The 130,380-nt window shown below is 45.0% G+C and overlaps 3 protein-coding genes across 8 annotated transcripts; all 3 read right to left on the reverse strand.

Moving 5' to 3' along the window:
- Positions 1–1,084: 1,084 nt before the first annotated feature.
- LOC130596400 (acyl-coenzyme A thioesterase 1-like) lies at positions 1,085–5,686 on the reverse strand. Its single transcript, XM_057403950.1, has 3 exons — positions 5,093–5,686; positions 3,630–3,832; positions 1,085–2,266 (listed from the first exon to the last, which is right to left on the reverse strand). Exons 1-3 carry the CDS (start codon positions 5,544–5,546, stop codon positions 1,664–1,666), a joined length of 1,260 nt encoding a protein of 419 aa, XP_057259933.1. The 5' UTR covers positions 5,547–5,686; the 3' UTR covers positions 1,085–1,663.
- On the reverse strand, positions 5,687–15,409 carry JMJD7 (jumonji domain containing 7). 3 transcript variants are annotated; one of them, XR_008971518.1, is made up of 9 exons: positions 15,333–15,409; positions 14,507–14,660; positions 13,212–13,465; positions 12,383–12,439; positions 11,886–11,981; positions 9,990–10,066; positions 8,906–9,065; positions 6,798–7,375; positions 5,720–5,824 (listed from the first exon to the last, which is right to left on the reverse strand). XR_008971518.1 is itself a non-coding variant. In XM_057403949.1 (8 exons), the coding sequence occupies exons 1-8, from the start codon at positions 15,397–15,399 to the stop codon at positions 5,811–5,813; spliced, it is 879 nt and encodes a 292-aa protein (XP_057259932.1). In that variant the 5' UTR covers positions 15,400–15,409; the 3' UTR covers positions 5,687–5,810. The 3 variants fall into 3 exon arrangements, 2 of the variants coding, with proteins under 2 accessions (XP_057259932.1, XP_057259931.1); XM_057403949.1 differs by lacking the exon at positions 6,798–7,375 and having other exon boundaries at positions 5,687–5,824; XM_057403948.1 differs by lacking the exon at positions 5,720–5,824 and having other exon boundaries at positions 6,781–7,375.
- Positions 15,410–16,788: 1,379 nt separating this feature from the next.
- On the reverse strand, positions 16,789–115,759 carry MAPKBP1 (mitogen-activated protein kinase binding protein 1). Of its 4 annotated transcripts, none has more exons than XM_057403952.1 (32): positions 115,630–115,759; positions 114,477–114,802; positions 85,915–86,006; positions 62,900–62,962; positions 62,277–62,334; positions 59,296–59,466; positions 56,428–56,565; positions 55,445–55,627; positions 54,818–54,835; positions 54,126–54,286; positions 52,047–52,236; positions 50,903–51,049; positions 49,779–49,963; positions 49,576–49,667; positions 49,080–49,205; positions 47,629–47,699; positions 47,068–47,189; positions 46,126–46,201; positions 44,353–44,464; positions 43,729–43,792; positions 40,258–40,383; positions 33,753–33,901; positions 33,044–33,093; positions 32,299–32,535; positions 31,183–31,352; positions 29,422–29,567; positions 28,756–28,926; positions 27,815–27,893; positions 25,960–26,270; positions 24,145–25,197; positions 21,360–21,445; positions 16,789–20,413 (listed from the first exon to the last, which is right to left on the reverse strand). In XM_057403952.1, the coding sequence occupies exons 2-32, from the start codon at positions 114,591–114,593 to the stop codon at positions 20,120–20,122; spliced, it is 5,058 nt and encodes a 1,685-aa protein (XP_057259935.1). In that variant the 5' UTR covers positions 114,594–114,802; positions 115,630–115,759; the 3' UTR covers positions 16,789–20,119. The 4 variants fall into 4 exon arrangements, with proteins under 4 accessions (XP_057259935.1, XP_057259938.1, XP_057259934.1 ...); XM_057403955.1 differs by having other exon boundaries at positions 24,295–25,197; positions 114,477–114,807; positions 115,630–115,757; XM_057403951.1 differs by having other exon boundaries at positions 114,477–114,807; positions 115,630–115,757.
- Between the last annotated feature and the right edge of the window lie 14,621 nt (positions 115,760–130,380).

Raw genomic sequence — 130,380 nt, forward strand, 5'->3', positions numbered from 1 at the left:
AGTGATATCAGCTGCGCTTGATATAGGCTCTTTTTTGCAGCTAAAGGTCAAGTATCTTTAGTTAAATAATAGCTTTCACATAGCTCTTGAATAATGTCATCTGTATTGTAGGCCTGGAGAAACCATATAAAGCACCTTGACTCTGTAGGCTGCAATGAGAAGAATTTTTGCCACTATCCTGGAAAAAATGTGATCTTGGCCTCATTTGTCTCATTATCTCTTCAGCAATGAAACATCAAGTAGTCAAAGCCTTCAGCTGAAGAACACGCTTAAGAACAGGCACAAGCACTTCATGGAAGTTAGGCCATTTCCCATTATTTTATATTAGTCTCCCACCATTTTCCAGTTTTTATTTCCTGAAAGCAAGTTTCAAACTTGAGTTTAATTTAAAAAGACCATCTGATTTAAAAAGAATTCCCAGTGCAACCGAGTCAGCTGGCATATTTTCATGTCATATTTGATTCTATGGTTTTCCTGTTTGTATATAGCATGGAGCTGCTCTGCTCAACCAGCTTTTTCAGCCTCTCTTGCCAGATGCCATCCACGTGATAAGAAAGGGCTTTTAACTGGGTAGCAAAGCTTTCATTCCAGAGTGACAAAACAAAGAGGTCCATGTGCTATTGTCATCGATGGATTCACCCTTTAACCTCTAGTTTCAACACTGTTTTCCTTGTACCTGATTGATAAGTGTAACAACATCACAGCTGGTATGAAACCATCACTGACCATATTGTTGATTTACTGATGGAAGTATTTTTCCTTTTACTGGGAATTTCCTATAATGTATTTCTCCAGAAGCCCACTCCACCAGGCTCCTGGGGACTCAGCAGCAACAGTGGCTTTATTCTTTCTCTCCAAAATGGTGACTTTCAACATTCAAAAGCAGGTACTCAGCACATCTGTTTCATCCCCATCTTCAGCACTGTGCAGACCCCTACTGCAAATTCCACCCCTCCTCTTACCAACAGGATGTAAGGACTTCCATATATAAACTCTTCCGCAAGGCAAACGGACAGTTTGTCAGCACACCAGGATTGCTGCCTATGTATTTATAGGCATAAAGACAAAGGCTTCATTCAGATAGTTTCAAATAAACTGTGCATACACACATACACATTGTATTTATTGAGTAATGATATAACCCTGATACATAACCCTGATATGTAACTTATCTGCATCAGCAGGATGTAACAACCAGTGCAACCTGAGTTAGATTCACTTCTGGGTTTTGAGGTAGCAGAAAAAAATAATTATCACTGCACTTCAGAATAAGTCAGGAGAGTGCCTCTTTGCTTAGTTGAGATCAGAACTGCCACAACCCTTTTACTAAGAAATGTGAGGAAATGATATACCACAAGGAAAGGTAAGTGTAATGTGTTGTCTAAGAAAAGATGGTTACAGAGTACAAATGCAACCCACATGATGAGAAGCTGGGCTTTCTCAGGTGATGACAGCACACAGGCAGATCAGATGGTGCCAATCTGCAGTGCAGCTGAGGCCAGAAGACAACTAAAATTCTACTAAAGAAGTGGAAAATTATTTGGGAATGAAAATAGAAGCTATGTAACAGTGGGGGTTAGAGGAAGGCAGGCCAGGAAACTTCAAACAAGTTTCCAAGAGTCAGTGAAATACCAACCCTGCTCAGCATCTTTGACAGCTGCCACTACAGTTTGCTCTTAGGGATGTCTGAGTCCATCAAGTGCTGCCAGAAAAAGGCCTGTATCCTGCGCCATGCATCTTCTTGGGCTCTGGCATGCTCCCTCCACTGCCCTCCCCAGTGCACATACATCCCAAGCACTTTGTGGATTGAAGCCTGGCACAGAGGTAAGTATGGTGGCTCCAAGAGGTGCCCTGCTCCAGGATAGGAGCAAAACTCCACTTCCCGTCCACACTGCTGAAGGCGCTGAACAACATCCTGGCAATAGAGGTCACTTTTCCAGTTCATGTCATCCCGGCCACACAGGAAGAGGAACTTGGCCGAGGACCTCTCCATGGGAATGCGGCAATCCCAAGTTGCTGGGTCCCTGTGATCATCTAGGACATCTGAAAAATCTATTAGGCCAGAATCATCACTGGTCTTCACCCTCCCCAGATTATATGGGTGGGTAGGAATAGTGAAGCCATCCCCCTTCAGGGGAATGAAAGAATTAAAACCGCTTCCAGATATGCTGACAACTGCCTTGATGCCAGGTAGAAATGTGGCCATGGAAAGGGCTAGATCGGCTCCTTTAGACAAGCCCAAAATGCCAATTCCCGTATCTTTCACCTGAAACATAGTTATGAAAACAACCATTATCAACTACTCCTCATTTCCTGGGCTGACAGGTCTCCAGTTCTGCTTCCTCACCCCTTACCACCCATACTTTAGCCCTCCCCTCTCTCTATCATGTTATATCACTCCCATATCTATCCCTTTGTTAAGGCTCCACAAGAGTGACTTTGAATTCAAAACTCTTCAACATTTCTCCTCCTGTTGACCTCTGTAGACAAAGCCTCTTTGCTTCCTCCATGTTTCTGGCTGCACACTTGTATTTTCTACTGCTCCTGCCTCCGACCCCTGTTGATCTTCTCTCCTCGGGTCCCCTTTGCAAAAACACTTTCTCATGGGTTTACTTGCATTATTTTCTTCCATGCCATTGTTTTTTTATACTCTCCTAGAGCTGACCTGTTATCTTCTGTTTTGTCTTGGAACCAAAAGGTTCATCACACCTGAGGCTGAGTAAGCCATATAACTATTTAAATCAACTTATTTCTAGTGAAAGCTCTTCACACTAGATTCAGTTTATGTGTGTCTTGTAAGATAACTCTGGGAGTTTCAGAGTTCTATGAGGAACAAGACAAACAAGCAAGGCTGAATTCTGCTCTCACACTGGCTACATTCCTGGTGTCCATATGCTAGAAAATAAATAACGTTGTGGAATGAATACCGCATTAAGTAGCATTCCATTCAGTTTAAATGCTACTTGACTTCTCTTGGTCTCTGTTGGCTTAAGTGGGATGCTATAAAAGCATCTTTCTCATCCCACATGCTTGTCTTAACACAGCCCCAGCTTTTTAAGACATGGCACGTTCCCCAGTGCTACAACTGTAAGGGATTCTGTTGTTAAAGTGATTTAATATTGTCTTGCGAAACTTACTCAGAATCAATAGCCTGTAACATCTCAGAAATAGTAAAAAAAACAAACAAACAAACAATGGATTTTTTTCCCTCTAAAATCTTAACAGATGTAAAAGGAGGGAAAAAAAATAAGATTCCCTGCTTAAGCATGAAGTTTTATGTAAACTGAAAGTCTTTTATGACCTTTATGAAGTTTTATATAAATTTAAAGACCATAAAACATTAAAAATCTTCAGAATTTTTAAGTAAACCTTAAGTTTTATCCTTCTACTGCCTTGATTTAACTTTACACTAAGACTGGTTTGCACAATGATCTGATGGTTACAACACACTGCAAAACCAGCTATTCAACTACTTAAGGTTTTCATCTCTCAGATCATGCTGTCATTCAGACAACGCTGTCTCCTTATAGCATCTTAGATATTTAAGTGCATTTAGTGGCATAGAGCATTCCAATTAGAAAACCAGAAAATAGTTTTCTACAGGAAGATTACCATCATTAGTCTCTTACCTGCTGCTGCTTCCGCAAAAAGTTCATAGCTTCCTCAAAATAGCTCATTTCAAGAACCTCTGGCACAGCAGGAAGATCTTCAAAGGCCATGTAAGCAAGAGCCAGAGTCACGAAACCTCTGCTAGCCAGGAGACTTGCTCTGTATTCAACAAGACCTCCTCCTGATCCATACAAATCGATAAGTCCAGGGAATGGACCAGGTCCTGCAATGAAAGGCATGTATATATATAATCAAAAAGTTTCTACAGTCATTCCTTCAGTAGTGCCCCCTCAGCACATATCAGGACAGTAGATACCAGAAGGAAAGCATCCTCTGAAACTTTCCACAGGATGTCATTCTCAGGCACACTCGCAAATACTGTAAGGACACCAATTCAGGTATTTCTTCTCTCTCTTAGGAATTCACTATAGGAAGTTCACATTGGGCATCCTTCTTCCACCATGAATATCAGTGGACATTGGCCTAGATGTTCTCAGGCCATTGGAGACTGATGAACAAACAGCTTATTCAGAAGCTGTGCTGGCAGGTTTTCCTGGGGGGGAACACTTGAGTTATGAAATGCACCACAAATGCCAGCACTGGCTTATGCCAACTCGGGCTTTAGTGTCATGTGGGTAACTACCCCTGAGCTTCCCAGTTCTCCTCCTGCAGCCATAGGAATTTCTTTTCCTGCTGCTGCTCTGCCCATTCTTATACCTAGACTTCCCCTACAAGATTCGGTGTCACAGCAGCTGCCAGGGGAATTTTTATTTGTTACAGAGCAAGATATTCTCGTTTAAGTACTGCTCAAGGAGCATCAAGAGTTCAAGGCTCAGAGTAGCTTTATACAGGATCCAGTTTCAGCACTGTCTCTGTACAGAGCTGTGAAATATGGCACCTGTTTAATTAAAGACCTTGCTTTTCCCCATGTGTCTCCTATCTTCCTAAGTATCCCATGTGGTCAAGCTGCTCAACAAGGTAGACGTCTGCCTTTTCCTTAGCCAAAGAGAGAGACAGAGAGGTAAGACCAAAGCCTGCAGGAAGATCCATTGCAGCTGCTGGAGCAGCCTAGGCTGGCTGCATCTCAAGTCCAGTGCTCCCACCATGCCTCCTGATTCCTCACTCCACAGCCAGGGCTGTCACGCTTCACAGCTCTGCTGAAGACCAGGGGCCTCTTTGCCCTGTCAGCTAAACAGAAGAGCTAAGAAATAAACACTCTTCCCCAGAGCTCTCACAGCAGAAGAGGTCCTGACCCCTCAGCCAGGAGACACCTCGTGTTACCAGTGCTGCCATCCCTGCATCCTTGCCTGCCTGGGCAACAACCGCTTTTCCCTCTGTGTGAGGATCCAAGCAGCTGGACGAGGTGCAGGTTGAGGGGAACCTTGAGCTGAGGCTTTGCTCTGGGTTGCTGAGCACATCCAGGAGCCACGGAGCACAGCATGTGGTGTCACACCTGGAAAACCAGAACGGCATTAAAACTCACCAGCAGGGAGGAAGAGGGTTGCTTTCAGACGGCCTTCTCTGACTGGAATCCTCTTCACACCCTCTCCTAAAAACCATCGTTCATTGATGCATTTTCCCAGCAAGCAGCTCATGTCCCCGTGGCCCTCATACACTTCCAAGTCCACACAGTAAGGGGTCAGCACATTCCTCTTTGCCAGCCGTTTATGGGGCACTTTAGACTGCAGAGACCACAGCAGCCCCATCGGCTCCACTCCTGAATAGCTCCCCCCCAGCGATGGGGAGCGGCTGAGGTCCAGCTCTCCGTTGCTCCCTGCTCTGTAGCGAGCGTGAGCTTGGAACAGCTCCCCGCTCTCATCCAGCAGGCTGGCTCGGAGGGTGACCTCCTGCTGCGGCAGCAGACCTGCCACACGGATCTGCACGGGGTCATCGAACAGACACTTGCGGGAAGGCAGAACCATCACCCTCACCGCCATCCCAGCGCTGCTGGGGAAGAGGAGCTGCGCTTGGCTGGGGAGAGACACTGGCTGCGCGGAATAGGATCGTCGCGAGTCAAGTCGCCTGTCGCTCCTCAGGCTTAAAATCCCTGCCAAAGTCCAGGAGGCACCACCGTGACGTGAGAGCTTCCTCCAGCCGGCAAGCACGGGCTGCCGGGAGACGTAGTTCAGAGCACGCCTTCCTCCAGGCGCTGCCGTCGGGAGCGACACACCACCACCTTCCACTTGAACAGGCACAGGCTGTCATTTGTTCCTTACTTTTGATTAGAGAGACACTAAATTAAATTAAACGCTAAATTAAAAAACCCAAAGTGATAAAATGAGATATTCAAATCGCTCTTCCTCCCACGGTGGGAAAGTCCGGATTCCACTGCAGAACTGGCTCGGGCACCTTTGCCCAGTGTGCCCAAATAAAATGGAAAGCCTGAAGCAATGCAATATCTTAATGCAGCTGTGAAACAAAGCCTGCACTTAATGCCTCTGGAGTTTTCAGCAATTTTTGGACAAGCACCACAAGACAAAAGGATGCTTTAAGCTTTATGTTACTTTAAAAACAAAGGAAACAGACAAAGTAAAACAATTATATATTTTCACAATAATCAATTTGTCTAAAGGTTATCTGCACTGTCTTAATACATGGAAAACAAATTTCTCCCTACATCACCAATGTACGGAAGAACTGTTTGAAGATCTGATGATAAATACCATCTTTTGGGTTTCATAAATGACAACACTACATTTTTTTAGTGTTTGTGTATTTAACAGCCTCCTAGTCCTATCCTGCAGGTCTCAGACACATGACTAGTCTCATCCCATTATGTGGAAACACAAATGAGACTTAAGGCTGCAGAAATGGGCTCCTGATTCACACAACTCACCTCACCAAGCATTAGGCAGCAATGAATGGCAAAAGATTAAACAATGAGCCTACAAGCTGCAGAACCATTATGCCAGGAGACCACAGGTGATGTACACATTGACTGTAAACCTGGCAAACAACTCTTAAAATCACGACTCAGGATGCTACTTGACTTCTCTTGATGTAAGAGAATGTGGCTACATTTAAATGTAACAGTGGAAAGAAACTAAAACCAGCAATAAAAACGTGTAGCTGAAGAAAGAAAATAGCCAGCATTCACTTGCACACGTCCTCCTGGGTGTCCTCCAGCCACCACATCATTAGAAAAGAGAAAATAAGAAATTACCACAGAAATAAGATTTTAAGATGACCTTTTATTCTAGGAGTTGTAATTTCTCACCATCAAAACATCACAGCCACCACTTAGTGAACTACAACTGGACAGGACTTCCGTCTTAAGTAGAATGCACGGGTTGGAGTGATGCAGCCTGATGGTGATAGAGCTGATTCTTCTTTGTCCACTTGTGTTGTTATGAAAATAATCCGTAGAGCTGAACAGTCATGGCTTCAGTGTTGGGATTCCCAAACCCTGGCTTGCCTCCCTTCAAATTTTATTTCTCTCACCACCACTGAGGCAACATGCAAAGACCTCAAAATGCTATTGTCAAACCTTAAAGCCAAAAAAATCTGGCCAGTTGATCTGGTCTCTGAAATCAAGCAAAATAGCCATCTGCTTGACAGACATTGTGGAAGGCAATTTAATGTTCAGTTCTTTTCCCTTTAATCACATTTGTACTCCAGTCACAGATGCTGATGATTGTATCACAGCAGAGATCACAAGCGCAAGTTTCCCACCTCTGCTATAGCCCTTTCACAGTTTTCGTGAGACAGTCTAGTAGCTGATAGTAGCTGTACTTTAGGTCATATTCCATGTCATACCAGTAATTCACTGAGGAGACAAGAAAAAGGAGAAATGTTTCTAAGGCTCGAATGTAATGCTTTACAAATGTGTTCACAGGCTGGTTTACACAGTTCAGTTAGCACAGGCTTTTCATGACTGATTGAACATTGAAATGAGCCAATCTTTGACTACAGCCAAAAATAACATAAGCAAATATTAGGGGTCTTTAATACTGGCAATGCAACTCTGTCTTAACCCCAACTAGCTCAACTTCAGACTTTACTGGGGATTCCTTTGAGCAGAAGCTGGCAGAATGTTCAGAAACAGAAAATGTATGCTTCTATTTAGATCAAAAATACCAAATACACTGAAAAGTTTAATATCTGGATGGGAACCTCTCTTCCCCTGAGTGTGTAAAAGATGGGAAATTCACCACTAATTCACAATGGTCATCAACTGGACAGTGCTTTAATTCTGTTTCTCATTCTAGTTTGGATGTATGTCTCCCAGAAAAAACTAATTCAAGCAGTATAATATGTACCAGTGCCTTTTGGAGGAGAATATACTCTAGCTTCAGACATTCCCTGGATCAGACCCAGAGAATACTGGCTTTTCAAGTGTATACAAACTGTAGTGCAGTTAACACACTAAAGGCCAAATAATGTCAACTCTTTGGCATTTCTGCTAGACAGACAAAAAAAAAGAGTGGCTGAAACAACTCTGCTTTTCTCTGAAAGTCTTTAAGGACTGATGCAGCACTACTGGAAAAAAGAGAATCAGAAATACTGCTTTAGTGATAGCTTGTCTTTTTATCACAGTATCACAAATACAGTGTTCAAAATATTCTTCCTGGGCAGACAGGATTATTCCAGACAAAGGACAGCAAAAAACTCTTCCTCAAACCTTGCAAAACTTACAGCACCAAATGAGCAGTGCTTCAAGTTCTGGGAATCTCTTCGGGAAGAAATAAAAAAAGGTAGTGAGGGATGATAATAAATCCTACGAAGAGATTATAAGACTTTTGATAAGTGCAGGGAGTAGTAACACAAGCACAGGCTTATTAGCAAGGTAAGAGACTTGGTTAAAGCAGATTTCAGCTCACATGACATCCTCTATGTTGTTTCTACATCCATGCCTAAAACTCATACACTTTCTGGTTTCATTTTCTTCCCCCAGGTCCTGTTTTGCTGGTGTGATAATGGCACAAACAACATGCAATTTCTTTGTGAAAGGTATGTAGATGAGCAATTTGCAGTTGGCAGGCTAGGCAGACAAACTGCTTATCTCCATGTCATAAATAGAAACTGGATCATGATCACTGAATTAGCTACCCTTCTCCAGACTTGGCAACTAGAAAGGCTTTTTACTTCTGCTATATCCCTCACCAACAATATTATGAATTATAAGCAGGACTGCAAGGAGGTAGCCCCAGGGCATCTGCCAAGACAGTTGTTTCCTCCTGAGGAGAGGCAGATGACCTTAAAGAGACCTTTGGGCCCAGTTACTCTTTGCTGTGGGATATCTAGGTGCATACCCACCACAGTTCAGAAAGGTATCTGGACATACTGTGTATTTTACCTGCTATACAGCCATGTGATTGCCGAACATGATGGAACCAGAGAGAAGGCAGGTATAACATCTCACCAGCTCTCACTGTACACTGCAAAGGTTTTGCCTGAGCATATTCTGGATATTGTTTCAGATTTGGGTTCAAGGGGTCCAGGGGGATCCAAGGCACCTAAAAGCAAAAGAGTAGGTACACGGTACTGACCCTGGCGAAAATTTCCAGCAAGCTTCCAGAAAAGCAACTGATAACCAAACTTAGTAGGTTACAAAACCTGTATTTTCCCTAGTAAAATACATACAGCTAGGACACATACAACTGGGAGCAGGTTAAGGATATAAAAATTTGCATCCTTTGGCACCTCCTTCAGTGAAGCATTTCTAACTGAGAAAAAGGTGCTAAATGCCATGAAATTTCAGTCTTTGCATACTTTCAAAACACCCCCAGCCCCTTATATCACTTGGTGCTCCTGCATTTAGTACTTGAGTACTTCATGTGGAACTCTCCTTTTAGACATTCCTTTCTTCTAAAGAGGTAAATAGGGAGAGATTAGATACAAAAGGCTACCAAATTTCTGTAAAATGCCTGCAGAGTTTCTGCAAAGTTACCAAGTTCTGTAAAATATATATAGATCAATATATATTTGATCTGTATGTTTTAATCAAATAAATATTGCTCCTAGCAAGAAAAAACAATTTATTAATTTAGACAGATGCTGTAGATGGTGATGCTGCTGTAGAGCAAAATCTAGCCCTGAGTAGAAGGCAAATAGAGCATGAATGCAGAGGAGTCTACTGCAGTCTTAATGACATAAATTCCTTTATTGTTGATTCATTTAAAAGTCCTTTATTGGATCTATTTAAGTTTGGTGCAGTGAAGACAGTTTTTGATATCAATGGTTTCAGGTGTGCAGTAAATTTTTTTTCTGGAAGCTGGGTATCCTTTGCAAATAGTAAAATACCAGTGAAATATCTAGGCATTCTCCTTGCAGCAATCAAAGATTTCTAAATATCAATTAAAACCCTCCATTTGAGGTCTCAGCAGTGCCCCAAACTGTCTTTACTTGTGTAATGACTGTGTTCTTTATATACTTTTTACCTTATCTGCACTCTTCTCATCTACAATTTCAAATGAGCCATCTTCTGATACGTGGTAGGTTGCTGGCTGATAGAGCTCTGGAACCACAGAAAGAAATAAATGACACAACTCAAGAGCAGTACTCAGAGAAACTAATGGCGGGCTATAGCACACTTTTGCCAAGTAAAAGAAAATTAAGACAAAACCATTTTCAACTTGCTGTCCTCACTGTCCTTTCCTTTGTCCATTCAAATTTAATCCATTTTTTATTAAGTCAGTCTGAATTCCTAATTGCATTCCCATTTGGAATTCCAGCCTTCTCTCTTCACAGGAATTACTCTCCTCAAAACCATTTTACTCCTGGTCCTATTGTGTTACAGTAACTGCCTTGTTTCTCTTTCAGAAGTCATAAATACATCCCTGACTTACACATTGTACTGCATTCTGGTGTTTATTCTTAGGTCAGTCTAGCAAGATAGCACTCACAAGAATTAGTGCCTTGTGGCCAGCCTTTCACTTCTAATCTGACAGGGCTCATTAGCTCTTCTGGTACTGCAGGCTGCTTTTATATCATTGCTCCAGCATATGTGCCTTTCTAAGCCTTCCACTGAGAGTTTCTCTCTAAAAACATGAAATTGCCTTTTTACTATTACTGAGAGTTTCTCTCCAAACAGATGGAGTTTTTTTATTATACACTATAAATGTAAGCATTATCTCTGTTCTATGCTTTAATGATAACTTGTTTCTCAAAATATGACTCATACGACATACATGTATTTCATACATTCATGTACATATGACAACACCACCTCTCCTATGAAGAAAGGCTGAGACAGATGGGGTTGTTCAGCCTGGAAAAGACTCTGGGGAAACCTTATTGTGGCCTTTCAATATATAAAGGGGGCTCATAAGGAAAAGACTTTTTACCAAGGCCTGTAGTGGCAGGACAAGAGACAATGGTTTCAAACTGAGAGAGGCCAGGGTTAGATTGCATAAAGGAGGACATTTTTTACAATGAGGGTCATGAGGCGCTGGCACAGGTTGCCCAGAGAAGTTGTGGATGCCCCATCCCTGGCAGTGTTCAAGGTCAGGCTGGATGGAGCCTCAAGTAACCTGGTCTAGAGAACGGGAGGGGAGATGGAACTGGATGATCTTCAAGGTCCTTTCCAACCCAAATCACTCTATGATTCTATGATTTCAAGGTTGCAAACAAAATAAAACCAGCATAAAAAAAATACTGCAGCAGCACATGTATCTAGGCAAAATTACGTTAGTGTCATATAGCACTCTGCATTCACTTAATCTGATGGTTTGAAAATCCAGGAATGGGAAGATAAAGTCTTATTTTATGAGGCATAAAGTTAAGCTGTCCATCTTCTAGATGATACTGCAACATAACAAATTATTCTACTACTGTGCACATAGGAAAGAAACATAAACAGAAAACAGGCACTGTGAAGTACTGCTGCCATAAAAATCTCTTTTTTCGTTTCTCTAGTTTTCAGAGATTCAGTTGTAACTTAAATATTTCATTAAATTACAACTTATCTTTCAGCTTCCTGCTTTTTTTCCTAGAGAAGAGAATGAGCAGGCAGGACCCAAAGCTGTTGAACATCAAAGACGGTATGCTATAATACTGACAAGGTACTTAATAATTTAAACATTCTAAAGCTGAAGAGACTGCCATGGGTATCAACGAACCTATTACTTCACAGGACTGGAAAACCTGACCTCAGAATAATGCTTACGTGACAAACTACCTGCAGCACGAAATAAAAGAGATTTATTTTCACACTAGAAAGCATAACACTGCATAAACATCACAATGTTATCCATGCTTCTTTTTTTTTGTATCTTTCAACATCTTAGTCTCCTCGTTTCCAACCTCCAGACGTAACTGCACAGTAAATTATGTACCATATGGGATGAAGGGACGGTCACTTGGTGGATGCAGTAGAAAATATTTCTCTCCAGATATCACACAGTACAAGTTCTCATAATGATCTTTATGTACTAGGATTGAGAGAAAAACAAAAAGAGAGATGTGGAGAAAGAGAGAAAAATCAGAATTACTTCCTTCTCTACACCAGAAATTATAGCAAACAAAGTGCCAGCTTCTCCTCTTACTATCAGGCTGCTCCCTCCTCTTGCTACCAGTGGGAGTGGAAATTAACATAATGTTGTAGCAAATGTATTCAACAAAGCAAATCCTCAGTGCCTTGCATGACACAATGCCAGGTAGAGGCACCCAGAGACAGAGCAGCAGAGGCTGCAGAAGTGCAGAAGAAAGGAAGAGTGTTGAACTGCCTTGTAAGAAAAAACACACAGTCCTACTGAGCCACCAACCCAAAATGAGCCCATTTAAACCCACACTGAAAGCACTCAGAAGACTTAGAATGCCAGACAATACATACAAGAGGTCACAGCAGCCGATTCCCCGAGCCAGAAATTCACAGCATCAGGCTTCTTCCCTGTATGGTTAGGGAATAGAGAAATGCTGTCAGCAAAAAAAAGAAAGAATTTGAAATGTCATGTTTAAAAGTGTTTTTTAAATAACTTTCTGCCAAATACTGTCCTTTAACTTCCTTCATAATTATGCCTGGTTTCATTGCAAAGAGCATTCTGTGAGCAACTGCAGCTTCCTTCTACACTGGAAGCCACTGTAGCGCCAATCACACTTCATGACATCGTACTATCCATCCCAAAACTGATGGTTGCAACCCTTTGCTTCTGCATTCTGAATCCGTAAGACTCGGCTCACAGAGAAATTGCACACAGTTGCAAAAAGAAGATGAGATCATGGTAAATTGTTTTCCCTGACATTTTAAAGCCATGCTGCAAAATAGAAACCAACTGAAGCAGAACAGGGCTTCACTAGAGACAAACATCTGTAATTTTGCACAGGGGGTAGGGCTGTGTGTTGTTTCAATCCTTTGTTATGCTACTTTCAGTAGCAATAGCATGAATCTGAGTAGAAACATGACTCTACATCAGAGAAAAGCCTCTCTATGAAAAGAAGTGCTATTTGGCAATATCACAACATGGTTTCAGTTCCAATACACAACTCAGATACTGATTCTAGAGTAATCCAAACCCAATATGTGGATCACTCTGTCTTCTACTTTCTAAGGGGATGAAACCAAACTGAGCTGTGGCATCCAGAAGAACAAGCATTCACCATGCACATAATTGTTTTAAAGCTCCACCCAAAGTATTTACAGAATACAGGAGAAATAAGGTTACCAAGTGCCTCACTCATCCATGGTATGTCAGGCTGCACATCACAGACCAGTTCAGGGAACTCCTCGGTGAGGTTTGAACACTGCTTCTGCACATAGAATACGTTGGGAGAGGTCACTTTCTTCTCCACAATGTCCAAAAAGTCTGCAAAAGGCATTTGGCGCTCCTCTGGCATGACAAAGCGGTCCTGAAACACGGCATCTGCATAACCATTTGGTGTTACTGCCACACTCACTACCTTGGGACCTACTACCTCCCTGCAAAACAAATCAAAGGTTTGCAGCCAGACCTACACTTGGCCCATCTATTGGACACCGGTTACTTTACAAACAACACATTACATGGGCAGCAAAAACAAGAAGCCTTTTTTACTGTCTGGCAAGGACTCTGGGGTTCTGCTCCAACTGCTCCCTGCAGTCAAGGGAGTATTGGAGTCAAGGGAGCTCCCTGGAGTGAAGAGTACTTCAGCCTCTCTTATTCCTCTCCTAACAAGCAAGTTCACAAAGGAGCTCCTTCTTCCTCATCTTCAGCAACCCTATCTAGTTGAAGATGCTCCTGCTCATTGCAGGGGTGTTGGACTAGATGAGCTTCGAAGGTCCCTTCCATCCTAAACTGTTTTATGATGATTCCATGATTTCTCCATGCAGGCAGAGGGCCCTCTGCAGCCACTTCTTTTAACAAATCATGGCAGAGCTTGATAGTCTTGGGACCACTCAACCCAGCCAAATCCAGGTGGCCACATCAAAAGCAATCGAGGAAGAAGATGTGGACATAGACTGATAGATACACACATCATGAGGCTAACAGCCCTTAGTTCTGTAAGAGATTTAGCTTTAAATTCACAGATTCAGGTTTAACCATAAATCCCCTTTAAAGAACTTTTCTTTCAAAAATTCAGTTATTGTTAAAAGTCTCATTGTTCTGTTTTGGTTTCTGATTTTTAAACAATTAGTACTCAGTCAAAACCGAGTCAGTCTCTTCTTCTATTCTACCACTAACACCCCACTCCAACTGGGGGGCTACAGGCTGGATGGGTTTCAATAGCTGTATTGCTTGTTTCAATAGTGTATTGCTGCACAGTGAGAAACCCATGCTTCTGCCTGCATGGGAGCTGGTCAGGAAACGGTGTCTGCAGGAAGAAATTTACACAAGTTGGGCAAGGCTGAATACATTCATACATAGAAGCAGCACAGAGGAATCTGAGCTAATCTTATATGTAAAAGTGAAGATCAACCAAGGGCCTCCTACTGAGGTCAACCGAAGCTGGCCACGAGTGCTACTCCAAGGCTCATTCATACCTGAGGTACGCTGAGGTCCATTTCTGCAGGGCCGGCCAGTGGCTGATGGCATTCTGAATTATACAAGGCTTATTCGGACTCACCCATTCCCGATAAAACTCCAGCGGGGACGGAGGCCCATCAAGATAGGGTATGGACTCTGTCCACCCCAGCTCTGCGCAGGCAAACGACAAAGAGCTTTAGAGATCCTTAGAGAAGCATCCTTAGAGAAGCACCTCCTGCAAGCACACTAACAGGCTTCAAACCCCACACCACAGGCGCTCCGCTCAAAGCAAGCCATGTCCTCTCAGCCCCAGAAACTGCTGTTAAAACCCAAAAGTCTTTAGGGAGGGTTTCAGGCCAGGCAGGTACACCAGGCTACCGCTCTGCTACTCTTCTGCCGTCAGGCACAGCTCATCCACAGGCAGCCATGCTGTGGGCTGACCGGAGAGCGGGCATGATATATAAGTATGTCCTTCACAGGACATGTTACAGGAGATGCACGTCTGACACAGACAATACCACAGGAGGGTATTTGGAAGCTGCGACAGTGTGCTGTTTTGCTGTTTCATACACAGGAAATTAACCCGAAAGGCCTCTTTTCTCGAGTTTAGCTTCCTTTCGCGGCAGCCTTTCTGCTGCTTCTTCACCTCAGGAACATTCGGCCGAGAGCAGAGCAGGGCCGCGGCTGCTCCAGTTCAGCCCATGCCGTCTCCGAGGCACCCGAGGACCGCCAAGGAGGCGGCAGGGCCCAGCCCGGGCCCCACCGCTGCCTCTCGGCCGTTCCCCACCGCCTCCATCCCGCACCCCGGGCCCCCTCCCGCTCCCCGCCCGGCCCAGCGCTCACCGCGGGCCTCCCGCGGGAAGGCGGCCAGGCAGCCCCTGACGGCCCGCAGCGCCGCGGCCTCCGCCATGCCGCTGGGCCCCGGGGCGGAGCGACAGGGAGGAGGAGGAGGAGCTGCCACCGCCTCCTCCTTCCTTCTCCTTCTTTCCCTCGGTTCCTCCCTCCCCCGAAGCACCCCCAGGGCGCTGTAGGTCGCGCAGCAAAACCGCATCTCGGTAACAAAGGGTCACATTTTATTGAAACGTTTTAAGACAGGGAGTACAAATGAATACAGAGTTAAAAACAGCCCCCGGGGGAGCCTCACAGTGCAAAAAAACCCAACAAACGATTTGTAGTATTATTTCTTCCAGCTAAAAAAAAAAAAAAAGGACATTTAAAGGATTATTTTACCTAAAGCCAAAAGTATAAAAACACACATTTATAAATAAAGGAGGGATTTTGTCTTTGTCTAAGGGGTGAAGGAATGGGGTAGTGTTGGAGCACACGGTGCTTGCCTGGTGCCTCAGCCGTACACCAGGCATGCCGAGGGGACATGGCTTATTCCTAACGCTCCTGCCCCTGTAGGTTATCCCTACGGACGTTATCCCTATGGACACAGCTGCCCCCGTGCTATTCACACACGCGATCCGAAATACGGGACGTGCTGGTCCCTATCCAGAGAAGGGAGAACCTGCTCAATAAGGGGCTGCGAGAACAACCTGTCTTTCCAATGAGGTTTGTGTCATGTAGTATCCTGGATGCTACACATCCGATGGGGTGGGGTGGGGGGAGACACCACATACATGCATGAATTTGCCAATGGTGTTTAAATACCTGTATTTTTTCCTTATATATAATTATATACATACTCTTTCTTCTTTAAAAAAATTAGGTCTGTATGTTTCTACTCTCGGGAATAAACGCCCCAATTCCTCTGAGTCACAACGGAGTCTGCAAAACGGGGGACTGGGGAAGGTGCTGCTCTAAAGCCCCAGCCATGAGCCTGGGAGGTCGCATGGAATGGAGAGGACAACCTGAGAGAGGAGGTGGGAGAAACACAAGACTCCCAGACACACAGCTCCTGGGTGCTACAAGGGATGGGGAGGAGGAAGGTGGTACCTGCCTGCAGCCCCAAGTAAAACAGAGTGTGCCGCCTTCTCAGCTTGCAGCCCTTCCTACTGCACCAGTTTGAGAGAGCCCAAGAGTGAAAACCCAGGGGTCCCACAGGCAAAGCAATACTATTTACAAGATGAGAAACAAAAACCCCAAACCAACAACTACTGTCATTTTGACCAGGAATGTTGGGTTGGAGGGGACAAATGGATGTAAAGAGGACAGGCAGGTCCAAATTATTTCTTCAGGCTTTATGTTAAACAAGTAACTCATCTCAATAACATATCTGGTTGTGCCTAAGCTAACACCAACACAAATCAGTAAGAGGGATCACAACCTAGTAAGAGGGACAGACTCAAGCTTATTAACCTCCTCCCACAAGCCTCTTCACTTCCCAGGCAGTTTCATCACTCGGTCTTTCTCTACCTGGCCCAATGGACAGCCTGTGGTGAAACATATTCACAAGGTGCAACAAAATGTAACACATTTACGCTCTCTTTGTTCTGTAAACTAGAATTTTCAGGAGTACTTCCTACTGCCAGCAATAGGAAGCTATCAGGGAAGATTAAGTTGGATTTGTCTCAAAATATAAAGAGCAACACTTATCTCCTCACCACATATTATTAGCACCAGCATCTCCTTTACTGGACTTCTACTACTAAATTCATAACATCCAAGCCGAACAGCTCATGACTTTGCCATTCAAGAAAAACTAGTTGCTTAGAGGACAGCAAATGAAGAAACAAGAGGCCCAACAGGACACATTTAAAAACAAACCCCTTCCAATTCATTCTCCAATTACAGATCACCACCTCACTCCTAAATCTACTTTCCTGAAGCTTTTCTGTACTATCTCTTTCACAGGTATTGGCTAAATGGTGTTCCTCAGGCCAAGACCATCTCTATTTCTACTCTATTTTCCTGAGTATCCTACATCTACTATTCTAATCTATTTTAAACTACACAACCTCCTCCAGCTGATCTACTTGCCCAACACTTCTCTTGCCATCATTCTGATCACATTTTACCTCTGGTTTCTCATATGCAGCTATGACCCCAAGCAAAATTGATTCCAGGAAGCAAACCCCACTCTGATCAGCTTAAGAACTAGATTTGCTTCACAAAACTCATTTCCAAGGAGCTTTATTTCGTATCTCTATGCCATCGTCACTGGTTGTTGCTCTTTGTCTTAACGGGAATTCCATTCTTGCCACTAGCTTTTCCATATCATCTCTGACCCTTTTTGTCACTACCTCAATGGTTAATAGAATAGAATAAAATTGCACAGGGAGTAATATAAAAGACCCTCAAACCGTCATCACCAGTACCAAAAGATACCTGGGTTGAAGGGACTGCTATTTTACCTGAGTGTCTTGTGGCCCCAGTATTTCCTGTATACTAGGACATATGTTCACAGTCTGAAAGTGAAGGAACTAACCACCTCAAAAGCAAGCTTAACCCATACTAACTCCATCACAGACCCAACATGACTGCCACCGTACATTCCACTCATGGCATCTTCAGCACGCCTTCTCACTCAAGGAAACTGCCAGAAATCTCTCCCCTGCTTTTCAACTTGCTCTCCTTGGCAAAGCCTGTCTGTGCAAGAGAAGCTGCCTACAGGACTGAGCACATGAACTGATTCAGCACACAGCGATGCTGAGACAGAACTAGAAAGCAACACTTTCAAAGGTTCAGTACAAGCCCATGGAAGAAAAGCTTAGCAAGGACACCTGAAACATGATTACGCAGTTTAACTTACAGACAGAAGGAGCTGGAAAGCTCTCAAAACTGCAGAGTATCCAGCCCTGGAGTTTTTCTGAATCCTACACTGGCCTGGCCAGCCCCGTATTAAAACGGGCAGCACTGCAGATCTCCGGTCACAGAAAGACAGAGAAGTCAACAGACCACGTTTCCAAATGCCACGGGGTTTCAAAGAGATGACAGCCAGGACAGTAAAATGAGAGAAAACTGCTTCAAGCCTGTAATCTGTGGAACCAAGCGATGCCGCCTGGCTGCCTTCCACAGTGACTTCCACAGATGCTAGGAGTCTCTCTCCTGTGAAAGCTTGCTGCTTGCATCAGTTTTATCAACTGGGATCAGTTTTATTAACTTGGATTACTGCCTTAAGCTAAATACAAGTCAGACTGGAGATGGAGGAAGAAATAAATAATTTGGGGTATCTGACCCTGTTGTGGAAAGGAGTGGGGCTAAGGGGGAAGGTGCTGAAGAATTTCATTGGTTTCAAATTGTTTTTTCTTAGTTTATCATTGCCTAAAAAAGCTCACATCACTGGACAGTTTTACACCAGAACAAACACAAGTTAGCATGGGCTTCGAGAAGCTCCACAGGCTGAGAAGAGTATTGCACATACAAACGCAAGAAGGGAAGATTTTCTACTTCTCAGACCAAGAATTCATGAAAATCAAAGAGGCTGGGGAATGGGGAAATGGTGGTAATCACATCCTAAAATATCTTGTTTGAAGTTCTCACAAAACTATTCTCTGTGGGTAGTTGAAATAGCTTTAACAAAAGATCTTGGGATGGAAATAGTCTGTTTTCCTAGAAAAGCAAGAAAAACACCATTTTCCTGTCACAGTAGAATGAACAAATGCCATGGATGAGCCGCTGCACTGAAGATACCTCAAATCCAGAGTTAACACTGTAAGAGATGGAAACCAGCTTTTCCATGTCACTTCTCAATAAATAAATCATCAGCTCAAATTTCCCAGTTACAACAAAGTCAATATCCAATTCCTATTCATGAAAAGTGGCTGAAACAAATGTCCATAATTGTATCCAAATCCTGGTTTTAAAATGGCTGCAGAAAACCCAGTCATGAAGCATCAACATAATGCTAAATTCCAGATTAAAAATATCACTACTGAATTCATCAATGAATCTCCAAAGCATGGTCCAAGGGTTGCAGAACCTTCCCCCAGAGGTGAATGCAGATAAAATACAGTGTGGGGACTGCCTTGAAACAAGAGAAAAGCAGACAGGGTCGTTATGACAACAGGAGGATTACTCTAGATAACAAAATTGAGGCAGGAAAAGAAAGAACAGCAAGACAAGATTTAAGCAGAAAACAGTTCATTAATTGCACAGACACTCCAGCCTGTCTCCCTGTTGGGGGTTTATAATACAGAGATTGTTTCTCGCTGGGATATGGGAAAGGGATTGACAGTTTTTGTTAAAGGACAAAGATAACGGCCACAAATGTGACACAGAGCAACAGTCAGAAAAATAAATTAATAAATAAACTCATTAAAAGGCTGCTTCTTGATTCTCATGAAGCCTTGGAGAAGGGATTGGCTTAAACTGGACTCCTTTGTGTTTAGTCAGCAGTTCAGAATTTCTTGGATAGCTTGTGTGGCCCTTTTTCCTTAGGTGCCACCCAATCCTGACCTCCTGGCTATGAAGAAATCTCAAGGCAATTTCTCCAAACTCCTCTTTCAAGATTTTGTCTAGAGACAGGAAGCTGAAGACCATTGGGAGAAAAAAAGTATCAAAATCGTGGCCAGCACATTGCTAAGAATTAGAGCAAGTCAGTTGTAGGGGCTTGAGGAAATCAATTTCTAAAGGTCTCTCCACCAGCCCTAGAGCAGTGTGATGATAGCATCAGTCTGAAGCTCTCTCTGTGGTCCTCTTCTTGGGATTATCTCTGTGTATTCACAAACACCTGAAAGCCACCCCTCTTAGAGTTTTTTGTCCATGCGTCGTTCCACAGCTTGTAGCAACAGCTCTGAGTACTGTTCCAGCAGAGCTAGTGTCTGCTGATCCCCCAAACTCTTGGGACTTGGTAGATTGGCACCACATCCCTCATTTGATGGAGCAGTGGTATCTTGTGGCTTTGTCAGTACCTCCTTAACCTTTGGAAGCTTTTCCTCTTCCTTCAGAGAGTCCAGTTCTTTCTTCATTGAGGAGAATGTTTCTGTCAGGAGGCCTGCTATTTTATCTTTGTCAGTAGAAGACTCTGTATCATTTAACACCTGGAAACAGAGAAGAAAAGGAAAGGATATATTGGGATTTAAGTTGAGCACTGAGTAAGCAGTTTCAGTCCTTCAGAGAACTGAAGCCATGAAGATTCGCAGACCACTCAAGTGTTGTTTTCTTCAACATTCAAGATTGCCAATTTAGGCATAAAGCAGGACATGCATCCAATTCTGCTAGTCACACAAAATCCAGAGGCATCACAACAGGATAGATGGGAAGCACATTTTCAGGTAGTGTTTCCCTTATACTGGGCCTAAGGAGGTGCTACGTTTCCCAGCTGCAGCACAAGGCCAGTCTCCTTTTCTTCCTGTCTGCCAGACACAGCTGGTCACAGGAACCCGAGCAAGGTCAGAGGAGAGCTAACGCAAGCACTAAGGCAAGAGCTGCAGAGGACCACATGTCAGAAGTCTGATGTGAAAGTTTCACGCACATTCCAAGAGGCCTGACAGACTGATGCTAAGCAAAGAAAGGAAGAGTTATGATATTGCTCTGCATGTAACTCTAGTCTGGCAGTGAATGGGACAGGTGAGTGGTTGCATGTTCCATCTCACAGCTGGATTCCCATGGGACCTCTCACTTGCTAATCCTTTTCCCAGGCATCAGAGACAGAACAGATGGGGACAATAAAACTTAAAGCTCCTAAAACATTTCATCTCTCTGAAGCACTGTATAAATATTAACTAATTCCCTAATTGAAAAAGAGCATACCGTTATCTTCAGTTAACAGATAGGCTAAACAGACTGAAAAGAGTACCATAGCAAGCCACTGGAAAACCCAACAGCTGGAAATCAGGACTTCCTGCCTCCCCAGGTCAAGCTTACGGTGCAGTCAAGTGGACAACCAGGCAGCAGTAACAAGAACCCCTCAAGCCAGGAAGCACACAGCTCGTGGGCTGTAAAAGCCAAATCACTGTAACAGAACCCCTGTCGGAGGTCACTCACCATGCGGTAAAGATGAATGGCTTTGCGCATGCTGTCCTGGAGCTCGGATACCATGTGCTCACACTGCTCTACACTGATGCATGATCCTGAAGGGAAGGAAAAATAAAAACCCAAAGTAAGGCACAGTCACACTCCAATATCTGCCATCTCACAGTTGGGTACATAATCTTTCTTTTGTTTAATATATATACTTGAAAGACAATGTGCACACAATTCTCATTCAATTTATAGGGCTGGTTTAAGCCAATCATTAAACAGACGTTCAGGAAGTTCTACATAAACTTTCCTTCATACCTAGAGATGCTGCTTGTTTCAAACATTGCTATTTTTCCAGTCTTTAGCCTCTCCAAAGTGAGCAATGGTTTTTCTCAGATCACACATTTCTGCTACAGTTAAGGACAGCACAGATTACCCACGCCATTCTCAATTACAATTAAAGTCAAGTTTGAATAAAGTCTTCCAGTAGCAAAAGGGTCTGATTTGAGGAGTCTCTAATTTAGCCTCCACCCAATCAGAAATCTATACACTTTCCCTCATGTATTCTCCATACGGGTACAACAAAGTGTACCACACAGTATACAATTAAGTGCTGAAGATGAAGGATTATACCGAATTATCACAGTGTTCTCTAGTGAGGACTGAGGTCCAGAGGCATGTGGACAGACAAATTCAGTCACAACAGAATCACATTTCTGAGCAACCCAGAATACGCACTGCTGACACACTGTAATTCAAAGATGAAAAATAAAAGCAAGCAACTGAAGGCCACCATCTTCTGCCTACTCCCTCCAGACATTATAACAAAGCATAATTTTAAGGCTTGCAATGTTTTAATAAAATAAACACTTTCATGAGTTAAACCACAAACAAAGACACAGACACACAATCTACAGTTAACTTCAGTTTGCAAAGGCCTGGACAAAGGCCATTCGACTTCTTTTAGTTAACTAAAACCAAAACTTGGTCACATTAGCACTATTACTTCTGCAATTCTAAGAACACTGGCTTTGAATAGGCTGGAGGGGACCTCAGCTAATTTTATGAATACATCTAGATGTATAAACAAATGTTACCTAGAGGAACATCTATCTATACATAAACACATACAGAAGAACAAAGGGGCATGAATAAATCCTTCCATCTGCAGTTTTTGTTCCCAAATCACCCAGCCTTGTAGAGTTTGAGCACAGTGGGCTTCAGCCAGATTCAGCAGTCCAAGATTCTCACATTTTTTTCACCCTTTCTTCTTTCTGTCTGCCCTCCTCCCCTCTTTTTGTTTTAAACCCAGCTGTTTCTTCTCATGATCATTTCTGGATTTCGCCTCTGATCATGCTTTTTATGCTGGTCTCCAGCTCTGTGAGCTGCCAGGTCACAAACATAACATAAACGCTTGAGTAACAGGCATTTTCTGCCTCTTCGGTGTGCACAACAGAGCTCTTCAGAAACCAGCAGAGAATGTTAAACAGAGCAACAGTATTAAGCACATCTATAGCATTGTAAGTTTAGATGTCAAAATGCTTTAACACTTAAGTCTCTTCTCTGCAGCTGTTACACAGGCAGGAAAACGGAAGGACAGAAAAATTTAGTGGAAACCCGAACTCACAGAGCAAGTCAGAAGCAGAACAGGTCTCTATCAACCCTACAGTTCTAAAGTGCTGTACTACGATATGCAGAAGCCACAGTGGAAGTTTCAGATGCTCTCGCTGTTCTACAGAGCAGCTATGCTATAAGAACAGCAGGTCCTCAGACAAAACATCACATTTCCTGTTCTACAGGAGAGTGTTTCAATCTTAGGCATCTGATCCCTCTAGAAATGCAAAATGAAAAATAACAGGGCATGAAACCCATAACTATGCTTAACCATTGCAATGAATGATGGAGCAGCCTGGCACCAGATAGTAATCAATCAGGAGATTAGAGAAGTATCCCTTCACAGATATGAGTAAGAACAACATAGCAAAAGGGATTTAAACTGTGCTGTGTATAGCCCCTGGAAGTACAAGGTATCAGTGCAGTACTTAACATCCAGCTTCCTGCTGCACGACTCGGCTCAGTGTTTCAGGAAGGAGTATTTCCAAAAGACAAAACTCTGGCAGTTTCTCTGCCACTGGACTGGAGGGCAGGATTTTTGCTTCAGCTTGAAGTTACCTAGTTTTCATTTGATTGAAGTATTCTAAACCAGGGCCTGTAACAGACCTGAGAGCTGTTCTCAGCAGGCAAAACAGTTTCCCTGAAACTGAAATTAAACTCTGCTCTGTATGCTCAAAGCCAAAGTCTAGGCCTGCATATGTGTTGCATGCCCAGTCTGCAGACATGCCTCAAAGCACAGAGACCTTCTCACTCTCATGGGTCACTACAGCAAGGAACTCACCTTGGTCAAGCCTTACCTTATGCAAGACAATTGTATGCAAACCTTTCTGAAGCTCGCACACTTGCACATTAACAAAGTAAAGCCTGAGCTGCCTGGCATAACCACTGTCACTATTATCTGTGCTTGCTACATTCAGCTAGCTCATGTTGGCCTGCACCTTCATCTGCTGGTCAGAAATGCTCAAAGAGGGGCACAGGGGATGTGATCTACACATTCATGGGGATTCCCAGCACATAAGCTTTTAGCATTGACCTGAAAGAGGTTAGAGCCCCTACAGGTTAATTGTACATCTGCAAACATGAGTGAGCTGAGGTCTACAAAACATTCAGCTAAACAGGACTTTCAGACATAAGACCCAGAGAAAATGGAAATCAAAGACTCAGAAAAAGATGTCAGGTTGAAGAAGTGTCTCACCATTGAGGGTATGGCTTATGGAACGAGACAGGTGCAGACAGGACGAGACAGGCCAGAAGCTGGACGTAAAGAAATGTGATGGGATCGTGAGGCGGTTCACAAAGACAGGAGACAGAAGGGGGAAGATAAGAGATGGGTATCCATGCACACCTGAGACCTGTGCCAAGGCAGTTATAGCTGTAGGAGACCTCGGCCTGAGGGGGTCTAGTGGGCACAGTCCAGGCTGGGTGTCCAGCACACAGGCGATGCCGGTGATCCGCTCCCTGCTCCTGGGCAGTGCGCCCTCAGGAGATTTTGGTTGCTGGCTCTCTGACAGTTTTGGACTAGTGACCCCTGGCTCATCCTGGCAACCCATCCTTGAGACTGGGCTCTCCACTGGGCTCTCCTTAGTAGGTCCTGTTGAAACCTCTCTACCAGGAACCAGAGACCCAGCAGTTAGATTCTCTTTCTTGGAGGCTCGGACCTCAGGAAAAGAGGGTTTCTTTTTACAGGCCCCAGCAGGTGACTGTGGAGACTGTGGCTCCAGCACGGTTTTTGTTTTAGTAGTGGGTGAGAAGGAGGCCAGGGTGGGTCTATCAGGCAATGGCTTGGGAATGTCAAGAATCAGATGTGCTCGGTTTGATGATGCCAACTTGCTGTGGAAGGACTTGGGAGATGAGCAGTTTACAACTGGCTGAAGTGCTGGCTTCACTGGAACATTTTCTTTCACTGGTGCCTTCATCTTCTCAGCATCTGCTGTGGAACTAAGCTGTGTCTTCTCTGCCACTGGAGGGCTAGTCCTCCCATCTGCCAGCACTTCAGAGGAGTAACCAAGGTACAGATTTTCCCCTACGGATATGCTCCTTGACATCTTAGCCCGGAAGCTGGTTGTGGGGTTCATGTAGGACTTGGGTTTTGCAGCCCTGACATCTTTGGCCAGCAGAGCACCAGATCCATCCATCTTCAACATACTGGCTGATAACACCCTGCAATTGTTAGGTCTGGGATCCTTCTCAACCTCCACAAGAGTCTGAGGACGCTGCTTGGCAGAGGATATCACTCCAGGACCCTTATCTGTAAAAATTAAACAGACAAACATACCAAAAAAGAGACAAGAGCCTGCAGTGAATTCCAAAATCGGAAAGTAACAGAGCTGCTCCAGCCTCAGCTCAGCCCCTGGGAGAGATGTACAGAACCACTACTTCAGGTTAATATCATCAAGCCTCAACAGCTTTCTTTTTTGTCCATCCATCATCCTGCTTACCTGATAAGAGAGACTTGCTCTTAAGTGTACGGCCAGAAGACCTCAAACCACTGTGACCATTAACTGAGAGGCCAAAGGAAGCAGGCAAAAGCTTACTTATGATGTTGTGGTGATAAGCTTTATTTTTTACTTAAAATGAACTGAGTGCTTATTGATGGTTCATAAGTTGTTTCAAAAGTGGAGCTCTTTCATACAGAGGGCATGGATACAGTAAGCTTCCTATTACTATCTCCTCCTTCCCTCTTTCTTTCCTCCCCACCCTGAGGAACTTCAGTCTTGGCCTGAAGCAACCACCCACAGCAAGAGAGAATTTCTTTACACATAGTTCATTTCACCCTTGTCATTGCTCCTCTCGCAGCTGCCAGACAAACATCACAGACTGATAATTAGGAGACCAGCATCTGCATTACAAATTAAAAATATCTTCCCATGACAGGCTAAGAGTTAGAAGACTCTAGAAGCCTGTAGCTCAGAATGCAGAAAGACATAAGCTTCAACTGAATCTATAGTCAAGCTCAAATCTCCCCATTTCATTCTCAGGTTTAGATCACCATCCCAACCTGTGTCCTTACCCTCATGAACGAGGTCATGAACTGACTGTGCCTTTCTCATCACTGCATTCACAGGGCCTTCTGGGAAGGATGCAATAACCCGTCCAGGAGCCATACCAACTCTGCTGGCCTCCAGAGCTGACCTCCGTTTTTTCTGGACATGAGGAGCCTGATTTGAATTTACACCCTCCAGCAGCTGGTTGTTCTCCAAAGCATCACCAGGCTGGCTGCTGCCATTTTTCAAGAGATCTGGTGTAAAATGACTGGTCTGGGTTGGCAGCTCGATGGGCTTTGAATCCAGTATCAGATTTGACGAAGAGAGTGACAATCGTCTAGAGAACACGATAAAGAAACCCCAGTTAAAACAAGTAAATGTAACTGCCCTGGACAAACAGGCACACACATTAAGCCAGTTTCGCTGGGATAAAGAGCCCTTCCCTATCTGTTTGTTTTGAGGGTTTTTTAAATCAAAAATGTCTTAGTCTGTTACACTTTATTCTACCCAGCCCGAAGCACTGGTCTTCAGGCATTTGACCTTAGGCTGCACAATCATATACTATTGGGTTACTGTTTCCAGGGAGAACACTGTGAAAGGTGAAGGCAAAAGAGAAGGAAAAATTTCAGGCAGAAGGAAGACTGGGCAAAGTCAGGTCTTTTCTCCCAGCTCACCTTACTAACAATTAAACCTTTTCAATCCTAAGATAACCTAAGAGGAAATAATTATGCTTTCCTAACATTATGAAAGCATAATTACCAGGAAAGCTGGTTGGTATCTACAACAGGAAAGCCTAATTTCCTCTTCCTCTCCACTTCATACAAGCACAGTGGGCATACTTCAGAAAGGAAGCAACGGTCAATCTGGCATGTTTGAACAGCTGAAGTGATTAAAAGCCCAGAGGTTTTTTTATAACATAAAACTACCTCTCTTATTACATCTCTAGAGCACCAGTGACTTCCTTCGCTCACCACTGCAATTCTCCAGAAGCTTACACATTAGCTATCCACTGGCTTTCTTCCCAAACATACTTAAGGTCCCAATACAAGACAGACTAAGAAGCACTCCTGACAGCAGCAGCAGCAGCTGAATACAGCAATGAGAAAAAAATTCCCTGACATGGTGAATCCAGACACAGCTGGTAAGCCATAGAAGATGTACTTAAATCTGCTCAGTCCTATACAATGAAATTACTTTGAAATGACATTTCAGGTGGTCATTTATGGGGAATAAAGGAGAATTTGTTTAAAACATTTATGAACCCAAATCAATCAAAGTATTTATCCCATTTCTTGCCTGCTTTTTTTGTTTGTTTTGTTAGGCTTCCTTTTAAACAAGGGAAACAGCTTGGAGAGGCCGTTTGGGGTGTTTTAGGGTTGAGGTTTTATTGGAAGAATAATAACCCCATGGGGCTATTATGAGACACCAGAGCACTCTGTGAAGACTGAAACAAAGCTGAGTAAGAAAGGACTGCAAGACAAAGGCAAAGTTGACAAGCCTACTTTCATTGTCCAAGCTGAATGAAATGCAAAAGAATAAAAAGAGTATAAACAGTGAAGAGTAAATTAGATTAGGAGCAATTCCTCCAACTTAATCAATTCAGGCATTAATAATGAAACAATTAAGTGCATTGTTGAAAGAGGAAAAAGGACAAAACAGCGTTGCTGTAGGAAGAAACATAACAGCTGAAGTGACACAGGATGGCCTGTCCAAATCACAAGGGTCTGCAGCCAGCCTGCCAGGTGCTATGCTAACACTTTTCTTGGCATAGGCACACCAAGAGCGAAGTTTGCTCAACTACTTTGATGCAGGGCCTAGTGTAAGACCTACTCACATTAGTAAAAACAGACAGACAAACACTCAAAACAAGCAGAGCCGTACCTGAGAGCCGGGGACTGGGAAAGAAAGCGAGAAGATATGCTGAGGTTTTCACTTCCTTCCAGATTCCTACATGAGCCACCTAAAATTTTGATTAAAGGGGAGAGAAAAGGGAGCAGTTTAGTTACAGAACAAACATTCTGACACATGCCTTTTCTTATTGCAGAGACTAGCAAACGTTCCCCCATATCCAAGGGGATTTTCTGAGCTAAAACCACAGAGAATGAAATCATTTCACGTTGCCTTTGCCTTTTCTCTTCTACTTAGATTACTCTGCTTTAACTGCTACTCTCCCTAAGGGTACACCCCCTCCTTTTTCGCTTTCCTTTGTGTCCTATCCTGCCTGCAAGACTGTAAAGAGCTGGCATCAAGCAGAAAACAAACCAATCAAAAGAAGAAAATAAATTAAAAATGAAACAGAAACCAGACAACTCACATAGATATTGCTGTCTGCAACCATTATCAACTCTAAAAAGAAACGCTTTGTGCTGGAGTTGGTCGATAAAGACTAACCAGCTTCTTTGCCACTCTGATGTCTCCTCTTATTCCCTCCCTCCACCCAGCATTTCAGCCTTTTCTTTTGTGACATTTGTTATGCCTTAACAGACCACTAGAGGCCACTACATGTCACCTATGGGGGGGGTGAACACACAGTGTAATACCTTCATACACAACTAGTCCGGAGCTAAGAGAATGTTTCTTCAGGATTCCATGGACAACCCTTAACCCAAACTGACACAGACCCCAATCCCATCCACACAGACTTACACACAGAGCGATGAAGTTAACATGTCACTTTTCTTTAGGCCTCTCTATATTGGCTCCCCGTTTTTGCCCTCCCGTACACACAGCCACAAAAGCCTAGCAGAACTTATAGCCTCATTTGATTTATACAGGTAACAAATCTGGAATGCCGTCCCAAATTCCCCCCCATCGAGCAGTACCTTTTCCATCAGTGCTGCCCAGGCTCCCAAAATGCTCCTTGAGGAATTTTTCCTGATCATGTATCTGGGGGATTTCTCCCTCCGGCACACTAGTAGCCACATCCTCCTCTCCTTCCTCTCCTTCCAGGTCTGAGATGCCATCCACACTGAGTGGCTCAGTGCTTTCAGAATCTGGGAAAAGGCAAAACACCTCAGTGCTGTAACAGCATAATCACAGTAACATTAGGCAGGGTAAAAACAGAACCAAAACCTAACATTCAGCAAAGATGCTAAATCAAACCTAGAATGTTAAAGCAAAAGTCGGTCAGCATTAATTCTCTAATCTACCATACCCCATAAGCAGCATAGCCTGTAGGATAATCAATACTAAACCTGGCTCCTTATCTAGGCAATGTAAAAGAAAACCAAAGGTGCACATGGGAAGTGCACTTTAACCAACTCCTGCTTCAACAGTGGCTTCATTAAAGTGCCTGTTGAAATGCACCTCAATCTTTACAGCAATACTAGCAAGATTAATAGGAGTGTGATCTCAGTTCAGCTTATTAAGAGGATTAAGTATTACAGATCAGGATAGAAACTGATAAACATGGCACAGAACCACCCCAGCAAGGTCCTGCAGTGCTCAACATCATGTATAATCACATTCGTAATGTCTCTGCATCTTACCTTCATTTGGATGGTCTGGGCTGGACAGACGACTGCTGCTGTAATCTACAGAGCAGGCACTGTCAGGACTGTGTTTGTCTGGGCATCCATTACTGTGATAACCTCTATTTAGCTTCCCGTGGGGCAGTGCTTTTACCTGGAACTCACTACAAAAGAGACAGGAAAGATACAGCACTAGAAGACATATTTGTTTTACACGTAAAGAAGCACATTCTAACTTTAATAAGGCCTTACCTGTGCTGGTAACACCCTTGATTACAGAAGTAAGGCTTTTAAAGACAAAAAATAGTTGATTTCTCTCATCATTACACAGTATGGGTTTTGCATTTCATTAAGCTTGGACAGTGAAGTCTGACTTTCTGGGTGTTGTCAGTTTCCCATGACTACCAGGCACCAGCACAGCAATGCCCTGGCGTTATTTTCAGCATAGGTGAGGAACAAATAGTAGAGGTCTCCACAATGAAGAAGGGACTAAACCCAGGCCTATACCTGCATGAAACAAACTCCAGTTTGCCATAAACATGAGCCCTAATACACTATTTTTTCCATATTTATGACCTGCTTCTTTGGGCAACTTCTGTGTTGCAAAATAGAGAAGATTGTGAGTTCAAGCAAGACTAATTTACTGAAGAATGTCTTACAAAAATACAGTGGTGTGGGACAGGGTTCCTGGTTTCTTTTGTGATTTCATGAGTCTTACTTTGTCAAACGACAACAGCACCATTCTTTTGCCTGATAAACTGAAGACTTCAGTTTTCCACTTCATGAAATCCTTTGGTTTCAGATGTACTTCAATGCAAAAGTAGGATGCAGAAGTCACCCAATGGAACTGAACGGCAACTACTCCTCCCAGTTTGCAAACTCTGTATACATTGAGGTACGTCCAGTCTGTATCTAACATCATCACAGGGCCTCCCTTTCTTACATGACAGAGCAGCACATGGGTCTGCTCTATCCAAATGTTATCATAATAGAATTAAAGATGTAAATAAAGAGAAACTGGGAGAAGGCTAGCAGCTTCAGCTGCAAAACCTTGGCATGCACTCTTGCATAAAAGCCTGTCTAAAGCTGTCAGCTCACTCTTTGTAACAGAGCAGAAGAAGAAAGAGGAATTAAACAGCTATTTGCATCAGGTTAAGAGGGGAAAGGAAGATTAAAATTCAGGGAAGGAAAAAAAATGGAGCACGGGAAGAAACAGGATATTAAATGAGGTAAAACTAAACGAAAAGAAACAGCAGCAGAAGAAAAACAGTCTCCGCTGTCTCCAGTGTCCTTTTCAATTCCATCTATCTCATGCAAGCCATTCTATTTCCCACAATAGGGTCATCACATTATACATTTCTTAAATTCTTGCCCAATTAGGTTTGAAATTCTCCTGAGTACATGTCCTGTCAGTTCTCCTGCGCGGACATTTCACTGCCATGTACACATCACTGGTGGTTTTTTTCCCAGCTTCCAAGTTTTCCCTTGCTTATTTCAACCCAGATAAGGGAGAGAGTAAAAAGGCTGCTCCAAGTTGTTTATTCAACAAAAAAACTTGGAGGAAGCTACTAATGTGCAGTTTCCTCAAGAGGAAAGATTATGTTAATGGTGCCTTCTTAGTTTCAGATTCTTTTAGTATCCAGCCGGCATAAAGCTCTCAACTAAACATGCCTGACATCAATCACGTAGTAAGTCAACTCATCCAAGTTACCACACAAGCTACAAGCAAACTAAAACAGAAGCATCTAAGCCATGCACAGCAGAGAGCTTATTTTTAACCTGCTAGGGTCTGTGGGATGGATTTCATCTTGGTCAGGGTAGATTACACATTCCTCACTCTCAGAAGGTTCCAGTTCCTGAGAGAAAATCCCCTCCTCACAAGACACAAGCCGAATCATTTGGGGTCGCACACAAGACTGGTTATCTTGGGGAGGTACCGAGCTGCCAACCTGGTTTTAAAAGAGAGAAAACTGGATATTAACAGTGCTTTTCCTTAAGGCAGCAAGTGCTGCGCAGAGCTAGAAAGCAGGCATTACAACACCGAATATGATCAGAAATCTGATAACAGCAAACATAGCACTCCTATGACTTTCCTGTTCCTTATTTACTGAACTTGACAGACTCCTGCTGTAGCTTCCTATTTTGTTTCCTGTTTGCAATCCCCTAAAATTCCCTGGTAAAGTACTGAACTCCCTATCCCTCTCTGACCACACATCAGAAGTACACGCCACGTGGCAGCAGGTTCTTCCATTACCTTTTATAGGCTGATCAGACATAACCCAGAGAAGTCTGTGGGCCACGGCTGAAAACCACTGATTTACTGCATGCAACAAGCCCAACCCTCTTCTCAGTCATGCAGTTATAAAGGAAGGAAAAATTCTAATGAAGTTAGGCACCAGGAGAGATTGCTACTGGAAAACAGCATTAGCTTTCTGAGGTATGAGTACACATTACCTGCTGTGATCCACTGATACAAAGATTAAAGAGAATTTAATAATCTAGCACAACCCATCATAAGGGCGTCATATGAGCCACATTTCAGTGGCTACTGGTCAAGAAACTGCACCCCAGCAGAGCGAGCTAACAGGTAATCAGGGACACATCTGTCATTCTGAGCTCAGTTTCTTTTTTCCATAAATAATTAAAGAGCTAGAGGGAAAACATGAGGGCTTCCCTGTTATTGGAAAGAAACCTTGATCCTAAGATGGCAGAGCCACACACTGAAGGAGTACTAATTACAACAGAATTATCTAAACAAGCTTCTCTGAAGGCATTTAGAGCCACCTTTAATGATATGAAAAATGTCATCAAGTAGTAATATATGCAGGTAACAATAAATAGAGGCAGGACATATGCACTCAGAGTAGATTCACCTCAGAGTGGTAATGCCCTTACTTTGTTGATGTGCACAGGAAGATCCGCCTGCTCTTCTTTGTCATCCCCATTGCTGTTCTGAGACAGTGAGTCTCGACTTGGAGAACGGGAAACAGAGAAAGACTCCAACTGACGCAAGTCAAGCATGGATTTCACAGTCATCTCTATGTTGCTGGTTGGTTGGGACCAGCGCCCACGCTGCCGAGGTATGTTGCTCATCGGTGCCTCTGAGCGCTGGATAGCTGCTATCTCTTTGGCCTGAAGGAAATTCAAAGACAGGCTTAGGGATGGAGCTTTCTACTTATGGAAAGACAGTAGAGGAAACACAGGACCCACAAAAAGACACAGTTATGTCCATCTCCATAAAAGTTGTCTGTGAGACAGCTTAAACTCCCTCCCTTAATCATAAAGTGTTAAGATGATACTTCTGTTGCTGCTTCTTGTATAAATGAACATTCAAATGCATCACTCAGATCCAAGTATATGATCAGCTTCAGTATCACATAAGATTCAGGCCAGAATGAGGGGGCAAAAGCATAACAACTGATGGAAAGATACTGATGTAAAGATCCCAAGTGATCCCTGTCTCTTAAACTAGGCTCTACTTTGCCACTCTCTAGTCACTCTTCACAGAGAGGCTTCTCACTGGTTTCCCACCACAGCTGCACCTTTCCCACCACGGTAAATGAAGTTTTTAATCCCCATGGGAACTTCTTTTCCTGTTTCACTATGACAAGAAACACAGTTTGAAGGTTGAACAACTCACCCTCCTCATTTCCCAGTGGGAAAGGCTTCTTGAAAGGGTAAGGTCTGGATCTGGAAAGGTAAAAAGATATATATCTAGTTGATATCCTTGACCAGCAGCCCAGCTTTTTAAAGACCTCCTATGTCATTTTTCCTCAAAGGCAGCATTCCTACACTTTTTGAACCAGCACACATTGCTAACACATGCTTTCCTAGACTACTACATAATATTAATGGAGGTGTACTGTTTTATATAAGATTTTTGCTTACTCAGCAGACCCACTGCAGAATGCTTGCCACAGGGTCCACTAAAGCCTTAGGAAAAAACCTGTTTCAAAACACTAGTATCAGTGGTAAAAATACCTCCAGTCAGCAATGGTAATCACCATGGTGAGTTTTATCAGACATCTCCAGAACCCTCCATGAGGTACCTTTTGATTTCTGTCGATTTCTAACAGCTTGTATACCCAAGCCCAGGACACTAACTCAGATTTTGTTTGGCCAGGTGGAACTAGCAAGAAACTTGATAATTTAACACTGATCTCTAATCAGAGAACTCTGAAACGTATCCCTCTTCAGACACAGGGATGGGCAATTGGTATCGATCCATCTGTTTCTGTCTTGGTCTTTCTGTCCATATCTTGTTATCCCTAAGCCAGCGTGTTTCACCTCCCGCTTCACATTCATGCCATTTTCCTCCATCTCTGCACATGCCCCTCTCCCGTTTATACCTGAGTCTCTGTCAGTGTTGCAGCTGGACTGAATATGGAATGACTGCAGCCCACGCAGCTCATCTTCATCATTCCCTTCATCTTCACCATCCTTGTCGCTGTCTGATGAGAGTGCAGGCGCAGAGGACAGGGCAGAGATGGACTCACGCCTGGGAAGCAGGAATTGGAAGAAGTATTATGGTCTATCTCAAGAATTGCCCACCATTTCAGTCCTTACACCAGGTACTTCTTCACCTTACCTTCATAAACACTCAACAGGCTGCCTCAACTCTCCCAAAGAGTCCTTGCTCTAGCAAACCCCATCTCTCAGAAACAGGGCAAGTTAAACCCTGCACAAAGATGTGTAGATCCTGCCACAACAAATCACCTCATATGTGTGGAAGGATGGCAGAAATCAGAACAGAAGAAAACAAGTCTGAGAAAGTCAAGCGGAATGAAGCTCAGCCTTCTGCATCAGACCCTGCCAACTGATAAGGTCAAGATAGTAAAAGATATGTGAAAAGCAAAAGTTTTTACCACCCTTAAGCATTTCCACTCTGGAACTGTTTTACACACCAAAAATGTCATAGAGATACTCCCTGTTTGACAGCAATTGGGTATATGGCAAATTACCATATAAAAGACAGGTTCATATCAAGGATTGCACCAGGCACAACCTGAAGGCACAGCCCACACATAGTAAGAGCTCCGTGCTGCCTTTTTTAGCCTTCAAACGCAAAGAATAATGTAAAACATGTTTTGGGAAGATCTTTAATCAAAGTAGATCAGACAAGTGTTCCCACACAGACCTCAGAGGCACTCCCAGCATAGAATTCCCTAATACCAATCAAGGATACTCACCAAACTCTACCTTCCCTCTTTCTTCTCTTCCCCTTCAGTCAACAGAACCAAATGAACTACCCCACTTTGGACAATACTTGAACAAATGAAGAATTCCCTAACAAATTTGAGTAGCACCCGCTCCACGGCTTTGAGCTAAAGTGCCAAACTCATCATTAGTGACATTTATAGGATACCACCGGTGGGTGTTGAGTGCCAAGCATTATTCATGGCATAAAAATAGTTCATCCACCAAATACAGAGCAGCCTGCTGAGGGACTGACTTCTGCAGCTGACAGATAGCAGGCAGCATTGAAACATGGTAAGAAGGAGTTAAGGCATTTTAATCTTTTCTCTTCCCATACAGTGCAGAACATTCATTTCCATTTTATCAGGAGTGGCTCAGCACTCACTACCCAACCCTTTCATAGGAGCTTTGAGGTGTTCTGCCAGGAGAGTTAAACTGACTGCAGTCTGCAGTGAAACAATTTCATGTTGGCTCTCCTCATCTCCTTCAGACATTCAGTTTGTCAGATTCCTCATCTCTCCTACTGTCTCCTTATGTGTCCATCTTATCACTCTCAGGTTCTTGAGTCTAAGCAGGGGAATCCCAAGACAGTTCAAGTACCACAGTACATTTGAAGTTATGCCCTGTTTTACCCTATAAGGTATACTAATTACATTTATATATGGTAGGAAATACTAACTTTGTATCAGTAACTTTGATAGCATCCTTCTGCTTGTATTCATCACTATGAGGGTGGTGAGGCACTGGCACAGGTTGCCCAGAGAAGCTGTGGCTGCCCCATCCCTGGCAGTGTTCAAGGTCAGACTGGACAGGGCTTGAAGTAACCTGCTCTAGTGGAAGGTGCTCCTGCCTGTGGCAGGGGTTGGAACTGGATAAGCTTTAAGGTCCCTTCCAACCCAAACCAATCTGTGATTCTATGATATGATTCTATGGTTGTTTGAGGAGTTTATTGAGGAAGAAGGGCGGGGTTATTAGACACTTTAATAGACATCTAACTGGTTGAATACCTCACTATGATGAGGTGATATGACAAGGCAAGGTTAGGTGTTTACTAAACTCCTGCAAGTACTGTCATTGGTGTAAATGGAGAAGGGAGGATTGCTATCAATGTAGTTTATGTTACAAATAGAAAGATGGCCTCTGTCAATCTTGTGACTGACAAAATTAGTAAGCAGGGTGGGGAGGTTAATGTTCTAATATCCTCAAAGGAGCTGAGTGAGAGAATGTAAAACATATTTTGGGCATTTTTTCATACCTCACAGCAAGTGCCAAACAAATTATGAAGTCACATGTGTTTGACACAAACGTAAGGTTTTTCTGCATTACCCCTGCAAAAATGTATGCTCCCCTTCCACACCTTCCTTTTTACAACTCAAATATGCTTTTCAAACTCAGTCCTCTGACTTGAACAGGGATACGTGAATGACGTTTTCAAAACAACCTTGGGCCCATTGACTTGCAGCTGAGATATACTCCTGAAAATGAAACCTAGGTTAGCAAGGTCTTGAGCATTCTAACTGTTGTGCTTGCCCAAGTCAATCCCTCAAGTCAGACTTCATTACTTTCTCCTTTCTTTCCCTGCCTTCTTCTACGTACTTTGGCTTTTCTTCTAAGCCCTTCTGTTGCACACGTCTCCATAACACTCTTGTTCCCTGGTTCCTGTTCACACTTAGATGGAAGTCAGAGTAATGCAGGACAAGGTTTCAAGCATGAAAGCTGCTTCCAAGTAAGCACCACACGAGAGCAGTTTGAAAGTGAAGGATAAGAGCTCTGTGTTTTGCTGAATTCTGGCTGAGAGTGGGCTCAGCCAACCCTAACAAAGCATCATTTTATCAGAGTGAATGTTTCAGAGTAGCTGTTCCAGAACAGCATGTACATACATGTCCAATTCTCAAGATACATGTGACTGATTCAGAGCAAGGATTTTAACTGTTCTTGCTCATCTTCTTCCCTTGCTGAGGAACTATCTCATTTTAGTACTAGGCCTAGATCTTGATCTGTATGGATGAGCACAGCCAGTTGCTCAGCTTCTAGTTCCTGAAGGCTGTGCCAGAATGGTGTCAATGACAAGGAAGGACCTTCAGTTACAAAGTCTTCAGGACATGTATACAGACTTAAAGGTGCCACAATGCCTTTACAGAGTTCTGTATAAAGACATCTGATATTAGGTACTCCATATTCTTCTGAATACATGTCCTGAATGTCCTGAATTCAACCCTTCTTTCTTTTCTTAAAACAAAACAAGCAAGAATGACAGCTACCCATTTAAAGAGGTATGTGGTCAGCATTCCACATTCCCACTCTGATCTTGTGCTACTTAAACCCTCAGGTTTAGGGGCATGTTTATGAAATTGTAGATGCTATGTGGTAGGGATCACTAGCAGATTGCTCCCCCTCTCCCCCACGAATGCCTAAGGGTTTAAAAAGAAAGTCACCCTGCTCTTCCCCACAGAAAGATCACAGTGCTGCTGACTTCAGAGTTTCCATGGTGTTTCCATTGCACAGTTCAGCACAGACTCAGGCAATACTTCTAATCCAGCACCAAAGCCTGCCCCATTCTGAGCCCTGGAAACCACACAGCTTTCCTGGACTGGACCAAAGCCTCACTGAGAATTTGATAAGGAGCTCTTCCTTCCAAATATATCTGACAGCACACAGTGCTTCTTTAGCATACACATAAATTTGAGACAATTTAATCTGGACAACATTTCCATCTCCTGCTATTTATATTAGAGCTTCAATAAAAGTCAAAGTGACTTTTAAAATTAAAATTAAATGCTCAGCTCAAACATGACTCTAAGCCCTGCAAACATTCCACAGGACAATCCATTTAAAACTTCCCTTCCAAAAATTTGAGACAAGCTTTTCTAAACAATAAATACATATTTGGATCAAAGTCAAAATCCTACTAAAAGGCCTTTACATGGTTCCTTCTCTGAAAATACAAATGCCTCAAACCCAAAACATACTAGCAATATCAGCTGAGTACAAGTTCTATTATCCTGAACAATCAAAGCTCCTCATGTTCACCAGATGAGAGAAAAGAACACATCTGATTATCACAACCAGAGGGTCTCAGGGGTACTTTGGAAAAGTGTGGGTCACACAGGTCAGATTACTTCCAAACTAATCCAATGTCCCATAAAGGCGAGTCAGAGAAATCCTTCAAAGGAGAAACTTTAGTCTCTCTAGGAGTTTTTGGAGAGAGGGAAGAAAGACAGCTGGGACTCTTTAATTTGGAGAGAAGGCTGGATGGCAAGAGGTTATGATAAAGGTCTACAAAACCACGGGGACTACAGATAGCTGGATGCAGAACAACAGTTCACCAAAGCTCACAATACTCATAAGTAATGAGCTTTCAACCAAACCAGGAGACTGGTTTAACAGAGACAAAAAAGTCATCCTTTCCACAAAGAGCAGTGAACTCCAGGAACCTGTCACCAAAAGGAACTGCAGAGGCAGATGCACCTCCTAACATCCCTGATACAACAACTGAGCATGAGTCAAATGGACCACCGCAAAGCTCACAGTGTCTCACCAAACACCATCTTCCACTGCCAGCATCACAGGCAGAACACTGGGCTTCTTGAAGCACTGGCTTGACCCAGAAAGGCACCTTCTCTGTGTGTTTACACCCCAGCTGTTATTCACCTGTGCCAATCCCTGCCCTTCCAGTCACAGCTGGACAGAGACAGCACTGTCCTGAACTGGAAATCTTCATCTCCCCACTGGCTCCTCAGCTCAGTTTTGTTTCAACAGTATTACTTTGGTTATACATCCTATTGTACACCCACACTATGGATCCAGCAGAATGCATTACTTCCCCACCAAGTTTTAGCAATACTGTTCTAGAGAAAACCTTGTAGAACAAATAATATCTCACCAGGCAGGGAGCTGTCTTATACTACTGTTGAGTCCTTTTGACACAACACAAGATACAACCCAACTCTCTACTGCAACCTAACACAGACTTTGGAAACACAACCAGAACTAGTACAGGAGATCTTGAAAAAACAGTCTTACTCAAGTTCATTAGTTTCCCTTCTCCCACCTCAATAATGCTGGTCCAATAGGCTCTTCCTCCATCTTCAGTCCCAATCCAAAATGCTCTGGAGTTATGTCTTTGCTGATCTCCACTGACCACAGCGGTCACTCAAAACCGAAAACGAGCTTTCAGAGCTGACCAAACAAGTAGATTCCAGCCTTGCAAAGAGGTTACCAAACCAGTTTAATGAAGTTCTGGGCTTGGCGTGGCACTAACACCGCCCTTCAGCAAGCGTCTGTGACGGAAACAAGCATCACCTAATGTGGAAAGAGGACTGGGATAATCTGTCACAGGCTGAGCCTCGGTAGGTTAAGGCTGCAGCTGCTGGAATAATGGAGAGTCTGCTATAAAAAGCACATTGCTTGACAGCTCCAGAATTCTGGCTAGGAAAAAAAGGTTTCCTGAGTTCTCCCTGCATCATTACCACAAGCACTTATTAGACAAGACTTGTTTGAAGAATGAGCAGATCAAGGCTTTCCCAAAAGAAACTATGCAGACAGACTTGTTCCAACATTACTTGCTCGCAAAGGGAGTGGAAAGGTCCTTGTGATACTCAACAATCAGTGTGGTAAATCCTCCAGTGCTGTGGCACTTTCTTATCCAGAACTCAATTTGTAGTCATTTGTAGGAGGAAAAAAAAACTGTGGGATATAGCATCAAAAATATCTGTGTTTATCCTTTTTTCCCCCCACACTTTGATCCCTTATCAGCTTGGTCAGGACTCTCTCCTGCATTGCTTACAGTCAAATAAGTCTCAGCTACTTACTAAGTACAGAGAAACCGAATACATTACGCTAATAATCCATAATCCCATCACTTCTGTTCTGGTTAAAACAGGGTCTGTGTTTAAGCATCACTTTTTAAAGAAAGGTCACCAGATAAATATAGATCTATTCAGTTTGTAGGTTGTGGTAGTTTGCTTTTAGGTATGTCCCTGTCCATGGAAGGAGGTTGAAACTAGATGATCTTAAGGTCCTTTCTAACCCTAACTATTCTATGATTCTGTGATTACCAAGCAAAACTAATATGAACTTTCCCCATGGAAATTACTTTTATCTTTACTATTTTTATTATAATTATTTTTAGGTGACCTTTTTCAAAGCCTCCAGAAAACAGTTAACAAAGAAACAACACAACTGAAAGGACTTTTCCAGAATCATGATCGACATGGCAAACTCATACAGCTCACAGGTACACAGTCAGTACTGTAGAAAACAACCTTTAAATTGCATTCAGGCTAGATCCAGAGAAGTTTATTCATGAAGGAGCAAGGCTTCCCTGGTGGGATGCTGTGTAGCAGCCACAGGATTGCTAGGTAAACTGCTTATTAAAGTTTCTGACCACATCATTAAACTAAATTAAGACACAAGGGGCATTGCATACACATTTCAATCAGTGAAGCAATACCAACTCTGTCTGGAAAATCATGGTCAGCCTTCTATCTCCAAAGAACTGGGCCACGAAACCCATGGCAAATCCAACAGAAAATAAGAGAACTTTTGGAAGACACTATCAGTGAAGACAGCAGAAATCTTACAGCTGAATCCTGGAGCCACACTTCGCACATTCAACCCTACAAAGCCAACCACCTCCTCTTGGTCTGCTCTGCTCACCTCATGAGTCCAGCAGTCTTGTGCGGAGGAGACTTTTCTGCCTGCTTCCCTCTTTGCTTCATGTCAGACAGTCGCTGCCGCATGTTGATGGTCATCTCTGAGCTCAGACGCCAGATGAAAATACAGCTGAAAGAGGGAAAGGTGAGGCTGAGGTCAAGTCTCAGTTTGGTTCATTGCTATTATCAATTTCCACTGCAGAGGCCAACAAGAGCCCTTCTGTCTGTGGTGGGAAGAGATACACACAAACTCAATCCCATCACAAGCCTCATGACAAAAGAGTAAAACCTGCCTGGCAAAGACTCCCCGTGGGCGAGAGAAACTGCACAAACTCATCTCTGATCCTGCACCTTTATTTGACTATCTGACCAGCTGCTGAAGGAAATGCCATAACAAGTCCCTCCATGGTCAGGAGGATAAGTAGAGTCTACAGATGTCCATAACAGTGGCTGAGCTGCAGCCTCTAATTGCAACTACACCTACAGGCAAACCCTCCCTAATGCCCACCAGTCCCATGGGGTCTCTGTGGTGTAATCACAGTTAAGCTGATGTGGCAGTACTTTCTGCAGCCACAGTGCTCCTAAAATTTTACATGGACTTCCTCCAGCAAACTTCTAAGGAATTTGCTTGAATTTTGTCAGTGGATTCAAAAGTGTCTGGGAGCAGGAAACAAACAGTGTGAGCTCATTGGTCTCATTTTCTTCAAAAATCTGGCTAAAGAAAAATAAATTCCTCATCACATTAGAGAATAAATACTGTATCTCACCTTCAGCTGCTGCAAAGTGAAATGACAAATATGTCCTTTGAAATTTAACCTCAGTGCTAACTAATTCTTTTCATCTCACCCATCTTTCCTGTCTAGCTGGGTATACTTACACTGATGTAGAAACAGAGATGGTGCTTTTGCTGTCACTTACACCATGGTTTGGTTGGAAGGGACCCTAAAGCTCACCCAGTTCCAACCCCCTGCCACGGGCAGGGACACCTTCCACTACATCAGGTTGCTCCAAGCCACCTCCAACCTGGCCTTGAACACTGCCAGGGATGGGGCAGCCACAGCTTCTCTAGGCAACCTGTGCCAGTGCCTCAGCACCCTCACAGGGAAGAGCTTCTGCCTAATGTCTAATCTCAATCTCCCCTCTGGCAGTTCAAAGCCATTCCCCCATGTCCTGTCACTACATGCCATTGTAAAAAGTACCTCTCCAGCTTCCTTGTAGGCCCCCTTTAAGCACTGGAAGGCTGCTATGAGGTCTCGGCTGAGCAACCCCAACTCAGCATGTCTCCATAGCAGAGGTTCTCCAACTCCCCAGTCATCTTCATGGCCTCCTCTATACTTGCTCAAACATCTCCATGTCTCTCTTGTGTTGGGGACCCCAGAGCTGGATGCAGGACTGCAGATGGGGACTCACAAGAGCAGAGTAGAGGGGGAGAATCACCTGCACCATACTCTGGAATCCAAAGAGGATTTACTCCAGTTCTTCAAGGCCCATCAATGTCACCTTACTTGTGGATACTCAATTCCTGAAGGAGTTTTCAATGCGGGGCTTTCCCTTCTTCCCTGCTAGGCTGTAAAAATTCATTTGCTCTGCCAGTGCAGACCATGAACAGTGACCATGAACTCTGGTTTCCCTGACTTGAAGCAAATGCCAAAAATGCCAGGATCCTGAATACCTGCATCTTCTACAATTTTTCCCTCTCATGAGAAGCCATTTTGAAAGGTTTTTACTTCCACACCACAGAAGTAGGAAGCAGAAAGCCCACTCTCACTCTGCAGTCTGTGCACATTTTAATGAAATAGTAAAAATTCCTTTCTTGCCCCCTCTGTGACAAAGCTCAGAAGCATCACCCCAGCTACTGAAGTCAGACACAGAAACACTTCCCATCAACAGTGGTCACGCTGTCATCCTCCTGCCCCAACTTCGGAGCCAGGAGGAAGTGGTGAAGCGCTGCATCTGAGAGTTATGGCAACCTGGGCCAGCCAGCTGCTTCCCTTCAAAGCAGCAACTCTCTCAAACATAACATCAACCCTAATCTGCGATGGGAAAATACAGAAAAGCAAGAAACAAAATTCAGAAAGCAAATCTGGCTTATTCCTTTATCCCACACCCACAGCCATCAAACCCAGAGATAAGCAGCAAACAGCATGAACTTGTAAATACATCAGCATTCAACACAAAGCTCTACAGAAGAATGCTCCCACCTACTCCTTTTGCTGCTATTTCATTTTTCCCTCGCAGTACTTTTCTCACATGGATCTCCCAGTCCTTGCACCCTTCCTCATCTCTTTCTACTCTTAGTTTGATTCTTTGCACATGCTGCTACGTGTGAACAGGCTATTCTCCCTGTTCTCCTCTGAAAAACACATTTTCTCATCAACTTAAAGCGAAATTCTTCATGAATCCTTTCCTTAATTCCACCTCCTCCACAGCCTTAGTGAAGAAAATGACACTTTTGCTCATGGAAATGGACAACAAGGGAATATTGCACTAAATCACAAACACCAAGGGACCTCAAACCTTCCATGTTTCTGGAATTTATTAGAAATCCACAAGAAAATGGCTCCTCCTCTGCAACTTTTCCCCTGATCTATTCACACACATGAAAGGTAAAGAAAGAGGAAAATTAAATTATTTACTTTTTCCTGAAAGGCAGAAATAACCGACTGATGTGATTTAAGGTGATCTATTGCATGAGCTGTAACAACTTGCCCTCTACAATGCTTTTTCCAGTTCCATTGTGTTTTACTATTAGAAAAGAAAGAGAGAATCTGGGTTGCTCTGACCTTGAAATCGCACTCCAGGAACCAACTCCCTCAAAGGAAAAAACACAATTCAGTTCAGCTGATTCCAGTAGCAGGTCTACTCACCTCTACGATCATATTAGGTATATCATCATGTTATGATGAGCTGATTTAGCTCACCAGATCAGCAGAAAACTCAGCTTGGGGGGGGGGGGGGGGCTGATGTAGTGACCTGAACCAGCTTAATGAGGGCTCACTTTGGGTTTTGGGGAAGAGGACCATATGGACATGAGCAAAGAGTGGGGACAAACCTCTCCCTTTTGCTGCTACACAGGCTCATTCACCTGGTGAACCCTCACCAACAGGACCACTGCAAGAAAGTTTTGGCACCACTGATTAGAATGTCATAAGCTGCTTTACATCACAGGCCTGAAGGCTGGTAAGGAAACAGGCCACAACCCTGTCTCCTTGCAGGGAACAGTACCTACACTCAGAAAACCACAAGGGAAGTACATCACATGGGCGTCTTATTCCATGAAAGGATAATATAAGCTCTGTGAGCTTTGCCAATGGCATGCATTTAGGATTCAGAAAGATCTGAGGTTAATTTGGAATTCATAAAACATCACTCATTTAAAATAAATAAATATATATTCTAATTGCCTTCAGGACACACATTAAATCTGGTGTGAGATGGCATGAGCTGATAGCACAAACAAGCAAACCCCTCTTACCTGTCACCAGAAACAGAGATCAGATGTTTGCAGTCATTACTGAATTTCATCCCAGTTACAATCTCTGTGTGAAATAAAGCACCAGAAAACAAAAAAACAAACCTGAATTATTGCAATGGACAGAAGAGATCACCAGCCAAACAGCCCATCTGCACTTAGCTACTCAGATTCTGATTAAAGCCAACAAACTCCACAGATCAATATGCCCCAATTAGCATAACCAGCTAATAAAGAATCTAGGCTTGAAATGGAAAGGGTATCCCACAGTAAAATATTACAGAATAATAGAATAGCCCCTGCATGGTAGGACCCAAGGGTCAATCATAATGAAACTTAATATACACTGAAGAAACAGACTCCCTTATAGGCTATTAGAAGAACTGTGTAAACAAATACATGGCCTGAGGGGCATGCGTGGGCTTGCATTTTGCAATGCAAAATGCAGTCTGGAAAGGTTGAAACTGCAATGAAATAAGCAATCATAACTTCATCCAACTATGACCTACTCCAAAATACCCACTGGGTAAACACTGGTGGGGAGGAACCTTCAGAAAGCTTTGATTAGTATCAGACGTTACTATATAGTCATCAGGAGAAAAATGTGTTTCAGGAAGTGTACCTTACCTGAATGTCCATACATGGTTGCAACACACTCGCCAGAATAGAAATCAAAGATGGAGAGGTTCTTGTCAGAACAACTAGTTGCAATGTAAAGACCAGAAGGATCTGTTTGCACCTGTTTTAGGAGAAGTACAAAGATCTGGTGAGAAAGTGCCTTCAAACTGCATGCATATGGTCCAGAATACCCAAGACAGTCATGATAGCTAACAGAATAAAAGGCAAGTAGCTTGCACAGGATTCCAACTGAATATGAGCCTATCCAGCATCCCAGGACAAATCTCCAACCTGGCTGAACTGTTAAAACCAATCTCCAATATAATCAGAGACTAAAGGCATTTACATTAAAAGCCTTCATGACTGTGAAGGCACCACCATCAATGGACAGGCTTCTAACTCTCTCTCCTACCTCCTTTGAATCACTAGGGTCTTGCTTTCTTCTAAACAAAACCCACGCATGCCAAGACACACACACCCCAAAATAATCAGAGCTGACAGAGTTGAGTGAAATATTAAAAGACTCCAATTTGGAGTAGAGAAACCAAAAAAAGAACTCGGCACTGAAGAGAAATTATCTTTGATAATGATGCTGTCAAATCTCCAGCATCTGCAGCTCCTGTTTTGGCGTTGGTTTTGCTTTGGGGTTGATTTTCTTGAGGGGCTTTTGTTATTCATTTTCTGCTTAGTTGTTTTTTCCTCATATACACCCATTTGTGACTTTATCTTGAATAAATATAAAACCCACTCCAAATGCCTCTCTAGGTCTAAAGCAGCACTACACAGCAAAAACAGCTGCTGTCAGCACATGTCCTCCTTTGTAGAACTTTAGTGAACTGAGAGTGAAAGTGCCTGGGTGTTGAGGGAGACGTGGTATTTAATTGATAACTTTTTGTTGGCTAAGTTTATTTTGATGCTGTATCTTCTGCTTCCGATGTCACTGTTCGGGTTCTACTTGTTAAATTGCAACATGGTCTCAGGACAACAAGCCCAAAAAGTTTAAATTCCAGAGACATCACAATCCCTTAGTTACACAACTGTCCTAAGAAAAATGAACAAAGCAACATTTAAAAGTAATTGAGATTCCTCACTTGAGCTACACATGAAAAGAAACCAAAACAAAACATAAAGGATAAACAAAAAATCCAGATCCCAGCAACATTTCATGGTTTGTTGGTCGAGACACATAATCAAATACCTGAGCAAGTACCAGCCATAAAGTGTAGCACCAATTTTTCATTGCCATGGCTTATAAAAAAAAACAAACTATAGGAATTAAAGACAAAGAGAACTTATTTTTCTCTGTAAAACAGAACAGGTGACACTGAACAAAGCTATTCACCTTCCTCTCTCTACCTTTTTAGCAACATGCAGCTCCACCTTAAAAATCCTAACAGAAACAGCCAGGAAAGCCAGAATGGACTCTCTGGAGCAGAAAGTAAAGGATTAAAGTAAATGGACTAAAGCATCACCTGACATATTGGTGCAATTCTACTTGCTTTTACATCATGGGCCTGTGCCTCAGTTCAGAAACAAGACAGAGGAGTTATGTATCAACTTCGGCATGCATTGGCTCTTTTCCTGTTTAGCCTAATAAAACCCAAATACATTACCAGCCCTTAAGGATGGAGGTAGGAGGAAGAAGGATTAGGGACAAAGCATGGAGTGAGCAACAACCACCACCAAAACAAGTTACTGTGTCCAGATTTGTATTTAATTTTCCAAGCCCTGAGCTGCATCCAGCAGGGAAAAAAGGAAAAGCGAAGAAAGAAAACCACTTACTTTGATGAGGGTGCCATCTTCACCTTGGGATCCCTTGTAAAGCTTCTTCTGCTTCCCACTGCTTATATTGAAAACCCTGAGGGAGATGACATAAACCAACATGGTTCATTTTGCCCAACTGCTCTGAGGCTCTTGTTACCAGGATACTTTTCTCCTTCTGTTCCTCATTCCATATGAGATACAGGGAATACGGCCAAGCCACAGGAAGTGGAGAAATGATCTCTATGACCTATAACCACCAATCATTTAAATGGTTCAAGAAACAACCTCAAAAGTAATGTAGAGGCCCCAGACTGGAGGATATGATATCAAGCAGATTGTCTGAATTAAAGTTGAGGCTCAACTCTCAAACAGATAATAAAAACCGAGTATAGCATCATGGTACTGAAGGAGAGATTAAATGGGAGGGAGAAAACCTTGTCTTGCCTTTCAATGGCTAATGGTGATGTAGCAGGAATAGCTACTAATAAGCTCCAGTTAGTCCTTCCTGCTATAAAAATGCCTGCGGCTCCTTCATATTAAAGGTAAAGGTTAAGAGAGCAAGACCCTTTATTTACATGTATGGATTCTACTTGTCTAAAGACAGTCACACCTAGCTCCGTTTTAGGTTCCTACTGCCTCAGCTGTCCCACAGGACCTCACAGCTTCTCACTAGACACAACTTTAAAAGCAAAAATGACCAAATCACAGAAATTCTTGCCCCACAGCTCAATGATGTGCCAAGGAAGGCACGCTTGCTCTCCCAGTAGAAAGACATTGCTCTGCAAAGCAACCCAGTGAGAAGCCAAGGGTCCCATAGGTATCTGCATATAACCACAGGTTTTTATCTCTTTTTTTTGACTGAAAATGCTGTGCCAAATAGGAACAATGATGGAGATGGGGTCCTCTTGGCCAGCTCATTTATGACTGCAAAAATATTTTCAAGACAAGTAGTAAACTAACCTGATGTTACGATCCTGGCATCCAATAGCTGCATATTTCCAGCTGGGGTCCACATCCATGTCATACAGAGTGGTCTTCCTAACAATGTGATGTGTTCGGGTAAACTGAACCCCTTCTCCTGTCTAAGCATGTGGGTAAAGACTGTGTCAAAATCAAGCAGTTAACCCATTATCAAAAACTCCTAAATACAGATGAGTCTTCTCACACAGCCAGCACAAATCAACCATTCCCATTAAGCAGGTCTGCTGGGAGCAGCTGGGATGCAGGCACAATGAACTCCTTCCTCTAGCCCTTACTCTTTCACCGCTTCTCACAATAGCCCTGGCAGTGAAATAAAAGCAGATATCCTAACAACTCTCTGCTCTGCATCTTGCTGAGAAAGGTCAGGCTGGAACCAGCTGCATGCTTCACAGAACTAGTTCTCTGAATGTGATCTCTTGAATTGAGTCAGTGGGAGATGCTAAGGCTGAATATCAACAAGCTTATACAGAAACACCGATATCACTCTTTAAAGTAGCTCCTTTGTGGAGAGACTATTAAAAAAAGCTGTAATAAGGTTACCTTCTGTGCAGTGCGGAAATAGATGCTCTTGTCTGCCCCACAGCTTATCATTCGCACCTTCCCATCATTGGCTGCAACAAAGAGGCAGGAGCCAATCAAAAGACAAACACAGATACAAGGTGGAGAACATGTTTTAATTTATACCATTTATTCCAGTCCTGATTAGCTAAGACTGACTCCTACTTAAGCAGCACGATGCTGCAGCAAAACAGAAGCCCCTTCTCGAACATTTATTAATGCTCAGTGTGCTTGAGGCCTTAATACAGAGGCTTTACACAACTTATTAGGATGTAATTATTTTCTCCTTCAACAGTAATGCTCATGTGGTTATTGTGTGCCTGCCACAGCACCCTGTTGCAGTATGACAAGTTCACACTCAGTATGAGCTGAAGTCGGACAACGAAGACTGAAAAGTGCCCAAAGTCATCTGCATGTTTCCTGCTGCCCTGTCTTACTGCGGTCAGGCTTCCCTTAGCAGTCTTTTGTAACCAATCTGCTCCTTTCAGTAAAGCAACACCTGATAAATCTCTGTGTAATGAAAATCCCTGTGTAATGAAAATGGCAGCAGCATTGCAGCTACACCTGTGTGTGGCCACGTACCCTAATGGTACAAATCCTGACCCTCACCCATGGACTCAGCTTCCTGATTTCAACTTGAACCTGCCTTCCTGCCATGGGTTTGGCAGGCACTGAACTGTGGCTGAGCCAGCTCACTGCATCCAGATTGATCCTGATCCTGAACTGCTGACCTGTCTTACCACTATGGATTTGTCTGGAGATCAGGACTATTGGCTGGATCTAGTTACTGTCACTGGACTTGAACTGTTCCACCTTATTCACGTACTGTGGGACTTTTCCATTGCCAGTAAAGCCACTACCTTTGACTGCCTTCCTGTGACCCTTGGCTACTGGCAGAGCAGCCAACCCTTGCTGTTCCCTGACAATACATCACACTCATGTCTGACCATCAGTAGTACCTGAGTGCTGGGGATGCAATGTGCTCCATTACCATGAACGCGAAGTCTTATACCGATTTGTTACGACAAATTTACTTGTGAATAGTTAATTCTAGAAGATTTTTGTGGGTTTGGGGAATTTTGGGGAGGATATGCCACAGTTCTCCTCATTAAGAACAGCATGTAGCCATCTGACAACAGTTAAAGGGAGTAAATCATTACAGAAAACAGCTTTCCAAAGAAATGCTGAGGACTTCAATCACAAGAGGCTTTGTGAATGAGGAGGAAAGAGAAGATCAAAAAGCAAAAGGGATAAGATGGCAAGTATAGTCAAATATCACCTTCCGTTAGGATACTGCAGCTAAAGATGATGGCAAAAACGCAGCTTCAGCCCTGGCCTAACCCAGTGTTTAAGCAGTTAAAATTACTTTACAGCCACAATGGGAAAACAACAGTGCACAAATCCAGCTTTGGAAGGAAGCCACAATTCTCTACCTGCAAACTTGACAGCAGTGATGGAAGAAGAATGTTCATCCAGGGTCTGCTGCAGGCTGTAGTCCTTTCCAGCATCCAAGACATGAATCAATCTATCCCGACTGGCTGAGGCTAAGAGCTTTAAGCCTGTCAGAATTAAAAAGAGTGCAAGGCCATTACTAAAAAGTCATGTGCTTTTCCAGTCACTATTTTAAAACAGCTTCTCAAATCATCTTAGGAACATCATACTGCGCATAACTGCATGGATGGACACAAAAGAATGCCCCTGCATTTCACACTGTGATAACAATTTTCAACCTCAGCCTACCATATTCCAAGGAAAAGTATGAGAAAGAAGCCTCTTTCAAAGTCTGGCTCTACTGGCCCAGTGCTACAAGCCTGCTCTGAAATTCAGGAGTAGCTCAGCACTGAAGGTTCTGATATACCATGGCTGGACTTACTGACTTGTTCAACGCTACATTCATATGCAAAAGGGAAGAAGCTCAATTGCATTTACCTGTGTCAGGTTTGGAGTACTCCAGACACAGAATCTCAGAGTCATGGGCTTCCACCTTCAGCATTTCCCTCAGAGACTGCAACTCATATATCCTAAGACACAACACAGCTGAGTTCAGTATGCTTTATAAAATTAGCAAGATCTGGTTTTCATTCTCATGCCTGCCCAGCCCACAGTCTGCACAAGAAGCTCCTTGGGATTACCTGAGAGTGCCTATCCTGTCCCCCGAGGCCAGATGCTCCCCACTGGGACTCACACAGACAGTGCGTATCCCCACCTTCGTATCCATCACTTGTGCATCAGCTTTGTCTGCACTTCCTGCTGAGTTGTAATCAGTGTCCAGAAGTACCTGAGTGTTGTCATCTACATAGATGATTTTCATCAAGTCCTGGGGATACAATACACCCAGAAATATGAACTAGTTACAAAACATTAAAGTGAAGCATCTGCCTTAGAAACTGGGCTCCTAGCCAACATATACACTTCATCAGCAGTAATGCTGTAATCAGTGGGATCTTTTACCTAGGTGCAAGCACTCAGCCCCTTCATATTGTAGGATGAAAGTTTCACAGCTGTGTCTCACAATCACCCTTTCCAAATGATATCCCTTCAAGCTAGAGACTAACAGCATGTCCCGCACAAACAGACAAGCTCTGGGATTAGTGATTACAATGCAGGAGGGGACACAGCTGGGATCTGAAAGACTTCTAGGGATCATCCAAATTAAATCATGCCTTTTGAGAACTGACAGAAAACGGAGTAGTTTTTCCACCATAAGCAGATTGCTGAGAACAGGCAAGTCAGGGCTGCTGTTCTCTCAGATCTTCCAGCTCTACTGAGAATGGAAGCAAATGTCCATAAGTAATCACTGTTCTGTACAAGTACCCTCCCTCTTATATACATGAAGTGAGTGTAAACTGCTTCTCATTCAGTTCTCCCAAATCTCTGCCTCATTTAATGCACCTTTTCCAAACAAATCTTAAAGTAGTTACATACTACAGAGATGAAGAAAAAGTGAATCAGCTCTCCTGCAGCATATGGGATGAGCCATTTTGGAAGAGGCTAAGCTAAGTGAATCCTTGGGCGGTTTATGGAAAAAGCAATAGTCCCCTGGACCATTTCAGACAAGCCATCTTTCCAGCTGATACTTCCTACTCCCCATTCATGATTCTTGAGGTTCATACATTTTACCAGACTTCGCTCTGTTTACAGAGAAGTTTGTATTGACTCAGAGATCCAAAGAAGTTTGGGCCTTAACTTGGGAATACCTGTGCATGAGGAAGAGCAACCCCAAGGGCAAGAAGATGATCAAAACCTAAGATCTTACATTGCTGAGGATGTTGCGGTGCAGAGCTGTGCCATGAATGTTGGAGCTCTCAGTGTTCCACAGACGAATGGTGTTGTCAGAGGAGCAGGTGATGAAGGAACCAGGGGGAAGGCATGACTGATTGCTGTCCTTCACCTCCGGATACATCTACAGACAGGTAAAATCAACTCCTGAGTGAGACTGCCTGATAGACATGAGTAGCAAGTTTCAAAACAAAATGAAAGTGCTGTCCTCTTCTTTGTAAAGGTGAGAGCCAGTCACTTCTCCTACTGAACACCTGCTTGCAGACCAGAGCTTCATATTCACTTCAAACAAATGCTCACTGAGCTTTCCTGAATGCAGAACGTCTCTGCAAGAGGCATGCAACAAGCCAGCATCCTTTGTTTCCAAGAGTTCAAAGAACGCCTCAAAGACCATGCAACAATAACTGTGCAGCAGCCTTGCACTGTTGTTTGCAACTTTCAACTACTACTGCCCATTTATAATCCAAAAGGAAAGGGTGAAATGCACTTAATAAATAATAACAAAAGAGTCTTCAGCCTCTTCCATTTTCTTTCCACTTCCCCCTTTCCTGACCACTGTTGGAAATATTTCAACATATTACCAATTACATTGTTTCCTATACCTCCTTTACTTCCCTCTGATAGAAAGCCAACCAGACAGACTGGAAGATGATAGCCACTTGAGAGGCTAATCACGGATGTCCTGGTAAATAGGTTAAGAAAGATCAGAGTTGAGATCTTACCGCTTGTTTCATTCCTTTGACTATGGAGCAGGACTTACCACAGACTTCGACTAATTCCTTTTGAGGTCAGCAGTAAACTCTTGTGTGTTTTGTGAAAGGAGCCCCTGCATTCACCTTTGTGCAGTTCTGCTCTTTCTCCCACCTCTCACCTTCTAATGGTGAGATTTTTTTTCTCAGTAACACACTGCACCTAACGCAGTTGGCCAGACACTGCAGTGCAGCCAAAAGAGCTGTTCCTAGCTCCAACTCAAACTCTGTAGCAACCACACTAACCACAGGAGGAAATCTGAGCCAATTCTTTCTCTCTGCAGTAAGCGTCTGCATTCAAATTCAGCAGCTCTGCAGATGACTTCTGCAGCTGCAACTGCAATCCAACACTTGTATGTACAGACAACATACCTCAATGTTCCACACGCAGGAAGAGTGATACAAAGCAGAGTACACCTTGCCCACTTTTTTCGGGTCTTTGACATCCCACACATACAGGCTGTGGTCGTTGTATACACAGGAAAGCCACTGGTTGGTGGGGTCAAAAGTCAAGGCAATCGTGTCTGGATACTTCGCATCAGCCATACCAGAGAAAAGACGACTGCACAAAGAGAGAACAACAGCCTGGTTAGCCTGCACTCCCGTGGAGGGGCAAGGAGTCAGGGCATGAGAGCTCAGATTGTCCACAGGGCACTGGCAAGGTGAACAGTATGCTGGGGCATATATAGGTAGAGAGTAGCTGTCAGGGAAGACCTGTCTCTTGAACAACCAGAGTCCCAAAAGAAGCCTGAAAGCTCCATGGTAAAACTCATTCTACTTGCCAACCAACTTGGAGTCCCGCCACAGAAAGGCCATTGACTTTCCCTGAAGAAGGACAAAACAGAACACTTAATCATCACTGGAAATGATCATCATCATCGTTTACCCCTGCCTAAACAGGTGGTAAAAACCGAGACAAATAATCTCAGAACAAAGGAGAAGATCATCTTTTGGTGGGTACTGTATTTTGCTTACTGATTGCAGAAACTGCTCGTGTGGGACCAAGCAGAAGAGTGCATACTACACTCAAAAAGAGAGAAGCACACCAGCACAAGGGACAAAGGAATGATTCATTTCAGCAGCAGCTTCTCTGACATGGTTCTCTTCCACCCCTAACCCACACATAGCTTGGGATGGGACGGGGACCAAAGTTCAAGAAGCACACCAAACAACTGAAGCCCTGCTTCTGCAAGTGCAAAGCTCTGAGGGCTAGAAGAACACAGCGCAGATCCTATGGAAAAAACAAGTCCTTGATACAGTCGTGGGCAGTTAGTTACAGGCAACTGGCATCCTACAGACAGGCTCTGGCATGCATAGGAATATAAGGAGTCCTGTGTTTCCAAGCTTTTTTGGAAGTAATTAAAAATAAATAAATAAATTATTAAGATGTAATCACTGCTACAAATGCATGTTTAAGACTCACATGAATATTTCTGCTAGACTGATGCATGAGAACAGCAGAGAGTATTTTTAAAGGGTCCATGTATACGATTGCTTGACTTTAGCTCTATCAGAAAGTGGTAACATTTTAGATTGAAGTTCCTTTTCCAGCTCCCTTACTGGAATATCATTATATTCCACTAATCTTCTGGAGGAGGACTATACAGTGCACTGTCAGAACCTTTACTTCAAGTTCCAAAGAAAAGTTTAAAGAAAATCTGTTATAGGACTGGGAGTATATATCTGTAGATGTGGGAACTTCAGATGTCCAGTGAAACAATGGCTGGTAGATTCATACACCTTTGGATTTCATTCTTCAAAAGTGACAGAAGCAAAAGAAGGTAACATAAGATTGGGAAAGCCCCCAACCACAACTGACAAACAGCAACACATGAAGGATTTTCTCTAGCATAAGCCTCCACAAGCTGGCAGACAAAACCATACAGAAATCACATTACCCTCCTCAGAAGGTGAGAAAGAGAGATAGGGCAGAAGATACTGGAGCAAGGTAGGAAAACAAGACAACAAAATAGACAAGACTGAATCAGTATAAAGACTACAGAAAGTAGCAGATTTAGGTCTATAAAGGATTGCAAGAGAGCCCTTCAAATAAAGCCTGGGCTTCTCTTAGCAACATCATTATATAGCTACAGAGGAGAGTCTTCTGCCCTTATCAGTGATAAGCAAAGGGTGTACCATGGTACAGGAACAACTGAAGTATGCCACAGCATCCTGTGCCCTCTGCCTGTTTGCCTATAGCAACCAACACCAAAAGGCCACCAGACCCAAGCAATCCTAAAGAGATGAGGAGCAAGATACGCTGTTTCATCCAGCAACTGGCTTTGGGCTGTAGCCCAGCCTTGCAATGCAACCCTGCAACAACTCAGGCAGATCTGCAATAGGCTGCCAGTTTTAATCCATATAAAGAGCACACACCAAATGGCAAAGATCTGGGGAGCAGTTCTAACCCCCACAAGCCTCCCTTGCTCCCTTCCACCCTCTCCACGGTACCTGGCCTCAGTCACACTCGCGATGTCTGTTCCCAGGCAGTGCGGCTTCGGCAGTGTGGTGACAAAGTGAAGGTTCAGAGGGTTAAAGATCCTCACGGTGCCATCAGCGCAGCCACAGAAGATGTAGTCATGGTTCACAGAGATGCAGTTTGCCACAGTGGTCTGAGGAGGACACAACACACAAGAGGGTGAATAAGCAATGCACTCTAACTTCAAAAGTCACCGGACACATGATGGGGAGAATAGCAAACTGACAGACAAAGGAGTCATGGTCAGAAGAGCTGAAGTTGAGCCCTGGGAGTAAGGAAAAGCCTAAAAATCCAATCTTCCTTTCTGAGGAGCTTCCTAACCACATGCTATTGTAGATTCCAAGTGGCTAAGGAAAAAGCCCAGCTCCCCACTGTGCTTTCCCTCCCCACTTGGAGGACAGCAGATCCACATATTTGCTCCAGATGAGCATCTCTGAACATGGGGGTTTTGTTCCTCTGTGACATTCAGCACCACCAGCAGGCAAGGAGCACCTCCCCCTGTACTAGAAAAGCCAATACACTACCTGCCACAAGGGGATATGAAAAGAAAAAAAATGGATTTTCTTCCCTTCCCATTGGAATCTGTACAAATGGCAGAAAATGGTACGAAATGGAGTGTGGTGATAAAGGGATGAGTTCAACGCAAAACTTTTTTCCAACTTACTGTGAAGCTGTCTGTATTCTGAGCGAGAGTGAAAGGCAGATTTTAGAGAAGAAAGGAAAGAAAAGAAGAGGCATTTCACTTCAGTGAGAGCGTGGAAAGGTTTTTTTCCCCTTGATTTTAATACATTGGATCCTTTCAGGTGCCATCTTACATTCAATTGAAAGGAAAATAAACATGATCAAATTCTTAACTATGAGCCAACCTGGTGGTTTAGAACGGCCAAACCAAATAGTTCCTTGGGAACCTGCATTTGAGATGTACAAGCCAAGTAAGACACTGCAGAGTGGGTAGAAATCAGAATCATTCTAAAACTCCTGCTTGTCTAGGCCAAGCCAGGAGGGACAACGCAGGGATTGCCAAAGCTATATAAAGGGCATTACTTTGCCAGAAAGGCAGTAGCTGTAATACTGAGGTTTGAGAATGAAAAAGCTTCAATAATTAATAAAATCCCTTTGCCAAGAAACAATGTTATTTTTGCATGGCTTTCCAGAGGAAAACAAAGTGGCAGAGGCCCAATGACTTTCACTGCTGGTGGTCAGCTTGTGCTTCGAGTGCCCTTATTACTGCTTGTTCCTGTTCTACCTCAGCAAGCACAAATACTGAAGGACAGGAGGATATAAAACTCACCCTCAGCTCCACCCACTTGTCCAGCAGCCTTTTTTCATTGAATTCACAGAGCAGGCCTGAGGATGTGATGCAGAAGGTACTGTCAGCTTTTCTGCCTTTTCCACAAGCCACATCCGTGAAGAAGTTGTTCCTCAGTTCTCCAAGCAATCCCGAGCGACCTAGCAAGGGGACTGTGGCATTGACCTACCAATAAAACACAGTTTGTTAGGAACAGAGCGAGGCACTCCAGGCAGACAGACATGTTTTAGAACATCAAACACTGAGTGCTGAAGTGCCTCGAAGAAAAGAGAACTGCAAACAGCCTACAAAGAGAGGCAGTGACATGTTTTACTTGCTGCAGAGCCATTGCTTGCATAGTGTATGGGACCATCAGTATTAGTACATCAGTGGAACAGAACACTACTTATTCCACCAAAACTGTGCTTCCAAACATATGATCCAGAGACTGCATATCAATCACTGGAAGAACAACCCTTCCCTGGCCAATGTGTGATTTATACCAAATGCTAAAGCAGGGCCCAAGCATGAACGAGGAACATCTGTTCATGAACATGCAGAAAAATTCCCACATGTGGATTCTGTTCCCCAGAGAAGAACAGAATAGCTGTAAGTTTAAACACTATAATTGACCCTTCAAAATAACACAAGATCAAACAGCTCTCCCCACCTCTGTGCTCCAAGGGGTTCAATGGCTGCAGCTCTTTCTAGTCTTTTGTCCTTCATTATATGGGACTATTAAAGAATAAGCATGCTGCTATACAACTCCAGGAGCCATGCCTCCACATCAGTGCAGGATAAGACAAGCTTTTGGTGCCACCAGCCCATAGGGACACTGAGACTTGAGAGCCAGAGGTGGAGGGCTATCTTTGAATCCCCACAAAATCAAAGAGCTCCCACTTCCCACAGCTCACTGGGGCAAAATCCATGCTTGCTGTAAGATGGAAATGCCTGTTCACAGTTGGCCTTGATGCACCTTCTCTCACCTTAGAGGTTTTGCTGTCATCCAGGTACCAGAACTTGATGTGCCGATTTCCAGCAGTGACAAAGTAACTGCAGTCCTCTGAGAATGACACAGCCGTCACTTTACTTGAGACTTTGTTGGCTGCCACTACGATGTTTTTCTGGAAGCATAAGTGTTTAGGTAGCTTAGTTTCTTTGCTCAGAAGCAAAGTGAACTCACTTCAGTTACAGGCACGCATCCACTACAAGCGCTGCAGAAAGGAAAAGATGAGGCCCAAACTATTCCCCAAACACCCCTGAAAACAACCTCCCCCACACCAGCTGGGAGCATTGATTTGGCAGATAGTACAATCCACATTTACATTCAATTCCACTTCCACATTGACTGGGATCGAGAACAAATGAGCAGGCACTAGTGCCTGCAAGAACTTGGTGTGTGAGTCATAACAAACATGTTGGTTTCACAATCACCAGGAGCTCAGAGAAAACCTATTTCCCTTTCTAAACAGCAAAAACACAAGGAGTTGTCCTGGCTTTCAGGCAGCAGTGAGGGCAAGACACTCAAGGTGGGGAACAGGTTATTTTCTGCAGGGAAAATAATACTGATTCCTCCACAAATTCTCTCTTCTCTTTAAAGACACTTTTTTGAAAGACCCAAAACACAAAAAGACCATGCCTTTATTGGAAGGGTCAAAGCAAAATCTGCAGCACTTCACATGGGCTCTTCAATATGTCAGAGTTTGGGAAAGGAGGAAGAACATGGCACAGACATGAGAACAGGAACGGATACTGCCCAAGCAAAACAGATAGCAAGAGCTCCCTAACCACAATACCAGCACTCAGTCTTTCTCCCCTGCCTTTCCCCAGGGATTGGCAGAAGCAAGAATAAAAATGCCTTCCCTTCCACCTGTGGTGGATTTTCAACCACGCAGCACATGGTTGACAACAACGCAAAAAAAAGCAGTGATAAAACCATCACCATGGAGGACCCCCAGCCCAGACTAGGGGAAAAGCAAGGGGCCAGCCATTAACATAACTTCTTCCAAGACAGCACACAGAGAAAGGCTAAGGACCTTTGTAGACCTCAACATCTGGATCTCTGCTGTGGTCTTTCTTTAGGGAAGCTAGGGGACCCTACAGATAACAGGGGTTTTCTTTCCCATCACAGTCAAAGGACTAAGTCTCCCAGCCAGGAAAAACAGGAAATCGAAGCAGCAGCATAGCAGATAGAAGGGTTGTGGTGAAAGGTGCAGGGAAGTACTTGAGGAGATCTGTATTGACATCTTGATCTCAAATTCTTCTTTCACTTCGGTCACATAAAATCTAGTTTTGATACCAAGCCTGCAAAATAAAGGCTAGCTGGACCTCCTGATAGTCACAGTCTGAAGTATATGATTAAAGTGCATGTTCTTCAATGCAGAAGAATAAAATAGTCTTTACCTCACAAGCTCTCATGCACATAATTATAATAGGATCACAGTGAACAGGAAAACCTGCATAAGCAAGGCAAATGAAGCTACTTGTACTGTCCCACACATGCCATGCATTGTGATCATCTCTAAGTCACTACTTTCATTTGTATAACTACAAAGAACTAAAAGGCTGAGCAGTTTTCAACACTGACATACACAGGTGTTATCACTATATAGTTCAGTTACACACAAAAATAGCAAGGTCAATTTTCAGCTCATGCAGGAGAAAACTAACAGTGAGATCTTAAATTACAGCACAGAAAATGTGATGAAGAGAGTAACATACTAAATGAGCACAGACTTACAAGCTGCAAGAGAAGAGAAGGCTCCAGGGAGACCTTAGAGCAGCCTTCCAGTATTTAAAGGGGGCCTACAGAAAAGATGGGGAGGGACTCTTTATCAGGGAGTACAGTGGCAGGACAAGGGGTAGTAGTTTTAAACTGAAAGAGGGTAGATATTAGGAAGAAATTCTTTACTGTGAGGGTGGTGAGACACTGACACAGGCTCCACAGAGAACCTGTGGATACCCCCTCCTTGGAAGTGTTCAGGGCCAGGCTGGATGGGGCTTTGAGCAACCTGGTCTAGTGTGAGGCATCCCTGCCCATGGCAGGGGCTTGGAAGTAGATGAGCTTTAAGGTCCTTTCCAACCCAAACCATTCTAACATTCTATAATCAGGTGAGATCTAACAGATGCATTGTGGGTTCTGTAAATCACATCTCTTTTTAAAGAGGATTACAGCACCTAAAGCAGCAGCAGGAGCTGAATACGTGCTTAACATTTATTAATACAGAAGCCTAATGACAATAAATGTTTCTTTCCTTATATACAAAAAAGCACACACTTAAATGTTTTCTAGAGGATAAGACATGGGCTTTGTTCCCACAGTGCTGACCCAACCCATTGGTAGACAGTGACTTCCATTGGCTTTCACCCACTGTGATTTCTCTATGTTCCCTTTCTCAGTCATCAAGGGTGGGATCGTACTATTGCAAACCCTGACACAATGAAAACAAAACAAGCCAAGAGCACTCACTACACCACAAAAGAACTCTGTGACTGATGAGAGTTCCCTTCCTGACCCTCATAAATTAGCTTTTAATAAGCCTCTAAAAAAGCTCAAGGTTTTGACAAGGTTTCAAAGTCCAGGTTTTTCTGCCTGGACAGCAAGATGTCGCATGTCTCCAAGTATAAGGAATATCCTTTCACTGAAGTGACTTAGAGCTTCCCTAAGGGACCATAGTTCTCTCTCACGTCCAAACTTGTCAGCGTCTATGACTGTCAAAAAAACAAATAATAACAGATGTAAAAAAAAAAAAGAGCAGAAAGAAAGACGGAACTGCAATAGTTTATGGATAAACTGTCAACTCTTCTTCATTTAGCAACACCTTGTGGTCCAGCCAACCTCCCAGAGAACTTACCTTCCATGACCACACATTGACAATCATGTCATGCTGGTACCCCACTGAAACGATGTACTTGGAGCTGGGGGAGAAGGCCACACAGGCCACACCATACTTGTGCTCCTGGAGCTCAGCCACCTGGGTTCGCTCGGCCACATCCCATACCCGAACCGCTGGCATGTGTCCACTCTGGAAGGATAAGAACAGACTGAAAACAGGAACAGAACCCCTGAGGTCAGTTCTGGCAGATTCGAGCATGTAAATATGTGGGGACTGGAAAAAGGTGTCTAGATGGTGTGTTCACAATACGTTTAAAGGTTCCTTTGACTCTTTAAAGCCCAGGTTGAGGCTGACAACATAAGGGGCACATGCATTTCAACAACCTAAGGAGTATATGCATTTCATAATGGAAGAATTAGTACATCTCCCTTCCTACTCACAGAACAGCCAGAGACTAGAACAATACTTTTGATGCACATCTCTGCCCTTTGCAATGGGAACTCACAGCCAGATCATTAAAAGGATTATAAGATGGCATCTCCAGATTCAGTGAACCAAAATGCCCCCACATCCTCTGCTCCTAACACAACATGGTCATTTGAGATCTCAAGCCAGGTCACGCCACGTAAAAATACGACATGACTGTTGTGATAACTATCACGCACTGTTTGAGGGAGGCCTCTGGGAGAACAGCAATGTCATTTCTTACAAAGGTAACACAGATGCATGCTGCCTGAAAGGGTATGGGCAGGGTAGTGACAGAGAAAGATAGTGAGGGAGCAGAGCCTCTGGTTTTACACTTGTTCTCCAGAGAAACAGGTCACAGCCTTCAGAAATGCCAATTCAGCACCTTCTGACAGACAATTTTGCTCTTGTGTTTGTCTGTTTGTTATTGAACCAAAATAAAGCAAGGCGCACAAGATGAGCTGAAATGCTGGCTAAAAATACGCCTGAGGGGCAAAGCCTACTCAGGAGCCTGCTCATGGTTTCTCACTGAAGTCTGTCAAAACCGTAGCTTGCAAAATAACATATCCATGGCAACATGGTACGTTTTCTGATCAATTTTAAGTCAGACAAATGACGGTGTGGGAGTGACAAGTCTGATCTCAAGGAGAAGTCAAAGCTTTAAAAACTCAGAACTGCACAGGTTTTAATTGTCTTGTTCAGAAGCTTTGCCAAGTTTTATCACCGCTTGTGGCCTGGAAAAACACCATGGCTAGATTTTACTGCAGTTCTCCCTCCTGCCAGGCAAAGGTCAGGTCTCAAGGTGTTTGCCAAGATGTTACCATGAGCTGAATCAGCTGCTCTTCAAAGCAATTGCTGTACATATTTATATATTTATATATTTCCCAGTATCTCAGCATAGACCCCAAGACCTTAACAAATTGAATTTGTATTTCATCATCACCAAATGTGAGCTGTGTGTAATCCCCATGGATGAGGAATGTGTGCCTCCATGGGAACAAAGAAAAAATGCAAGACAAAAAAGAAGGAAAAGATCTGAAATACATAAAAGACATTTAATATGTCTTTTATGTATTTAATGTCTTTTGTGTATTTAACATGTCTACTATGTATTAAGACATTTAATATGTCTTTTATGTATTTAATATGTCATTTAATATGGCAGCCAAGGACTAACCTCCCTGCTCTCCTTCCTAAAAAGCCAGCCATGCACAAAACTAAGGTGTTAGTAACCAGAATTGGAATGAGGCAGCTAAAACTGAGCTTGACAAACTGAACTCAGAAAGCATTTCCCGATGGGACAGAGGTTAAACCAAGACAAGACTGCTGATACCGGCAGGGGACACTGCTACACTAAGTAATAACTCAAACGTCAGACACGTGGGAGGATACTGAAAAGAGAAATGGCTTTACAACAGGGCAAGAGGAGACATGTTTTGTAACAAGGTAAAAAAGTAAAAGCTTTTCAAGCATAACTTGAAAGGCTTTTTCTTCTTTTTTTAAACCTGAACTTGCCATTTACCCCAATGATGTTCCAAACTGAAAAGTTTGTTAGAAAGAAAAATACCCACTTCATTTTTTACCACTATTTCTACCCCACATGAAAGGAATAGCACACCAGACGTTAAAAAAAAGTAAAGGATAAAGGAAAGAAGGCACCAGAATAATCAGAACTGAACACCAGGGAGAAAAAAAATATGTATTATATATAATTCTAATATAAAGAGGTTTCACTACATTAAGACTTCTAGAAAGTAAGGAGGCATTAAAACAAATTATAGCCATAAAACCTCATGCTTTCACTAAAAAAGTTAGTAACAACCACAGTCTCTGATGTTCTAATGGGTACTTGTGCTTACTTTTTCAGTGTCAAAGGTAGCCTCCATCCCAAAACAGTCGTTTCTATCCTTGGCCTGATCCATTCAGGATTCAGGCCCAGCCTGGGAGCCACCTAGTGACATGACAGCTGCCACCATGGGGCTGCACTAGGGATGAGCCCAACTATACAGGGGACAGTCAGCACTCCTGTGGATTTCTAACGTCCAGCAATTCCAGCCTCATGGCACAGCCTGTGTCTTGAACTTCTAATGCAAAACAGACACACAGTGCACTCATCCTCATTCTCCCCCTTGGCCACGCTTGGAAAGGGGAATCAGTTGTCTCCCCCAGCCAAATATGCAATGCCAAACCACAGGCACCAGCATCTTCTGTCACTGTTCCTAAAGCTCCATTCCACATACACTTTTCACTTTTTCCACAACACTGTTACTGGCTTCAGTTACTTCCTAAATCCTAAAAGGACAATGCTAACCTGAGACTGAGATTAAGCACCATCCAAGTACTCTTCACTGATGCTAGTGTAGAGCCATGCTGTGTGAACTTCCACTTATTTTCATTCAACTTTCAGTCCACCCAGAGATGCAACACTGAAATAGGTTTATCTGTGTCAAGGCAACTCTTGTTTCTTCTAACACCCTCCTGCCCCACTTCAAAATGTGATGGACAAGGTGTGCCCTCTCTCCTCTCACACTTACCTCTCCTGTAACCAAGTATTTTCCATCTGGAGAGAAAGCAAGTGCTGTAATTGTTTTCCTAAAAGAGAGAAAATGACACTGAGAAACACTTCCAACATGTGATCTCATTTCAGTACATTAGGACTGGGGAGTAGGTTGGGACGAACTGGAAAGAGGCTAAAATCACACGTAACAGCTCTAACACTTGCTATGGGGACTCCCTGCTGCCCAAGTCTCAAGCAGCATGCCTACAGTACCAGAAAAGCTCCATAAGTCGAGGTTTATCTTTGTGCCTCTATTGCAGATGCGGGACCATGTTTCAGTCCTGGCTTCAATAATGAGGCCACAGTTTTAGGTGGAGGCTAAAAGAAAGCCAGCTAGCATTAAGTTCTAGTAAGATCTCCATGTCATGCCTATTAGCAGTTCCTCATGGGACCACAACGTTTTTGAGGTGGTACCTTGTTAGCAAGAGCACCTCACATTAGAAGGAGCTGCAGCCAAACCAGCAGGCTGCCTCTTCCCAGGGCAGCTCTCACTGAGGGGATTTAGCCTGGAGCAACAGCAGCTCCTGCACTTCACTCAAGCCATAAAACCTTTGAATTCACCTCCCACAGAAAGCAGGCCCAGCTTAAAGCTTCACTCACCTGGAACTGTTTAGAATATGGTGTTGCTTATTTTTCCTAGGGTTGAACAGCACAACGACACACCTAGAAGGAGGAAACACAAGAACAAAACAGTTGATAGGACCATGTACATCAAAAAAACTAAAGAGCTATCCTTGGTGGCAGAACAGCAGCAAAAGCAGCCCCAAAAAGCTGTTTCATCCCCTCATCTCATAGACTGAGCTGGGCTTAACCAGAAATCACAGGAAAAGAGCAGCCCAGAGGGGAATCACAAGTCTCTCCCATGTTGAGGAGTCTCTGATTGCTTAAGCTGGACAGAAAGCTTAATGTCCTGGTTTCAGATGGGATAAAGTTTATTTTCTTGCCAGTAGCCGGTACAGTGTTGAGTTTTGGATTTTGTATGAGAATAATGTTGATAGCAACAACTAAAACCAACAGTGTGTTAAGCAGTGTAATAAGGAAAGGACTTTTCAGCTTCATATGCCTGTCCAGAGAGGCCAGAGGGGCACAAGAAGCTGGCCAGCCAGTACAGCTAACCCCAACTAGCCAAAGGGATATTCCATACCATATAGCGTCGTGTGCAGTACATGAACTAGAGGAAAAGCTGGCCAAGGGCAGCTGCTGGGGAACTGGCTGCGCATCAGTCAGTAGGTGGTGAGCAATTGTACTGTGCATCATTTGTTTGTATATGCTAATTCTTTTATCATTATTATCATCATCATCATTATTATTTTCTTCCTTTTCTGTCCCATTAGATTATGTCAGCCCATGAGTTTTCTCAGTTTTACTCTTCCAATCCTCTGCCCCATCCCTCTGGTGGGTTGGGGGAGCGAGGGAGCAGCTCTATGATGCTTAGCCATCAGCCGAGGTTAAACCATGACAGTTTACCATGAAAGTTTACCCAACAGCCCTAATGGATTATCTCCCCTGCCATAAAAGCGACCCGATGTACTGGACACCAAACCAGCATGTCTAGAACAGACTAAGAAAGTCAGGAAGAAGGAAAGAGGAGAACTTTCTGAAGGGGGTGGGAAGAAGGGGAGGTAGAGGGGCTAAATGTCTGTGCCTGGCTGTAATATTAGACAGGACAGAAACAGCTGAGTACAACACAAGAAGTGGTTAGCCAGTTGAGAAGTGAGACATACGACGTCAAAAACTATTGACCCAAAGGATATACCTGAATAAACAACTCGCTCAGGAGGCTTGCAGAAATCTCTCAGCAAGATGAACTGCAAAAGCAAGCAGTACCAAACCCTTTATAAGCCATATAATCACCTGCACTGGGAGCAAAACAGTTGCTGACAGCGAGGGGAGTGAAGGAGAAGCAGCCCCCCTTCCCCACTAATCTTGTTCACAGCGCATTGCTTTGGTGCCTCAGCCCATCACAACCAGCCTGGGACAGTTTGGGTACAGGAGCCTCCTCCTTCTCTCCACAAACACCCCACACACAATGTTTAAATCCTCATGTAACAGCATTTGTCTGATAGCAGAGAGCAGCAGTGACGAGTAACAGAAAACGCATGGCCCTGACTGTACCTCCCAAAAGCATCTCTGTTATATGAGTATAAGGAGGTAGAACAGGAATTGCTCTGGTGACCTTGTGCCCTATTTCTCACTTCACCTCTAAAATAGAAATGGTGGGGTTTGCCCATCCCTCTGCTAGTACACACTGCCAGAGCTTGGAAAGCACCAGCTCTTCCTTTGCTGCAGTGCCAGGGAGTGCTGCGGGATGCCCCTGCTCCCCTGCCAGCAGCTTTCGCCGCACTGGGGACTTCACTCACATCACCATTGCGCTGGGGCTTGCCCACAACGCTACAGCCTGTGCCAGGCTACAGACATCGCTCAGGGGAGAAACAGACAACACAGAGAAGTAGAGGAGATGGCCTGAAGCAGCCAAACAGCCAGGCAAAAGCTGAGACACCCCAGACATGTATTGCAGCACCTCACCCACAGACCTCACCAATATCTCCAGGCAGGCAGTGCACACTGCTGCACAGGTCTAAGCATACCTGAAGGCCAAGGCAATAAAGGCACCAAACTCTCAGTAGTTAAGACAACCAGCCATGGTTGGAGACTTAATCTTGTCGAAAAGCAGGGGAAGTGTAACTAAGCAGTTTGTTCAGGCTGGGATTGATCCTTCTGCGCTTTTTACCCTGGGGAACCAATCTGGAGAGTTTCAAGTCAGAGCTATGTCACATATTTCTGACGGATTAGTGTAAAGAAGCAGGTGGTTTGTGATCCGTTAACAAGTCAGGGAGGTTAAGCCTTGCAAATCACAAGATATGAAATAGGAAGTTAGCAAATGTGAAAATCTATCTAATCCCAAGCCTCCGGCTAATCAGAAAAGCCAAGCAAAACTCCATTATGGGCAGTAGGATAGGGTTAATGGACCAAAATCCTGCTGAGTTATGACAGGAATGGACTGTGCTCACAAAAAAAAAAAAGTTTAAGAATAAAGACAAGACACAAAATCCTGGCACAGACTTTCCTATGCAGCTCTGAAGTTTCTGGGTTTATTGTGAGGAACTGTGCAGAAAAACAGGACTTCAGAAAAGTTCACACAGTCTAAAATACACAAGAAAGATGCAAAACACAAACCAGGGTCTTCAAACCAGGCAAGCAAACAAACCACTTCCTAGAATAGTATAGCGAGCCACGAAGGTGCAGGGCTTTGCTGTTACCAACTTATATGACACAGTCTTTGGCCACTGACAGTCATGAAGTTTAGCTCAGTTGCATTCTGGAGCGGGCTGTATGCAGGCTTCCAGCATACAGCACTTATCAGCCCTTGCCCCAGTACAGAGCCCACAGTGAAGGTAAGAGTCAGCTCACACACCAAGGCAACAAACCTCTCCGAAAGCCACACAGCTTCTAGTGCCAGAGCAGCCACCACAAACATGGGTATTTTAACTGTCTTAAGACAACCCTATGCTCAATTCAGTGGGTTTGAGCCATAATTAATAAAATTTATCTTGGGGGGGAGGGGGAATAAATCACAGTATCTCTTTACTGGTCAGCAAGCATTGATTTATGCCATGAAAAGGTAATTTTAACTCATAGACTCAGTGAAACAAGACTGTATGTTGCTATGTGAGTTGTAAGCCAATGACTAAAGTAACTTGCTAATTGGTTATAACCTCCTATGCCAATAAAGTCATTCAGGAAGGATAAACCAGTGTTTTAAACCCGTTTTCTCAAGTTAGCTGCTACCCAACAAAAGCTACCCTACTGCTCTGCTGTCCCATGCTGACTTTCCACCATCACTCTCCTGTCTGCCATACACAAGGGCAGTGGAGACTCCAGCCAACTGCAAGGACACCTTATCCAGCAAGATGGCAGGCCTCAAACTACCAATCTTGCAGCAGGACACAGATACTGTTCTGGGAGTTGGGAGCACCCAACTTCGAAACTTGGCTCCCTCAAAATGCTTGGAAAGGTTTCTAGTCTACTCTATCCTAGAGAGGGCATCTCCTCAACAAGCAGAAATTAACCACTTCTAGGGCTCTAATCGCTTCCGATTGCTCAAGGAAATGGCCTCAAGTCACACCAGGGGAGGATTAGATTGACTATTAGGAAACATTTCTTCACCAAAAGGGTTGTCAAGCACTGGAACAGGCTGCACAGGGAAGTGGCTGAGTCACCATCCCTGGAGGTATCTAAAAGACCTGTAGATGAGACACCCAGGGACACGGTGTAGTAGCCAACTTGGCAGTGCTGGGTTAACAGCTGGACTTGATGATCTTGGTCTGTTCCAACCTAAACAATTCTATGATTTAGGCTGGCCTCAACTGCCTGCTCACACACTCACAGCTCAGCTCAGTGTGGCCCCAGAGCAGACCCCATGCAGCCAGCAAGTCGTTCTCCAACAGAAGCTGCAGCGGTTTCCCAGACAAGGTACTTCAGAACCAATTATTACTCTGCCTGTGCTCTGACTTAGCAAAGGAAATTGGTCTGGCAAAATAAAGGGAACGGAGACACTGAATGTTCAGATCGCTCATCCACCTACTCCACACTGCCTCCAAGTCCTGTAAGGCTACCAAGCCTTCAGGAGACTCAAAGTATCTACTCCTTCCTGTTTATGCTGGCTTTAATCTTAGAGCAGTTAAAATAATAAAAATAATTACCATGGAAAATTAATTGCATACAAGAGCATACACCCATCTATCCACTCTCCACCTTTGTCTGCTCCTTTACAAGACTGCATTCAGCATTTTACACCTAGAGGGATGGAAAGGATGCAAGCGAAAACTGATGGGTTTGTTCCTAGCTTCCAATTGTGGATGTAGACCAAGCAAAGTACTTCAAACCTGCACTTCCATAATGGCCACATCACCTCTTTCACCTTCTCCACTGCCTTCCCAGACTTAAGCTTTCAAACCAAATCAAAGTTCTCAAGACAACCTTGTCTGAAGAGACCTTTTTAAATGCTAATGTTAACCACAACCTAAGACTAGCTCCAAAAGCCCCTCACATGAGACCTACAGAGAACACTGGCCATTGGCGCGCACTGGCAGTTGTAGAAGGTCAACCCTGTAAAGTACTTTTGTTTCAGTACAAACCCTTCCTCCTCTGCAGCTGTGGGCAGGGTTTGATAACCACAGCACCTTTTAAATCCATAAGTACATTCTGATTTCTAAGACGCTTCACTGCTCTAACTCTTCACTGCTGTATGGATTACTGCTGTACAAACCGTCTATCAGCCAGCTGAGATTAAATGTCCTGTTCGTTTGCACCCTGGTTCCTGCAGAGGCCATTGGCAATGGTATTTAAAGGTATTATTTCTAGGTCTATGATAGAATCATAGAATAGTTAGAGTTGGAAAGGACTTTAAGATCATTCAGTTCCAACCCCCCTGCCACGGGCAGGGACACCTCACACTAAACCGTATCACCCAAGGCCTTGTCCAGTCTGGTCTTGAACACTGCCAGGGATGGAGCATTCACAACCTCCCTGGACAACCCATTCCAGTGCCTCACCACCCTAACAGGATAGAATTTCCTCCTTATATCCAATCTAAATTTCCCCTGTTTAAGTTTTAACCTGTTACCCCTTGTCTTATTACCACCTTTAAGTTCACCTTTCTGATAGAAGCAGCTTTTAAAAACAACTTGGCTATGTCATCTCTCCTCTTTCTTGTGGACATTCAGGTAACCTCAAACACAAGGGAAGGACAGAATGAGCTCTCACAGTGATGTCAAAGGTTTTGGCAGATGACCTGATCTCTCTCCATCAGGGAGCATATTTGAGTCAGCCAACAAGAATGTGGTGAAAGGGTCCCTGCAGAGCTTCCAAACCTCCATGAAAGCACAGCCCTGTTGCTGTATGTGCCCAACTCTGCACCATATATGCAGCTAAAAAGCTGAGCTAGGGTGGAGGGAAGTGTCACAGCAGTTTCCATTGGCTCTAGTAAGAGAGAAAAAAAAAAAATATATATATATATATAAATATAAATATATATATAAAAAAGAAGCAATTTCCCTAAGCTAACTATAGGAGCAGGAATGGAGAGGAATCGGACGTCAGTCACATTTATGTGAAGGATCTGACTAAGTCAGCAGCAGTGTGTCACTCCATGCAGCTCCCCCCACCTTTACTTCTGTCTTTTCTCCTACTGGCTTCACTCCTGCTCTTACCAAAACCCTTGTTCCTGGGTCTTTTTCTCTTGTTTTTGTCCTCCTGTTTGCCTGTGCATCCCTCTGTTCTCAGCTGCCTTCCCCAGCTACCTCCTTCTTCTTCAGCAAGCTAATAAAAACCAGATTTCTGCAGAAGTCAGTTTTCCTCTTTCCTTCCTCTGCAGGCCACCCTCCCCTCCACAGGGTTTGGAGGAACTAAAAGCCTGTGATAGCATTTCTTTCCAAGTTATCCATCAACTCAGCGCTACCCTATCTTGTGGGCCACGTGACTAGAGGAAGAGTCCATGGGTCAAGTCCTCCTCTCCTAAATGGATGGAGCCTATGTTATAAAGAGGATGCTGTACAGAGGAAAGAAAACTCCATTAAGACATCAAAACAAACGTTGGCTTTCTCTTTTTTTCCTCCCACAATATATTCCTTTCATGCTGCTGCAAAAATAAATGAAAAGAGCAAACAGCCCCTTCCCTTTGAATCCACTTCTCAATTTCTGGCTTATACTCTGCTCTCTATCCCCCCCCCCCCCCCCAAGCTATTCAAATGAGAGCGCAATAGCTTCCTACGCACTAAATGCATGAAAAAGAAGAAAAGACATTGATAAGAACAGAATCCTTTTTACGCTGCACTGGTTGCCTAGGGAAGCTTGATCGGAGTGAAGCAGCATCTACTAAAGCTGGTGTCAATTTTCTATGTGGCAACTCTTTCTGCCAAAAAGCTTCTTTAATTCACAGCCGGTACTGGGAGTGGGTTAACAGAGAGAGGATGTGCATGCTGTGTAACTGAATAAGTATTTTCATGCAAGTTATATTAATTAAATGCATGCTGAGAAGAAAGATGTATCTGTTGAGAGGTTGACTTGGGTGTTGCTGCCTGGGCAAAGAAGCCTTCAGAGCTTCCTGCACCAGTCCATGACCAAGAAGACCAGGAAGTGGAAGCCTGGGAGATACAGCTAAATGCATACTTCAGAAACCAGCACAGGGTAATGAAAAGCCATGAATACGGAGCAAGAATCCCACTGTGAAAAAGAAAGTGAGCAATACCTTTAGTGTCACTAGACTAATCCTGTAGGAACTTCTGACTGCCAAGCAGGGACACGTTTGTTCTGTTTAAAGGCTGTGTGGCACCCTCAGCCTCCAGGAGTGGGAGCTCAAAGGCACCACAGAACAGACTAGTCCGAAAAAAACACAAGAAAAAGCAGGTCAAACTCAAGTCCTTGCCTCAGAAGTTCTTGCCTCCAGAAGCCTAGGGAAGAACAGAGAAGATTTCTAAGATACTTGTCCAGACTATTCTCCCAGCTTCCGGAAATTTGACATTCAGAGATAGCTTAAGCCAGTGGGCACAAGAAGAGGGAGAGCAGTACAGGAAACTGAGTCTACAGGAAGGCAGAGCAGAACTGACAAGAAGGATTTGTCGGGCTAATCCCTAAAGGTACAAAGGCAGCCTCTGCTCTCTCCATCATTTCAGCCTCCCGAATTCACATCACTCACTGCATTGACATAGACCCCACTGAAGTTTCAGCTTTACCAGGAACACAGAGGAGAATCTCTGCATGAGTCCTCCTGCCTGCCTCCTACCAGAGCAGAGGTGCTGCCTGCCCACAGTGATTTCCAGCAGGTCCAGCTGATCTTACTGAACACATCCTTGGAAAACTCCATCTTAGCATGGAAACTTCCAATGCCAGGTTATTTCAAGGTCTATTTTTAAGGGAGCAGAGCAGAAGAGAAGGATGATTTTTAAAACTGGCAACCCTTCTGACACTGGACAAACATAAGGCAGGGTGATGATTCAGGAAAACAAACTCAGACTTCACGCTTCATGGAAAGAGATGCAGAAAGACAGCCTGGGTCCTGTTTCCCACTGGGTTAGTTGTACACAGCTCCACAGCAGCCACACTGGAGCCACAGATGCAGTGGTAGTGCCCTTGGGAGAGTGATGGCTTTCCACAGAACTTCACAATAAGGAGGCATCTTTTCTGGAAGGCAAAGGGCTAAGCCAGACAGATTGTGAAAGACTTGAGCAAGAAGCGCCTATGGGGAAAGCAGAGGGGAGAAAAGGGCTCAGAGGAAAACCACAGAACTTAAGCCAGCTTACTAACTGAGAATCATTACAGTTGCAAGGAAGATGAAAATGATTCCAGTTAATTGTTCTGGCTCAAGGCTGCCTAGTCACCAGTGATTCAGCAGGAACTTCACCTTCAAAATGTCCCAGTTCCAAAGCCAGGAGAAGGAAATAAAACCCCTCATGGATAAGAAACCAGGGATAAAACCCTGCCCCAGCAGAACTGGGGACAGGCCATTTCACCTGCCTTGTGGAATACCCCATCTCTCCTCCAGCCTGCATCAAAGGTAGGTGGAACAATGAAGCCAAACCATGCAAAGCAGCGTCTGCACATACACGCACCAAATTGCCTGTCAGCCTGCGTGTCTCACAAGTTTCAAAGGACACAGGGCACGGATGACAAACACATGTGCACACACACATATGCAGGCATATGAACAGACACATGCATACATACAGCTCATGGCTGACTATGATACACACACAAGAGTCCACATTTCTTTCTCCTCTCCAAAACCACTCACCTCCCTAGGGGCAGGGAAGCAATGTCAGCAATACACCTACATGAAGCATTAAATCAACTGGGCTGGGAGCAGGAGTTGCAGAGCTACGTTTTATTTCAGCACTCTTGGCAAACACCCACTGAACACTGAAATGAGCAGCAGCCCTGGGGGCTAGAGTAATGGGCAGCTGATGACAGGAAGGCTGGAGGAATAAAAGGATCTCACTGTTCATGACAAGAAAATGTGCTGATCAGTCAGACAGGAGATACTAAGAAGCAGTAGAAAAGGGAGCCTTGAGCAGAGCCCGGCTGGTCCTGGGTGCAACCAAGAGCTGGAACATGGCTGAAAATCTGGACAGCTTTACATCAAGGCAGGAAATGCAACTTTCTCCAGTATGGATGCTACAGAATCACAGCAGGCTATGTTAGTTCTTGAGAAGAGACGTATCTCCACGTGCTGACGTCTCCTCCCAGAGTCATGTTCTCTTCTACAAGTAGAGAGAACAGCTCTCCATCCTGACGGACCAAGCCAAGACACCTGCTTCAGGGATTTCTTGCTCCCCAGTTGTGCTCCACCTCTGTGCTTGCTCTCAAGAGCCAGTCCCTCTTCCATCAGTGTCTGGCTGACAGCCCCACCTTTGCCATTCTCAGCAGCAGGCTGCAAGCTTTGTACTGAGCCTGGAAGGCCTCAGGATTCCTGGGTTTGCACCTTTGCTTGCTCTGAACTTTGCCAGACGTGCCTGGTTGAGCTGTGACAGCAATTTCTGTAACTGACCAGGCACCTCTGGCTAGTTTGTTTTACTTCTGTTTATCTTTGTGTGATACAATCGGTTTTACACATGTAACAGTAACAAGCAGTTATTTTAGGTAGACTGAGGTACTGACAACTAACACAAGGATGTATAGGAAAGAAATGCAGGCATGGTATGATAGCAGAGGCTTTGAGAAGTGGAGTTGCAGGGTGCAGTGTGAAGGATTACAGGCATGGCATGATAAGAGATGAGGGACGTGCTTGGCAGTGGAGACCTCACAGCTGTGAACAGCTCACTCATGGTCTGTTAAAGAAATACAGACCTGGAGCTGAGCAAAACAGAGTTTTGGGGTAACAAATAAAAAAATATCCAATATGCATGAAAGACACTGTACATAGTGAATTCAGGAGCATCGTGGAGCTGCAGACCAACCGAGAAAGGGAAAGTATGAAAGTGTGTTAGCAAACATAAAAACAGCCCAGGAGGACCTTGGAGTGAGGAAGAATGCAGCAACGTCCACATCATAGTCCTCCCAGCGAAGGGCTACAAAGGCCGAAGATTTATGGTGCTACCCTCCAATGACTGACTGTAAGATCCAGAGGAGCAACACAAGGGTGAACACAAAGCCAGGAAAAACAAAGAGAAATGAAGAAATGTGTTACAGTTTTAGCTGCGTTATCACAATTAAGACCTCTCCTATATAGTAGTATTCTATTGCATTATTAATCTTTTTCTGTAATAATTTGTTGTAAAGTAAAATGATTCTTGAATTACAGTGTAAGGATTCAGTTTTACCAACAATAAATTCTTGCCTTTTCTAACTTATAGCAACACACAGCCGATAGAGATATATATATATACACACACATACATCTTTGCCCCTAAAAACCAGTGAGTATAACAAAGCCCCGAGGGGAATGCCTCAGAGAAAAGAAAATGCACAGATCTAGGGGAAAAAGCAGCAATGAAAGACAAGTTGAAGAAAAAAAGAGGAGAAAGATATTTTAACCCCCCAGGCAAACAGCAGTTCAGAAAGAAAGGCAAGAAAAAGATAATCAAAGTTTGATGATTCTGCAGGATTTCAATTATAAATGTGCCACCAAGCACTGAACAAATTCAGCTCCCCAGCCCAACTGTATAACGAAGAGATGGGAGCTCTGAAGGCACCTCCTGGGAACAAACAGCTCCCTGCAGAGATGGGCAGACCTAGCTGGGCTGGAACAAGAACATCTTGCTCTACACTTCAGGTCTGCACCGACTTCTCTGCAAGTGCAGTTCCCACCATGCCACAAAGCCTCAAAAGCTGGGTGTCTTCCTTTAAAATCAAGTCTCAGAGGAAAAACACATCCTGCTTGAAGCAATTGGCCAACACCTCTGTTTCCAGCAGCAAACGCAGCCAGAGTATTCCCTCATTGTGCCTGAGCAGCTCAGGAGCAGGGTGAAAGATCTGTACATCAAACTAATCATCTGGGGCAGAGGAACATGACAGCTCATGGCAGATGCCTCAGGGCTTTAACTGTTTTACCGTGAGCAAGCACTGTAGTTAATATTAGAGTGGCATCAATCAAAGGAGCAAAGCAAGTAGTAATACAATTTAGCTCTCTCCCCTTTCTCATCTAATTAACCTTAGGAAGAAGCGGAGTGAGGCAAGTCTGTCTCCTAGCCCCCTCCCCACCACCATCTCCCTGGGGAGGATGGCCATGGGGGTAAGACTGGGCAGGCTCCTCTGGTGCCCACTGACCTGTCGTTGATCTCTCCTGCGCTGGAGAGCAGACAGGCAAGAGCCCCCACTGCGGCAGAGAAACTGGAGCAGCTTTTCCCCTTGAGCGCTTCAGTGAGCGCAATCCTTGCTGCAGCTCTGGGAGAACGTCAGAGACCAAGAAACAGAAACCCAAACCCGCACCTCGGAAAGCCTGGAGTTATGGAATCACCCATTCAAACCGTCAGTTGTGTCCCTGCCAGGCATGGGCATAGCTCACAACTGCCAGGGCCAGCAAGGAGGCAATAAAGCCTCTTGCCAACCCTGCCTAATCCTGAGCCCTACCCAGCCAACCTGGCAGATGCTGAAACACGGGACAGGGGAGAGCCCATTTCTCCCCATGGTTACTGTCAGTGCCACAACTACAGGGAGCCTGCTGCAGCTCCTGGGCCCAAATGGCCAGAGCTCTTGCCAGCTCCCTGCTCCAGCCCCACCACCTCCCGGAGTGGGAACAGCTCAAATGTAGCCAGATTGGTAAAATTCAATTCTGCTTGTGTTATCATTTCAGAAGCCTTGTGACAGCTCCGGCTTTAACGGAAGATGAACATTCACTTCTGCTTTGCCTGTATCTCAGAATAACACAGAGCATATTAAATGCACTAAAATTTTTCTTCAGTGTAGCTAATGAGCACCACTTGTCAGATCAAAAAGACAGCTTTCCTGGAAGGAGAAGGAATCATGATAAAACTCGGTTTTGCTTTCTCATGTATCTACATGGCTTGTCAAAGAGAAACATTGCCAGGTTAGAGTCCAAGTCTAAGAAGCATTAAGTCAGCACTGTCAAAGCACAGCAACTGACACTGAAGGCAAGGAGCTGGCTGGTATCTGGTATTGGCTCTGTCAGTCCTGGATTGCCAGCAGAAAGGCACAGGTTCAGGGGCACAACAGGCCAGCGCACATGTGCTGGTGCTGCAGAGAACAGCTTCCAGTGGAGGGGGGCCAAGTCCTACATTTGCAATAGTCAGGGCACTTGTGGACATGCTTACAATAACCAGAATGCACAGGCTCCTGGCACTTCTTAGCTTCTCTAACACGACACTCTTTCACCTTTCACCTCTTGCCTTTCTGACACCGAGTGAAACACAAGACCATCTACAGAGCCACATCTTACAGGAAGAGGAACAGGACTGACGTGCTGTTGTTCACACCTAGTGATGGGCTATATCCTTTGGACTGCATGTACTTCTTTTAAGTTAAACTCTGTGATTTGTGTCAAGGTTGCCAGGAGACAGAGGGCCTGTTTTGTGATTCTGAGAAAGGGTGGAGCTCTGCTGAGGCGGCTGGTATCTTATTTTCATCCCAGACTTTGCTATTCAGTCCCCATTCCCCCCCTCTTTGCTCTTATGCAAGCTCGGGACTTGGCTCATGAGCAACTTGTGTTGCCGCACCAAGGCGCTGGTTGCTAGGAGGTGTAACTGCTGAGGAGATACAGAGCAGGTAGAGAAGAGAGCAGGTTGCTACCTGCAGGTACACAGGCTTGCAGGCACTCCTGCTCAGTGTCATATCCCTCCTTTCTTAGGAAATGGCCAAACCCCCGGGGTTGCAGAGCTTCAAGCTGAGAAAAGCCCTAGACGTTCAAAACAGCCAAGGCAGCGTGAGCTTTACAACCACTCCTCTTCCCTGTTTCAATAGCATGCAATAGCTTTCCAAACCTGTCAAAGCATCCCACTTGCAGAGCTCTACCAGACTGTTTAGCTCCGTTATTAAATAAAGGAGATGTGCTTACTCTCTCACTTCAGTTTCTCTGCACATAAATTGCAAGTGACCCTCACCATAGGACTGCTTTTTTTCCCTGCTTTTTAAATAGCGACTTCCCCTTAGTTCACACGCTGCAAAATGAGATCAAAGCACAAAGTAACAAATTAACCATCTACATGGGATTATTTCCAGTTTGCCTCTTCCCAATTTAAAGCTCAAATTGGTACAACTGGCTCAGTGAAAGACTGAGGATGGTCAGCATTTCTCCTAATGAGGCAGGCTAAAGTCAAATACAACCAAGATAATCATTAAACCAGCAACTGCTGTATCTATTCTGACAGCCATGATAACACTCTCCTGGTGAGGGAAGTGGAATGGAAGCAGTAACAAGCATGTACTACATAGTTCTTAACATGGCTTGTCAGGCAACCTAAAGAGCAGCGAACACACAGGACTGCGCCAAGCAGCCCTACCTTTCCCTGCTCGCAGCCTCAGGAATCCAACACAGGGAAGCTTTCGAGTGCTTTCTCTTCGTCACAAGAATTTTCATCGCAGCCTCACAAAGATAAAAGCATTCCCATTTCCCTGGTCTCACTTTCTTCACCACTAACATTTCTGGCAACAGCAAGAATCCACACTAATATAATCATTTTTGAGGGCTCAGCCAGTACTTCTGGGCCCCCAGCAAACATTGCACAGGCACTGCATAGTGCCTGGACCTGCCACACCAGTTGTGTGAGGCAGTCTAGGGCTGAAGTCAACTAACCAGACATGCCCTACCACACCACTAAACTTCATTTAGAGCTCACTCACACCACTGCAGCATCATACACAGGATGAAACCTCCTTCTCCAGGATTTCCAACACTGAAGAGGAGAGCACATTCATGCTGCCGGCATGCACACTGCAGGCAAGGAGACTTCTTCGGTCCTGCAATTCATTCTTACAGTAAAAAACACCCCAAGCTCCACTGTCAGTTAAGCACAAAAGCTGCTTATACTTAAGATAATTGTGTGCCATGCCGTGGTTCTGCAGGGTCAGAGTTCAAAGGTATATAGTAATCCAAGAAATAGCATGTAAAAACTCTGCAAAATGCATGACTGAAGAGATGCTTTTGCAAGCTCCATCCTATTTCCTTCTACAAAACCATTCTGAGAGCATTTCTTTCCACCAATGTCCCATTCTGTTCTCTTCCCTCTGACAAGATCCAGCTTGCTCGGAGCTGGGTACATGTACAAAGGAGGACACAGAGGCAGTGAAGTTGGTAGCATCTGGTGTTCTTTACCTCAATCATATCTTTAACTTTCTGTGCATATACCTACCACATCACCCGAGCTCACGTCCCATGTGTGGAACCTGCTGTTGGACGTTCATAGGGAGCAGCACAACGTGTCTTTGTGGCCTCTACCACCTTGAGGGCTGGCTAGTATGTGATGCTGGGAGAAGAGCATCTGCACTAGCAAGGGTGAGGACTGCTGTACAAGACGGAACATTTTAAGGTTTGGGTTTTTGTTTCCCCCTGCTCAAGTCACCTGCTTACTACCCAGCTCCTATTATCTACAGCTCTGTAAGGGACAAACTAGAAAACTGTTAGGTTTTATTTTTAGATAAAGGTGCAAGCTGGGAGAAGCAAAGTGATCTTCTCTTCCACCCAGTCCCGAGGCACACTAAAAATAGAGGGGAAAAAGTCTCAGTTCTCCACGCCCTACAATACATTGCCTCTTCCCCATTGCTGGCTTTTATCAGAAAAGTCTTTCTGTCCTTCAGACAAACTCTCACTATCATCCTAAATACAGGACAACAGAATTCTGGTGAGACCCCACCTGGAATACTGCTTCCAGCTCTGAAGCCCTCAGCACCAGAAAGACATGGACCTGTTGGAGAGGGTCCAGAGGATGGCCACAAAAATGATCAGAAGGATGGAGCACTTCTCCTGTGAAGAAAGGCTGAGAAAGTTGAGGTTGTTCACCCTGGAGAAGAGAATGCTCCAAGGAGACCTTATTGCAACCTTGCAGTATCCAAAGGGGACTTGTAAGAAAGATGGAGACAAACGTTTTAGTAGGCCTTCTTGCAACAGGACAAGTTTTAATGGTCTTAAACTCTGAGAGGGTAAACTTACACCAGATACAAGGAAGACATCTTATTTACGATGAGGGTGCTGAGACACTGGCACAGGTTGCCCAGAGACATGGTAGATGCCCCATCCCTGGAAACATTCAAGGTCAGGTTGGACAGGGCTTGAAGAAGTCCCTGCTCATTGAAGGAGGGGAATGGACTATTCTGATTCTCCTGCCCCCAGTCCTGCAATTTTGAAGGTGGGGAGCGGAAGGAGGAATACAGTTCACCAGCAATCTCTGAACTGCTCAGCTCAAAGTAGGGCTGCCCATATCCCAGTGAAATGCCCTCAGGCAATTTGTTGTGGGGAAAGGTACCTGCTCCCACTCACACACTCCCTCTCTCCACAAAATTCCCCATGAACAAATCTGTGAAGCCTTTCCCAAAATGTTTCACTGCAATTGAACCATTCCCGTGAAAAATTCTCATTTCAGTCTAAATGTCCAAAACCATCTGGCAATCTGAACACAACAAGGCTCCTGTTGTGGCTTTTAGGGATTTGCTTTGGGGGTTTTTTGGTGGTTGGTTTATTAAACAAAGGGTTACCAGACTTCAACTTCAATTCAGCCCTGAGCCCAGAGACTGGGTACTGCCTGTCAGCGGGGGGGGAGGTCCTCCCACTGGATGGGCTGCAAGAGGAAAGCACAGATTACTGCCCCTCACTTGGAGCGTTTATAGGGACAGTGGGATGCAGCAGCACACTCCCATGCTGAGCAGGGATGCGGAGTCCAACCTTTCCCAAGTGCCTGACAGAAAGGAGACAGCACAGAAGCATGGGTGAACAAAGGCCTAGAACGGGGTGCATAAAGGAAACATTTGGGGAAAAAGGGCTCATATCATGTGGCTTCTGTGGAAAAACAGGATAAACAGACATGTTGGTACCTGCTGGCTTGAGGGAGGATGTCGCTTCAGACTTATTGCTGCTGTCAAATCCTCAAATAGTAACTGTGGGACAAAGCATCACATTTCATCTCTATTCGTCCCAATGCCGGTAGCAGCTGGTTACAGAACAGCAACCCACCCCCTTGTAACTTGAAGGCTGGATTAGTGTATGGCACTCTGGAGAAGTAACCAGAGATCCATGTACTGCAAAACAACAGCTTGCCCCAAAGGGAGCTGGCAGCACCAAGTATCAGCACTGCCCTAACTAGTTTTTCAATACCAACTGTGACACAAGGCACAAAGTCACACAGAGACTGAAGCCAAGCATCCCACAAGATTCCCACTGTCCACAAGAGCTTCAACCTACCCCACCTCTGGCAAAGATGCCATTAACCATTAACCAGCAGCTGAGCTCTCAAGAGTCAAGGGCTCACGCTCCCAGCACCTTCCCTCCAGCAGCCTGACAGCGTCCTGATGCTGCAGTTTCGATGCATGCAGCACAGACAGAAGCACTGCTGGCAGAGACTTGACAAAGTCTCCCTGTGGAGAGAGCTTATTCAGCAATAAGCTTTTCTGACCAGCTATTTTGAGGTTTTGTCCTACTTTTCTCCCTTTTCTGCTGGGTTTGCTGCAGGTTTGCAGCTTCGCGGCCATCTCATTATTTAAGATCTTACCTATGTCCTCAGTTTGTTTCAGGTAAAGATTTTAAATTAATTAGACAAGGCATCAGAAGCCCACACACACAAAAACACACACTGATGGAAACTGCCTGAAAGTCAATTTGACCAGCTTGACTCCATCTGCTAAGGCCTTAAACCAGGGGAGTTTCCCCACAGCTCTAGGTGATCGCTGGTACCTCTTTATTTGCATCTTCACCTCCTTCTCTGCCAAATCAAGTGAGATTACAGCTGAACTGGATCAATACACAAGGTCTTAGCAAACCACTCTACTTTCTAGATTCAGCTTTATTACACAGACAGGGATTCAATATGGAAGAGTCTCCAGCACTCATAAAAAGGGAGACCAAGCTAAAACCAATGTAGGAATACTTGCCTAGATGTACATGGAAACAGCTCAGATGAATAAGACTACACCTGTTCCATTAGGCAGGGTCTTTTCTGTCTGAAGTGAATGAGGGAGATTCAGGACTGAACCCAGCTGCTACTGTAATGAGAAGAGGGCAATTGCTCCAGGACTGCATGGCTGTTAGCTGTGAATCTCACAGGCCAACAGCAAGAGTGCAAGAGAACAGCCGTAGCCCCCCTAAATCCACCTCTTCAAATTAAAGTATCAAAGTTATGATTCTTTGGCCTGAGAACAAAGCACTGTTGCCAGGGGGATCTCTATTTTCTTGTTCCAAGTATAAAGAGTTTGTTTACTTGCCAGAAACTAAGACTGCATTAGCCTTCCTCAGCCCACCCTCCCTGTCTAATCAGCATTAAGAAAGGACTGAGAGGAAGTATTTGACACTTCAGGTCTCCATGCCTTAGTGCAGATGTGCTCCTTTCCCCCCACAGCAAATTTCAGACTGGGATATTTAAGAGTGAAATGAAGTATCCCTGCTCCTTTCTGAGAAATCTGCTATTGCTGAGGAAGGGGAAGGGAGAGTTTGGCTACTTTTCATCATCCCTTTGGTCACTGAACCACAGATGAGAGCTTCTCTTCATTTTAGGATAGGTTTCTACAGTCTTTACAACACCACAAGATGCTCCTTTAGAAAAGGACATACAAAGAAGGCTCAGAAATTCTTCTTCAGAGGTTTGGGTAAGGTAAACTTTAAGAAGCCAGCACCAGCAAACTGAATTTATCTACTAGCAACCCAGCAGTTCCAGTATTTCTATATCCATGTAACCCATTCAAGCTGCATTTGGGATACAGACCAACAGCACTGGCATTTATGCTAGGGGAAAATTACTGAAGAACTGTACTTCCACAGAGCAACAGAACTTTGCACAAACTGCGTATGTACCAAAAGATGCACGGGGACTATGAAGAAATGGATTCCTTCTGTGTATCTACAGCTTTCTGAAGGCTACCACCACTGTGGTGTCCAATCAAAGTGATCAGTCAGTAAAGAGAATCATACAATCGTAGAATCACAGATTGGTTTGGGTTGGAAGGGACCTTAAAGTTCATTCAGTTCCAACCCCTCCATGGGCAGGGACACCTTCCACTAGACCATGTTGCTCCAAGTCCCATCCAACCTGGCACTGAACACTGCCAGGGATGGGGCACCCAAGAAAAAGAAAATACACTCTGAAATAAAGCAGGAATACTTGTCATGTTACAAACTAGGATTTCACTGCCCACATAGCCACCAATTCTGACCTGCCCACAGTGGTCATAAAGTCTTGTATGACTGAAGTTCAGAACTGCATTTTGCCTCATTCACTGGCAGTAATCTACTAGATCTGCCTCTCACAATTCATTCCTGTACCCCACTGACTAAAACCTTCCACTTTAAAGGGGAAAGAAAGAGAAAGGCAGCATCACGTCTGGTAAAGATACACAACGTCCATCCTAAATGTTATTCCTCCATTGTAGGTTATATGTAGCTTAAGGTAAATGGAAATTGTTCTAGGATGATAATCTATTATGTTATGCAGTAATCTATATGTAATGATGGAAAATGATGATTAAAACTTTCCAAGAGACTCGATATGTGGATGGGCTGGAAACCACTTAGCCTTACAGCCTATCTACTGGAACTGGAAAGAGGTATTTGGGAGCAAACCAACAACCACTTCTGGAAAAGAAAAATCCTCACTCTTTCAGCTCCCAGAGGGATTTACCACTCAATTATGTGAGACAGCTCCACACGTGCTGAGCAGACTCCTGGCTGGATTAAAACCAATTCACTCATTTCCCACTGTGCTCATCCCCTTCCTCCCTTTGCTGTGACACAGACCATGGTCACTGCCCTGACAGTGCAGGACCTGACGCTCACCTCCCTGGATCAGTGGACAGGGAGCCAGGAGGGGGGTGACTCAAAAGGGCTGACAGAGTTAAGAGGCTTCCACTCAGTACTGCAAATCAGCCAAGGATGAGGGATGGAACAAGAGGGAGAAACATGGTGAAACAAGAGGAGACTGCGGCTCGATTCTGCTGCAGCACATGTTGGCACACGAGAAGCTGCTGCACTGACATCCAACAAGCACAGCATAGCAAGAAGTAAAGAAGATTTGAGCTGGGCAGTTTTCTGATTTTGGACACATCATACCACTATTCCATTCTGACTGTTAGTTGCCCTACCTCAAAACATACCTCAAGGTCATAAAGCTGAAGCAAGAACAAGTCTAGTTCTTCAACAAGATCTTGCAGCAAAAAGCAGCAGGAGAAAAGACTTAATATCTTCGTCTTACCTTGGATTGCATAGCACCTTTTTTTATCACCTCTCCCTATCTACAAACAAGGGTGATTCATTCTGCAGTGGTACAGAACATGGGGGCATCCAAATCATTTCTTCAGCAAGCGTACTTCGCATACACAAAGCTGGCTGTGTCTGTACTAACTACAGTAACCCCTAAGAAACCCAAAGGAACTCATTTCACTATGTCTCAGAGAGGATTCTCTATATTAAAAAACTAAACACATTCACTATATATAAATTCACTATATTAATACCTTTAGCTGGAGTTGCAGCATGTATAGAGCTGTACTTGAGAGCTGAAGGAGGGGAAGACTATGCATGTCAAAACCAATCAGCTCATCACATATGCTATGTATCAAACACCAATTTCCCCAGCAAGAAAAAGTAATGTGGAATAACCCTGAATTCTATCAGAGTGCTTAGGAATTGATAAGTAAAGCTAGAGAGAAGCTTAAGCTGGCCAGAACCTACGAGAATAGCGTTTAAATGACATTACACACTGAACTTCAGCACACTGAAGCACTATGCTTCTGCTCCTATGGAAGAAAAAGCACACGCTGCTCCCTCAAGCAGGCAAATATCTCACATGAAGACAAGGTTCCCAAACAGCTCATAACCAATTGAGAGCTAAGGGAAGAAGAACATAAAGAAGCAAAATGAACTGGTCAGTCATAGCAAACTACAGGGCTTAAAAAACAACAGCACACAGAACCCCCAAACTAAAACCAGATAAGCTGTCTCAAACTATCTGAGCAGCTGGTATAGAATTTAAATGGACATTTCGCCATCCCCCTTATTTTTTTTCCTGTTTTAATGCTAGTCATCCTCAGTGGATTTCCTGAGCTTTGTTTCTCTCCTTGTTTCTAGGGAACAGAACCTCAACCAGCTACTGCAAAAAAAAAGGGGGGGGGGGATGAACCATAATGAGAGAAGGTTGGGGAAAAAGCAAAGGGAGGGGAAACTGAAAGGAGAGCAGAGCATTGGTCCTGCCACACAAAGTAAAATATTAAGCACATTTCTGTCCCCCTCACTCGTCCCACAAGATTTTGTTACTCCCTGGATAACCCTAAACAGAGATTAAATTAAAGCAACTTTGGGTTTATTTCACTTGCCAGCACAAGGACAGGTGAGTGCAGGCAGCAGATAAGACCTTCAGAGATGTAATTTTCTCTGCTGTATCGTCTTATCTCCAGGACAACAACCTTATATAAAAGTAATGACCTAGAGTATCTGCAGCACTCAAGTGCCTTTAGCCTTTATGGCAGATATGAAGAAAAGGCCTCCTATAATACAAGCATCCCACCAAAACAGTACAGGGTCAGCAAAGCTGCTGTCACACATGACTGGAAAGAAAGCTTCAATTAGGGTCAAAGAAAAGAAAGAATAAAAGGTTCAAAAGCCAGTGAGAAGGAAATAATTATGTAACACTTGGCTCTTCGGCACGACTGTGCAGTTGGAATGCATTGCATTGGGAACTGCTTCCTTCAGGAGATTCAGAAACTCCAGGAAAGAGAAAATTCAGGAACAGCATTGCTAGGGTTTGGGTGATTTTTAAATGATTTTAGGCAAAACAGAGACCAGAGTTAAGATTCTGCTCAAAGAACACCACAGCTTCCCATGCACAAATTCTCACTCCCATAGTTATTCGTATGCTTGGTGTGGATGAAGTCAGGATGCCTGGGGCAACTGTTTTGATCTCAACCAAATGAATCTTGTTATGTTGAAAGTGCTCTTAGGAAAATACAGTTGTTACGTAAATTCAGCTTTTGGGGATAGGACAGACTGGAGGAGCAAAGCATCTGCATGTCAGGATTGTGAAACCTCAATACATGAGCAGAATATCCTCAACACATGAGGAAATCACTGGAATACCTGGAGCACAGCTGAAGTTGGACATTCAAGCTGCATGGACAGGTCATGAACCAGCTGTGCATGAGCCATAACCACTCTGCTACATCAGCCTCATGTAAGAAGCTCCAGTGACCGGTACATTCAAACAAATAGAAACAAAACCAAAGAACATAAAGGCAATGTAACAGAATTGCCAGGATTCTTGCAAATCAAGAGAAATTAAGCGGGAATGAGAATGGGAAAAAAAAAATCCACCAGAATCAAACTGAACTTGCATCAGCTTAGTCAGGTGTGCACCTGTGCCCCTCTCATGTTTTGACTTCTTAACTAGTGCAAGTTTTGTCACAGATTATCTTGTCTGCAGCAAATCACAGCAGCATCACAAAACAGGCCAGATGTGGCACAAATGCAGCAAGTCACATAAGCCATTAAGCTGCTACAGCACACATCTGGTATATTCCATAGGTTTCCTGCCCAGGCCACGAGATGCTACCACCAACAAGGAAGAACAGGAATTCCTGAGTAAAGCTCTAAGGAACCATGTAACCTTTTAATTACCCAAAAGAATTCTCAGGTGTCCTTATGCTTAATTAAATCAATGTTAGGCATGCACAAGTTCATTACAGGACATCACTATTAACAAAACTAATACATCTTTAGCCATGCAAGAGCCCAAAACATCTGTTTACTGCACTTGCTTTCTTCTCTCTCCTTCAGGTCTTTAAGCATGACCATATTCAGTGTCACAAAAGATGCAGACGAAGAGGCAACACACACTGGAATGTATTTGCCTGGCTCCAAGGAGTTCAAGCATAAAGGACGCTGTCAAGTGCAGATGTGAATCTCAAATTGTCTGCAGTTAACAGACTGCCCACAGACAGAAAAAAGAAGCACTGAGCAGAAATCAAAACTTACGAAATCCCATTTGAACACAAAGGAAAAGTGAAAGAAAACAAACACCCCACCTTTTTATTGTTTGGTTGGCCTTTGTTTGTTTGGGGTTTTGGTTTGGTTTTGTTACTGTGAGAGTAGTCAGACACTGGAACATGCTGCCCAGAGAGGCTGTGAGGTCTCCATCTCTGGAGATATTCAGAAGCTGGTCCTTGGCAACCTGCTCTATGTGACCCTGCTTGAGCATGGGGATTGGTCTCGATGATCTCAAAGGGTTCCCCCCAAACACAATGATTCTGTGAACCAGGATATCACCAGGATGGACAAAAATTTCTAGCCAGTTCTACTGACCCAATCTCTCCTTCTGGCCACAAATACAGAATCCCTAAGTATTGCTAGCCTCTTTCTTGTATGTTTGCAAACACCTATAATTGTTGTGGAAGTTCCTTTCTCCTAATTCCAGCTTTCACATCTTAAGATTATGTCAATGCAGCACCACTTGGAGATACCACCCTTCCACTTCTCCTTTAGCTTGTTGACCACCAGAATGAACAAGCTCAGAGAAAGAGCCAAGCTTATATGAACTTCTGCAACCAAGCCAGCTGGAGTATCCCCACATGGCGCTACAGAAGGTAGTGAAGGCCCTTCCTGAAGAGTCACTCTTCTGTCTTCCCAATCTATTCCCACCTCAGTATTGTATCTTTTCATCTAAGTCATAGATATACCTGATCTCAACAGCCATGTTTCCACTAGCAGGGTGAAATGTTTTTCCTCCCCAGCTTTTTCAAAATGTCATCCATTATGAGACCTCTACAGGGCTACATTCTTTCAGACAAGTCCCATCCCACAGACCAGCAACTCTGATCCGCTCTGCTCCTCCATGGACATGTACCCTCTGAGTGAGCTCTACCTTCAGCAAGATCAGGATCTGGCCCCAGATGTCTATGATTTTGCTAAACGTGCAGCTCTCCAATCCTCAGCTATCTCCCTCTAGGTAGCTTTTTTGCTGTCCATCAGGTTCTCCTGGATAGCTCTATTCGGACTTAGACTGCAGTTGATAGATGTGCAGCAATCCAGAGAACACACGGACAAGGTGCTGTCAGCCTGAAATCCTTCTCTGCATTTGGATGAGGAACATGGCAAGTCATAAGTTGCAGGACATATACAAGAAGGCTTTTGTCAATTCATTGGAAGTATCACCTGTTCCATTAGGTAATCGCCGGCTTGAGAATCACATTGAGTTATGTTTAAGTTCACCACAATGCATTTAACTCCCAGCTTAGAGCAAGAGGAAGGAGAGTGGTTCCATTAAAAGGAATCTCATTAAAACTTGACAGGTAAAATGCTATTCCTCTCCATTTCCAATTACATTAACAGTGCCGAGTCTCATCATTCTCTAGTGTTAAAAGACTAAGGAACAGTAAATAGCCCCCCCCCCAGAAGACCACAGTGGAAACACCCTGAATGTTCGTGTTGATGAATCAGTCCTGGTTTATCTTAGCTTTGAAGAACATGGTTAGTGACTCACCCTGCTGGATAAGCAACGAGGCCGGTTTTGGGGTCGCAGGCTAGTCCTCTGCCTCCCGACACAGTTATCCCCAACACCTTCTCCAAAGTCACCTAGTGCATATGAAAAAGAAAATAAGAAGTATTATGAAACATGAGTGCAGTTCAAATGGACCCATACACAGATGCTCATGATCTAGTTCACACTGGCACTGGGAAGAGTTGCAGCTCCTAGAAATTCATTGACAAGCATGCAGGTACAGAAGCAACAGTTTTCAACACAGGCTCAGTAAAATATTCCTGGGGTATAGAGAGGAGTCACCAATCCACTGACTACTTTGCGTCAGCGCGTTGCAAAGCATTGCAAAGACAGGATTTCAAGGAGCAGAAAGTACTGGTGAAAAGCTGGGATGCACATTTGCTGCCCACTGATTCCCATCTTCCCAGCAAGAGCACCAAGCCACTTATTCTGCAGAGATCTTTCCCAAAAATCATTTCCAGTTTGACCCATTCTCTTTATCTCCTCCATCCAGTGGTAGGTGGCTCAGTCTGGTCCCAGCTGGAACTGAATAGTCAATTTTTCCCACAGTGCTTGAATTGGAAACCACATCCAGTGGACCAGGGCATCCCTCCCCAAGAATCTCAAGACAAAACAGTTTACATGACTGGGTTCACAAGCCTGCATACCAGTGACCCATGCAAGAGCTGCAATCCAAAATGCTTGCTTTCCCCCTGAGCAAAGATCTCAACTATTTTTAGGAAGAGAAACATAACTGGGAAGAGCTACTTGGAAGATACAATGATTCATAGCCAGGCCTCTGTGCAAGATGCTGGGAAAAGCACAAGGGGAAGGAAGGGCAACAGATGGACACAGCACAATAGTTTGGGGAGCATTCCCTGGCAGGTAAAGCATCAGAATTTAGCAATTAACCCAAAGCAAAAGGTTGCAGTGCGATTACACAAAATCTAGTTTGTGGCATAAAAGGACTCAACCTCTGAGCACAAACCAGTTCCCAGCCCTGGAGGTTTTTTTGACCAACAGGAAATTGTTCTCTTTCCTTTACATTTGCACAGCTTTATTTTATTTATTATATATTTGATGCATACATTCCTCGTCAGCATTGCTGCCCCTGCCAAACTCAAGGATTTTACTGGGTCACAGTCTTGGGTTTTTAATGATTATCATCTAAGTTACATTTGGTTAAGGCCTTAGGGGCATGGACGCGGCAGAAGAAGTTACTATTGTAATAATTACTATTATCTTTAATAGCTGCCCTGAAGACTAACATCTTGTACTTATACCAATGTGGTGCACAAAAGGCAGGGGCAGGGCAGGTTTCCCACGCCACCCTGACCACACAGCTCACCAGAGCTGAGGAATTCAGCTGTAGGGTCAAGAAATAAGGCTTCACTAAGCTCATGGCCCAGGTTACTAGAGATGGTGACAGAAGTAACCCCATACATAGTACTTCCACAGGCAAAGCAGGGCTAAGGTGCCACCACTTGAAGTGAGCCATCCATGCTTCAGCCAGCTCAAATTTGGCCTCCCTTCAAACCAGTGACATGGAAAGTGGAAGATTTCATATCCCAGTCTCTGGAACAGCTAGGTCTTTTTGCTTTCCTTTTAGTAATAATATACTTCAAATACTTCAAGACAGTGAGAGCACACCAAATTGTCCCCTTCTCTGGACACACGGCTTTTACAAAACTCCACTGGATTTTCATTATGTACAAGAACATACAATTAAAATGCATTTACAAATCCACTGGTAAGGAAAGAAAATAGTTTTGTTCCCACTTAATGTTGGAACAAAAATGAGGGGGGAAGGAGTGAGGAATGCTAGGAGGGTATCTGCTCTTCCAGACTTGTTAAGAATACTTCAAAACACATTTACTTTTAAAGCAGCCTCACAAATGCACAGAAAGAAGAACTCCAGGTTTCTACAGCTGAGATTCCAGCTCATATCAGCAGTTCTCAACCCATCAAACTAAGAGAGGTTTAAATTCCTATAGAAACCGCATTCTTGACGGGGAAGGAGGAAGTGGAGGAGACATGTGCCATTCAAGTACACCAATCCAGATAAGGCACCAATTACTTGATGCTGTCAGCAAACATCAATTTAGCAATGCTGTGTTTACGCTGCTCAGCAAAGGCTTCAGCTCAGGCTGGCTGTAATTGCAACAGTCCTAAAAGGTACTACTTGACCTTGGCAATGCAGCAACTCAGCAACCTGCTTTCACCAACAGGTACAAATTTGCTCTACGAGCATGTGTATCATGCATATCAAGCCTCACAGCGTGCAACCAAGCCAAGCTGATCTTACAGCTGCCTGCTCTGGAGGGGACAGGTCCTTCCCCCTCATCCCACTCAGCCCAGTGACACCCCATATCATTTCCCTGGCACCAGCACTGGCATGGCAACTGCCTGCCCAGCAAGTCAAACCAGCAGAAAGCTATGTTGTAGTTCTCGTTCCCAGTTTGCCAGCCTGGGCAAGCCACAGGGGGCTCAAAGCCAGTTGCCAGTGAAAGTCTTCTTTCAGCTTCCTCTTCTCACTCTAGGGCCTGTGGAGACCCCGTGCTGTTATGCCCATAGACTATTTGTGGCAATGCCACAAAGAGGTGGAAAGTCTACTACCTTTCTGCTGTGGTCAGCACATAGCTTGACACAAAAAGAAGTAGCTCAGTCTCTGGGTCCAATTATTCTACTGCCAATGGGCATCTGTTGGCCCCCAACAGATATATTAGAAAGACAACTATGAAGGCTATACCACTGGTATTGACAGAACTCATGCCACAGAAACGGGTACCTGGGTCCAGAGAATAACAACTAACTTCCTGAAAAAGACTCTCCTTCTTTCCCTCCTAGTCTTAGCTTTAAAACCCTCTTAATGTAAAGAATCTGAAACACAACCCCATCAGCCTATCCAATAGATGCCCTTACAACACTTCTGCATAATAATCCTTGAATATTAAACCAAACTTGCTTCAAATAGGAGTACATGCACATTTAAAAGTTGGCCACAAGACACTTGTGAGCCCTTCTCAGTCACTTGTCGTAAAACTTGACAGAAGAATGGAAAACATTTCAGAGAGAAAGAACAATAGGCAACAATGCAGTATAAAATGGACCCCTCTCAACCTGCCAGCTAAACCAGAGACATTATTGTTTATTAGGCAGAACTACACCAACTTTAGCTTCCTAATCTGGAATTAAAGATTTCAGCGAGGAGCAAATCTGTTGACACAGGTCTGCCATTATCCCACTTGAGAAGTTACAACTTACAAGGTAGGAACCCACTTCCCCACGTGGCAAGTGCAGTCTCCCAGTCCTACGCAGCCATAACCACTGCCATTCACAGGAGTCTCCCTCCCTGGTGGTACTTAGCAGTTCCCACCCAGAGATAAATTCCCTGACACACCTTTCCATGTCTGATCCAAGCTAACCCCAGCACCTGAACAGTCCCCTACACACCTGAGATGCCATGTTCATTACCAGGAGCTCCCACGTCGTCCCAGTTTTGTTCCCACAGTAGTCAGATATGACACTGGTTGTTCAAGCCTTCACAGGCAATCACTGGGCCACCTCACCACCCTCATCCAAGGCTGGAAACAACTGCAAGATTAAACCTGTCATTTCATGCGCCTAAATTAGAGGCACGGAGAGGAGGCCAGCTATCCACATTTGTTACTTCATCTTGAGCCTTCTATTAATAGTAATTGGCACTTTCAATCACGGTTCTCTACACGGTTTGCAAGTGTTACTGAACCAATCCACACGCAACGTGCTTCCACAGCTCACTATGCTACCTGCAACCACCCATCTCCATTCCTTTCAGGTCAATTTCTCTTCTAATTTAGAGGCTCAATACACACACACTCTTAGGAACCAAAACCAGAATCAGCTGTGTAGATAACACCTGTCTTGCAAAACCTGATATTCATCCATTTTACAGGCTTACATCTAAATTTGGCTGCTGGGAATTGCACAAACATGTGAAGAAATTTCAGTGCATAAGCAGATCACCCTGTTCCTTCCACATCAGATCCCAAGAGAGTTCCAATGGGAACTATCTGATCCACTATTTGGTAGGACCAGACCAGCAAAGCCCTGAACTGCAGGACTCAAGGTGCCAACAGGTATTCGTGGCAGCCAGGGCCTCCCAAGGAGAGGGGCCTTGCTGCAGCCCAATCCCACCTGGAAGTCAAAGGACGCATCTGAGAGCAGCTCTTGCTTCCCTCCAGCATGACCCCATACAGAGCAAGGGGAAACCCACGCCTGTGCAACAAAGTCACACCAATTCTGCATGTTGCAATAGGGCAAGGGGTGACAGTTTTACACTAAAAGAAGGGAGATTCAGGCTGCATGTGAGGAAGAAATTCCTTACAATGAGGGTGGTAAAACACTGGCACAAGTTGTCCAGGGAGGTGGTGAATGCCCCATCCTTGGAAACATTCAACACCAGGCTGGATGCAATTCTGGGCAACCTGATCTAGTCGAAGATGTCCCTGCTCATTGCAGGTGGTTGGACTAGATGACCTTTGTAGGTCTCTTTCAAACCAAACTATTCTATGAGCCTATAGCACTGAGGTGCAGATAATCCTTTTGGAAAGACTGGTCTAAACAGCCCATGCCAGCCTTGTTTATCTTTTCAGGAAACATTATGCATGACCAGCTGGTCCTTGCTCTGAGAGCAAGATTCATACTTGCGTGAGCTCCTTCTGCTGTTTTGAGGAAGTGACCACAAGCAATTGTTTCCACATGCTAAGAGGACAACACAGAAATCCTTGAAGGGTCAGCCCAGCTTCACTCCCCTGAAAACACTTTCCTCCTTCCCATCATTTCCCCTTGGGGCCATCTACACTGCAAAGCCACACAGGAGATACAGGAGGCAAACACTGTGGCCCACACATCTAGGCAGCACTCTGTTAGCAATAGAAAACACACTTGGTGCCGTAATAATTTCCACCGAAGTAAGTGCCAAAAGGGACAACCTGGTCATTGCGACAGTCCTGCCTGATGTGAGCACACAGGCTCTCCCCTTACAGCTGTACTGTTACACTACTGAGCCACCACTGCTGCGTAGGAGCTCCTGTGTCTATGCCTTTGCCACCAGCAGACTCCTGCAGTTGGCTTTATCTTGAAGAGAGAGAGGAAAAGAAAATTTCAAGAGAAAGCCATTTTTAACAGCAGGCATTCCTCAAAGAGTTTCAGCTGTAGGCTGAATGGTGCTGATACTCAGTCCATCATCTTCTCCAGGCAAGCAAGACTTAAGTAGGAATTCAGTAGTGTTTCAGCCCCTCTTTGCCAAACTCATATGCTCCAGACATCAGAGTTTTATGACACTATTACCTCACCTCCTGCCTTCTAATCCTATCCATGGTATCTTCTGGGCCCAAACCTTCCTCATTCTGTACAAACACAACTTATTTAAGCATGGAAATGAAGCAGCAAAGCATCTGAGAAAATAGATGGGATTTCCCAGTGTTCAAAAGGACCAGCAAGGGGAGAAAACTGATGTTACTGTACAGGGCTGTCCACAAGTCCCAGTGCCTACAGCATAAGGCAGGAGGCTACGGCCTGGGACAACCACGTCCAGCAAGCAGATGGAGCCTGTTCCAGACCTCATCAAATTGGCCATCTTGGATCAGACACCAGTATCCAGCCCTGGTTACTGTTTCCATTTGCAGCCATAAGTGAAGGAGAAAAGTCAGGAAGAGCAGTGTCATACACAAATGTATAGATAAAGTTTGAGAGAGAAAAGCATATCTGATTCTTTCTCACCTCCTGTCAATCTCACAGTCTCAAAACAGCTATTCTCAGGTTTTAACCTATTTCAGTAGAGTTCTCTGCCATGAACGTATTCACTATGTCTATAAAAGCTTAACATTCACATCCCTTGGCAGGGAACTTCACCAGTTGCAAGAAGATCCATCTCCATTGCTTGTTTTAAGCCTCACTTCTATTAGGTTCATTTGATGTGCCCTAGTTCTTGTATGGGAAGAGAGAATGAATACTCAATCCCCACCTACCATCTTTAGGTGGTTCACCATTTTGTCAGGAGCTACACTTTCACCCCAAGTCCTCTGTGTTCCAAGCACAAGAGTCTTTACTTCATGGCTCTCCTGAAAACCATATCTTTGATCAGCTCTGATGCTCATCTGTGAACCCCCTTCCAGGTCCCCTATATCCTTCCTGAAATGAAGAGGAAACACCAAGACTCCATACAGCTTTCAGGTGTGGTTGCAGCAAGTATTTACAGAGCAGAATAATATAGTTCCCTGTTTTGTTGTCCATTGTTTTTCCCCCTTGATACTTTACACTCAATCTGCCTTTTTGATATCCAAGATCATTTACATGCAGCAGCAAAGAGGTCATCCTGCTCAACAAAGACACGGATAAGAACTCCTGCTGCTTTGCAATTAGAATCTTTTTCCCCATTCTCTTCTCTCTGGTCCCCTCTGGAAAGGGAAATCCTATTCTTGAATCAACAGTTTGATTTTAGCTTCCCCTTTTCCTCTCCATGCCTTTGTGAGCACTTATTCATCCTCACAGGGAATTCTTGCAGTGCAATTATTCCATTTCACTACAGAATGGCCACTTCAATAAATGTCCACATGCAGACAAGTTCTATTTTAAAAGTGTTCCCATGGGACTGTGTATAACACAGTTAACATTTGAATCCATTTAATTAACTAGCAGCATTGGGTCAGCATGGAAAGACAGCATCCATCAGAGTTCATCTAGCATCCACTGCAGAATGTGCCTGCCTGCATCCTTCCCCTGCCTGAATGTGGGCATATTAATAATGTATATGCAAAGAGAAAGAGGTGAACACAGAAATCCCACAGATACATAATTCATGAGGGTTACTTTGGAAAACCTTGCCTGGCACATCAAGTAATCAGTTACCACCTTGTCTGAGGAGTGGCTACATAAACAACTGCTCTTCTGCCTTTAAAAAATTGCTTTTTGGCTCAAGACCCCAGTACTCTTCAATACACTGACATAGGAAACTTCAGCATCAGGTCTGAGTTTCACAACAGCACTGTGGTTTTCACCTTCAGCTCCCTATATCCTGCTCCCAGAGTTTTCAGCACTGCTGCACACAGCCCAACGTGTTTTCCATGCCATGACACAGCCAAGTTGGATCAACGCACGCCAGCATTCAATACGTGAAAATGCATCGTAGCTGTACATTGTCAGCATGAACACTTAAGAAATAGCTGTCTATTCCTTACATAAGTGAAATTCAATGCAGAGCACCAAACCTCACAGCTGGCCCTGTTTGTACATCTCTCCTCTGCCCCTGAGCCCCACAGCCAAAAAGCACGTTTAACCTCCAGGGAGCAGTGCGCACGTTGTAGGCTCTAATCCACCATCTGAACACACCGTCTGATCTCCTGTTACTGCGGCAGGAAAACAAAGGCTTGAAGTCTTACATTTAGCTCCGCTGTGCTTCATTTGGCACATTAAACACAGAACACAATTACAGTATACTCTTCTACTTAAGGGGCTGTCAGCATTTCCACTGCAAAGCCTTCATTTCAGGGCTTTATAACACAGCTGTGAAATATTCATTCTGCACTTGAGCTTGACATGCAAAGGTTTGGCTGTGGCCCAGGCTCCTCTGCCTGTTTGGGTTTTTTTGGGAGTTGGGGGGTTTTGTTGCTGGTCTGGCAAGGGAAGGGCTGAAGATGGGTGGATGGAATTAACTGCAGGGGATGTTTGACTTCCAAGAGCATGCAAACAACAAAACCACTCAGCTCCCCAGTTGGTTTCTGTCCCTCACCTACCCAGTGCTTCCCTCTGTTTTTAAAAAGGGTATGTTCTGTGTGCACATACAAAGTTTTCTTTTATATACATTGGGTTTTTTTAGAGGGCTTTCTATCTTCTCCCTCCACTGCAGCCTGAGCCTTCTGTCCCTCAGTGTCTCATGCTGGTTACAGAGTACTGTCTTGACAAACCCAGAGACTGGAAATATTCCATCCACCAAAGCAACAGTAGTAAACCCAGCTCCAACACACAACCAGTTCAGAACATCTCTGCTTTGACAGAACAGTCTCCATGTCTCCCACAGTAAGTCTTACAGGTCTTGTTCACTGCCATCACTGCAGAGTTATACCAACTGCCCAACTGACTCTACAGGAACTACTCCAAGACCATCAAACTGGTTTCATGCAATCCACCAAACAGAGTGGTTCATAGAATCATAGAATAGTTTGGGTTGGAAGGGACCTTCAAAGCTAATCTAATCCAATCCCCCTGTGATGAGCAGGGACATCCTCTACTAGACCAGGTTTCCCAGACCCACATCCAGCCTGGCCTCAAACGTTTCCAGGGATGGAGCATCCACCACCTCTCTGGACAGCCAGTGCCAGGATTTTACCATCCCATTCTAAAGAACTTTCCTCACATCCAGCCTGAATCTCCCCTCTTTTAGTTTAAAACCATCACCCCTTGCCCTGTCACAACAGACCTTACTAAAGTTTCTCCCCTTGTTGCAGCATTTCAAGGTGTTTCCTGCCAATGCTCAATCTGAAGCAGGGTGAAAGGATTCAGAGCAAACTCACACATTTTAACCAATTTGAAAAAGAAACCCAGCAAACAGACAGCTGACCAGAACACGATCATCTGCAACAACCAGTTGTCAATTCTATGCAACTTGATTCAAGATAGCCACCTTAAGCACATCAGGGGATGATCTCCCACAACACAAACTATGAATGACACGCCTTGGCACAAGAGTGGCAAGGGTAGAAACCGACTTGCCCAAAGGTTTTGAATCAGCAACTTGTGGGAAGCACTACGTTTCACTTGCAAACCTACATGAAAGCAGAGGTGGGATGGGGGGGAAGTCCTGCTGGAAATGCTGAGCCTCAGCAATAATGGCTCTGCCAGGTGTCATTACAATGGTTGCACAGGGGTGTGCACACATGTTTATTAAAAATGATCCAGGCAGTTGAGAGAACAGGGAAAAAAACAGGGAAAGAGGTGGAAGAAAGAGGACGTGAGCAAGGCAGGGTCCCTGCAGGCTGTTTCCACGTGTGCCTGCACACAGCGTGTGTGTGTTTATCCATCTCGCCACACAGCCTGCTCTCCCCTCCTGGCCTCCCCACCGTGCTGGCTGCTCTCAGCCTGATTCCAGCTGTCAGGATCGCATTCCTGACCCGCCAGCCCCAGCTGTCGGGGTGTCAGGGGCTACGTGCTCGATCTGCACTCTGCCTTCTTCTTCATGCACCTGGGGTAAGGCAGTCCCGGGGAGGCCATAAATACCACGGCACAGCCCTGAGGGAGAGGGCGGGGGGCAATTTAAAAGCACCTCTACCAGAGCCATACTAAGTGGACTCAGAACTGACAGCAGCATACATCTGCAGCGTCCCTGTGGCCTGTAAAAGCAGATACATAGGCTTAATCTCCTACCAGCTTCTGCAGCATTACCTAGCCACCATTAAATAATTACCTTCTGTTTCTTCACTTAACACCAACCTGATCCCTTGATTTTCTCTTCCCCACCCCCATACCAAGGTCCAATTTCTTCCAAAACACAGCAGGGATGAGGAGAGATGTGTGTAACCTTATCAACACTGGCTAAACACATGGCAAGCAGCAGCTTCTCATCACATTCAGCCATCATTCCCACCGTAAAAGCAACCCCAACTCAGATTTCCATAAGATTCCATGAAACCTTCAGAATATCTGAGCTTCAGAGATACAAGTGTGATTAAAGGACAAGGGCTGGAACGTATGTAACCCATCCACCTTTGTTAGTGGAATGATGATGCCATTGACTCTGGCATGGGGAAATCTTTTTGCTGATGTAAGCAAAATTTTATAACATTGTGTGATAAATGTATATTTTGAGAAAGAAAAAGCAACAAACAGGCTACAGGTTTGCTGGCACATAAAGAGTCAGTCCTGATTTATTCCAGACTAAGCATCTGCACATGGAGTCAATCAGACCAGCTCACTGGGCAGGCAAGCCCTATGGGACACAACAGAGACATGCATCCTGTGTGGGCAAACTTCAAAGAAGCCAATCCTGGTGCTCTCGGGACCTGGAATTGCACAGGATCATTTCTTCAGAAGGCACAGATTTTTCCAATTTGTGAACGTGTATTACTTTTTCATAAGGAAAGAGAGCAGGCAAGACACCAGGCTTTATGTAGGGGGTGCTTTTGCCCTCCCACATAGGCAGTATGTCCAGTGATTTCTTTTTCTTCATAGTAGATAAAGGAACCAATTCACCTTCCCCTGCACAGAGAACTATCTGTAAGAGGACTAGGTACAAGCAAGGACACTGTCTGAAGAGTAGAGATCAACAGAAGCAACTTCTGACTTTCTGGTAGCATTACATATCGGTCTCCTCCAAATCTATGCACGTGGCCTAAATACAAGCAAAGAAAGTGCATCAGTAAGAAGAAGTAGTAAAAAAAAAGAAAAAATAAATAAATAAAGTAAATACAGATTCCTTGGGCAGTGTTTCAGTTATTCATATAAGGGTTTGAAATCAAGCAGGAACAAATGGTTCTCTCAGCGTAAGGGTCACTGTTTATCATAATTAATCATCACTTCCCAGATAGGAAAGGCTTTTTCCCCTCTGCTTTATGAAGGCTTTAAGAAACAAGAGCCAAGAACAAGGAGGAGAGCCAAACAGGGATGTGGGCATGAGCTGGTAAGGCTGCTCCCTCTGCAGCTCTGCCAGTCCCTTCCCACAGCCTCAGCCCCAAGCTAAACCTGCTCTTAAATACAAACAGCTGACAGTTAGAAGTCCACAGCTTCATGTCAGAGATGGGTATCCACTCCAAGGAAACCCTGGCAGCTCTGCATGACTCCAGAGAAGCCAAACACAGGGGCCACAACACAGCGTTTCTAAAGCCAATACCACCATGGCAAGGAGCTCCGTCCTAAATCACCTCGTGCTGAACTCTTTAAACAATGCAAATGTTCAAACTAAACTTGGACACGGGGAAAACAAACCAAAAGAGAGGGCACAGAAAGCCTTCCCCACAGTTAACCCTGCTGAGGGGAACCAAAGGAGGAAAGTCACATCTCAGCTTCACAAGAAAAGCACCACTTTAAAATCCCCTTCCCCGTCATTTCTTCCCACTGAGGCTTATTTTTGGTATAAACAGATCAGTACACTGTTTGGCAAGGCTTGGAGGGGAACCTGGTGGTTGACCTTGGGTCCAAGAGTGGAAACACACAAGCTACAGCTATGCAGGGTAAAGAAAAGCCTTTGGATCAGCCTGAGGTAACACTCATAATTAATTCGTGATTTCTTTATTCATGCATAACACCCCATGCTAAATCAATCTATTTTTATCATTCACCACTGATTTGCACAGCAGTTCTGTCCTAAAACTCAAAGTCACCAACTGCCAGTTCTAAACTGTGGCTCCAGATCTCATCCCTACCTACTCTTATTGCCATGAAGGCAACTACACAGGTCTTCTGAAGAAGGGGGCAGCTGTACGTAGTGTATTTAAGTCCCCAGGAAAGATTTAAAGAGACCCTCTGTATGGAAAAGCTTTGTCTTTTTATGTCCAGATTCCTTACACAGAGGAACTATCTGTTCCCTCCAAAGGAAGTCAGAGAACTCCCCTCTCCTGGTGCCTGAAGGCTGCTGCCTGGAACACCTTAACCACTGCAGAACTAGACACCTTGTCTTCCCATGCATTCATCTCCCTAGGACTGCAGTGATGTTATGGGGGAAAGTACATACATCCTCAAGGGATTAGCAAAAGGTTTTGTTGTAATCCAAATTATATTGAAAAATACACTTCTCAGCAATTTAAAAGATGCTAAAATTTGTATATATCAGAAGGGTCAGAGTACACAGTATTTATCGCACAGATAACATCCCTATGGAAGAAGGCAAGTGGTAAAAGATTAGTATTCAGTCTTCCCCTAAACATTGTCTGGACTATTTAGTATTTGTTCCACATTACTTGCAAGAAATCCAAATCTACATGAAGTCCTCCTGTGCTTACAGCAGGTAGCAACATGTACTCTCACACAGCTTGCAATCTACAACCAGGTGTAAGAGGACTAGGTGACAAAAAACCCAGAGACACTGAGGTAAAAGGTCTTGATCACAGCCATGCAACAAATTAGCAGCATTACCCCCAAAAAAATTACCCTGGGATAACCTCACCTCCTTCCCAAATTCCAGAAGCTACCTACTGCATGGACCATGCTGTACCATTGCTGTCACTCCTGCTCAAGGCTTGGGACAATATCCTTAAAGTGATTAGAAATTAATCAAAGGAAAGCATGAGAAACTTCTTGTCTTCCCCAGACCAATCAGGATATACAGGAGCCACCCAAGCTTCCTGCCCACCCCCAGCCACCACTCATTGCCTAGCCCTTGGCAATCCCTTCCTGCATTCCTCCTTGCCCTCTGCCCAGAGCAATAAGCTTCTTACAGAAGAGCCTTTATCATCATCTGCCCTTCGTGCATCCTAGAATTAAGAAGCTCTTCGCATCTGTCAGCCAACATGCATATTGAGCACCCAAGAGATTTCTCCTGTCAGCCAGAAAGGAGACCACCTTCTGCAGGGGAGGCAATACATAGGAATGCAGGGCAAAGACTGAGAAAACACACGTTAAAAGAAGGGCACAAGCACAGATTTCCACTGTCTCCTCAACAACTCTTGTTCTACTGGGGCTGGAAGCCCTTCACCGGCAGTAGTGTCCCCATCACTGCACTGCTGCTCACCCACCGGCACAGCGAATCCACATGTGCTCACTCAGGTACAAGCCCCTGGGCCATGTTTTTCTCCTGCTTCAAAGATGCAAACCCTTACCAGAGGGGGGGCAATCATCCTTCACAGTTACAGCTATCCCACATGCAGAACTTGGTTTAGTCTTTTCCAAAAAGTCAACATTGCTTGCAAATTTTATGGCCTAGACCCAGCACCTCAAAGACCTGAGTAACTCGTCAGCAGCAAGAAAACACCATCAATCCTCTCTCCCTTACTCACACACACACACACACACAGAGGAAACCACCACTAGGCCATAAACCATACAGGGACAAAAGGTTATAAAGATAACTACAAAGCAATCCTAAACTAACTCATTAAATCATTCATTCAGCCCACTTTCCTTTTTCACATGCTTTGCCCTTAAATCACTTCTTCCTGTTATTTTTCCCAAGCACCTTTTCAGTTCCTTTTCCTGAAGGAAACAGTCTGTAAATAAGACATATAATAGTCCAACATAAACCGACTTACTTGAGTTCATTAAACGTGACTTAACAAAAAGGGAGCAAGCTGCCATCTAAGTGACTTAAAACCTTGGAACAGGGGGAGCAACACTGGAAAAGCAGGTCTCCTCTAGTTTACATTTAGGCTCAGCAGCATGGGTAACTGGTAGAATTACCAAATGTGAGAACTGAGGAAGTAAAACCACTCTCAGATGAAGCAATTTTTATCTACAGGCTTAAAAAGCCCTTTTGTTGTTACCACCTAGCTCCTGCCATACTTAAAAAAAGCAAACCATTACAATGTCCACAATTCCTTTACTGCCCTTGTTTAGACATTCAGAAAGCCCTAGATCCAGGCACACAACCAACTGCTGTTCCTTCAACACTTCACTGAGTACTTCTGGTTTTACATGTTTAGTTCTTGGCAAAAAATGGCTGCGGTAAAAAGCAGAAGACAAAAAGAGAGATTATGGAAATCCAGTCTTCAGCAAAGAGTCAGTACTCCAAAAGCATGAATTTCTGGTCAATAGTTTTAGCAGCATTCATCTACAACACATTTAGCACAATCTGTCTTGGTAAGAAAAAACTGAGTGACACATGTAGTTCAGAACTGAATTACTAGTCCCAAGTACATTTCTATAGTTGAAACAAAGAATATAAGCAGACAAGCATGTGAAGAACAAGCAATAAGAATGAACAGCAAAGCAATTCTAACAGTCAGAACATCCCTGCGGACTGACATTTTGACTGAACCACCATGCTCAAACTGTGTTTCACATCCTCCAGCAAAAGGACAGCTATAAAGCTTCCAAGCAGTTTGTGTCCACTCCTTGCTGGGGTGCATTGGCAGCTAGGTAGCAGGCAACTGCTGGATACAAGTTTTATGTCAGCCTGCACAGGAACCGGTCCCTGCGTGAAGCCAGGCTGCAATTCCCATCATCGACCAGCAAAGACGTGTTGGATGAAATGGAGCTGATTCCCTCTCAGTTGTGAGACTGCAGCTGATGATTTGGACTCATAAAAAAAAAGCAGAAAGAAATAATTACAGAAAATTGTTCATGGAGCACTGAATCCTGGAAATATTCCTACCTGTATATAATCTTGCCTCTTTTCTTCTAATTGTATCAATATGTTAAAGACATTACTTCTACGTGTGAACCTTGCCCTTGCCTCTCTTATGTCCTTAGAACATCACAGGATGATACCTGCAATAAAGCACTTATGACACAATATCGTGGAAGGATCTGTTTATAAATTAGCCAAAGGCAAATGAGTACTTAAGAGTTCAAAGATGGAATTAACATCAGCCACAAGCAAAGACTAAAGCTGGCTGCTCAATGCTTACCATCACTTTCTGCTGTTTCTATAGAGGTCACTTCCTACATTTCTTTTGGGAGATAAAAATCTATTAGTGACAGAAAAGACTGCAGATATTGGCTCAATCTGCTATGGCAGCCAAGCTGACCAAGCAAAGACTTGAACTAAACAATCTCATACAAAGAACCAGAAAGGTACCTGGAAACTGCAGAAATTTGCTTACAAACACTGCCTGGGAGAAGTCCTATGCACACTTCAGAGGGTTCCAAACATGACAGCAGCATCCCAACGCACCTTTGAAGCCACAGAACGATGTCACTTCAAAATACTGCTCCTTACAATATGTTACAACATGATGACCAAGGCAACCAGAAGCTCTACAAGTACCCAAACTACTTGTCTAATAGCTTAAGCAGGGAAATGTCTGACAGAAGTTCAAGAACACTCAGCAATGGTTTTGGAGTCACAAGAAGCCAAGTGACTGACACAGACCAAACTCTGTGGCTTTGCGGGACCAGGCTGCTGCGAACTGAACCCTGTGGGATTTCTGACAGATGTTCCACAATAGAAAAGAGCTGAGCAACACCAAGCAGGAAGGCAATGCTCCAGACCCAAGTATCTCACACTTCATGCTCTTCCCTGAAGGCTAGCCATATGGCATTTTGTAGGTGTTTTCAGATGCCTTCTCCAGCCTTTGCCACTGAAGACAGAGCAGCAGGAAGTCTTCTCAAATCACCTTTAAGGAAGGGAAGCCCTGGTGCTACCCCTTTCTCCTATTTATACCAACTACTGCAACAAACATATTTTATATATAGCTCTGTGGCTTTTTTCCAGGCAGAAGTAACTCAATGCGGGTGTACATATGTTTAGACCACAGCAATTGGAAAGAATGTCCCATAAACACTGTTAACCCCGCTCCTCCACTGCAACCAGAACAGGCTCTACCATTGCAGAAATACAAGCCATGTTATAGGGGGAGAAAAAAAGTCATCCACCCGGAAGCTAAGCAAGCCACTCGCCACCTGCACAGCACTGACAAGCTTCACTACAGCCCCAACAGATTTATAGCTGTAAGTTAGCAGCCAGCTCTTGTCACATAGCATCCAACTGACAAGAGACTGCATAGGGGTGACCAGGGTGTGGGCCAGCAGGAGGGCAGACACACAACACATAAAGCATCTGCCAGTATCCATTCCCATTCTAAAGCAATCTTGCAGGGCTGGGCAAACAGAAAAGAGTCAGATTTTCACAGCACTGTATGCAAACCCTGCTTGTACTGAAAATATCAGCAGTGCCACTATATTTTAATGAGTAAGCTCACACACTGAAAAGAAACAAGAAGGGCAAAATGCAGGAGCCATGGACCAAAATGTACTTCCCTCAAGAGTGGTTGCAGGAACCCCAGTGACACGTAGGTGAGAGGCGCCTGCTATAAATGCAACAGGAGGCTGATCCCAGGGCTAAGCCTAGATTTTAACATGACTCCAGGTGAGCCAAACCCCAGGCAGCAGCCTACAGGGAGAAACAGTGTCTGCTATATTCCCTTTCCTAAAGGAGGGTGCTCCTGCTGCCACATGTAGACAGCTATAAGGTGATAACTACCATGCCTTTCACCAGATTGTCCCTCTGATGGGCTGCAAAGACAGCTCTGACAGTCTTTCCAGAATACATTAAAACAACCTTTCATCACATTTTTCTCTACAACAGATAAATGCTGGGGTGGGGGAGATTAATGTGTCAAAAAAAAAAAAAAGTCTTGCCTTTTCTTATATTTGAATCCAATGGGACTAGACTTTAAAGAGGAAGAAAGCATAATCAACACTTCAGAAGCATCTAAAAAGGCATCTTTGGTTATGTGATGTGGAAAAGTTAATGACCACCATACCATCTCATGCCTCTGCAGAGAAAGGCGTCTCTTGTCCTGGGGTATAAATAACCCAGCTTTATCCTTGCATAAAGCTGTTTGTAACTTCAGGGATGAAACTGCCCTTCCTGAACACATCTTGCTTGGTTCAGAGGAGGCTACCAGGGAGCTTCCAGCTGGGGAGAAGAGGGGAAACCAAGTTCACATTCCAGGGATGATGGTGGGGGGCACAAAAGAAAACCAGAATGTCTCTGGTTAACTGTTAACTGGCGGAATGGTAAACAGGGAAAGAGAAACAGTCTTTGTTCCAGGCTTCACGGAACTGGTTAGCAACATGTCCAGTGAATACGGATTAATGGACAAAGTGAGGTGGTTAAAACAACAGGATGAAGACAACTGCATGATATACATATAAGGCATGCACACACATACACTCATGTGCATGAAATGAATCATAGATTCTGATCCTGCAATCGACCACAGAGGCACTTATCTTCACATCCAGTGGGTGAAGTGGAGCTACTCACGCTCATACTACCTCACACAAAATTAAGCACATGCTTAAGCGTCCACAAGAATGGAGTCAGAGTTTGGGTTCAGTCTTCTTTTAAACCATTCGAGGTCATCATGACTGTAAAAAAGTTACATAAAGAGTTGTGAAAGACTTTGTGTACATTACAGCTGTAACACAATGCCTGTGTCACTTTATAGGCAGGGGAAAAGAGTGGGTTGTAACTTACTGTACTAACAGGCACACTAAGAAAAGTAACATACACTCAACCAGGACAGAATATGTTCCTCCTATTAAACACGTACACAGAAAAATAGAAACATATTCATACCATCATCCAACTAGGCCCCAGCATTTAAATATGCTGTACAACACAAAATCCTGCTTGGCAGCTGTTTACAGTACTTTCCTTTCTGGGGATCTGAGAAAAGCATCCAAATGAAATCACACTGCAGAGTGGGAGGGCAGGACGTGGGACACAACCCAGACAGCAGACCTGGAAGTAAATCTCTCTTCCAAAGCAATGGCTACAACACATAGTCAGCTTGCTGCCCAGAGACAAGACCCCCTCCCCAGCAAGGGAAACCACCCACTTGACATTTTATAATGGATTTTGCTTCTAATCCCTTCCTTCTGCCCTAACTGCTTCTGCAGTTTACATAGATCACTGATGATTTACAGTTCTGCCATCTCCTCAGCACGAGAGCTCCCTGACTCTACTGATCCCAGATGCTACACAAACATGCTTCAGGCTCACAGCTCCTTTCCCCTGCTTCCCCACAGCAGGAATACCAGCTCCTCTCTGCCTGGAGAGTCATAGTATTCTTTACACAGCCTCCTCCCCTCCTCAGCCAGGGCTGCTGGCTAAGGCGGGTCGAATTGCTCCTCCCTGTACAACAGGCCCTAAGTGCCAGAAAAAACTACCAGTAAAAAGAAGGAGTTTCTGTTGCTTGCCAACAAACCTTTAGGCAGTAGGTGATGAGTGTTCCCAATTGTTTTAAACCTCTGGAAAGCACTGAGCAAAACTAAATGCCTTATCGTGGCAAGCGCTCTTCTCTTCCCGCTGGAACATCACAGGACTCTCCACAGGCACTGCTCTTCCTCCCTGGTGTCCTCAAGGTGCCCTCCAAAATGATTTTCTTTCACAAAAGAAAAAAGCAGGTTTTTCCAAACTAAGACAGCTCCGTTTCCTTGTCAGAGATGCAGAGCTGGGAGCACCTCATGCAACCATATCCTCTGCCACACAGCACAGTGTTATTACCCAGGCCAGCTCGGTGCTCCCTTCCAGACTTGCTGGTCAGCCTGGAACCTCAGTCATCAGACCTCCACCACGAAGGACCAGACAGACTGGAGACAATGCTGACTCTGAGCATATTATATAGGGTTTGTCTAGACTGGAAGCGTGGTTTGCCTGCTTTTTCCAAAACCTGTGTTTAAATTAACCAGCATGTGCTTACCCAAGTGTGCAGGCCCTGGGAAATGCATCGGCAGAGCAGTGCACAAAGAACCCCTCCCACATGTATGTGGCTGCCAGTGGATAAATATAGTACTGCACACATGGCTATACACCACAATCAAAAATGGATCTATCACAGGTTGTGGACATCAAAATGCTGATTTGCAGCCCTGCTACAGAAAGCAGGCCAAGAACTTCACAAAACAAGCATCTACAAGCCAGCCACCACATCAGTGATACAGCAGAGCCCCTCTTTCAGAAGTTACAGCCAAAATCACATCCAGAGCAGTCAGTGGTGAGGAAGCTGAAGCAAGCTGCCTCCAACCCAGAGCACCTTCCCCTCATCCTTCCCCAGCACCAGTTATTTGCACTGCTGACTGCATATAAAATACATCTCGACAGCTTAGCAGAGACATGCAGCGCAAACCATGGATTATCAGGCAGGAGGATTATCCTCCAGTGCAGGAGAAGCTGGAAGTCCAATTCCAGTCTCAAAAGCAGCTCAGGCTTTTAGAAACAACTATATCCACAGAGGTCCACCACACACTCCTCAGAAAGAGGTGTTAATGCATTCCATTAAGAGCGTTTTATGTGATGTTGTCCCCATTCCCCTCCAGCATCATTCCTGTAGCAGGATTCAGGGCACAGACTGGGCAAACACCCCCAAGCCATCCTTCATGGTTGGGCAAGATATACAGAAACATTTTTGAAGTATATCTGGCCACGGTTCAGTACAAGAAAACCAGATGAGTTGGGACAAGGTGGGCTTAAACAAATGAAGCAGATCACACATTTGTCAGCTCCAGCTGACAGCCAGCAATGCTTCTGGACCCAGCTGCCCAAGAAGGATGACACCCCAAAGCAGGTTTGAAACAACTATGCTTGGGACTGCTATATCTAGTTCAAAACTGGGAGATAAGCCAAAAGCAAGGAGTTATGCACCTGTTTTAAAGTCCTGGATGCTGGGACACTTTGCAGTAAGTGGATAAGTATCCTGCCTGTTATACATTGAGGGGAAAAAAAAGGCTCAGAGACTCTAAAGAGCAGAGCACAGAACCCAAAACCAACTGCACTATATTAAAAATTACACAGCTCTGTTTCAAGGTTCACTCTACCTTTACACATTCCAGCAGCACAGAAAGCTTTGGTTAGGAGCATAAAAAGCATCATTCTTGGCCCAGACAAAACTCTGACAGAAAAGATGCTAATATTGCTGCAATGTAACTGGCAAAAAGAAGCCCTTTCACTGGTATAGCCTGTTTCTTTGAAGGACAAGCTCATTCAATAGACTCTTCTGACGCCGTGTCACCATTAAGACAGCGTGTCATGGAAGCTTAGTTTGCAAATTGCTTTCAGCACAGAGCTGGGACTGTTCAGCCTGGAGAAGAGAAGGCTGCGTGGAGACCTCATAGCAGCTTTCCAGTATCTGAAGGGGGCTTATAAGGATGCTGGGGAGGGACTCTTCACTAGGGACTGTAGTGACAGGACAAGGGGTAACAGGTTAAAACTTAAACAGGGGAAGTTTAGATTGGATATAAGGAGGAAGTTCTTTACTGTAAGGGTGGTGAGGCACTGGAATGGGTTGCCCAGGGAGGTTGTGAATGCTCCATCCCTGGCAGTGTTCAAGGCCAGGTTGGATGAAGCCTTGGGTGACATGGTTTAATGTGGTGTCCCTGCCCAAGGCAGGGGGGCTGGAACTGGATGATCTTAAGGTCCTTTCAAACCCTAGCTACTCTATGATTCTATAGACAAGTGCTTAATCACAAACACCCTTACCCATTGGGGAATCCACCCCTCTCTGGATATCTCCAACACCTTCCCCATCCCCTTACTGTCCATGTCCATGGCTGAAGGACATTGCATGGCAAGTTCTGAGCACCAAGAGCAGGCAAGAGGCAGGACTTGCACAGACTTCTTTCACTCTCAGTCCTATTAGGTGTTTCAGCGATTCCAGCAGCTCGACTGCATTAGGGACTGTGTAATGAACTCAAGCTCCTTTGCTGCAAAGTCCTGGGCTGAGCAACGGTGCCTTGCTTGGGTTTTTTTTTGCAAATGAAAGTATCCCTAGTACAAACAAGACTTCAAAGGCAAGCAGCCCTTATGTGCTACTCAAAGGTGAGCAACCAATTTCAAAGCCCTTTGGAGAGCTCAAAGGCTACCACTGTTGGGCACAGGAGACATAGCTAACACTTCAGTACTGGCACTTCAAACAACGATTGCCCTGTGCAGAGCCTGCTTGTGGACAGGGAAGGGTTTTTGAACAGGCAGCACTGTTCTTCCCAGTGCCTGCTCGGTAGAAAACCAGAAGCTTTACAGGTCTGTATCCTTGAATCCATTGACACTACCACAAAGTTGCTTGCTCCTTCCCTCAGAAACTCCATCTGCCTGCTTTCAAGCCATTTGTTAATGTTGTGACTCTCTACTACTATGCAGCCTCCAATAATCTATTGTCTTCCAGAGAAAGGAGTCTCTCTGGATCCATGATGGAGAAAATTTCAGTCTAGCTATACAGTTTTGTCTGGGAGATGCAGAAATTCAAGAACCATCACCGTAAGGAAGGAATGCCATTGTTCAAACTGCACCAGGTAAGAAATCTCATATTAGTTATTAAATCACATGAGCCTGCTTGACCAACTATGAATTTTAATACTGTATTTGGGAGAACAAGCGGGACTGCCTTTTATTGCTATTGACTTGGAAACACTGAATACACCAGCAGTCCATAAACTTTTCTATAGTACTATTTTCAATCAAAGTTTCCCCACAGTAACTAACAACAGTGCTGGTCTCCTGGGACACAAGTAAAATTACAAGGCTTACTGGGGTTTCCACAGCTCTAATTCATATGGTGCTTAATCTGCTTGGGCCTGTCAGAAAGTCATCATCACCAGAGCTACCGAAATCATTAGTGACAATGGAACTAAGTCAACATTTACAACAGCACATTCTGGAGACTTTTAAGCAAATAATCCTAAATGAACACACAGTCCTCACATGGGAGATATAAGAAACATTGCTGGTAAGCTGCAAGAGGCTGGTCTTTGTGGCTAAGGCTAACATATAGCCTCAGAAGATCAGGATTCAATTTCTAGGCCTGCCTCAGACTTCCTGTGGGACTTTGAAGCCATGTCTGTATAGGAAAAGCATGTCCCATTCCACACACACACCTTTTATTTAAGACTGAAGCTTCTCTAGTTTTAGTCTAATTTATCCTTGTCTGTCCAATGCTCACCAAAGCCAGGCAGAGATGGGATGCTCCTGCTGTCTACGGTCATGCGAACACTGGCAGCAACTCGCCTTTGCACCAGTATTTTTGAAGACAGATCCCAGGGCACAGATCCATTGCTGGTTACAACTGCAGAGCTCAGCTGTATTTTCCTTGCACAACATGCAGACATGCTCAGGGCAAGGCTAAGCAGCACTGTGGTGAAAGGAAACAGTGGGAGGTTTTTCTCAATTGCAGTAGCCACCCTTTGATGGGTTCAGCCTCAGCAGAGCCTGTGGAGTTTCAGGCACAGGGACCAGCCCACATCTGGAGCTGGAAACCAGAGCAGAGAGCACACTGCAACCCATCTCCCATGTTCCCTGCATCTACAGAAGCCCTCAGAAACTTCCAGCTCAGTGGAGGCAAGTACATCAGATATGAACAGAAGGCTGAAGTGACTGAAACTGGGCTTAGTGCTAGTTAATTATTCAGACCTTAGCTGGGATCACTCAGCACTAATATCAGGGCTCCATTCTGGAAAGAACTGTTTGAGCACCATGTAAGTGCCACTCCCTGCCCCAAACAAGACAAGAGACCTTTACAAAAGTCAAAGGCTAGCTAGTACATGGTGTTTGCTTTCACTCTCACAGAGAAAACTGTACCAAGGCTAATCAAGCAACTTCTCCTTCAGACCTGATCAACAAGAATCAAAATATCCACTCAAATTTCCCAAGCCAACAAAATGCTGACCACCACTTTCTTAGCTTGAAGAGGAGGTGATGCCCTGCAATTACTTTCCACTAGATACAGGGGAGAGTGAAATAACATACAAGTCATTTTACAGGCACTTGCAGACCCCTGATGTTACAAAAGCACATAGTGGTCCAACCTGGCCTGACTCCCAAACATCATTCAACTCTTCTGCCCTCCTGAAACAAATGAGGCGATGCACCACAGCATGGACAGGGAAACAGGTGGTACAATTTGGAGGAGGTCTCTTTCTACTGTGTCTGTGGATGTCTTTCTCCACCAGCTCTCCCTGCACCACACTGAATAACAGCTCTGACCAGCAAGCAGCAAATGAAACAGCTCTGACCAGCCCTGACCTCTGTCATCTTACTATCCCAGATAGCAAAGGCTCTAATACATGCTTCACAGCCCACTGCAGAACAACAGCCCACAAGCAAAAGGGGATCATCAGTCTGTATGAGTACACCTTATCCAGCACAGCAGGGACAGAGTAAAACCTGCTTACAGGTCTCTCCAAACAGGCTAGCTGAAGTCCCACGTGCCTTCTCAGAATACTCAGCTCATCTGAAGGAGGCAAAGAACAATGTGCAAGCCAAGACCACAGCAGCTGTAAAACACCATCCTGGTAATCAGCATTCGACCATCCAGGGGAAGCAAGAACCACTTGAACCCACTAGGCAGATGACCTGGTTTGTGTTATTTATGCTGACTGTACCCCAGCTGTTGGCACATCATTCCCCTATCCTGCTGTGGACTGGTCTTCCTGCAGTCTTCCACAGTAGAGACAGCACATTATTTAGGGGTGGACAGAAAAGAGGATCTTTCCAGCAATCTTGTCTCAAGATTAGCAAGAAGGATCACAGTGGCTCATGGACAGAGTTGCAAGCTACAAAAACAAACATGTAGAATTGTTATATGGTTTTATATCCATCATACTTCAAGAACCAAAAGCAATGGGTGATGCAGTCCACCAGCAGAAACTTTGGCTTTGATATGCCCTGTAGCTGTAAGTCACATTTAACACTCATGTTTGTTAGGAGAACTAGCCAGATTATCCTGTAATTTCAGGGCAAGGTATAACGTTCATAGAGTGAAGAATGGAACAAGGAAAACCTATACCAATGCATGAAATTGTTAACACAGGGTCATCTTCAGCACCATGTATTTGAAGATGGAGTAGAGGGGACCACAGCAGCCTGGGAGGGAAGGATTTAGCCCCTAAACTATGACATTCTCATCTATTCCACTGACTATCTGCAGATACAGACATGCCACTGAAATGCAGGTCTGGCTATGGAGAAGCTAACCAGCCTTTGTTTCTCCTTTAAAGAACACTGTTATAAGCTTGACCAGAGACAGATATGAAATCCTTTCTATCTCTGGACAGCAGCCCCTAAGCTGTTAAAGCAATTGAATGTGTTTAGACTGAGCAGTGCAGAGATCCCTAGCTATCAACCAGGGCCACACAACACTCATGGATGCTGAAGCAGAACAGACACAGCAGCAGAAGACCAGGCAATGGTTAGATGCATCCTCTCAGCTGTGCCACTGGCTGCACTGGTCCCAGACCTGGTGGGCTGAGCACTGCTCAGACTCTAGTGGAGTGGAGAAGGAAAATAGGGCAATACTGTGCTGAAGAGCTCCTCAAAAGCACCATCATTATGTAAAAGACCCTTCCAAATCCTGCCAAAGCAAAAGCTTATGACAGCATCAGACAGGCTGCTCTCTACTTCACCCACACAGTCAGGCTGCTCAGCCCCACATCTAGCTCCCTAGGAAGTGCTGCCTACAAGAAACCCAGCAGGCTTCGCTGCTGAAGGACCAAGTTGTTCCCAAAGACTTACCAAGAATCCCACTCTGCAACAAGTTTCAGCTGCGCCTTAAAAGATTAAATAAAATGTGATGATTTCTGAAGCATTTATATCAGTGAATCAAACTTATGTGTTTTTTGATTCTCTTCCAGTTAAGGTTCAGCAACTCTCAGCTGATCCAGTTAAGACCAGTAGCAGACTAAACTGATTCATTTTGGAAGCTACAGTATTTTCAAACAAAAAAGACTGTGTACTGAAGGCAGGAAGCGACAGCCAGGCCAGAAACATTACTCCACTTTCCTGTGTCCAGAACAGCTTGTGGTCCTAGCCCAGCCCTGCGACTTTTCAGGGAATTAAGAAGCTGGAGAACTGTGCTGGGAATGCAAGGGGCATGACAAGGCATGGAGGGACTCAAGCTCCCATGGATCTGTTTCCCTCTTAAATCTATGCCTGTCCACTTGCAGGACACAAAGCTAAGCGTATAGGTTTCAGCTGCCCTAACCAGGGAGCTACCATTAGGCTGAAAGCAGCCAGGAGGCAGGCAGTAAGAACAGACCATGCCTCACCAAAGGAGGACAGGAAACCCTGCCTCCCCAGGAACATCTTAGGTGTCATTTTCAGAATGAAAGCTCTCAGAAAGGATTTGCAGAGCCACTCAATCCAACCCAGCATGATGGACTGGAAACAGGGGCTCCAGCTGCACATGTTCACATGACACTTGGTGAGGGGAGACCATGATACAACAATCCAAGTGCTGAATGACTTCCCGCTGGGGAATGTCAGGTTTTAGTTAAAGAACTCTTTTAAACTGGCAACTTGAAATATTTCTGGCTTAGAAAATGAACAGGAGAGATCAAAGAAACAAGCAGCAAATTCCAAATGTGTTCTTTTTGAATCACTGGTTTACTGTTTTGGGGAAAAGCCTGCAGCAGGTTTTGCAGCAATTTGTTTCTACATTGACATTTATAATCTGCTTTGACCGAGGATACCCACACAAACATATCCTAAAATAGGCACAGCTACATCAGTTTTAAAGATGCTTATATTTACAAGAGTAGAGCTTAACAGTATGAACAACGAGAACCATACCTGCACAGGTGCATTACTTCTGTGAGCAGAGAAAGATTTGTGTAGTCAAGTTGCAGGGTACTGGAACAACCCATAAATTATAGCAATAGGAGATGGCTCACCACTTAGCTGCCACACTGTTCTGCTAGTGCCACTTACTCAGGGTGATCCTGTGCCGCTCCAAAGGTACTCAGTGCCCAGTTTCTACTTCTGTGTCTCCACTGGAATCACTAGCACGGTGGCCAGATGCATGGCTGGATTTCTGATAGGGCTAGAAATCCTCTAGAAATAGAATGCAGGCCAACCAAACTCTCTAAGGACATAGTAGCTTGAGCCACCACACTCACATGTTACAATCCCAGCTATCAACAGGCCTAGACTTAAGCCGCTGTGCTCCAGCTCCATATTGATTCAGGATCTGGAAAAGGCAGGAAAAGTGGATTCAAGCCATCAACATCAGAAGAAGAAAAAAAAGAAGTCTAAACCCAGAGCTCATCAGGCAGCAGCAAAACTCAGGATTCTCACAAAAGAGAAGTTGTTTTCAAAAAGCAGCGACAAACCCAAACACAACATCCAGTTTGTCAACAAGCTTTAAAGAGCTCCTGTTCCTTCCCCTTATTTATTTTTTTTTTAAATACCCACGATTACGTATTGGTTCCTTAGTTTTACTCCTGTGGAGATCTTCTGCAGCTGCACAGAAAAACCACGCATTAATTATAAGAAAAAATAAGTCCTAATAAAAGCACCAAAACAAGTTCTCTCTTGTACAGTTCCCAAGTAACACAGTGCATGTCCTGCACAGCCGTCATGCAAAGTATCTCCACTTACCCACACTCCCCCTTGCAGAGCAATGCACAAACAGGTCTCTGCAGAGCCAGCCTCCCACAGCCTGCCTACGTCCAGCCCAGCATTACACGGCTGCTTCACTGAAAGAAGCCAATTTTCAGTGTCACAAACTGCCCAAGGGGTCTGCCCCTGACCACTGAGCCTGACAGGCCTCACACCAGCAAAGAGCTGCTTAAGAAAGAGCAGGGACACAAGGGACACTTTCCACTGCAAGGGAAAATTACATCTTATGGAAGTCAAGGTAGTGCTACTGAGGGTGCTTGTCCATCTTAAATTGAGCAGCCCGCTTCAATAAAAGCTTGAGGGACTCAGAGGAACCACAGGGCCTCACCTGTATCTGCACATACAAAGCACACTATAACCTTTCAGGTGTTAATCTAGGGCAGCAGTCCTCCTCCATCCTATGTAATCAAGCAGCAATCAGCTGAGATGACCAGCCATAGCTACCAGCTTCACAGGCCCTTCTGTATTTCCATGTGACTAGAGTCACATACATCTTTTGGAGCAGCCATTACTCAAAAAGTCCAAGAGACAAAGATGCCTGAGGGTTTCTCCCTGCAGGTCAGCAAAGATCCTTGAGGAGCGATGTGTATGATGCTCGATTTCAGTCCCAAGCGATTTACACTTAAACCTGGTATCAGACAGAGAGGATCTGAATCCTGCTGGTTTAGAAAGATAGAGCTGCTTCTCACCTTGGAAGGTAGAAGAGCGCACACACAGCAGAGGGGATATCTCTACATATATCCAACATGTGTTGGATCTTTAGTAAGGGGCCCACTCCCTCTTGTCTTGCACATTCCAGCTGTCCCACCAACAGCAGGCCATAACTCACCTGAGGAAAACTTAGAGCAGATCCCTTTAGGAAACCAACACCAGCACCTACCACATCAAATGACAAACTGAGTTGATGATGAGGACATAACAAATTGCTTCTGCCAGCAAACTCCACAGCAGTTCCTTTGCATCTCACTGATTAACTGCTCTTAATCCAGCCCTCAAACCCTAATTTGATGGTGTGGAATGAATCCACAATGTCCCCAGGGGATCAGACAGCCCTAGCTGCACACTAGGAGAGACAGCACAGGGGATACAACAGAGCTCTTCCAAAAGGCATGTGCAAGGAAAACAAAACCAACCAGGTACCAGAGCATACCCTGGGTACACAGCAGCAGGTCACAGCCCTGGAAAGCAGTGTGCAGATCTCAGCTCCTGTTCACAAAGCAAGAATACAATGCCCACTGTACATGGTGGTACAGGTGGATTTTGGCTCTTTTGACTGAGGTTTCTGCAGAATACAGATCAACAAACTGCTCTTCAGCAACAGCTACAAAGCACCTTTCACTGGCAGGCCACAGGCTGCATTAAATGCAGTGCATGCATGCACATGAACACACTGAGGTCATGCACAAACACCAAGGACTCTCCTCTAGAGAGCTCTGAGGAAGCCAAGCAGGTTTTTCCCTTTCTTGGCAAGAGAATATTGTGTTCCTTGGCATGAAATAGCCATCTCAGGAAAACTGACCTGAACCAGAACAGGATTTTATGCTGGGGACAGGACACTTAGGCAAGGTGTCATTTACTTCCCCTGAAGTTTTACACACACTCTTCACTCCAAGAGATAAATTTTGAAGCACTATTGTTCTGAGACAAATGAGCGCACTTTGCAGTCACAGATTACAAGCATTTCTTATTTATTAGTGAGCCTTTACAAGGGGGGGAGGGATTAACCTTTCTATTTATGGAGAGAACAAGCTACACAAGGCCGAGTGATTTGCACAGGGTTACAAGTGAATCAGTGAAGGGACTGAGCGAGGTGCCCTGACTCAGGGGCGCCTGCTGTCAGCACAAGGCAATGCCACCCAGCTCCTGTTCTCCACAACCAGGATTAAGTCATCCTCCTCATGACACCAGTCAATTCCCAGTGAGTAACTGTCAGGAATGCTCCACAACACCAGGAAGAATGATGGATTTTTCAGGTAGAAGCATTATACCACAGGTATCTCCAAGGGAAGGGAGTCTGAGGCACACAGAGGAGGAACATGGAGAAAAGCACATCCGGGCCTGTGGAATGCAGACCCCATCTGAACAGTCACCTCCAACATACATCTTTCATCCTCCATCTCTCAGACCATCCCATCCTTCCCTACATACTCTGAGAACACTCCTTTGCGAGGCTGAGAGCAATTGCTTACACAGAACAGGTCTTTGTGTATCACCAGCTGCCAGTAATGCAGGTTTGCAGTTGGAAACATGGAGGAAGAGGCAGTATTATATTTCTCCTGTCAGTCATCTGTAACAACTCCACACACCACAGTGTGGAAAATCCCAAAAGCTTCCTGATACAGAATGGGCAGATAACCACACAAGCAAAAGAAGTGCTTCAGCAGAAGAACCAGGGCTTTAGCAAGGATATGCAGCACAGTAAAGATCCCAACTAAGAGACAGACTACAGTCACATATCAGTTGCTCTGCATCACTCTACAGTTACACCAGTCTCCCAAAGCCATACTGTTAGTACACATGGGACCTTAAGCAACACAGCACTCACCTTGCTGCCTATGTCTTCACGCTTGTTCCCAGGCTTGCTCCTCCTCAGCTTAATGGAAGGGGAGCGAAGCAGATTTTTGATCCGACTTGTTATTGTAGACCCTTCGACCGACATCATCTCCAGGTGCCAGAGGGTGTTCACCCCACACACACACACGAGCCCAGGGCTGAGGCAGAAATCCCGATGTGCTCAGTTTTGCTTACACCCGTTCACATAGCTCTCAGCAATTCTGCTTGGGAACTCCACTCCTGTTACACTGCAGAGCTATTCACAGAGGCTGGCAGACTTCTCCCTTGCAGATTCCAGAGGATCAAATCAGCAGTGATCTAAACTGAAAGATGCACCCGTGGGTCAGTACAACATTCACAATGAATTCTACCCTCATTCTTTGCAAGAAATGCCAAATTCAAGAGTTTATGGTAAGGACGGGTGCAGCATTGCTTATTCGCAGAGGCTTCCACGAGAATTATTATCCTTTTAGTATGTACTGGCACATCTAAACCAATTGCCAGATCAAAAAAAATTATGTTACACATTTCAGTATCATTTTATGACAAAGATAACAATCCTCACGGCTGGAGCCCACTAACGGAGTCCATCCAGCCCCTTGCTTTTGCTCCATACACATCCATTCTACCTTAGGGTTCACAGTAAGGAAAGCACAGCGCTGTGCTTCATCATTAAATACCAAACCGCAGAAGCACACCGAGAATAAACATGAGGGAGTTTTTAACTCTCACAAATTTTGCTCTGCTTTAAGTACATACACACATATATAACTAGCGGGTGATATCTGACAATAAAGGCACATAAGACTTCACATCCCCGCACCCTTCGTTTATAAAGAGGGTGAAGGAGGAACTGTGACTGCTGCCAACGATTACAAACCCTTCACCTCTCCCGAAGCCCCGGTGCTTGCCGGGGGGAAAGAGGGATCTGGTCAAAGCCTGCAGCAAATATATCCTCCGGCTTCCGCGCAAAATGGGGGCGGGGGGAACAGAGAGAGAAGGAGGGAAGGGGAAAGAGAGAAACGTCCGAGTCAGCACAACCGCCAGCCCCCTCCCCACGGCGGCACTGCGGGCTGACGGGACGGGACGCGCCTCCTCCGGCCGGCCGCCCCGGCTCCTCCACCCCCTGCTCCCACCTCTCCTACCTGGCGCTCAGCAGCGGCTCTGCCGGCAGAGCCACCGCCGCGGTGCCCCGCCGCGCCTGCCCATGCAGCCGACCTCCCCCGAGGAGGGGCTGCGGCGCGGGCCGCCCCTGCAGGCGGGGCGGGGGCCGTTCCCTCCGCGGGAGGCGGCGAGGGGGCGGCTCCGCACGCGTGTGTGTGCCGGACGCGGGGGGCCGAGGCCGCCCGCCGAGCCCCGCAGCCCCGCGGCGAGCGCCGCCCAGCCGCTGCCCCCCGGCCGCAGCGCCGCACGCAGCCCCGGCACGGCCGATCCGACACGCTACGGCGGCCCGCGCGGGTCAAACCGCGGCGCGCAGCGGAGCGGGGGGCGGGATCCGCGGGAGCCGTTAGCGCGCTGAGGGTGGGGGCTGGCGCAGGGCGAGCTCCGGCGCTCTGTAGTGTCGGGGAGCTGGAAGTGCCTCTAGGGCGGGGAGGGAGCCGCTCTGCCGTGCCCGCCGCCCCTCAGGCTGTGTCCCACCGCCGCCGTACCCGGGGAGGGGCCGCTCTCACCGGGGGTCGCATTCACCATCTGCCCCTCGCACCCGGCGGCCATTCGTGGCGTGGCACGACGGGAAGCCTGTGCTGACAGGAGCCTTCAGGGGAAGGAGAGGCTGCGAGGGGACAGGGTGCCATCGCTGTGGCACCCGCAGGGTCTGCGGGCCTTTTTGATGTGCTCCTGAGGGTGCTCCTGGGAGGACTGGAGTTCTACGAGGTGAAAAGTTGAGTGCCGTACCACAGGGTAGCCTGGCTTGGATGATGCACATCTCGTAACAACACAGATGTGGTGCTTGGATCCTTTGCTCGGCTGCAGTGATCACAGAGCTGGCTGGTGCAGAGGCTACTGGCAAAGCCAAGACCATAGCACCTGCGGTGGGCGTTACCAGATGACTCCACAGCCCCAAAATGGCATGGTAGGACCCCACTGCACAGGTACCTATAGGTTCCCACCTATGATCATAGAACCAGGTAGCTTGGAAGAGATCCTAAAGATCATCAGGTCCAGTTTTTACCCCCAACACTGCCAAGACCACCACTAACCCATGTCACTGGGGGCGTCATCTACATGGGTTTTGAACACTTCCAGGGAAGGTTATTCCACCACTGCCCTGGGCAGCCTGTTCCAATGCCTCATTACCCTTTTGGTGAAGAAAGTTTTCCTAATATCCAATCTAAACCTCCCCTGGTGCAGCTTGAGGCCATTTCCTCTTGTCCTATGACTTCTTGCTTGGGGAATAGACTGACTCCTACCTCACTCCATCCTTTCAGGTAGTTCTAGAGAGCAATAAGGTCCCCCCTGAGCCTTCTCTTCCCCAGACTAAGCAACCTCAGTTCCCTCAGCTGCTCCTCGTAAGACTTGAAGAGCTCCTTCTCCCCTCAGCTCCACAAAGTTCTTACTAGGAATCTGGCAGCCCAGTGTCACATTAAGATGTGGGGATGGAACCCATGGAGTTGGAAATTTGGATGCTTGTGTGCTGGCTCACAGCAGGTGGGAACCTAGAAGCAAACACACACGAAGCCAGCAAGAAGGTTTTGTCCTGGAGCTGCCTGGTAGCTGGTTCCCATGGAAGAGTTCAGAAGCCACTGAGCTTCCCAAATGGGGAAGGAGAGCTGCCCTACCGTACCTTCTAATCGCATGAGAGGAGCGGGGAATCAGATTTCACAGGCCACCAGCTCTGAATTGCTATCAAAGGGCAAACATTTAGGATGTAGTGCTGTAAGAGTTCAAAGTGACTGTAGATGTCCGCACTGGCCTAAAATACATCTCCGCAACAAAGCCCTAGAGGGGAGAAAGGAAACCAACATTTCTTAAGGTGGAAAAGTCCTGCTGGCATCTCCTTCCTTAACAAATTCTGTCATTTATTGTAATCTGTCCTTTGGGCATCTTTCTGGCTCCCTGTTTCCTGTTGTGGGTGCCCTCTTCCCTTTCCCATCTCTGGTGACTGTCCCATTTTCAGTGACTAATTGAAATCCAGAGTATTCACAGCAATTGGAGATGATAATGCCCAAAATACAGCCCATGAAAATTTGCTGATGCTCAGGCACAGGTTTACCACAACAGAGGATTCACAGGAGCTGTGGTCTTCCCCTTATCAGTGCCCATTGTGGCCAGCACATTGCCACCATCAATGTGTTGTGATTAAGTGAACCTGCTCTGCCTGAATTTCAGGAAAAGGCTGTTTGCATTCCAAGTGGGATTCTGAGCAGGCACTAGGGCTTGCAGGACTATGATCTTTAGGCTTGACTGGTCAGAAACCTGCATTATATTGATGAAAACACCCAGAGGCATAACATAGGATATCAGTCTAATCTCTACCAGCTCCAGCTATGTGACTTAACCTGCAGGAACTTAGTTTAAAATGTCGATTTCTAACCTTTGTAAGGCTTCAGTTTTGATGCACAGGTGCCATTGAGAAATCCATGCTTGGTGCTGTCAGAAAGTCACAAGGTTCCAGAACCAGGGCTTTCCGAAAGGTGCCAAATTTTGTGAGATTTGCAATGAAATCTCAAGAGTTGGTAATGTTGCAATTACTTTTAAAATAACTGAAGTCTATAGGAGATAGGAATACAAGTATGGAATCATAGAATCATTTAGGGATCTTAGCTTTCAGCCCCAGACATGGCCTGAAACCCAAAAGGTGTCACATAAGAAAAGGATTCTTCTAATAAATGTGAACGTTGTCCATTTCTACCAACCCAGTTGTCCTATTGCTGAATTACAGTGCCCTGTTGCTACGAGTGAGGAGAAATTCATGAAGGAAACCAGAGCTGCTGCTGCAAAACTAAACCCCTTCTTCTATGAAGATTTACAGTTGTGCTTAGTTTTATCCAGGCTATCAATTCTAGTGAGTGGAATTACTCACACTGGACATGGAGTTACAAACAGGCACCAGCCTCTACAGAACTGGGACCTGGCATTGCACAGGGGAGAAAAAAACAACCCATAGTTGATGGTTCTTAAATTTCTGCTGTTCAACAGTAAAACATCGGAGTCATCACATTTGGGAGAAACATGCATACATTTGAGAAAGAACTGAGGGATGTCTTTGAAAACAAGGCACAGCTGAGATATGTGCTTGGGAGACGCTGTTTAAATCAGCTAGCATTGTTCCTCCTTTGTTGAAAGCTGAGCACAGCATAATGTGATTTGTGATTACAATTCTTTGTGTCTGTGAAGCAACTGAAGAGACAGGCGAACTCTGAAACATCAGTGGACTTTAAAGTCAATGAAAAGGCACTAGGACAGGGAAGGGATGTTTCTGATTTTCCAACTGAAGCATACTACCTTGCTAGTTGCCTTTTAAGCAGGATAACATGTCACAGACTTTCAGCAGTTGGTACTGATGAAGAGTATGAGGATTTTGCCTCATATTCTTCAAAGTATGAGGCAAAGAGAAGGACTTTGCCAGTGATTTTTAAAGAAACTTTTTCTATGGTTTTATTAATACAAACACTTGCCCTTTTTTTTCTTTGATCCTATTAATACAGAAGAAAAACAGGAAGGATTCACCAGCTTCCTGTAGGTAGTGCAGCACAAGTCTTACCACACACCTATTTCATCATTAGAAGGGCCCCATTTTCCAATTGTAATATCTAACAAGGAGAGGTTAGTGCAAAGCCCTCACACTGACTCTACATCTATTAGCACTTTAGAGCTTTAGCCTGAGTGAAACCGGAGTAAATGATGCTAACCCGCACGGCTTCTCTTTTCCCAGTCCTATCCTCCAATAAATACTGAATAACTTGAAATTAAGAGGAATAAACTTCTACTTTTCATCCAGTGGCATGTCTAGAAGCAATTGGCAAACCCTGTGCTCCATGACATGCTTCCTGATGTTGCTTTTGGTCATGGTATCCAAAATAAGCTCTCCCACAGCAGCAGTCAAGCAGGTAATCCGCTGGGCTGTCATTCGCTGCTTCTTCTGTCACAGTGCATTAAAGTTACCCACTGTGGCTTGTAATGGTGTGCGTGCTTCTCCCTGTGCTCACCCACCCCACCGATTACTGCTGTTCCCACTATTGCTCACCTTTTAGTACACTGCCTTTACTTCAGGACAAGGCTTGTCCTTTACAGTGTGTTCCTGTAGGGCCCATCTCCACAGGGCAGCAGCTTGACTGAGATCAGTTAATGATAACTGAAGGCAATAGGATTTTCAGCTTCTCTCTAGCAGACACAAATTCTTCCTCGACAGAAAGGAAAACGTACCATGAATAAATTATGTATTTCTTCTTTGGCATTTGTGCCATTTGGTCTTGAATGATGTGTTCTTAAAGTAGTCTGCTGAGGGAGAGCATAAATAATGAGAGAAAACAGATGCCTCCATCAATTAAATGCTGCATTTTAAAGTGTTAGGTAATGAAGTATCTGAAAATGTTTTCTCTGTTGCAGAAATTCTCTGTCCTTTTCTAAGAAATAGCATCTTGCAAATAATCCCAGAATTGTCCTGTAGGGCTCCAAGCCAAAGGAACATTTTAGAAGTGATTTTAAACAATTTTTTTTTCCCTACTCACAAATATCATGATAAAAAAGAGCATGTAAAAGAAGACACAAAGCAGTGGAGCAGAAGTGCCACACAAGCCCTCTCAGTATGATATTAAAACGTTTCCTTGAACTTGTTCTCCTTATACACAGAGCTCTTCTCATCACCTGTGGGAAGGAGTGTGAGCTGACCCTCCAGCCAGCCATGGTCCCATCACCAGAACCACTGAGCACTACCCAAGCACTGACAAGGGCAGCAAGGTGCTCTGTGCCTCAGAAACCCCAACCCACATTGCAGCCATGACCCAGGATAGTTGCTTGATGAGCTTGCTTTTACCATTTCTTCATTGATTTCTTAGTCAGAGAAACAGTTGTGGGAAAGGATTTCATTTTTCAGACACTAACATGCTGCAGATGACTTGTTCTCCTGGTGATGGAGTGAGTTCCAAGCTGGAAGTTGTGGCAGCCAGCATGAGCAATCGAGGCCAGCTCAGAGACCAGGTGAGTTAGTCAGGGATCAGCGTCACGCTCATGCAGATTCATAGCTTCCAGACAGCTTAGAGCATGGGTTGAACTTGCTCATGTGTGTCTGCAGAAATCGTGGGGACAGACGTTTTGCTCCACACCCTCATTTTCCTGAGCAGCTTTCAGGCCAAGCAACGAGCAGAGAACACACTTTTCCCACACACTTTGGAACCTTGTGGAAGCAGAGTATTCAGTCTTCTTCTGCAAGAGCTGTCTACCCTCCTGCCTCCAAAGGACCATGGAACTGCTTTCCAGTTAGGCTAACTGCCATCATTTTAGCCTCACAGGGTGTTGATTCAGCAGGGTCATTATGCCTTTTTCCACCTGTTGTCTTGTTAGAAGAGTGAACAGCAGGCACTCACATGGGGAGGAGGAAAGATAAACAGCTTTGGTCTATTCCAGAATAAAAATAACTATATAAGAAACTAGACAGGCAGAGCAGAACAGAAGAAAAGCAGCTACCATGCAATATATAAAGGGTATTTTACATATACATTTTCTCCAAATATAACTGCAAGCTTCTTAACAATTTCATTATTAACCTCTTAATGAAACAAATGCACTGGGGATTCTTTGCAGGACACACAGAGATCTCCAAAGCTCAGTGTACAACGTGTCAGGTAAAGAAGCCCAACTGGAGTTAATTGGTTTTGTCGATTTGTTTTCCCCCAGTGAGCCTTTCTCTCTCTCAGCTACAAGGGATAAGCAGAATGAGTTTCTGGAAATGGCTGCCAAATGCAGTCTGGGTCTTTTATCAGGCTCCTGGTACCTGAAATGTTTAGATTCCAGCCAGCAGTTACACAGGATTTTTAATCCTGTGTTCCCATGGAAAAGTCATGCAGACGTCTATGGTTCATAATGCATCCAGGGAGAATATGCTTATATCACAGATCCCAGCTGAGCTTTAAATATATATATACCTGAATGCATCAGTGCCTTTCAGCTGGCTGCCAGGAAGCTGTGCTGATAAAGAGAAACCATGGGGAATATGAACAAATGTGTAGCGTAGAAAGAGCCCAACTGAAGATAGGAAGATGCTGCTTAGAAAAGGTTTGTATGTGCCAAGGATGGATAATTTCTGTAGTAAGACAATAGGTATGCAGATGTGCTTGGAAACCCCAAGCTACACTCATTTTTTTTTCTGAATTAGAAGAATGTGCCCTAAACTGGAGGAAAAAACTACAAATCCATTTAAATGTTGGCTCTGCTGTTACAACACGTGAACTTGTCCACTTGATGCCTCACTCCTGTATTTCAAGGGATCAACAAAATCCATGCCCTCAATTAAAACCATTTTTACTGTAATTAGCAATGTGCGTACATGCGCAGGCTCAGCTGTCAAACCAGGGCCATGCTCTGACTCACCTGAGGCACGTGTGCATCCGCTGTGCAGCAAGGAACGCTTCCAGCCCTGCTGGGAGGTGGCAGATGAGACTGATAGAAACAGATCTGGGCTGGCTGATTCCAGCCTGGGGGAATGGCTGCAGGATGTCCGACAGCCACCTCGTGCAGCACGTGCTGTGAAGGGTCCTCACAGAGCCTCATCAGGATGTGGGTGCTGCAGGGCTGGACAAGCCTGCCAGGGCACTATGAGGGTTGTGGGCTCCCTGAGGGTGAAGCCTCAGCCCCAGCCACTTCTGTTCCAGCTGCTTAGCTGGTAGAGCACTACACATGAACAGTTGCACCCACTACCTGTGGCGTGGTGTTGGTAGTGGGGGTACCTGTTCATACGTGGTGCATTAACCAGCTTGTGAAGGGAGGTACACTATGTTAAAGCCCTATTGAGTTTTCACCAGTAGCAGGACCTGTGTTGTTCGTTTTTCAGTGGCATCATGTGGTAGCTGCTGAATGGAAAAGTGTTGTGTTTCCTGCTGTCTATATGGAGGCTATGAGAGAGGACACATAGCAAGTACTGAGGCAAAACTCAGCTTGGACACTGTCAATCTCCCCACCATCACAATTTTGGCTGATCAGATAAGCCATGTTACCCAGATGCGCCATGTTACCCTGGCTAATCCAGGGTAACATGATGCATCTGGTGCAGCTTTAAGCTTAGATCTCAGTCTGGTCTGGTAAACACACAGGACCAAATGGTTTGACAGTCTCAAAAGCCCACAGTGTAACTGCAGTCTTGCATGAACTCTGTCTGGTTTAGACAGTAGTTAGCTGGGACCTTAGATGTGGGGACAAGAACAGCGGCATGCAGATAGGAGAGGACTGACTGGCCAGGCGCCAGGGCTGGCAGGCACACAGAGATTGGATGTTGGATACAGAGGTCCCTAACTTGCATGGGGAGTCCAGAGCTGAAAACCACATAATAGGAAAACATTTGACTGAGCTGGTACTTAAATAAGGGGTGCCAAATCCTTGTTGCCTTTTGTAGGAGTTATTTGTGTTCCATTGTTCTCCTTAATTACTCCTCTCTGGAAATACAAAGCACAGGATGAACTTACCATTGAACTCTGGAGGAATGATAAAGGTTTCCCTTACAGCAGTCACTTTATACCTTTCCCATTTGGCCCCATAAATATTTTGCCCTGAGTGGAAGTGCGGACACGGGCACACTTCAGCCTGTTGGCAGTGAGTTTTAGGGGGTTCTGAAAGGTAATAGAGAACATCTACCTCTCACAAATATCTTAAAAGTGCTTGCAAGGGCTCACTGAGCAGAGGTTGAAACCTGCTGCCTGACTGTTCTGCCATCACCCAGGGGACGGTTTCCTGCAGAAAGGTTAGGTTGGGTCAGGTTAGGTTGGAGAGAGCTCCCTACCGTTACAGGCACAGAAAGGGATCACGACACATCTTCAATGGCATGTGTCTAAGCAACTGATTGTCCTTCACATGTCCTCCCTCTGGCAGCATAAGCCGGTGTACAAACGGCACCATTTTCACTGCAGGGCTGTTCTGTATGGGAAGCGGGGGGCTGTTATTTCCAGGTCTGCCCTGAGGCTCCGGGAGGAGGTTGTGCAGCTCCTGCAGGGCTGCTACACATCACATGGGAATGGTGTCTGCATCCCTTGGCCCATGTGTCCCTGGATGTTCTTACATGCGCAGGCTGCAGGGACAGTGCTCAGCACGCAGGCTGGCCCTGGCCCAGGGACCTGGAAGGAGAGAAGCACACAAACCCCTTCTCGTGCTGAGCTGTGCATTCCCCACTGCCTGCTCTGTAACCCCCCTCCCTCCCTAACAGTATGTAGGTCACTGTTGGCATTGTTTTCCTCTGAGCCCTGTCTGCTCCTGTTTTACCACTTTGCTCACAATTAGCCCGGACTTCTGTAATTGACCTAAATAAGCCTGTTTGTTTCATTCTCCTCCATCCCATGCCTTACATTTCCAGAGAACAATAATTAAGGAGAACAATGTAGCAAGAGTATTTGCTGCAAGCCTGAAGCTGGCAGTGGCCAGGCTGGAGTTAGTCTTGCTCTTGGTGATCCTCAGCAAGCTGACAGCATAGACCAAGAACTCAGCCAGCTTTGGCTTTTGCACTGAGAAGATGGCATGAGAAGGGCCACGAGGATGATCAGGGGACTGGAGCACCTCCCATATGAAGATAGGCTGAGAAAGTTGAGGCTGTTCAGCCTGGAGAAGAGAAGGCTGCATGGAGACCTCATAGCAGCCTTCCAGTATCTGAAGGGGGCCTATAGGGATGCTGGGGATGGACTCTTCATTAGGGACTGTAGTGATAGGACAAAGGGTAACGGGTTAAAACTTAAACAGGGGCTTGGAACTTGATGATCTTAAGGTCCTTTCCAACCCTAACTATTCTATGATTCTATGATCTTACAACTTGTATGTGCGGCATGGCCTGAATGTGCCTGCCCTCCACAGATGCCTTTTATTATTACTACTCTTAGCAAAATTAAGAACTACAGCAAGACTGTAAGCGATCAAGCAAAAATGAAGTGCCTCTGATGACAAGTGATGTCAAAGCATTATATTGCAGGCCATGAAATCCACCTGTTCATATCAGCTTTCACAGCTGCTCGCTGTGTCTCCTGCAGTCACACTTAGCACACTGATGACGTTCTGAATTTCCTCTCATGTCACGACCCTGCCCTCCCCATTGGGGCTCAAGTATGAATGCTGGAAATTCAAATGCGATGGAGAACACAAGTTGTGTCTCTCTCATGTTGTTGAGCAACACTCTGCTGGCCAGGTTTCAAGCACTGCCTTTTGCCTCAGCTCCCCATCTGTTCTCACAAAGTCCTGCCTGGAAGGTGACACCTCATGAATATCCCCTTTACTTGCTCTGCTTTTTGCCTTTCACATCCTTAAAACCAAAAGCAACATCAAAACAAACCCTTGCAAGACAGTTTTTCCCAAAACATCCTGCTGTGTCCTGGAGCCTCCCGCAGAGATGTTCTGCTGCTTCCACCATGTGCTCACCTCCGTGTCCCACTCCTGCAGGCAGGGCTGGGTTTGGGTCTGTGCATTAGGTTGGACACAGGTCAATAAAGAGGCCCCAGGGTTTGTTACGGAGCCTGGAGGTGAGGGCCCAGCACTGAGGCATCCCTGAGCACCAAGCTCCATCTGAGCACCAAGCTCCATCCTCTCACCTCGGAGATGCTGAAGGGGCTGAAATGCAAACTGCATTTCATGCTGTTTGGAAACCAAATACCAGAAATCAGGCCCTGCATCAATTCAGTGTGGTACCCTGCCCAGCCCTGCCCAGAAGCACGCAGTTTATCTCAGTCCCTTTGCTTGTGCTCAGTTCTCTAGTGAAACTCTCTGAGAGGATTTTGTTAGGTATCTGCAGCAAAGCAGAACTCTGTCCCCGAGGAGAATCTGTCCAGAGAGCAGAGATAGCATGGAGATAGATAGGCACAAAAAAAGCTGTGGCATTTGGCTGTGGAACTTTCCAATATGCCTAAATTTGGTACCCAACTCCAACTGCATTTCCTTGGAAAGTAGGGCAACAAATTACCATATATCCCTTTTATAGCCCATATATATATCATGTCCTGGCTCCTTGACACAGACCTCAAGAACTAGGTTTCCCCCTTCCTCTGTAAAATGCTTTGGCTTGCAGAATTCAGTGTCCAGAATAAAAGTGGACCTTTCCATTAGCCATGGCAACCGTAATTCAATTAAATAGGACAAAGCTTGGACCACATTGCCCTCAGGACATGTTATACTAAATATGATACAAGCAAGAGAAGAGTGAAACCCAAAACTCATGGAACAATCCTGTCAAAAGAATTGGCAAGTGGGTTCCCTTCAGGACAAAGACACACAAACACACACACACAAACACACACACTCTTTCTTTAGGCCAGTGCACTTTAGACAGATGACAACAAATAGGAAGGACTGGGATTAATGGCAATATTTAGATGCATTAGTAGAAGAGCAGTCAAGCCCACATTTAACTTGTATGTATGGATGCATTTGTTCCCATTTCTAATGTGCAGATACTGTTCTGATTAAGGATGCTTTCCTAAAGCAGTGCCAATGTGGGCAGAAAACAAATATCAGATACAAGAAAACACAGACAATTAGTCATCTGGCAAGATGACTGACCAAAAGAGAGGGAAATATGAAAGTATAGCCAGATCTTAAGTTCATGAGAGAAACTCTTCAGATGTTACAGTGATGAGCATGGCATTAAAAACCTCAGCAGATGAAAGGCTGCAAGGCAGTGGCATGGTGTGAGCTAGGATGTTCATAAGCAATGAAGCAAGGTGTAATAACCCTGCTGAAAAAGGAGGAAATTGAAGTGGAAGGGAAATTTTCTTTTGGATAGACTCAAGGTGGTGAAAAATAGAGAGCACAGGGAATAGATGTCAGAGACACAGCAAAGCCAAATGTTACTCCCAGAAAGACAGGAACTGCAAAGCTGGTAGTAACAGCCAAGAAGCATTGCCCAGGGAGGTGGCACCATCCCCATCCCTTGAGGTTTTTCAGTCCTGGCTGGAGAAAGCCCTGAGCAACCTGGTTTGATCTCCTGGCTGACCCTGCCCTGAGCCAGAGGCTGGACAACACATCTCCAAAGGTCCCTTCCCACCTTATTTTTCCTGTGATCCTACTAGTACCTATGATTTGGCATAGAGCTAAGGCAACTATCGACATTGCCATGACAACAGACAGGGTTTAAGCTGGTTTTGAAGCTTCTTGCAAAGAGGAGAGAGCGTGCTTTCTTGAGAGAAATGTTCACAAAACCGAGGGAGATCCATAGCGATATTCGAGCTTTGCTTTCAATCTGACGAAAGAATTAACAGGTTATCAGCTAGTTACACAGCCCATTTCTGCTTCTGTTCTGATTTTCTTGGAGATAGAGGGGAGGAAATGACATGCAGTCTTGCAGAGAGAAGATAATTACATCCTCCCCATGGGGAGACAACCAAAATGGCTTCAGCTGATACTGCCAGCTCCAGCGGAAGGCAGCCAGGCAGCAGCATGGCCTGGCTACGTGTGGCTCATCGCTGCCAGCCCAGCGCTGTAAAACATATTCCTTCAGCATTCCCCTGTTGTCCTCCTAAGTAAAAACACATGAAGCAGAAGCTTCCAATGCTTTGCTCAAACACAGCAAATGAAATCAAAACTGGGAGTTGAAAACAGACAAATTCTGGCTCCTGTGGCATGCTGTCACCCACCCGGTGAGCGGTGCTGGGAGCCCATCACTGTGTGGGTCCATGACTTGCAGGAGGAGAGGAGAGCACTGACTTGACCTGCTCCAAAGTGCCTGGAGGTTGCCCCAAACTCCCGAGGTTGCAGGCAGAGGATGGGGACACACAAACGCCCATTGGGAACCTTGGAGACAAGAGGGCATTGGAGCCTTGGTATGCAACGATGGCTCTGCCCAGCCAGGGCTCTGCTGTCTGGGTGCCCAGCTGCACACGTGGAGCAGCTCCATGGTTTCCCACATGCTTTCCTCCTGCCTCCCAACCAGAGCCAAGGATCCAGCCCCCTGGGACCCACCTTCAGCCAGGAATAACTTCTGATTTAAGGCAACTTTAGTAGGTCACCAAAGCCGCTGGCTTTTCCTTTTGGCAGTTGTGCCTCTTTTCCTCACCCTATAAAAATCGAGTTTTCTTCCAAACATGAATGTGCCCCTTGTAAGCTGATCTGCAATATAATTATTTTCTCCCTTGCTCAGCAAAGTTTGTGAAACTGGACATTTTCCCCATGTCAAAGCCAGACAATGAGGCCTTGTCTGTGCTGCAGCACGGTAGTGAACAATTCCCACTGTGGCTGCCACCAGTTCAGCTCGCCTGCTAGGAGCTGATTATTAAACTCTCTTCCTGCAGACTAATACCTCCCAGTTCACATTGACTGCTCCATGTCAGAACCACAGAACATTTGTGGGGTGATTCTGCAGGAACACTTTTGTCTTCTTTTTCTTTGCCGGGGATATTCAAGAGCTGAGGAAGCAAACCCAAAGCTTTACAAAGCAGTCACAATCTGGAAGCCTGCTTGAGCCATGATTTAAAACCACAGTCACTGTAAGCTAGGAGTGCGAGCAGTGATTCAGGAACAGGAGTTCATCATTACTGTTGCACCTCCTTTTTCTGTCATGCTTCTGCAGGCAGTCACCTTCATCAAGTTACAACACCATCAGGTCTACATCACTAAAAGAAAGCAGCAACCAGTGCAGGACAATCCTACCTGCTGTGTTATCCATCTCCTTTGTGGATACATTCACCTATGTTTGAACTTTGATGAAGACCTATCCAAGCTTATCCAGCCCTGTTACCTGTCCCAGGGCCTCAAAGGGTGTCTGGTTCCCAACAGCATCCCCCCCACCACTTCCCACCGACCCAGCATCCTGTTGCCTGGGCAGGATGGACCTTATCTGGGCCCTGCTGCCTTCACAAGGCCAAGCGTAAGGAACATGGCTCCAGCCAGGCCCCGAAGGGACACTCATGGTTTACAAAATCATGTTTTATTACAGCTCCATAATATTGTTCTGTAATAAACAACTATAGGGCCAGCATGCCTCAGAAATAAGGTGTAGCATCAGCTAACAGACTTCCAAAACCCAGCCCTGCCAGAGACTCAGGTTAGGCAGGGATGGACAAAGCTGCCTCACAGAGCTGCAGTCCCCATGCAGAAGGGCCAAGGGCTCATGGCTGAGGACAGCACAGCCTCACCCATGCCAAGCAACAAAAGGAAGAGGCATCTTCAGCTGCTGTTCACCTAAACAGCTCCAGGCATCATCCCAACAGAAACCGGACACGTGGACACCAATGGGCTTTTTCCTTCAGGAGAAAAGCAGCTCTGTGAGGAATTCCTTCAGAAATGTCATCACTGTTTTAGCACAGCTCAGGGTGGAAGATGTATAAATACAAGAGCTCAGCTGGCGAGCCCTCAGTCATGTCGAGGGAAGCAGAAGGGAGCAGAGGGCCTGCAGCGATACTGCTGCCACCCAAGCTCTGCACAGACATGACCAGAGGGGTGAGAGATGGGCTTCTGCTGTTTGTAGGATAAGCCATGAGAGGCAGCACCTGAAGGGATCCAGGACACAGAATACGAAGGAGGCTGCTGCTGTGGTGCTGTTTGCAGTGTACAGGATAACGGGAGCTCTGGTGCAGCGCTGCCACACCGAGAGGCTGCTCCTGTCCCCTCTCAGAAGAGGTTGCTTGGTTGACTTGGAGCCAGAAGGGGAGTGTAGCCACAGGCCTGGGCTCTGGGGCACTGCCTTGTGTGCATCCCGGCAGGCCAGGGTGCAGTGTGGAAGCAGCAGGGTCTGAACCGCTTTTCCTTGTGCACTCAGAGCGCCAGCCCCAAAGCAGAAGGGCTGGTGGAGGAAGGGGAGAAAGAGCAGCCCCTGCAGCGGGGTCTCCATACAGCAGGGACAGGCGGTGCAAGAGCCCCAGTGGCTCCTGCCAAACTGCCCGTCCCCTCCCGCACACACCCAGCTTCTGCTCTTGCTGCTGCAACGGCCTTCAGTGCTTCGGGCACTAAACCCACCTGCAGAGCTGTTACCCTCCTGTTAGCGCACTTGTTAATGACAACAATCAGTAACGAGTCTTGATCATACCGTGTTATGGCTGCCCCATCCCTGGCAGTGGTCAAGGTTGGATGGGGCTTGGAGCACCCTGCTCTAGTGGAAGGTGTCCCTGCCCGTGGCAGGGGGTTGGAACTGGGTGAGCTTTAAGGTCCCTTCCCACCCAAACCATTCTGTGGTTCCGTGTTTTCAGGCTGCAGAAGGTCCACAGGAAGGGCAGGGGCCATCAGTTGCACAGCCCCCATTAAAACACATTATGCTGCTCCGGAAACCAGTGAGCTTTGGTCATACGTTCATTCTCCCTTTAGTGTTTTATGTAGACTGGATCCAGCAGAGTTTAAAAACAAACTCCGGCCCCTTTACTCTGACTGCTGATAACACTGGGGTTGTTTTACATCTTTTTCCCTAGTAACAAATCACAGATGACTCAAACCTGAAGCCCAGAGATCAAAAATCCATTTCCCAGGTCCTTTTGCACCTCAGCGGTGTGATGTATTTTACACCCTTGCAGTGGAGCCCGTTGCTAACACAGGCTGTGCAGACCCACAGCAGCCTGCAGGCCTTGCACAGCTCCAAGCCCCTCCGGCTGTCACAGCAGGCCTGGCCATAGAGGAAGAGGGCAGGAAGAGCAGAGCAGCCGGGCACACTGCTCCATCCAGCTGTTGTGTAAGGAGTTAATCACAGCTGAAAGCCACTGCAAACAGCGCAGAGCTCACGGTGCTGCGTCTGGTTTTAGCTGCTCTTTAATTGCCGGGATGCAGGCAAGGCCCAGGGCGCTGCGAGGCCTGGG

This window comes from Pezoporus wallicus, unplaced genomic scaffold, assembly GCF_028554395.1.
Source record: "Pezoporus wallicus isolate ANWC-B61680 ecotype Strahan unplaced genomic scaffold, APGP_CSIRO_Pwel_v1 contig_8673, whole genome shotgun sequence".
Classification (NCBI taxonomy): Eukaryota; Metazoa; Chordata; class Aves; order Psittaciformes; family Psittacidae; genus Pezoporus; species Pezoporus wallicus.

Bases quoted from the DNA above. Each gene is read 5' to 3' on its own strand.
- JMJD7 (XM_057403948.1), bottom strand. From the start codon at position 15,399: ATGGCGGAGGCCGCGGCGCTGCGGGCCGTCAGGGGCTGCCTGGCCGCC. The intron at 9,066-9,989 runs GTAAAAAGTATA...TTTTGCTTTTAG, and splicing joins ATGAGAAGAGTGCAGATAAG to GTGCCTTGGATCCCCCTGGA. The intron at 7,376-8,905 runs GTAAAATACACA...TTGTCTCCTCAG, and splicing joins ATCACATGGCTGTATAGCAG to TGAATTACTGGTATGACATG.
- MAPKBP1 (XM_057403952.1), bottom strand. From the start codon at position 114,593: ATGATGTCGGTCGAAGGGTCTACAATAACAAGTCGGATCAAAAATCTG. The intron at 56,566-59,295 runs GTAAGTTCTCTG...TTATGCTTCCAG, and splicing joins TCAATGTGTGGTCATGGAAG to AAAAACATCGTAGTGGCAGC. The intron at 28,927-29,421 runs GTAAGATGCAGA...GCCTTTTCCCAG, and splicing joins CCCAGACCATCCAAATGAAG to ATTCTGAAAGCACTGAGCCA.
- LOC130596400 (XM_057403950.1), bottom strand. From the start codon at position 5,546: ATGGCGGTGAGGGTGATGGTTCTGCCTTCCCGCAAGTGTCTGTTCGAT. The intron at 3,833-5,092 runs GTGAGTTTTAAT...CTTTCATTGCAG, and splicing joins AACCCTCTTCCTCCCTGCTG to GACCTGGTCCATTCCCTGGA. The intron at 2,267-3,629 runs GTAAGAGACTAA...ACTATGTTTCAG, and splicing joins TTTTGCGGAAGCAGCAGCAG to GTGAAAGATACGGGAATTGG.